Source organism: Nycticebus coucang, chromosome 19 (assembly GCF_027406575.1).
Source record: "Nycticebus coucang isolate mNycCou1 chromosome 19, mNycCou1.pri, whole genome shotgun sequence".
Taxonomy (NCBI): Eukaryota; Metazoa; Chordata; class Mammalia; order Primates; family Lorisidae; genus Nycticebus; species Nycticebus coucang.
The window spans coordinates 46,838,841-46,960,457 of NC_069798.1; the positions used below are offsets into that span (position 1 = coordinate 46,838,841).

Sequence of the window (121,617 nt, forward strand, 5' to 3'; positions counted from 1 at the left end):
ATCATGTCTTGCCCCCATAAAGTGTGACTCACACTAAGGCCCTACCCCCCTCCCTCCATCCCTCTTTCTGCTTCCCCCCCCCATAACCTTAATTGTCATTAATTGTCCTCATATCAAGATTGAGTACATAGGATTCATGCTTCTCCATTCTTGTGATGCTTTACTAAGAATAATGTCTTCCACTTCCATCCAGGTTAATACGAAAGATGTAAAGTCTCCATTTTTTTTAAAGACTTCTCAGGCTGGTGCCCATAGCACAGTGGTTACGGCGCCAGCCACATACACTGATGTTGGTGGGTTCGCCGTCCTGGGCCAGTTAAACAACTGCAACCAAAAAATAGCTAGGCATTGTGGCGGGTGCCTGCAGTTTCAGCTACTTGGGAGGCTGAAGCAAGAGAATTGCTTAGCCCAAGAGTTTGAGGTTGCTGTGAGCTGTGACGCTACAGTCCTGTACTGAGGACGACAGTGAGACTCGGTCTCAAAAAAAAAAAGTCCTCTCAGAAGCCCCACCCATTGGCTTTCAAGTATTTAACTGAAACACAGTGCAAGTCCCAAAGGGAGCTATGTATGTAATTTTAAATTATCTGCAACCATATTAAAAAGTAAAGAGATTAAATTAATTTTAATAATACATTTCATTTAACCAAAAATATCCAAAATGTTATTTCCACATGTGATTGACACTTTTTAAATTGAAATATTTACATTCTTTTTTTTTGCACTATGTTCAAATCTAGCGTATAGCTCAAACTAGGCACATGTCACTGTATTAGGTAGGAAATCTGTGATAATGTGATAGAATAAGAGATATATATTTGCTCTTTGCCCTGGTTTCTGGGCCAGAGCTCCTAAAGTCCTTGGAATTTCCTGAGTAACAAGAGCATCTTTTGTTCTAATGAGGTAACTCTTGGTGGGCAGACGGCTTCTGGATAGCCTCAAGATGGGGCTGGTTGCCAGGAAACCAACCCTGTGACTAAGTGGATTGGAACTTTGAGCCTCACTCCCTCCCCCTTGACCTGGGAAGGGGAGGAGCTGGAGGTTGAGTTAATCATCTATAGTCAATGATACAACCAATCATACCTACATAATGAAACCTCCATAACACCCCAGAAAAACAGGGTTCAGAGTTGCTGGATTAGAAGTGCCTAAAGAGTGGCTTGCGTAGAGATGGCACAGAAGCTCTGCACCCTTCCCACATACCTTGGTCCACGTATCTCTTTAATCTGGCTGTTCATCTATATTCTTTATATTAATAATATCCTTTGTAATGTGAATGTAAGTAAAGTGTTTCCCTGAGTTGTGTGAGCCATCCTAGCACGTTACTTGAACCAGAGGAGGAGGTAGTGGCTAGCTGGGGCTTTCAAATGATACCTGAAGTACAGGATGATCTTGTGGGATGTGATGCTATCTCCCAACAGATAATAACAGAATTGAGTTAAATTACAGGGCACCCAGTTGGTTTCAGCTGGAGAATGGGAGAACCTTACACACATTTTAGTACCAGAAATAAGATATTGTATATTTTGGTGACTGTGTGTATAGTAGCAGAAAAACTTTTTTTGTAACTGGAAAGCCTTTGACCAATCACTGGAAGTGGCTAAGCGGATGGAATCTGTAAATCAGAGTAGACCAGCAAAACTGCTTGACATTAGCAGATATTTCATTTAATAAAGAAAGGATCTATCTTAATTTAAGCATAGTAAATCCCATCTATGATAGCTCAACTGTTCACCTGGGATTGTTCTAATGTAAGAAAACTTCCCTTTTTAACAACAATTTTTAAAATTAACAATTGCATACATTCATGGGGTACAATGTGATGTTTGGATAAATGCATACACTGTGGGGGTGATTATAACATAATCCATTACCACATATGCTTATCATTTCTTTTTGGTGAGAATATTTAAAATGCACTCTTAGCAATTTCAAAATACACATTATTATGAACTATAGTCACCAGGCTGTGCAATAGATCACTAGACCTTATTTCTCTTGACGCTTCATACCCTTTGACCAACTTTTCCTTTCTTCATCCACCTCCTGATTCCCCCCAAACTGTCTTTCAAAGACAAAATAATTTCACCTCTACTAATGAAGAATGCTTAAAGACACAATGTTTGACGCTTCCTTCAAATTTCTGCATCTTGAACGTTTCTGGCAAGCAGAGTTACTTTAGGTCATGCTTGTTTATAACCTCAATTTTGCTGCAGTGGTTATTAATTATAGCAGCCACACCTCTTGATTGTAATCTAACCACAGTATTCCCTCACATGTCTCTCCCTTTAATGTTCAGAGTGGGGTGGGTGCACCAGACTTTATTGGTGCATCAATAATTGTCCAAAGTTTAGGTTTATCCTACTTTTCCCTCACTTTCGATTTTATCTGTTTGTTCTTTTTTATCTCTTGCATCTTTATTATTTAAATTATCATTATTATACCTTGCTTTAAGAGTACTCACACTCGATTACGGTAAAGAATTTTTGGTGATAACATTTTCTGAAATAAGAGGAAGAAATATCACAACCGTGAAGGTATATCTGTTTGAAAGTATGGTCCCCGCTGCTTTCAAGGACAAAACAATTAAGTGCTCCAGTGTTTTTCTGAGAGAGAACACTGATTATCTATTTATAGCGAGTGTGACGGTTGAGGTGATTAGCAGATTCCCTGCGGGCCAGTAACTGTGCCAGCAACTGTGGAGAGTGGCAAAGAACTTTGCTGAAGAGCGAGCGCTATACACACAAACACAGCTCAGAAACATGAAGCGTCCATAAAGTGCGGGAGCCTAGTATTTCCTGGGCCCTCCCTCTCCTTACTTTCCATTCTCCTGCCCCGCACCCAGGTCTTAAGCCTCCCCTCCACCCTCTCTTCTCTGCCTTCCTCCCTGGGTCTCGCAGGACCCAAACAAACAGCAGATCCCCACGCCAGCGCCGTCCGGGAGCCGGTCCCCGGCAGTGCCCCTTCCGCGCTTGCGCAAGCCCCCAGATCGCGCGAACGCGCAGCCACGACCCCAACACCCTCGCCGGCCACTGGCGTGCAGGGAGCACGGGATCCGCGGTAAGCGGGTTCCGGCTTTTTTCCCGGGGCGATGTCTCTCCGAGCTCCTCCTACTCTACGCGGCCCTTCACACGGCTTCAGAATCGCGTCCACACTGGCACGCGCCCAGCCTCAAAACAACCACCTCAAGGAAGCGGACAGAGGAAGATGTCTCCGGGAGGAACCCCGGCGCTCGGGCCGCCCAGCCTCTAGGCAGGGCCCCGCCCCCGGCCGGCTTCCCGCCTCTCCATTGGTCCGTGTGCCTGTCCGTCTCCGCCTTTGGGGCCGCGGCGGCTCCCCTCCCAGCTGGCGGTCCTCACTGCACGGCTTTCCTGGCTTCCTTGGCGCGTGTTAGGCCGCCCACGCCGAGGCGAGCCTGAGCTGGCGCCGGCTCCGACTAGCTGGGAGAAGGGGAGGGCCGGGCGGCGCAGGAGCTGAGCATCGCTGGGCTGGCGGCAGGGCGCAGCGTTTTTGCCGGCATCCCCACCTGTCGCGGGCCGAGACGTCCGGTAAGGCTGGGCGTGGCGCGCTGTCGGGGGCGCCCTGGTTCGGCGGAAGCCTTGCGGGGGCTCTGGGAGGGAAACTGGCGCCGGCCTCTACCCGTGCGGCCCGCACTGGCCTCTGCCTGGCGGATGGGGGCTGGGTGAAGGGAACTGCCCCGCAGAGTCCCTGCTGAGGGCGAGGGACCAGTTAGGTCGCGGCGACCCGGGTTCCGCGGTCCAAGGGTCTTCCCCGCGCGCGATTTCCCGGGTTCTGCACTCGCAGGTCCGTGGGCGCACCCTCTCTTGCCTGTGTGTGAGGCCCGGTGGCCTCCCAACACGAGCATCTCTTCTTTCCCCTCCGCGCCCGTTAAAGATCAGTTGTGCTCGAAACCCCGTTGGCAAATAAATCTTTTTCACCCGAGGAGAGTTAATGACAGGAATTAGGATGCGTGTGTATTGTTCCTCATTTTAAAAGAGAGTTGTTGCAGGGTAGAAAGTTCTAAGATTGGAATATTTCTATCGTGAAATGGCATCCATGGGCCAAGATCGGCAGGTATTTCTTTGACGCTCTGCATATGGTGTTACATTTGTGGTCCTAGCCTTGACTTTATTTTTTGGTTCCGAAGATAAATCTAGAAAATACATATTGCTTGTAGTGAGAAGCGTGATCAAAATTACAAACCTCAACCGAAGCGCTTCCTTACAAAACGTTAAATCGTACCTGTGGCTTAAGCTTCCTGATACGTGTGCCAGTCACTTCTAAGCAAAACATTTAATAGCATTGTTCTTTTTCTGTTAAGATTGCAGTTGATGGGGCAGGGCCTCTGGCTCAAGAAGTAGGGCACCGGCCCCGTATACCTAGGGTGGCAGGTTCAAACCCGGCCGCGGCCAAAACGGAAAAAAAAGATTGCAGTTGATGATAATAGAAGCAGCTGTTAGTGATGGGCTAGGCCCAGTTTTCTACCTGAATTTTCTCAACCTTCTAGGTTGGTACTGTTACTACCTCCAGTTCACAAGCGAGGAAACTAAGGCATAGGAAGGGGAAGAGACAAAGCCTGGATTCAAGTAGTCTAACTTAATAGCTCCCCCACAGTCTCCACCCCCCACACTTCCTTAACTTGTTTGCTCCTTAAGCACTATTCATGTTGTTAAGCCATTTGCAATGTACTCAAAAATTTTGAGTTTTAGTTTCCAAATATTTTGCAAGTTAGATAAGAGAGAAACAGTCGTTTTCTGAGAGTAAATAACCCATGTATCTTTCATGTTAACTGATCTAATTGTATATTGCTGTGTTGCGATTTGCAAAATATATAAAAAACAATTTAACTCCCTCTTCACATATTGGACCTCTAAATAATCAACTTTGACTTGTAACCTGTGCCTGACTCTTTTATGTATTTGTAACTTAGGCTTAGTGTCCAGAAATGCTGATATAACTTTCATCGTGCATTAATAGGAAATGTTGAACTTTGCTTTTGTAGGAGTTCTTCATTCTCTTGAGAATAACATACTCTTGGTTAATAGATGTTCCTCAGAAGAACTGCTTATGTACAAGTCACATCTTTAGAAGACATTTATGAATGTTTTTGTCTTTTAATACATTTATGAGACTACATTAAAACTTTATAAAGGAAAAACCCATTTACCCATTTATTAATCTCATTGGTAAATTAAAAACTCCTATGCTTTACCTACATAATGTGTTTAAAAGTTAAACTAAAATCCTAACTTATTTTGGTGAATTTCAAACTAGCCATATTTTAAAACAAAATAACATCTGTTTATTGATGATTAAAGTTAGGGGACAGAGTTAGCACTACATAAAAATTACATAAGATTTTTATTAAAAAGTAACTATTTTATTAGAAGTTAACTATTTTTATTTGAAAGTCAGCATTTTGATTTTATGGCTGCATATTATACCTTCTTTGATCAATTTGTATAAATTTTAAAAGTAATGAAAAATATCATAATGATTCTCTACTATACATTCTGTTTAGGATGACATTTAATGTTGCCTGGCTCTAGCCATCCAAATTGTCCTTCTTGACCTAGAGATTTAATTTGAAAAAATTAAAAAATAAATAATCATAGGGCAGCGCCTGTGGCTCAAAGGAGTAGGGCGCAGGCCCCATATACCCGAGGTGGTGGGTTCAAACCCATCCCCGGCTAAAATAAAATAAAATAAATAATCATGATTATCCTCTTAATGTGGATTTCACCATTGGAATATGTTGATGCAGAAACTAGCAGGCATTTAGAAGGTACCTTTGAACCTTAGTCTGTTAGTACTAACACCAGTAATGCTTATAACTAATGTTTTTAGATCACCTGGAGGGCACTGTGGTAAGCGTCTTAAATGGATTATTTAAATCTTAAAACAGCTTTATTGAGTAGGTCTTATTGTTTATCATCCCATTTGAGTGATGAGAAAACTGCAACTCAATGAGGTTGTAATTTAACATCTCAGAGCCAGCAAACGGTAAAGCCAAAATCTGATTCTGTGCAGTTTGACTCGAGCATGCCCTTTGACTACCTGGGTGTGGACTTTATTAAAAACAAACCTTCAAGGCAAGTAGACAGGCTCTTTATAATGGTGATGATGATAAAGTTCTAAGCGCTTGATACTATGTATGTATAAATCATAACTATACAAAATTCTGCAAAAGAGACTTTCCCCTACCCCATTTTACTGATGAGATGTGTAAGTCAGTGGTTCCCAGACTTTTGGACTTTTTGGACAAGTGAAAAAATGTGTGTAGGGGAAAAATTGGGACCAGACATAAAATCACCAACTTTTAATTCTGTCAAGGTTAAAGACTTATTAAAAACTATTGCAGGCCGAGTGTGGTGGCTCACATCATTAATCCTAACACTTTTAGGGGCCAAAGCAGGAGGTCAGGAGGTTGAGACCAGTCTGAGCAAGATGAAACCCGTCTCTACAACAAATAGAAAAATTAGTCTGAGTTACCGGGGAGGATCACTTGAGCCCAGGAGTTTGAGGTTGCTATGAGCTAGGATGATGCTACTGTACTTTAGAATGGGTGATAGAGTGAGATCCTGTCTTGGGGGAAAAAACCCCACAAAACCCTGCAATCTACTATCCCCATTCTTTCCTTTAAAAAGACATCCTAAGGTAGGAAGGTGATAATTACAACATGAAAGCAAAGATAATACATTTAATATTATGAAAAACCTTATGATATTGTCCTAGCTTTTCAACTTCTTTGGTCAGAGACCAGTAAAAAACATGTTCTAGACTAACACCTATTCAGAGATCATTTGGGAATGCCCAGGTGACACAACTAAGTCTAAACTGATAATTGTCTGAGTCCAGACACAAGCTGAAGTCTGTCTGACTGCAAAGCTTGTGGGTGTTTGTGCCAAGTCATGACCTCTTTCTAGGGAAAAGTCTCAGAGGTTTGGTCTTTAGTGAACAGTCTTTCTCAGGTATTAAAAATGTCCCCAGGGAGTGGGCCAGAGAGAGTAGTCTCCAGCAGCAAGTGGCTAACCATTTCAGTCCCAAAACAGTTTGTAATCACCATCCAGAAACTGAATTCCATTGCTTTGCAGTTCAAGAACCTCTCCTTTACCAGTGTTTACTCATGGAAAAGGCAAAGCAGTGTGAATGACAGTGGTCACACCAGGTGGAGAAACCACAGGCATAGTCCAGGATCCAAGAAACTCTGCAGTAAGCAGTTCGATTTGCCTGTTTATTGAAAATGAGAAACCTCACCTTCTTTTGATTCCTGCTTATATACTTCACTTATTCTTACAGTTCTCTTTCTATCATACCTGTATAATATAAGGAGTTAAATATGTTTTTTCCCATTTTGTCTCATCTCCAGCCCATGTTAAGCCCTCCTGTTTCTCTCTTTAAGTGTCCTAAGTTTCCAATTTTGGCAAAGATTAGTTTTAAGTTGTTTTTTAAGTTGTTTTTTATATGAATGCTTACTGAAGACACTATTAATATTACTTTTATATTTTATTTTACTCTATCATTTAATAAAAATAAAGTTCTTTAATAATTTGATTGGTGTAACACTTTACTCTGTCTTTAATTATATTTTTGGCATATATTCTCTCATTTGATCCTCATAGGTTATCTGTGAGGTAGATTTGACAGGTGGTGTTATCTTTAATTATACAGGCTAAATTCTTTATTTGATAGGAGCAAGATTTTAACCAGGAGCTGAAAACAAAAGAATTTATATATCAGAGTGCTGAACTTAACTACTGACTGTAAAATGTAGTTTTTTTCCAGATTGCCTTGATTCAGAAGAAAACATATCCCATACTATTTTAGATTTGTCTGTCTTAACAGTGTATTGCGATAGTGATCTGATCTTTTACTACCAAAGTTTTAATTGTGATTAATAACACATACTCCTGTTCTAGGAGAGTGTTCTCTCTCCTGGAAGAGCCACACAAACATAATGAATTCATGTTTTTGAAACTTAAAATTGTGGTGGGCATCTGTAGTCCTCGGTATTCAGAGGCTGAGGCGGTGGATCACTGGAGCCCAAGAATTTGAGGTTGCTGTGAGCTGTGACACCAGAGCACTCCACTCAGGGTGACAGAGTGAGATTCTGTCTCAAAAAGAAAAAACTTTTATTTAATGACACAGTCAAATTTTAAGAATTTTTCTCCACTCTCTTCTCAGTCTTATTTTGTTAATACTGTGTCACCAGCTTGGGAGAGGGGAGGAAGGGCAGTAGAGAAAACTAGTTGGTATGTGTTTTTCTACCACTGTATTGCTATTATTAATATTAGTAATATGGCACTGTTTGGCTAATTATTAAAACTGTAGAAACTTGATATATACAGAATCTCTACTTTCAGAATCAACTGCTAGTGCTTTCTGCAGTATATTAATAAATGGAAATAGTGACATGGACCTTTTATGCACCAAAGCCCTGAAAAGAGATGTAAAAGTCAAATTTGAGTAATTTGAATTTAAGAAGTGGCCTGAGGGAGCTTTCTATGTAAAGGAGTCCAGTGAAGAAGTCTTTTTCAAAGCAAATTCTCTCACTAAAAAATAAATTCAATGGAGTTTGCTTAAAGTAGGCTTTACCTCTGTTTCTTCTTCTAAATTATACGTATTCAGTAGATATCTAATTGTTACTAGGTTGAAATAGTGAAGATAATTTATAAACACACAAGTTATTTTCATGAAAATAAACTTGGGATGCTTATATAAGTATATGTCTGTTTTTTAATTTAAAATTGAGGAAAGGGAGGCCAGGCTCAGTGGCTCATGCCTATAATCCTAGCACTCTGGGAGGCTGAGGTGGGTGGATTGCTTGAGCTTATGGGTTCAAGACCAGCCTGAGCAAGTGTGAGACCCTGTCTCTAAAAATAGCCAGGCGTTTTATGGCAGGTATCTGTAGTCCCAGCTACTCGGGAGGCTGAGGCAAGGAAGTCGCTTGACCCCAAGAGTTAGAGGTTGCTGTGAGCTAGGTCACCACAGCAGTCTACTGAGGGCAACAAAGTGAGACTCTGTCTCAAAAAAAATAAAAATAAAAGAAAATTGAGAAAAGGGGCAAATTAGATATTTTTCTTGGTTTTGCCCATGTTCAGTTTTTAAAAATAATCTGAAGGATAGCTTCAGGACTTTAAACTTAGTGGTGCTAGAACATTAAGAGCATTGCATGGTGATGATTTAACAAATTCTGTTGAATGCTTTCGAAGGTTGACTTAAAGGAAGCCAAATCTGATGGTGTGAGTTTTGTAGGGGCTAAAAAAAACATGATTGCTGGAGAGTTAAATAGAAATAGGAGAGCAATACTAAGTTCAGGCCTCATTCCGGTCCTGGTATGTGGTATGTGCTCAAAATAATTTTAACACAGGTATAAAGTGAAGAGTCAATCAACTTTCAGTTTAGGATGATTGGTTAGTGACATGTTGGAATCTCCTTTTCCTGCTCTAAAAATGAAGAATGGTAAGTACAACTGAAGCAAACACAGAGCCATGTTTGAAGGCAAGAAAGGGAAATCCCTACATGTAGAAATGAAGAGTGAACCTAAAGCAGTGAGCTGGCATTGAAGGCAAATGTTCATGGTTGGGCAGGGAATAAAGACAGTGCATAAATACTGCGTAGGGTCTGAAGAATGTATTGCTCGCTGTGAAATGGAAACTGAGTTCTCAGGCCTTGTTCAGCATTAGGCACCAAAATTAGACCTACTTGGTGAAGCTAAGAACTGGAAACACTGTTCTCTCTATAACAGGGGACTGGGAAATCTGCATCCTTGCTGGCATAGCAATGAGAGTTAAACCATTCACATCATACTGTAAGTAGAATTCTAAGCCTTTAACTTAACTTGAGTTGGGGTTTGGAATTCTACCTCTGAGGTATGTAACCATCTAGCACAGAGCCAATATAGAGACTAGTTTTAGATTCTAAGTTCTCTAAATCTCATATAGAGGCAAACTTAAAACTCTCTCCAAGGGTTGGTTTCCGTAAAACATAACATGTATGGGACCACCATCAAAAGTCACTCTTTATTTTTAAAAATGAGCTTTATGCCATGAAAAAGAGTAATTTATATCTAGGCACTAAAAATATTAAAATAATATGGAAGCATCTTGAAAATGTCTTTAGGTATTTAGTGAAGCCAGAATTTTAAATTATGGAACATGAACTGGTGACTGTAAAACAACTGAGCAGAAATGTAGACATAAAATAGTTGAAGTGAAAAAATAGAGTATCAGAAATGGATAACTAGGCTGGCACGGTGGCTCACACCTCTAAACTAGCATTTTGGAAGGCCAAAGCAGGAAGATCACTTGAGGTTAGGAGTTTGAGGCCAGCCGGACAATACAGTGAGACCCCATCTCTATAAAAAATAGAAAAACAAGCCAGGTATAATGGTGTGTACCTATAGTCCCAGCCACTTAGAAGGCTGAAGAAGATCACTTGAGCCAAGGAGTTACAGGTTGCAGTGAGCCAAGATGATACCCCTGGCCACAAATGGAGATCCTGTCTTAAAGAGAGAGAGATAAAGAGATAACTAAAGATCTTTGAGAATTTAAGTAGTAGAGAAATTGCTTAATTTCTGGCTGTTTATCTGTTACATCTTTTATAATATTCTTGGTAATAAGCCAGACTTTTAGATGAATCATTAGAATAAAGCAATTTACTGTGGACAAAAAGACTTAAAATGGCCATGGTTAAAAAGACCTGATAAGAGTTCATAAAAAGCTCAGTGCCTATGGCTCAAGCAGCTAAGACACCAGCCACATACACCTGAACTGGTGGGTTTGAATCCAGCCTGGGCCCACCAAACAATGATGGCTGCAACCAAAAAATAGCTGGGCTTGGGCGGTGCCTGTCGCTCAAAGGAGTAGGGCGCCATCCGCATATGCCGGAGGTGGCAGATTCAAACCGAGCCCCAGCCAAAAACCATGAAAAAAAAACAAAAAACCCTGGCATTGTTGTGGGTACCTGTAGTCCCAGCTACTTGGGAGGCGGAGGCAGGAGAATTGCTTGAGCCCAAGAGTTGGAGGTTGCTGTAAGCTGTGATGCCACAGCACTCTACCCAGGGTGACAGCTTGAAGCTCTGTCTCAAAAAAAAAGAGTTCATAATAACAGTGATGCAATTGACAAGGAAATTTGGTTATTTCTGTGACATACAGCAATTTAATATTAGACTTATGGTGGATAGCATATACTAAGATGATGAGAGTTCTAGGATGCTGATACAAAATTGTATGAATTTTGTTAACATTTATACAAATATGACTTCAAAAAGGAATAAACATTGTTTCTTATTTCACAGTGTTTCCTGTATAGTTTATTTTTATATATATAAATATAAACTTATAAATATAAATTTATATAAATATAAACTTATAAATATAGATTTATAATATAAATTTATATATAGTTTATTATATATATAAATATATATATTTATATATAAATATATATGTATATATTTATTAAAAATAATTTGTATAGTTTATATTATAAACTGTATAGTTTATTTTTCTTAATAAGTCTAATATTTTTCTCATACAATTCCAGAGGCCCTTTTGGAATGTCCAGAAGTTAGTGTGGGGTCAAAAAGAGAATTTGAAATTTGATTTTATGAAGCTTGTCAAATATGTCAGAGGTTTAAAACACTTGATGGAAAATAGGATCATATGTCCACTGTGAAAAAAATGATCATTCATTTAGTCAAAGAATAATAACTAAAAGTTTTCAAAAAGCAAAAATCTTTACTCTTTGATAGAAGAGACTCAGTTTTTCAAAGGACCTAATAAAGGCAGTATGAGGCAAACACAATCTTTCTTTATCCTCATTTTTTTTTTTTTCAATTTTCTCAAAAGATAAACCAAAGTCTTTTACTATTTGTTATTAATACTACATGACAATCTTGTTTGAAAGAGAAAATCAAATTCAGTATACTATTTCTAAAACTAGTTTTAATAAAATATTATTTAAAAAACCCATCTGATCTCAAATCACCTTTGAACACACATGATTTCCATAAAGCTTTTATGACTACTTAAAATTTTCGTCTATTTTTTCTTTCCTGAATTTTCTATATCCATTTAGTTTTTTTTTTTTTGTAGAGACAGAGTCTCACTTTATGGCCCTCGGTAGAGTGCCATGGCCTCACACAGCTCACAGCAACCTCCAACTCCTGGGCTTAAGCGATTCTCTTGCCTCAGCCTCCCAAGTAGCTGGGACTACAGGCGCCCGCCACAGCGCCCAGCTATCCATTTAGTTTTATCTGTGTCGTTTTCCCTTTCACTTTGAACAACCTTTACATAACCTGTAAAGTGGACAAAAGTACTTTAACAAAAGCCATATCTTTATGTCTTTCTTATAACCTTCCAAAAACACATTCTGCTTTTCTTATATATTGTATATGCAGAATTTTTTTCTTTATATCTATTTGTTTTAATTATATATATTACAATTTTAACTTTCTCTTTTTCCCTTTTGAGGCAGTCTCACTCTGTTCTCCCAAGCTAAAGTGCAGTGGCATTGTCATAACTCAGTGTAACCTCCTGGGCTCAAGCAGTTCTCCTGAGTAGCTGGGACTGCAGACCCCTACACTCACTCCTTGTTCATTTTTCTATTTTTAGAAGAGATGGGGTCTCGCTCTTGCTCAGGCTGGTCGCAAACTCCTGAATTCATCAATCCTTCCACCTTGGCCTCCCAGAGTGGTAGGATTACATGCAAGAGCCACCTTGTCCAGCCGCAATTTTAACTTTTTTTTTTTTTTTTGACACAGTCTCACTTTGTTGCCCCTGGGAGAATGCCATGGTGTCACAGCTCACAGCAATCTCAAACTCTTGGGCTCAAGCAATTCTCTTATCTCAGCCTCCCAAGTAACTAGGACTATAGGTGCTGGCCACAACACCCGGCTATTTTTTTTTAGAGATAAGGTCTTGCTCTGGCTCTGGCTGGTCTTTAACTCTTGAGCTCAGGCAATCCACACGCCTCAGACTTCCACAGTGCTAGGATTACAGGTGTGAGTCACCGCACCTGGCCGCAATTTTAACTCTTAATAACCCTAATTTCCAGTAAGAAAAAAACCTATAAATAAATGACTTAATTGTTATGTATGAGGTTCAGAGCCCATAATGAGGACACAGCTGTGAAGAAGATTCCTAGAGAACCTGACCCCTCCCAGCATGGCAAGGAGACACAGCTGGACCAGGAAGAATGGGACCATTTTGGGTTTGGACGTCTAGACCACAGAATCTAAAGGCTCAAAACCAAAGACTTAAGCTCACAGACAAATCAGAAATATCAGAAATAACAAGAAGAAACCGTTTCATGACCTCAAACTAGCAGAGATAGTATAAATTCCACCAGTGGAACCAGGCAAAAGAATGTCTAAATTATATTTAATATTTGAGAATTCTCTTTTAGCTTACCAACAATTTTAAAACTAGAGAAAGAATTTAAGCTTTTTCAAGAAGTACTGTGAAAAGGAGACACAAAGGAAAATTCAAAATGGATGACAAGGTAACAATCAGGTGTTTACTGCAGGATTATTCCAGCAAACAAATCCTCACTGGATTACTGAGCTCAGAGCAGAGCCCATTAACAAATAGAACCAAACCCACTCTCCACTTTTGGGGCTTCATGAGGACAGAGGTCCTAATGAAAGAGGTCAGTAGTGTGTTGGTTGTGTTCCTCAAGAAGTCCACTCTCCACTTTTGGGGCTTCATGAGGACAGAGGTCCTAATGAAAGAGGTCAGTAGTGTGTTGGTTGTGTTCCTCAAGAAGTCTTTAAAAGTCTCTTTTTGTGTGGCTCAGTGGGTAGGTCGCTGGCCCCATATACTGGGGATGGTGGGTTAAAACCCAGCCCCAGCCAGCTAAAACAGCAGTGGCAACTGCAACAACAACAACAACAACAAAATCTCTTTTTGATCCCTTTGTGTAATAATCAGAACTAATGTTTTCTCTCAAAAGCATTTCCTACACTAACCACAAATGGAGGAAATGGGAGCTAGATGCCAGATAAAAGGTGGCAGAAGGAGGGCCAGAAGCAGATGGAAGAATGAATGGTAGAGGAACCAGTCTGGGGAGATCTTTTTTCTTTTCTTTTCTTTTCTTTCTTTTTTTTAGAGACAGATCCTCAAGCCCTCACCCTGGGTAGAGTGCCATGGCATTATAGCAACCCCAACTCCTGGGCTCAAGCGATTCTCCTGCCTCCGCCTCCCAAGTAGCTGGGGACTACAGGTGCCTGCCACAACGCCCGGCTATTTTTTTGGTTGCAGCCATCATTGTTGTCGGGCGGGCCTGGCCTGGATTCGAACCCACCAGTTTAGATGTATATGGCTTGAGCCACAGATGCTGAGCCTGGAGATCTTAAACTTCTTGAAAAGGCCAAAGAAATTTCACATTTTTCTCAGCACAAATAATGCCAACAAGAAACGAAGCAAACAAAGGGACTGGATATGTAACTTCAAAAATGGGTTCAATAGACTGAAAAAATTTCCCAGGGGAGAAACAGGATCCAAAAGCAAAAAATCGGAAAAGCCTTTTTAAAAAAATTACAGCCTGAACAGTAGCTTTTAATAAAGCCAAGTTTTAACTGTAGAGCTTTTAAAAAAAGAAAAATCTTTTCAAATCTCTTATCAGATTTTAGCTAGGTCAAACAACAAGTATTGCTAGATTTTGAACTTTTTTTTTTCCTTTTAAACCAAAGATATCTGCCAGGTGACTCAAAACCACAACCAATAAACCTTTACCATGAGGCATTTCCAGAGAGGTTCAAAGAAGCAGTCCTTGCAACATTCAGAGCCACCTCCTAAGACAGCTAAAGGAAAAAAAGAGACTTAGGTCCTCCTTGAGAGCTGGCAGCAGTCAGTAGACAAGCCACAAATGAGATCCATTTGTATCTGGCATATTGTTTTTCCTTATTGGGTTCTCCAGTCTTTTGGTCGGCTGCCAGACAAGCAAACTCAGTAACTTGTGTGCCTCTGACAGGTAGCAGACCAAGCCAAGTTTTCAGAACACAGAACAAGACGGAAAACAGTAGCTGTCAATGGAAGGGGAAAGGACCAATAACAAATAGATGCCCCCAAAAGTCAAGAGTCACACAAATATCAAACTAATTTTTACAAAATATTTTTTCCTCCTCAGTTAACGGGCTCATATTTCCAAGAGAGTTAAAGGGCTTGTATTTCCAAGAGACTGGTTTCCTGACCATGAATCAAACCCAGTGGTGAAAGCACGGAATCTTTATTAGACCGTAAGAAAGTGGCCTTCTTTGTGAATCCTCTCGGGGATCCAGTGCAGGCAGTTTGAGTGTACAGAGGATTTTAACTTTTCTTTTAAATCTGATTTCTGCTCTCCCTCTCCCCCTTTAAGTCTTGCCAAGGAAGTTTCTAAGGCTATATTTTGTATTTTTTCGTAGGTACCAGTAAGATACCTGTTTAAGATGAGAGCTTCCTACGAAGTTTTCTTTTAAATATGTGTATAGGCAATTTATTTTTATTCTGTGAGCAACTCAAGCCATTATGCCTTTTTCATGGGAAGTCCCAGAAGGAACTTTCCAGGTTTAGAATACCGTAGTGTAAGTGGCATTTTTAAAATGGGCACTGATCCCCCCCAAAATTTATTCCCAGAAATAGGCTAAGATAGCAAAAGACTCTTGTTGCCACAGATGATTAAGGATGGTGTTTCTGAAAACAGTGCCTCCAGTATTCCACAAATTTGTGGAGTGTCACTAGTCACAGACCTGTTTATCTGACACTGGTTGGCCTTCCTGGGATTGGACTTTCCCAGGACTAACCAGGCAATAAGGATGGAGACAACAAAACAAAAGTCCCTTATGGATGGCACTTCTTATTAAGAAAAACTCCACTGAGAGCTTGGCACATTTGGAACAAAGAGTGTGCTGCTTCATATCTTGACATGTCTTGGGTTCCCAGTTCTTTCAGACAGAGTACCAGACATGGCCTGCAAACCATGCTCGCTGGACTAAGGAAAACAAAAGAAAATGCCCCCACTTGGCCACAAGTCAGGCCAAGGACATAAAACAAGATGAGAGGGACTCTGTGACAATGGCACAGAAAGACAAAGGGGGAAAAAAGCACTCTTTCTGGGAGAATACAGGATCAGACAATGTGAATATACTAGAGTTGCTATATCTAAGACTAGGCCATATAAATGTTTTTCTCCTGTTAATCTTAAATTTGGAAAGCAAATAAGAGACAAATAGTGATTTTTTACCTTCTGTTCAACCAGATTCTAAAGACAGACTGGGAATGTGACTGGGAAGAATTTCTTACCCTTTTGCTGGCTTGTGAGGTCCTGGGTTCCCTTGATTGTGGCTTCCAGAAGAGCACAGGAGTTTTGATTACTATCCTGTTTATAGCTCCAGGACTGTAGGGGCCAAAGGAATACTTCTTAATCCTCTGAAGGTTTGATAAAAATCAACTGACAAAGGCAGATTAGCAGAAAAGACATACAAAATTTATTAATGTGTGCATGTGAGTCAAACAATATGGGAGCTTAGATTGGTGTTTAAATACTCTTCGTCCTCCAGGGGGTGAGATATGTGGATCTGGGAGGTAAGAGCCAGGCAGGCATGGGAAAGAGAGGGGTAAGGCTTCATGGAAAAAAGTGGTTATCTTATGCAAGTAAAGTCCCCCAGGTAAACTCTTGTAGCCATCCTTAAAAGATAAAAAATCTGCCTGGTCTACCTGACTCCCTGCCTTCTCTTCTTGGGTGGTTGATCTTTCCTGGTTATTTGCTGAGATACACAGGAAGGGGATTAAGATAGTTACATTTTCTTTGGAAAACTTTCTTGGTCAGATAAGGAGATTCCAAAGAGATTCCCTTTCTGCACTGCGGGATGGGGGGATAAGACAGTTTGGGGGAACCTTGATTCTGGGGCAATTTCTAAGGCCTCTCAGCATGTCAAAGTGCTGGTCTTTGGGGTATCACTTTCTGAGCCCCAATAATGATTGTTATCCGTGTGTAGTCAGCCTACCATATCTGCAGGTTCTAATAAAAAATCTGCAAAAAAATTAAGTTGTATACCAATGAGGGGGTGAGGGATAAGCAAAAACAAATGGTCCTTGAACCACTCATTCCATGCGCTGTTAAAACAATACAACAACAGTACAAATAAACAGTGTAACAGCTATTCACATAGTATTTGTATTAGGTGTTATAACTAATCTAGAGGTAATTTAAAAGTGTGCAGGAGTGTGTGCATAGATCATATGCAAATACTGTGTATGAAGGACTGGAACATCCATGGATTTTAGTATGTGTGAGTCCTGAAACTAGTCCCCTTAAATACCAAGGGAGGGACAACTGTGTTTGTTTCTTTGTTGAGTAGCTTATTTTGCCTATTTTTCCTCTTCGATTTGCCCTTTTAATTTGTAGTGGCTTTTCAGTCTTCCTAGATAAAATACTTTATTTACATATGAAAGCAAATGTTTTCTCCTATCTGTTATTTGTTTAACATCATTATATAGATCACCCTGGGTAGAGTGCTATGGCATCATAGCTCACAGCAACCTCAAACTCTTGGGCTCAAACTCTTGCCTCAGCCTCCCAAGTAGCTGGGACTACAGGCGTCCGCCACAATGCCCAGCTATTTTTGTTGCCATTGTCATTGTTGTTTTAGCTGACCCAGGCCTGGTTCGAGCCCGCGAGCCTCGGTTTATGTGGCCGGTGCCCTACCCACTGAGCTACGGGCGCCGCCTGAAATAGGCCAAAATTAATGCTGCTTTTTCACTCTAAAAAACAATGCAGCTATGAAGTAAGAATCAAGTATACTCAAAAATTATCCTTTAAATTCCCTTGAATTTCCCATTAAGTACAGTATTCAGTTCTCTACAATAATGAGTAAAAGTATTCAGAATTATAATAAAGACTGTATATGAAAAATGTAATTTTGCAGTGTTTTTAATTAAAAATATCAAGATGGTACTATAAACTAATTTCTGAAAAGATAACCCGAACACTTACCATTCATCCTGGTTATTTTTGCTGCTTTTTTATGATTATGGTAATAGAAATGTAGGAGTGAAAAATAAGGCTGATGGTATAGCACATAAGGGAAAAATGATAAGGCTGCTGGTGTTGCATAATAAATATGACAATTCGGATGAGTAAAATAGATAATTTTAATAATTTATGTTTTCTTTCCCCTCAAAACACTTCCAGGGAGTTGTTAGAGCTTGATGCCACAGCAGCCCCCTGTGATTGAGGAAGTAATTGGCCTGTGTTTGACTCAAAACGTCATTTTACAGGCTATTTTTCCTTATTTGTTAAAAAGGTCCCAAATCTAGTTATGATTTTCAGATTATATGCTGTTGATAACATTCAGAAATTAACTCATTTTTGAACTTCATATTAATGAAGATTTTGTATTGCTGGCTTTTCCTCTTAGTCATCATTTTTATGTTCTTTTCATTTCTGCATTATCACCGTTCCTTTAAGACTCACAATTACTTCTTAAATCTTTTCCTTGAAACTGTAAGCAAAACCATCCCTACGGTCATGGCCTGGCTAGCTCTATAGTGCTTTTCACTTTTTTGACAAAGAGCAAGAAACCTTTGAAATTCGCACATGCTTTTCATTTATTTCATACATGCCCTGATTATTTAAAGCTTAATTTCATCCATTGACTATTTAATATAAATGAAACGTTGTTGGTAGTGTTGAAGGATACTGCATCACATTTAATATCAGGATTACCATTTGCCTCCAGGTGTGTTGGGGAGACTCTCGGCCTCATCAAATGGTCTTGAAATAATAAATCACACTCCACTTCAGAGGCTGGTGGATGAAAGTGGCAGGGGAAGCAGAAAACAATGTAGTTAATTTGTACAGAGTGTCAGTGTCCAGGAGTTAGTGATCAGCAAGATTGTTAAAATAGCCCTTTGAAGTCCTCACTGACCTCTGGATTCAGATGTCTGTAGAACTAATCCAAAAATAGTGCTGACACCACTCGAGTCTGTGGGTGTGTGTGTTTATACTTGTGTACAACACAGGCAGGAAATGTTACTTCCTGCCTTTGAGGTCACAGGAATTTGTAGCCTTTATGGTAGGGGTTGGCAAAACTTTTTTGGTAAAAGACCAGATAGTAAGTTATTTTAGGCTTTGTGGGTCACATGCACTGTCACATACTGTTTTTTTTTTTTTTTTTACAACCTTATAAAAACGTAACAACCATTCTTAACTCAAGAACCTTTAAAACCAGGCCACAGCCTGTTGCTTTTTTTGGAAAGCAAGCCTAACCTTGAGTGCCAAACAACACTACCATAAAACAGTATTTACCCACAAAACAGTATTGTCTTGGGATGCTTTGAAGCTAGTAACTTACCTAATGGTGAAATTTAAAGCTCTTGGGCATTTGTTTTTCCTAGAAGAACCTCATGGCTTCAATATCTTAAAAGCCTGTTCTGAACGTTGGGAGAAACAAACTGGGAGAGGGGTGTATGGAACTCCGTACTGTCTGTGTAGCTTTTGTGTGAACCCAGAATTATTGGAAAATATAGCTTTATTTTAAAAATCTTGTTTGAAGATAGCTCTTCTGAGATTTCCTTTTATCAAGCTAGATTTTTGCTTTTGTTTTTATAAACAAATGCAGCCTAACTACCAGTCTACACACTTTATTTATTTATTTTTGCAGTTTTGGCCAGGGCTGGGCTTGAACCCACCACCTCCAGTATATGGGGCTGGCGCCCTACTCCTTGAGCCACAAGGACTGCCCAAACATAAACTTTAAAGCTATCTTTTGTTGGCTTTGAATTTCTATTTCCTCTTTGGTAGGAAGTTTGAAAAGTGAAGCCAAAGCCTTTTCTTGCAACATTAATAGATAAATAGCTAAAAGTCTTATCTCCTAGCCCTACATTTAATGCCATTTTAGTCTCCATGGAGGTCTTACCCTTCAGTTAGATTGCTACTGTAGCATTTGTTAACATAGTTGATGTTCTGTACTATTTAGATTTCTCTTATTTAAAATTTATTGAATAACTTCAAAAGATTACATACATTATACTCTTTTACCCCTTAATACTTCACTGCATATTTTCAGAACAAGGATATCTTATGTAATAGATGGCCATCAAGTTTAGAAAATATAACATTATATAATACTTTAATGTAATCTACAGTATATTTTCCAATTTTGTCAATTGTCCCAATAATGTCCTTTGTAGCATTTTTTTCCAATATGCAATACAGTTCAGGATCTGGTTTTGGATTTAGTTATCATATAGTTATGAATAGTTCCCTAGTCATTGTTTTTTATGACATTAACATTTTTACAGAAAACAGATCAGTTATATTTATGTGTCTTGGTTCTTGACGTGTCAGAGATGATAGAGATTGCTTGTTTTTGTGGTACCACATTTATATGAAATATCAAGAATAGGTAAATTTATAGTCAGAAAGCAGATTAGTGGTCACCAGGTGCTGGTAGAAGGGGAAAGCAGAATAATTTTTTAACAGACATGGTGTTCCCTTCTGAGGAACTAGGTAGAGGAGGTGATTGTACAACATTAAAAATTTTCTTTTAAAAAAAGAATTTTCTAAATACTCTCAATTATTCACTTTAAAATGGCCAGTTTAATGTTACATGAATTTCGCTTCAGTGACAAATTAGTTTAATCCTTGTGCAAGTGATTTTGCTGCCCTCCCATGTACACACCATTGATTTCTCAGCAAATAGAAATTCCATTTGAAAAAACTTATTGCATGCTCATTGCAATGATTTATAATGTTTAAAGAAAGAAATGGGCAAATTCTGAGTTTTGGTAGGAGAATTGATGAGCAGAAGAATCTATTATCATCACTAAATATTTAAGGTTTAATGTGTACTTCTTCATTTTAAAAAATTGTGTCTATTTATGAAGAACAGAAGGACAAGAATTGTTTCATGTTTTCTAGCCAGGTTACCTGATTTGTTTATATTAGATAACAGGTTTTCAAAGACAAGAAAATTCTAGTACATTTATTTACTCACTTATTAATTAATGAATGAATGAGAGGGTCTTGCTCTGTCACCCATGCTGGAATGCACTAAGTAGCACAGTCATAGCTCACTGTAGCCTCCAACTCTGGGGGCTCAAGCAGTCCTCCGGCCTTAGCCTCTGGAGTACCTAGGATTATAGGCATGCATCACCACCACCAGTCCAAGTACATTAAATTTAAACACTGAATATAGTAAATTAAAATTCTAGGTCTAGATTAAGAATCTGGATAGTTTCTTTTCCTCTGAATGTGTATGTCCCAGGCTTTCCCTTTTATTTACTTTTTCACCTTCAAGCTAAACTTCTACACTGGTTGAACAGAATGGAACTTTGCTATTTGTTAAATGTAACCTTGTTAACATCTTAATTTGCTTCTCTCACAAGTGGGAGATATGTGCTTTGCGGATAGAAGGAAGTTAAATGTTTTGCTGGGTGTATGACATATAGTAGGTGGTAAATACAAAGTAGCAGTAATTATTATCCAGGAATTTAAGAGTGTTAACAGAAAAAGCAAGTCTTCACCTTCACCTTATTTTTGCCTTTTTGCAACTTATAGAAACAAATGTATTTTATAAAAGCATTTTCATATGTGATAAGTTTTATTTTTTATAAATCTGTGTTTGAAAACAGATACCTGAAGTATCAGCATGTAGTTCTATAATGTTTCTCATCGGTGGTTTATTGGCTTTGCTTTTTCCAGGTGAAGGAAAAGATGTTATCCCGGTTAAGAGTAGTTGTCACTCCTTGTACTTTGGCATGTCGTCATTTGCACATAAAAGAGAAAGGCAAGCCACTTATGTTAAATCCAAGGACAAATAAGGTCAGTAACTATATATTTTCTTTCTTCCTGGTTAGACAATCGATAATTTTTAGATTGATAAAGTATGACTTTTTTGTAGCTTTGTGCTGAGACTGTTCAGAGGTATTTGCTTTGTCTTCAATTTTTCATGCTTCTCCACATGGCAAGAAACATGGCTGCTTTATACCTTCTAAATTCCATTCCTCACGACTTTTACTACTTAGTTCTACCTTTAAAAAACAAATTCCCAGAATAGTGCTCTGGCTAGAGCTTTTGGTCAGATCTGGGATATTTAGATTTACTCTGCTCGAATAAGGTCTTACTTTTAGCCAATCAGTTAGGCCTGTAGTCAAAATTGAGAAATGAACCTTTATTTAAAATTTACTGCATCCTGCCTCCACCCAGCTTTTTGAACACAAACTGTTGCACACAATTTTGCCTATGAATTAGACTAGTGCTTCAAAAGAGAAAGACTGCTAACTTTTTATTATCACTCTTGGGATAAAAGTGTTGGGCAATATTGAGATTCAATCATGACTTCATTCTTTAAGCTGGGTTCAGTGGGCAAGTAAACATAATTCTGGAAAGAGATTATGCAAGAATCTCTTGCAAGAGGATACAATGAGTTATTGTAATGTGTGAAATTTACCTTTTTGGGATAGGTGCATTCAGATTGAAAGTGTGACTTATTTTAAAAGAACAGTCAGCCAGGCACGGTGGCTTGTGCCTGTAATACTAACATGCAGGGAGGCTGATTGGTGGATTGCTTGAACTCACAAGTTTGAGACCAGCCTGGGCAAGAGCAGGACCCCGTCTCTAAAAATAGCTAGGCATGGTGGGTGCCTGTAGTCCCTGCTACTCGGGAGGCTGAGGCAAGAGAATCGCTTGAGCCCAAGAGTTTGAGGTTGCTGTGAGCTGTGACTGCACATCACTCTAATGAGGGTGATGAAGTGAGACTCTGTCTCAAAAAAAAAAGAACAGTCATTAAAAATTTACCAGTCTCATTTGTTTCTTGCTATTGGGGAAAATAATTAATTAAATAATATGGTAAGTTTTCAGGGGTGTTACACGTACAAAGTGAAATTTGACCGTTGACCACATGGAGTACCTCATCTTTATATTCTTGGTATCTGGCACAGAATGGGAATTCAGCAAGCAGTTAGTGAATTAAATGAAGCTTAATGAAGGATATTTTAATCCACTCTTGTTTTTGTCTAATATCCTCAAATCTTGTTTGCGCTTCAAAATGCAACTTATTTGAAATCCAGTTCTATTGTAGACCCTTTTCACATACTATAGGCTTTTTTTTTTTTGAGACAGTTTTAACATGTTGCCCAGTAGAGTGCTGTGGCGTCATAGCTCACAACAACCTCCAGCTCTTGGGCTTAAGTGATTCTCTTGTCTCACCCTCCCAAGTAGCTGGGACTACAGGTGCCCGCCACAACGCCCAGCTATTTTTTGTTGCAGTTGTCATTGTTTAGCAGGTCTGGGCTGGGTTCAAACCCGCCAGCTCCAGTGTATGTGGCTGGTGCTCTAGCCACTGAGCTACAGGCACTGAGCCCACATACTGTAGATTTAAGTGATTGCTCCCTTCCCTGAAACCTAATTGCAGTTTTATCCTTCCTGTTTCTTTCACAAGTAAGCAATATATGTTGCTTTGCGATTCTTTTCATGTCTTAAGCTATTAGTGAAATCATTGATGGTAGTTACATGTTCATATATTTGAGGTTCCTTTTGGGGAGGGACCATTCAAGTATTTCTTTGTTATCATTTACAGTGCCCTGGATATAGTAGACATTTGATAATTATGTTGGTGAGGGATGGAGGGAGTGGGGTGGGGCCTTGGTGTGTGTCACACTTTATGGGGGCAAGACATGATTGCAAGAGGGACTTTACCTAACAATTGCAATCAGTGTAACCCGGCTTATTGTACCCTCAATGAATCCCCAACAATAAAAAAAAAAAAAAAGATAATTATGTTGGTTTTATGTTACCTTTTATCCTTATGAAAATTATTTATTTAATACCTACTCTGAGGACTTAGGGTTTATGAGAAACTTAGGAAGCACGTTGAGTGGCAAACGAATTTCAAGAGGGAGGATAGTCTATGTGTAACAGTACTTCTATAAAGAAAAAATCTAACACTCTTAACTTATGTAGTCTCTGAGGTTGAATAACATCCGTATAGTTATATCTTTGGAGGACCACTTCTGGAAATCCCGTAAGCATGAGGAAGAGTTTGTTTTTGTTTAAGAAAGAACGTACACCAATTGGTGGGTTATGAACTTTTTGGAGACTTAAGAAATGTTAAATCAAGTTTGATAAAAATTGATTCAGACATTGTAGACTGAATTAATAATTTTTCACATATTTATAAATCTTGTTTTTAAGAGTACATTGCTGCTATGATTAATAAATTAGCAATTTAAGGCAGTACTGAATTCTGAATCTTTTAAACTATATCTATAATCACTGTCTACAAAAGGCATACCTGTTACTATGTTTATAAACCTTTTTTAGTGGTAAAATAAATATAATGTAAAATTTACAGTCATTTAAAACTTTACAATTCAATGAGATTAAGTACATTCGGTTTTGTGCCATCACCACTATCTACTTCTAGAACTTTTTCATTATCCCAAATGAAAACCTAATACCCATTAAGCGGACACTCCCCATTTCCTTCTTCCACTGCCCTCTAGCTTCTAGCAGCTTCTTTTTCTGTAGATTTGCCATTCAGGTATGAATAAGAAATTATTTATGAAAATTTAAAAAAAAATTCTTATACTTTAAAAGGTTGGATGTCATTATGCCAGGTAATGAGCAGGAGTTTAGGTGTTAATTTGAGGTTTGCTATTTACTAGCAAGAAACTCAGGCAAATGATTTTACCTCTTTTGGCCTCTGTTTTCTCATGTAGCTATGTAGGTAATAGCATTTTGAAAGAGTTAAAGGGCTGTGCAAGTCTAAGATTGGATTTCTTCCTTTTTTCGCATGCCCTTTTGGCTAACTTTAAAATAATATTCCTGCTATTCCAGTGTATCATTGATTTTTATTTTGCCATGATCCTCTTACTTTTGAGATTGTAGTAGGTAATTTTATAAAGCTTTTTACCACCGGAAAAGGTATATTGTTAATTAATCTCCATAATGTTTGATAATCCTTATAATATATTGCTGCATACTAGTGTAGTAGATAGATTTGGAATCACAAAGGCTGATGAGAGTCCGGTCTTAACACCCTCCCCCATTGGCTTTAGAATCTTGAGCATTGATAAATGTTTAGACACAGCTATGATCTGAATGTTTATATCCCCCAAAATTCATTAGTAGAAATCCTACCCTCCAAGTGATAGTCTTAGCAGTTGGAGGCCTTTGGAGACATGATTAATTTATTTGTGCTGTGCATGGGGATTTATAAAAGAGACCCCATGAGCTACCTTGTCCCTTCCACCCTGAGAACATAGAGTGAGAAGTCTTCTCCTGTGAGGAACAGTCTCTCACAAGACCCTGAATCAGCTGACTCCTTATCTTAGACTAACCAGCTTTCACAACTCTGATGAATAAATGTTTATTTTTTATGAGCCATCCAGTTTGTGGCGTTTTTCTTACAGCACCCTGAACAGACTAACACAGACCCCAATTTCTTAGTTTAGACTGCTGTTTAGAAAAAAGTATAAAGGTACTTTAAACACTGTGAAATACCTTCTATGTAAATACGAATTTTTATTCCCTTCATTTGATGTTTTATAATTTAGTTAGCCATGACCCTCTTGTTGAATACTGTTTCCAGTTGTGGCTTTATTAATCATTAGCTACTAGATATGTTATCAGTTCTATAAATAAGTACTTGGCTATTTCCTAATTCCTAGCAGATGATCCTAACTGCACTCAGAGGGAAAGGAATAGAAGGGGCTTGTTATGTTCCCCCCAGCATGCTTACCAGCATGTTCAAAAGTCAAGTAAAGGGATTTTTACCAATATTGGCTTATGGAGAGAAACAGCATGAGCTAAAGGAAATAGCTCAGAATCTTTCAGTGTCAGCTAAAGGAAGCACAACTTCTACTGTGTGAACTGGGAGGGAGGGCATCCCTGTTGCATAGATGACAAAATGGGCATACTTGGGACAAAAAGGGCGTACTTGGTGGGAGAGGTAGCATAGGAAGATGGAGAAAGGGGAAGAGTAGATGAGAAGGTGATTGCTTCTGCTGAATGTTAAGAAACTAATCCAATTTGTCACTTTAAACTCATGTCATCATTGCAGGTTTGCTTCACTTATTAGCACCAGGCTAGCATAGTTAAGGGTTTGATCAACTGTTATCATAAATACCTATACATAAAATCGTGTCTTTGATAATCATTTTATTTTTTACCCTATATTATAAATGAAACATTTTTTTTCCAACAAAACAGCTGCAACTTTTATTATTTCGTATAAGCTGCATCAGAGACAACTGATAAATGAAACATTTTTGAGTGTCCTGTAAATCTAGGTAGGAGAATAGTGAAACCTTGTGTAGCCAGCTCATTTATTTTTATCAATAAGGATAGGTAAAGCCTTTTAATAGAGTTAGAAAAAGGGAACATGAGTTTAGGCTTTACCTCTTTTATATTTCCCAGCTTCAATAAAATCTGTCTTATAAAGAGATGCATGAAATACAAAGAACTTAATGATTTGAGTCTTCTTCCTTTTTCTGTGTCAGGTTTATCTGAAAGTTTGTCAATTTTGTTGATTTTTTCAAAGAACCATCTTTTGTTTCATTGTTTTTTGTTTTGTCTCTACTTGTCTTTTCTCTTCCCTAATTCACTTTTTTTAACTCTTTTTATTTTCTTCCTTCTGCTTGCTTCAGGTTAATCAATTTGAGATCTTTCTGCTTGTTTTAAATATGGGCCTTTACAGATGTAAACATCCTTCTGATTCCTTCCCTGCATTGCATAAGTTTTGGTATTTTGTGTTTTAACTAATCTCAGAGTATTTCTAATTTCCCCCATGATGTTATTTTTGACTAATTGGTTGTTTGACAGAGGGTTGTTTTAACTATTCGAGTATTTATAAATTCTGCTAATTTCCTTATATTACACTGATTTCTAATCTCATTGCTTTGCAGTCAGACCATGCTTTGAATGGTTTGAAAGCTTTTCAAATTTACTGAAACTTATTTTAGGATTTAATATGTGTCCTGTCCTAGAGTATTTCATGAGCACCTGCTGTTAATGTGTATTCTATAGATGTCTATTTGGTCTCGTTGATTCATGGTGTTTTCAGATTTTCACTTTGTTTTGTCTGGCATTTCCTCCATGATTGAAAGTGGCTCAGTGAGTAGGGCGCCAGCCCCATATGCCGAGGGTGGCGGGTTCAAACCCAGCCCCGGCCAAACTGCAACCAAAAAATAGCCAGGCGTTGTGGCGGGCGCCTGTAGTCCCAGCTGCTTGGGAGGCTGAGGCAAGAGAATCGCGTAAGCCCAAGAGTTAGAGGTTGCTGTGAGCCGTGTGACGCCACGGCACTCTACCCGAGGGCGGTACAGTGAGACTCTTGTCTCTACAAAAAAAAAAAGAAAGTAAAGTGTTGAAGTCTTCAACTTGTTGTCTTTTTCTCTTCTCAATTCTGTTAGTTTTGTTTCATGTATTCTGGACCTCTATTGGTAGGTTTGTTATAACTGCCATATCTTCTTAATTGCTTCACCCTTTCGCCAGTATAAAATGCCTTCCCATCCTAACAATGTTTCTTTTAAAGTCTGTTTTGTCCATTAGTATAGCTGCTCCAGGTCTCTTGTAGTTTTTATTTGTATGATGTCTTTTTCCATCCTTTTACTTTAAACTTATATCTTTGAATCAAAGTGTGTCTCTTTGTAGATAGCATCTATTAATATGTTATTAATAGATAATATTATTTCATCTATTCTGACAGTCCCTGCCTTTTGGGAAGCTTAATCTATTTACACTAATGTAATGACGGATAAAGTGGGATTTACATCTGGCATTTTACTGTTTGTTTTCTAAGTATGTCTTTTTTGTTGTTGTTTCACTATGCCTCTGTTTCGGTCTTCCTTTATGTTAAATAGAAATTTTCTAGTATACCATTTTAATTATCTTTTCTTTTACTACATGTTAGAGTTATTTTTTTAGCGGTTTGCCCTGGGGATTACAACTCACCATTATAACAATCTAGTTCAGATTAATACCAACTTATTTTCTGTAATGTACAAAAATGTTGCCCTTATATAGCTCTATTCTCTTTTTGTGCTGTTTTGTCACAGAAATTGCATCTTCATATATTGTATTCCCTTCAACAGAAATAAATGATTATTGCTTTACACAGTTTTCTTTTAATCAGGAGGGGGAAAAAGTTGCTTCTTATATTTTCATGTAGATTTGAGTTATTGTCTAGAGTCTTTCTGTTTAAGCCTCTGGGACTCTCTTTGATATTTCTTATGGGACAGGTCTGCTAGCAACCAATTTTCTCAATTTTTGTCTATCTGGGAATGTCTTAAATTTTCCTTCATTTTTGAAGGATAGTTTCATAGGATATAGAAATTCTTAGTTGACAGTTTTTTTCTTTCAGCACTTTTTTTTTTTTTTTTTTGGCAGAGTCTCACTTTGTTGCCCTGGTAGAGTACCATAATGTCATAGTTCACAGTAACCTCAAATTCATGACCTCAAGAGATCCTCCTGCCTTAGCCTCCCAAGTAGCTGTGATTGCAGGCACCAGCCACCATTCCCGGCTAATTTTTTGAGACAAAGTCTTGCCCTTGCTCAGGCTGGTCTCTACCTCCTGAGCTCAGGTAATCCACTGCCTCAGCCTCCCAGAGTACTAGGATTACAGGTTGGAGCCACTGTACCCAGCATTGCAGCACTTTTTAATATGTCATTTCACTACCTTCTAGCCTCCATGGTTTCTGATAAAAAATTAGCTGTTAGTCTTAGTGAGGATTCCTTATATGTGATAAGTTACTCCTCTCTACTTTGAGGTTTCTCTCTTTGCCTTTTGACAGTTTGATTATGAGGTGTCTAGGTACATATCTGTTTGAGTTTATCATACTTAGAGTTGTTGAGATTCTTGGATGTATAAAATAATTTTTCTCATAATATTTGGGAATATAAGGAGCATTATTTCTTCAAATGTTCTTCAGCCTCTTTCTCTTTTTGCCTGGGACTCTGTTATACAAATGTTGGCACACTTGATGATAGTGTCTCATAGTTCTCTGAGTCTCTGGTCACACCTCTTCCTTCTTTTTTCTTTTAATTTCTTAGAGTAGATAATCTCAGTTGGTCTATTTTTAAGTTCACTGATTTTTTTTCTTCCACTTGTTCAAATCTCTTGTTGAGCCTCTTTAGTGAATTTTTTATTCCATTTATTGTACTTTAAACCCCCAAATTTGTATTTGGTTCCTTTTTATAATGGTGTATCTTCATTCATATTCTATTAATTGGTAGAATATCATTCTTTCTTTTAGTTCTTTGAATGTATTGAAAGGTACTGATTTAAGCTGGGCATAGTGGTGTACTCGGGAGGCTGAGGCAAGAGGATTATTAAAGCCTAAGAGTTTGAGGTTGCTGTGAGCTATGACATGTGGTACTCTGTCCAGAGCATGGAGTAAGACTCTGTCTCAAATACTAAAGTGACTTATTTAAGTCTTTGTCTAGTAAGGCTAATGTCTGGGCTTCCTCAAGACATGCATATGAGCCAGATGTTCCTGCTTTTTTGCATATCTCATGATTTTTTTGTTCAGAACTGGGCATTTTAAATAATGTGGCAGTCCGGAAATCAGACAGATACACATTCCTTCTTAGGTTTGTTGTGGTGCTGCTGCTTTTGCTTATTTAGTGGTATCTGTGAACTAATTCTTTGTAAAATCTGTATTCTTGTTCTGTGTGCCTATTGAAGCCTCAGCTTGGTTAGTTTAGTGGTCAGGGAATAATTAGACAAAGACTTAAATGTGTGGAACCAGTACATTTTCCATTCTTGTCAGGGAGCTCTGTGTGCTTACTAGGGTGTGCCTCTGGCACTCAGCCAGGCTATTTACCCTTGCGAGCCAGCCTTCACTGCCTGCTTGTTACAAAGCCTCAAAGTCAGCCAAAGACGGGAGCTTAGGCCCTTCTTAGTCTTTCCCTGATGTCCAGAGCTCATGCGGGTCCTCTACTCAATTTCCAGTACCACCGTTCACCTTAGAGCTGGTCAGAGCTCCCCCTCCTCTTCGCCCCCCCCCCCCATGGACATTCTTATTCCTTACACTTTCTTTTTTAGCTTTTTGGTTACTCTGTTGTTTGTCTTACTGTAATCTACTGCCTCAGCAGCTGCCCTGCTAAATATAACTGTGATTGTTTTCAACAAGCACTTCTCAAGGAAAGACCGTTTGTACTGAGTGAGCTCCACGTTCGATCAAATAAAAACAGCTTTGCAAGTGGAGTCTTCTAGGGAAACTCCAGATAGGTCAAATAGTGACATTTCTCTGGGAATGGGGCTTTAGAGAATCTGTAGCCCCTTCTGCCCCCTCCAGTGCCTTCCAGCCTGCTGATTGTCACAGTGATTATGAGCTGTTGGTTTTCAAGGCTACCACAGAGCCAGAGAGGAAGATGGATTGGGGAAGTTAAAATTTGTCACAGAGTTTGGTTTTTATTAAATTCTAGCCATTTTTCTTGCATAAGTGCTCCGCAATTGCTACAAGCCTTTGGTTAATTTCCAGTATTCTGAAAAGAGCACATTTGGCCAGTGCTCTTAGTGCTTTTGCAGAGGAAAGTATTTTCCAAAGTCATCAGTCCTGCGTTTTTACTGACATTGCTTTGATGCAAAGAATGTAACCCACAGCAGAATACCAGAAGGTGAAAAAGATTCTCTTATGGCATAGATCAATTTTTTTCTTAAGTATCATTTCTTCCATCCCCCTTCCCTTTTACCCAGCCTTACTTCTTTCAGAGTGGAGGGAGCCTCTGCTGTGAGTTAGTTTAGGTACTTCAGACTATATTCTGTTAACTTCATTTATGACATGTGCATGTATCTGTGTATAATGTATAATTTTATGTGACTTTTCTAAACATAAGTGAGTTACTAGTGGGCTTTGATTTGCAACTTTCTTTTCTTAGTTATATGTCTTGGAGTTTCCACCGCATGCTTATAGTTGTATGGTTAACTATTTCTATGGTATTCATGGTATGGATACACTATAGAATGCTTAACTATATCATAATTGATGGACTTTCAGTTTCTAATAGCCAAGAGAACTAGAAACAGTGCAGCAACTAATCTCTTTGTATATGCCTGTTTATTTCATGTATGAATATTTCTCTAAAATAGCTACCTAGAAGTTGAATTGTTTGAATGAAGAGTATGGGCATTAAAAAATGTAAGAGTTCGCTTGGCACAGTGGCTCCTAGCAATCTGGGAGGCCAAGGCAGGAGGATTCTTGGAGTTTAGGAGTTCAAGAGTTCAAGATGAGCTTGAACAGGAGAGAGACCTTATCTCTACTAAAAAATAGAAAAAGTTAGCCAGGCATCATGGTGGCAGGTGCCTGTAGTCCCAGCTACTCAGAAGGTTGGGGCAAGAAGATTGCTTGAACCCAGGAATTTGAGGTTGCTGTGAGCTATGCTGACACCACTGCATTCTAGGTTGGTTCAACAGAGTGAGGCACTGTCTCAAAAAAAAAAAAAAAAAAATTAAGAATTTCTGAAAATTGTCGTCAGAAGCTTAAACTAGTTTAACATTCCCAGCAATGATATGAGAGTAACTTTTTTCCAATGTCTGGGCAAAAATAATATCTCATTGAGTTTTAAAATTTGTATTTAAATTACATTTTGAAGAACAATGCCACTGCTACCCAGCAAGTAATAATTTTTAATCTTTTTATTTCTCATCTTTAGGGAATGGCATTTACATTACGGGAACGACAAATGCTTGGTCTTCAAGGACTTCTACCTCCCAAAATAGAGACACAAGATATTCAAGCCTTACGATTCCACAGAAATTTGAAAAAAATGACTAGCCCTTTGGAAAAGTAAGAGTTGATTAAATGTTTTGTTTTTATTGGTATTCTGATTGGGAAAATTGGGAGCATTGTGGTTGTTGTAGCATGAGAACTATACAGTCTCACGAGAGTTTGTGTTTTTGTCAGTTAACTATTTTTATGATTGTGTTTCTTTCCCTTCAGTGACTACTTCCCTTGTTTGGTGAACTGAACCCTTGTGTTCACTTTTGTAAAATTTATCAGAAATCAGTTTTTATGCTCAAACTCAGAGCATTTCAGGAGCCACTGAGAATATCAAGTAGGTAATGCTTCTAGATATGGTGACCATTTCATCTAATCCAGGACATTTTGAGGAGGGAAAAAGAGGTGTGACCAAAACTGTCCCAGGCCTGCTAGAATGTATGACTAACCTAGTAATACACAACCCTGCCTTCCAGAAGCCCGTGAATAGTTACACTGTGATTGTCACTGTAGTCTAGACTAGAATGTGAGGTGCAGTAAGAAAAAGGTATGTACCAGGTATCTTGTAGAAGCATGAAGAGAGTATCTAGCCCAAGCTGGGGAATCAGATAAAGCTTCCTGGAAGAAGTGTTGCTAGAGCTGAATTTTTTTTTTTTTAATAAATAAGATCTCACTTTGTTGCCCAAGCTAGAATGCAGTACTGTGATTATTCACAGGCAGTCATAGCACACTGCAGCCAAGAACTCCTGGCCTCAAGCGATCCTCCTTCCTCAGCCTTTCCAGTAGTTGGGGGCTAAGCTGAATTTTAAACAATATGTAGGTAGCACGCTAATGAGGAGGAAGGACAAGGACAGGGTAGAGGGATCAGTCTGCATGTAGGACAAAACTATCCACTGAGTTTGTTAAGGATGGGGATTATTGGTGACTGGCAAGAGGCGTTTCTTGATTTGATGGGACAAAAATGGAAACTACAGTAGACTGAAAAAAGAATGAGAGGGGAGGAAATGTAAACCATTCTCAGGAAGTTCAGGCAAGATGGAACAGAACGACATTGAACAGTAAGTAAGTAAAGGAAGACTTGGGTCCAAGTATGTTTCAGGCTGAGGGAGAGTTGAACCGTTCATTCTCTAAAAGCAGGAGTAAAGATACATATAGGTATTAGGATAAGTATGCAGGTGTTGGAACAGAGGTAATGAGATCTCATCATACTTTTTTGACCTTGATTTTCTTTTTTTTTTTTTTTTTTTTTTTTTTTTTTTTTATGTAGAGACAGAGTCTCACTGTACCGCCCTTGGGTAGAGTGCCATGACGTCACACGGCTCACAGCAACCTCTAACTCTTGGGCTTACGCGATTCTCTTGCCTCAGCCTCCCGAGCAGCTGGGACTACAGGCGCCCGCCACAACACCCGGCTATTTTTTTGTTGCAGTTTGGCCAGGGCTGGGTTTGAACCCGCCACCCTCGGCATATGGGGCCGGCGCCCTACTCACTGAGCCACAGGCCCCGCCCCTTGATTTTCTTTATGATGTAGAATATGAAGGTCAAAGCTAAGATTTAGAAGGGCCAAGGTTGAATAGGTTGGGGAAGGAGAGTGATAAATGTTTGGAAGAGTTGTGTAGCTATGAGGAAAAGCTGAACGAGGGCAGGTTGAAGGAGGGAGAACAGGTCCTCACAGCCTGCCAATATAGTCTTGTCCATATTAGTACCATTCTGAACAGCAGTGTTACTTTTCCATGGAAAAGATGAAGTGTAACTTTGATTCAGGTTTGGAGTTTGCTGAACTAGCAAAGGTGCTGCATTAATTAATTCAGCTAATATTCAATCAGGGCTGTTATATGTTAGGCATTGTTCTAAGCTTTGGAACTCCAAAGGTGGAAAAACACATCCCTTTCTTTCAGAGAATTCACTGTCCCCTGGCGGACACTGGATGGGTGGTGCAGTCAATAAAGACAGTGTTAACAACAGAGAGAGATTTGTTCAGAGGGAGAGATTTGACTATGCAATCCAGTAGAGAACAAAGAGGATCCTAGAGGGAGCTAATAGAATGGGGGAAAAATGAAAGCATCAAGGCTCTAGAGATTCCTGGAAGAATGAAGTAAGGGCATCGTGCAGCTTTATAAAATGGTACAGGGTTGTGATTTGAGAGTGGGATAAGGACATTTACCATTTCTGAGCTATAATGATCCTAGGTGGGTGCTACCCATTCTTACAAGGCACACAGAAGAGTGACTAGACTAGAAGGAAGGTAGAGTGATGACATCATTCCTCTGTCATGTGACAGATAGGTCACCTGTTCTTTCCTTAAGATCTGTGCTGTCTCTTTCTCAGAGCTGTCTTAACATTTTAAAAAGATAGTTACCAGGTAGACTATGTAGGACTTGGTGATTTATGGGATTGGTGAAGGGACGGTGGGAGAAATAGAAACCCTTGTTCTAAGCTTTGGAACTCCAAAGGTGGAAAAACTTGGTCTGGGTTTCCCACTTGGTCAGATGATAGCAGGAGGAGAAGTGAGTTTAGTGAAAAGGTAATGAGTCTGTTTTAGACATGTTTCATTCAAGATGATTACCAGTTTCCAAGCCAGTATTTCCCTGTTCTTTAAACTTAAAAAGGAGGCTGCTTGTATATTTATTTACACAAATTAACCATTGCCTCCTTTGTGCTGCCCCTGTGCTCTATGCAGATCTTTTTTTTTTTTAAGGCTGAGTCTCAGGCTGTTGCCCTGGGTAGAGCGCAGTGGCGTCACAGCTCACAGCAACCTCAAACTCCTGGGCTTAAGCGATTCTCTTGCATCACCCTCCCAAGTAGCTGGGACTACAGGCATCCAACACGGCGCCTGGCTATTTTTAAGTTATAGTTGTCATCATTGTTTGGCAGGCCCAGGCTGGATTTGAACCTGCCAGCTCCGGTGTATGTGGCTGGCGCCCTCGCCTCTTGAGCTACAAGCCCCGAACCTATGAAGATCTTCTAATACTTCTAAGGGTTCTAAACTCCTTTTTTTGAGACAGCCTCAAGCTGTCACCCTGGGTAGAGTGCTGTAGCATCACAGCTCACAGCAATCTCCAACTCCTGGACTCAAGCGATTCTCCTGCCTCCGCCTCCCAAGTAGCTGGGACCACAGACACCTGCCACAACGCCTGGCTATTTTTTGGTTGCAGCCGTCATTGTTGTTTGGCGGGCCCAGGCTGGATTTGAACCCGCCAGCTCAGGTGTATGTAGCTGGTGCCTTAGCCGCTTGAGCCACAGGCACTGAGCCAGGGTTCTAAACTCCTTAAGGGCAGGGGTCACTTCTTACCACCTTGGAGTTCAGAGGGGTGCCTGGCATATGGTGTTAAGTAAACATTGGAATGAATGCCTCATTCTTTTGCTTCCTTATTGACATGTCAGTCTCCTCAAAGATCATTTCCTTAAGGTCATCTTTACGTTTCCAGTGCCTTGTACAGAGCCTGACTCATGGTAAGGGCTCCATAAACTTTAGCTGTTGTGTTATCCTTTTTTTTTTTTTTTTGAGACAGAGTCTCACTTTGTCACCCTTGGTAGAGTGATGTGGTGTCACAACCCAGAGCAACTTCTTTTTTTTGTTGCATTTTGGCCGGGGCTGGGTTTGAACCCGCCACCCTCGATATACGGGGCCGGCGCCCTACTCATTGAGCCACAGGCGCCACCCTAAATGTATTTTTTTTTTTTTTTTTGTAGAGACAGAGTCTCACTTTTTATGGCCCTGAGTAGACTGCTGTGGCATCACACAGCTCACAGCAACCTCCAACTCCTGGACTTAAGCTATTCTCTTGCTCAGCCTCCTGAGTAGCTGGGACTACAGGCGCCCGCCACAACGCCCGGCTATTTTTTGGTTGCAGTTTGGCCGGGGCCGGGTTTGAACCCGCCACCCTCGGTATATGGGGCTGGCGCCTTACCAACTGAGCCACAGGCGCCGCCTCAGCTCAGAGCAACTTCTAACTCTTTGGCTTACGTGATTCTCTTGCCTCAGCTTCCCAGGTAGCTGGGCTTACAGGCACCTGCCACAATGTCCATCTATTTTTTGTTGTTGTTGTTGCAGTTGTCATTGTTGTTTTAGTTGGCCTGGGCTTGTTTGAACCCACCAGCCTCCATATATGTGGCTGGCACCCTAACCACTGAGCTATTGGCTCCACCAGTGTGCTGTTATTTTCATCATCATTGTCATCATTTAACCTCACTCATTTTTTTGTTAATCCTTAGTCCTGGGTGTTAACAAGGATAATTTAGAGTTTTGGTTTTCTTTGGGTATGGATGGGGGTGGGCTCAATTTAAAATTTAGACATTAAGGTTTAATTTTCAAAAGCCAAAACTTTCAGTGTAATGCAAGCTGACTTAGATTCTATTTACTTTGCTTAATTACAGATACATCTATATAATGGGAATACAAGAAAGAAATGAGAAATTGTTTTATAGAATACTACAAGATGATATCGAAAGTCTAATGCCTATTGTATATACACCAACAGTTGGGCTTGCCTGCTCACAGTATGGACACATCTTCAGAAGACCTAAGTAAGGCTTATTTTAAAAAATGTAATTGTAAATAATTATTATATAAGGAAAATATTCCATAACGCCTATTATATTTTTATTTTGTGTTGTAGTCTTATCCCAACCACATTTTTCACCTTACAAGAGTTTAATTTGGTTTAAAAGGGATAAATAAAAGCCCAGCATATTCATAACTTTTATCTCTGTTGAAGTAGCATTATTTATTCCTAATCTTCTCTAAATTATTGTGATTGTTAGAGGAATTGTGTATTTTTGGAACCAGAAAGTCTTTTTTTTTTTTTTTTTTTTTTTGTAGAGACAGAGTCTCACTGTACCGCCCTCGGGTAGAGTGCCGTGGCGTCACACGGCTCACAGCAACCTCCAACTCTTGGGCTTACGTGATTCTCTTGCCTCAGCCTCCCGAGCAGCTGGGACTACAGGGGCCAGCCACAACGCCCAGCTATTTTTTTGTTGTTGTTGCAGTTTGACCGGGCCTGGGTTTGAACCCGCCACCCTCGGCATGTGGGGCCGGCGCCCTACTCGCTGAGCCACAGGCGCCGCCCTGGAACCAGAAAGTCTTAATTCTGGTGGCAGATTCTCCAGAATTATCATTGAAGTTTTTGTTAATCTGGCCAAATTCTAGGATTATTTTTTTCTCATTTTGTGTCAGCTTTAATTCCTGTTGATCCCCTTTGTTATGAAATTTCATGAATTCTAATTTCAGTAGTTCTACCACCTCCAAACTTTTTTTTTTTTTTTTTTTCATTTTTTGGCCAGGGCCGGGGGTTTGAACCCGCCACCTCCGGTTTATGGGGCCGGTGCCCTACTCCTTGAGCCACAGACACTGCCCGCCTTCAAACTTTTTAAGGGGAAAAAGTACTGGAATGGGCCATTTGTTGCCTTCAGTCCTTGAATGGGTGGCATAATCCCTTGGCTGTGTTTCCCCACACGTAAAGTGCAAATAGCAGTAAATTGCAGATGGCAGTACCTGTCAAAGGACTACTGAGAAGAAACTGGTGTGACGGTTCTTTGTAAACTGAAGGGCAGTATACATGTATAAAGAGCTTTCTTGTCTTGTTACTCTAACTTATTATTTTCTTCAATCTTTATGTTTTTTTCCCTTACGTAGCTAACATATTGATACAAATGTAAGAATTTAAACGAGGGGTAATGACATTTATCTTCAGTCTCCTGTCATCAAGTTTAGTGGCTTTCAAACTTGAATGTGCATAATAAACAATTGTGGAACTTATTGAAAGTGTTGTTATCTGCCAACTTTCCTCTCCTTCCCGTCCCCAGATTTCTGATGACTAAGAGGTCTGGAGGTCTGGATTTTAGTGAACATCCTCAGTGGTTGTGTTGCAGGAATTCCCTGGAAGACAGCGAGAAACACTGTTCTGATCTATATGCTGCCATCAATTAATACATCTAAAACATTTCTGTGATATAAACCAGCTGTTCAGCTCTTTTGTAGTTTTTAGTAGAATGGTGGTTCTCAGCCTAAATTAAAGGATAAAGGGAAGCTTTAAAATACTGATGCCTGAGCCCCACCTGCAGAGATTCAGCTTCAGTTAGTCTAGACCAGGGCCCCGAGTGTGAGAGTTTCGTAACAGCTCCTGGGTTGATTCTGACGAGCACCCAGAGTTTTGAGACCTGACGTGAAACAAAGACACAGCTTTCTGGTGAGGGCAGATACTGTATTATTTAGGCAGTGTATGGTGCAGTGGGGGTTTTGTTTTGATCTTTTACATAGAACATGGTCAGTAAATCTTCATTGATTGATCTAAACTCAAAGCCAATTCAATCAGAATCGCTGGAGGAGGGGCACTGGCATTTTAAAAATCTCACAAGATAAGTCTATTATGTAGTCACAGTTGAGAAACTGCTGAGCTAAATTAACTTCAACTAAATGAGTAATGCCAATTAGAACCTACATTTCTTTTCTATTTTTCTCCTTTCCTCATCTTCTCTTTTTTTTTTTGCAGTTTTTGGCCAGGGCTTGGTTTGAACCCACCACCTCTGGCATATGGGGCCAGCGCCCTACCCCTTTGAGCCACAGGCTCTGCCCACTCCTCTTCTCTTTTAAAATCTTGATTAATTATCCCAATTAGAGAACAGCATACTGTGTTTAAAATAACTTTTCCACGATGTATACATATTTTAAAACATGTTGTACATAATAAATACAATTGACGCTTGAACAACATGGATTTCTTCTGCCTCTACCACCTCTGAGACATCAATCCAGCCCCTATTTCTCTCTTTATTGTTTTTAATAATATTTTCTTTTCTGTAGATTACTGTATTATAAAAATACAGTATATGACACATATAACATACAAAAATATGTGTTAATCAACTGGTAAGTTACCGGTAAGGCTTCTGCTCAACCGTAGGCTGATAATAGTTAAGTTTTTGGAGAGTCAAAAGTTACACATGGATTTCCCACTTTGGAACATTGTTCAGGTGTCATCTGTATATACCGTTTTGTTACTTGAAAAGAAATAAAAATAACTTTTTGCTTTTCCTGATGCTTTAGATGTGTCATCTTTTATGTGAATTTAATTTTCTCCCCTTCCTACTTCAGATTTCAAATTTTTGGTTTCAGTGAGTTTTAACAGTAGTTTATTGGCTGTGTTTTACCCTCCAACTCTGGTGGTTTGTCTTTAGTTTTTTTGTGTGTGTATGTTTTGTTTTTTTACTAGAAATGTATTGAATTTATTTGAACATGAGATGTGGATACATTTTGGGTAAAATGATTCTATCATTTAGCAGTAATCTTTGTGTAGCTGTTACATGAACAATGTAATTACAGTTTGAAATACTTAAAAATGTTTGAAAATAAACCAGTGTGACGTAGCTAAATCTGCTTGGAAATTATACCATGTCTTAATGTTTTATTAAAATATCTAAATATTCCAATTATGAACAAAAACTTAGAAACAAAACTGTTGTGAAATGCAAAGGTGTTTTTGTTCTATTGCAGGGGATTATTTATTTCAATCTCAGACAGAGGTCATGTTAGATCAATTGTGGATAACTGGCCAGAAAATCATGTTAAGGTACTAATAGCACAACCCTCCTTTTCACAATGCTTTTTCTTGCCTTGTAAATTACCTATAAATTTCCAAGAAGTTTTCATTGTTGCTCTGATTTATTTTGCACTTACATACCTGCAGATTTAGTGGTTTGTATCTGAGGTTTAGTGTTTGACTCTGAGAAAAATAATTGGAGCTAGTATACAAGGTGAGCTCTTTAAATCTCAGTACCACTGGTGTCTCTTGCTTTCTCTATTTTCCTATTCTAGTTCACTACATTATTCTAGGTAGAGAAAATATATTAAAATGCCATAATATAAACTTTTATTATTCTGTAGGGTATTAGAAAGGATTGGTTATGTCTTTTTTTTCCTTTAAAACTAAGATATATTTATATCCTTAGCAAATAGTAGAGTTTTAAATTTAGCAAATATAAACCTTGGTCAATCTGTCTTTCTTTTTTTTTTTAATTGCAGTTGTCGTTGTTTAACTGGCCTGGGCTGGGTTCGAACCTGCCACCCTCCGTGTATGTGGCTGGCGCTGTAACCACTGTGCTATGAGCGCCGAGCCTCAATCTATCTTTCATAAACTAAAAAGTAATAAGTTATTTCAAGATCTTTTAGTAGGCTGTTGTTTTTATTATAGGCAGCGATCTTGTCTTTATTATGTATGTATTCCTTCCCAAAGTAAACATGATGAACAATCATTAGTTTGAATAATCTAGAAAAATACTTCATCAGATAATTAAACTCACAGTACCATCTTAAAACCTTATAGGTAGGTTTATTTTTGTCCTGGGTCCTTCTCTCTCTTTCATGGTTGCTGAGGTTTTTTTTTGTTTAGCCTAGGTTATTGTGTTGAAGTCTCATGTTGTTTAATTCTAAACTCTTATTTTTCTTTTCTGGTAATCTCTCCATCGGAATTTTTTTTCACCTCTGCCATATTTAGTCTTTCTGAAGGTACTTAAGTTGGTCCTTGAGTCAAAAGCATTCTATGCATTCTCTTCCTAAACCACAGTCAGAGGGAAATCAAATCTGGTTAATTCTCTTTTTAATATTTCAAAATTGTCAGAAATCCTAGAATTTTAAGTATGCTTGGTTGGTTAACATTGGAACTTAGCCAGAGAACAATTTTGTTTTTAAAAGTGGGAGTAAAACTATGTGTAGTGAATCAAGCTTTTTAAAAATGCTTTTCTTTGGTGCCCCATTTTTAACAACTGTTAATTTCCCTTTTTTTTTTTGTTATTAAGGCTGTTGTGGTGACTGATGGAGAGAGAATTCTGGGTCTTGGAGATCTGGGTGTTTATGGAATGGGAATACCAGTAGGAAAACTTTGTTTGTATACAGCTTGTGCAGGAATACAGCCTGATAAATGCCTGCCTGTGTGTATCGACGTGGGAACGGATAATGTAGTGAGTAATATCATTCTCTCACTTTGATCTTCCTTCTTTACTTTTGAAATTTTTCAATTATATTTTTTGGAAGATGATAATTTAAAAAGGGAAAATTTTTTGATTAGATGTCGATCTTGTTCTTAAACTCTGCTTTCAATATTGTATAAGTCATAGTATGGTAAATTAAGCCTATTAAAAGTTTTTTACGGGACTAAGTTTTAAAAATTATATTAGTAATTTTTTTTACAGTTTTTGTTTTATATGTTTAAATTGGTTATATAAAAATAAAATTGATTTTATTTTTACATGTGGCTTTTTTTATAGGCACTCTTGAAAGATCCATTTTACATGGGCTTGTATCAGAAACGAGATCGTTCACAATACTATGATGAACTGATTGATGAGTTTATGAAAGCTATTACTGACAGGTATTAAAAAAATGGTTTGAGTATATGAAAGCACCTTTAATGAGGTAGGGAGGAGAAACCATATCTCTGTTTTGCTTTTCTTTATCTCTTTTGAAGATAAGCAGGAGATTAAAGTTTTGAGAACTTTGGTTCTTTTTTGATTAGATGTACTAATGCATAGCTCTGCCTTGCTTTCTTGAGTTCCCTGACGTCCTGAGGAAAGTCTGTCCTCACTGGGCCTTTCACACCTTGACATCCAGGCTCACCTCCACCATGCCTGCAGCTTTTGTGTTTTAAATTCTTCAGCCATTTGGTCTTTTTTCTTCTCTATCTCTTTGCAATGTCTGGGCAGGTTTTCCCATTCTTAGGTCTTTGAAATTATCTCTCTCTTTTTTTTTTTTTTTTTGTAGAAACAGAGTCTCACTTTATGGCCCTCATAGAGTGCTGTGATGTCACAGCTCACAGCAACCTCCAGCTCTTGAGCCTAGGTGATTCTCTTTCCTCAGCCTCCCAAGAAGCTGGGACTACAGGCACCCGCCACAATGCCTGGCTATTTTTTTTTTTTATTGATTTTTTTTTTTTTTGTAGAGACAGAGTCTCACTTTATGGACCTCAGTAGAGTGCCGTGGCATCACACAGCTCACAGCAACCTCCAACTCATGGGCTTAAGCGATTCTCTTGCCTCAGCCTCCGGAGCAGCTGGGACTACAGGCACCCGCCACAGCACCTGGCTATTTTTTTGTTGCAGTTTGGCCGGGGCTGGGTTTGAACCCGCCACCCTCGGTATATGGGGCCGGCGCCCTGCTCACTGAGCCACAGGCGCTGCCCTGCCTGGCTATTTTTTTGTTGCAGTTCGGCGAGGGCTGGGTTTGAACACACCACCCTCATTATATGGGGCTGGCGCCATACCCACTGAGCCATGAAACTCTCTTTTAAGTGCTAAAAGATATTCCTGATTTGGTCTTTCTGCCATTTTCTTTTATCATCTTTACTCATTCTTCTTGCTCTCTTTATTAAATGTGGATAACTACACAGTCCTCTTTTTATCACGTGAACTATGACCTAGATTCCTAAACCTATGAAACCCTATCTCTGGGCCAGGTACGGTGGTTCATACCTGTAATCCTAGCACTCTGGGAGGCTGAGGTGGGTAGATTGCTTGAGCTCACCAGTTCCAGACCATCTTGAGCAAGAGCGAGACCCTGTCTCTACTAAAAATAGAAAAACTGAAGCAAGAGGATCACTTGAGCTTGAGAGTTGGAAGTTATTGTGAGCTGTGATACCACGGCACTCTACCCAGGGTGACAACTTGAGATTCTGTCTCAGAAAAAAAATAAATAAATAAAACCTCTCTCTGTAATGCCCCTGCCCTTCTGAGGCATGCATTTCTAGTAACTGGAATCTTCCATCTGGGTATTTTGTTGCTACTTCATACTTGTGTCCCAAACTGAACTTCTTCCCTTTCTAAGCAGCCTCTTTTCTATATTCCCTTCCTCTGTTATTGGTGACAACATTAATCCTATTGCCAAACCTTTGATCTTGGTGTTATCTGTGACTTTTCCTCCTTCTCTATCAACCCCCCCCCCCCCCAATGTGGTCAAGTATTCCTCAAGTCCAGCTGATACTATCACTGAAATGCCTCAGAAATCTGTCTCTTGTTTTCCATTACCACAGCCTTGCTCTCTCCTTATCTCTCTTTTGGATTCTTCTAGACCAGTGGTTTTCAACCTTCCTAATGCCGCGGCCCTTTAGTACAGTTCCAGTGCGTCGGGACCCACAGGTTGAGAACCTGTTCTAGACCTTCCTCCAGTTTCTCTTCTTTCCAGTTCATCTATACCTTAACATCAGATGAATATGTTTAAAGCATGTGCTTCGCTGTCTTGTTCTTTCTCTAGAATTATTGGTATCCTGTTTCATAGGATGAAGTCCAAACTCTTTACTTTAACGATCTCATCCTAGCCTACCTTTTAAATTACTGACACATAGAAAATAATACAAAAAAATTCTTTTTTGGAGTCAAAGTTGACACATCTGTATCTGAACTTTTGAATTCCCAGAAATGGCCATCTCCACTTCTTGCCCTCACTTCCATACCTTGAACAGGATCTTCTTGGTCTTCCACTTTGCCTTGATGTTGAAACTTCTTCCACGCTTCCCAGTTTGGAATTTCTGGGAATTTGTCAATTTCTGTTTGTTCATTCTGATGTCTCATAGTTACCTCCCTTTGCTTCCGGAGTCTTCTGCTTCAGATCTCTTGTCCTCAATCGCAGAGTAGCCTCCCGGGTGCTTCTGTCATTCTCATCTCTCCCCAGGCCGTATATGCTGCATTCAGGGTTGTCCTTCCTCAAGGGAGTCTCCTGTGAATTCTCCTCTTCTCTGCACCCTTCAGTGGTTCAACCTGAAGAAGAAACAAGTCCTTATTCTCTAATTTGACATTCAAGGTTCTTCCTTATTTGGCCCCAACCGACTTTAACCAAGTTCTCCCTTATATTTTAATACAAACCCTGAAATACATAGCTAGATTGTTGAAAAGTCAGGGTTACCCAGATATACCTTGCTTTTCTTCCCACTCTTTACTTAGTTCCACTTCCTTTTCAGGCCTTCCCTTATTACTCTTACTCATTTAGATATTGACGTCTTCTTTTTCTGAATGTCAATAAACTCATAAAGCAATTATTTTTTTAACTTCTTATTTAATATATACTTTCCTGTGTTGTTGTTTAACTCTTAATGTAATAAAAATATACATATCAAATATATACTTTTTGAGATTCAGAGATAGAGTCTTTTCTTTTTAGGATGTAATTTAGTGTGTATATGTGCTGGGCACCCTCCTAGGCACTTGGAAATAGTTTATGGTACCACATTCTTTTTAAGCATCCTGTACTTTTTTTTTTTTTATTTAATAAGAGTTCTACATTTTGGATCTAGTCTTTCACAGGCTCTAAAAATTTTCAGATGACTTTAATTGAACTGACATTATAACATCATTTATAATTGCTATCATAAGGAATGTTGGACATAAGAAAAGCTATTTAATACCAATATTTTCAACACAACCATTGTGGATTTTGCTGTTTTTAGATATGGCCAGAACACACTTATTCAGTTTGAAGATTTTGGAAATCATAATGCATTCAGGTTCTTGAGAAAATATCGAGAAAAATATTGTACTTTCAACGATGATATTCAAGGTAAAAGAAAAAAAATTTAGATTTTTGATTTCTACTTTTTAAACATTTTTATTTTGCCCATTTTTTATTCATAAAAATCTTTTTCTTTTAGGGACTGCAGCAGTAGCTCTAGCAGGTCTTCTTGCAGCACAAAAAGTTCTTAGTAAACCTATCTCAGAATATAAAATCTTATTTCTTGGAGCAGGAGAGGTAAGTTTTTGTAAACTTTCAAAAATTAAAGCCAACATGCTCCTTTAGAATTGGAAACTAGGACAGAATGTTGCTGTTTACATCTAAAAGAGCATAATGAGCTTCTAAAATTGTGTTGAGATAGTAGGAATTCAAGACTTCTTTTGTAAAATAAGCCGTTTAAATTGTGCTCAGAGGGAATATCACCAAGAAGATTTGCTTGATTGGTAAGGGAGGAATAAACCAAATACTGCTCATAACATATAAGCGTCATATATAAAGTAATTGAAGCATTGTATCATATTCCAATACTCCATTCCTAAAAATTTATGTTTTATTGGGCAGGCTGCTCTTGGAATTGCAAATCTTATAGTTATGGCTATGGTAGAGCATGGCCTCTCAGAAGAAGAGGCACAGAAGAAAATCTGGATGTTTGACAAGTATGGTTTGTTAGTTAAGGTAAAGTATTTAAAATTTGGAGAAGGAAAAGAGTGTTATTATGATATTTTTAGTTGAATTCTCAAAATATATTATCATTTCTTAAAATCTTGCATTTCACTGGGCTATCCAAGTTGGACCTGCTGGGACTTTCCACTATATTTTCAACAGAGATCTTTGTCAGTCTCAATTCTTGCTTCATATATAAATCACAATCTCTGTGTTGGTAGATGACGTACTGCACAAGTATGATTGTTTTTCACCCTTTTAAAACTAGGATTCTAACAGAAACTCAAAACTTAATTAAATTATAATATTGGCAGTATATATGATATTTGAGCAGAAATTCTTTAACCCTTTGGAAATCATAATGCCTTGTAGTAATCTAATAAAAATTTATGGACCCTTTCCTCAGAAAAAAGCATGTACTCCTAAAACCAATTCATTGATAATAAAGAGCTTCTATTCCGGATTAATTTAATACCCTCTGGGTCTGCCTACCTTCCTTAACATTGACTACCATTTTTATTATCTTAAGAATGTCTTATCTTATACTGTGTAACACATTGAAATATAGGTAAATTGTTTCATAGTTGAAGTTAACCAGTATATATGGCTGTTGTATTTTCATATGTACACATCATAATTTAATGGTATAGCAGTTACCTGGGATTTACGTCTATGGAGCAAGGGATCTCAATGTACTTGGCTCTAGTTTGGAAATCTTTTCCTTTTAAGTAGTATTAGTATTCTATTTGTACAAAAAATAAAATTTAAAATTTAAGTGTGTTAATGAAACTCTTAAGTGCTTAATCTGTATATAATTTAAAACAATAGTAGTTTAAGATGTATCAGATATTGTAATGAAACTTTACATGTATCATCTCCTGATCATCCCCCAAATCCTGTGAAGTTATGTAAATGAGACAACTGACCTTTAAAAGGTCAGGGAACTTTCCCCAAGTCAGTAGTATGTAAGTGGTAGGGGTAGCATTCAAATCCCAGTAGCATAGGTCTGAAGGCTGTGCTCTGAATTTTTTTTTTTTTTTTGAGACAGAGCCTCAAGCTGTCGCCCTGGGTAGAGTGCTGTGGCATCACAGCTTACAGTGACCTCCAACTCCTGGCTTAAGCGATTCTCTTGCTTCCGCCTCCCAAGTAGCTGGGCTACAGGCACCCGCCACAATACCTGGCTATTTTTTGGTTGCAGCCGTCATTGTTGTTTGGGGGGCCCAGGCTGGATTCAAACCTGCCAGCTCAGATGTATGTGGCTGGCGCCTTAGCAGCTTGAGCCACAAGCACCAAGCCTGTGCTCTGAATTGTTAAACTTTGCTCCTGGGGGCAGGGCGAGGGGGAGGTGCGGGGACATGCGCAGCTGGGGGTGGGGGCGCCAAAAAAAAAAAATAAAATAAATAAATAAACTGCTCCCTTCCAAGGAGGCTGTAACTACCATACTTGACAATGTATAAGATGCAAAGATTAAGACATCACATTTTTAGAATGCTATTGGGGGATGTATATTTTTACTAGTACACAGTTTTTGTGCTTCTTTTTGCAGTGTTGGTTTTCATCAAATGTATTGTGATTCTTTATCTTATTGATAGGTCAGGTCTAAAATGAATATAGTATTGGCAGCAATATTGTGTTTTCCTTAGCACAAATGAGAATCCCTATCCATCTCTCTGCCCATCATCTGTGTCCATATTTCTTTTAGAGTATGCAGGTAGATTGACCTGTGGGCATCAGGCTTCCATTCCATCCTGGTGACCCTAACACTGCCTCTCAATTTGAGACTCAGAGTCTCCTCTTGAACTCCCATATTAAGCTTTGGTAACCCTGGGGGCAGGCATAGGAAGTCCTTGTTTTGAGAACCAGATCTGTTGAGGCTGTATTTTAGTCCTTTGATTAACTTCTCTACCAACAGATGATGGGGTCCTCCTTTCTTAGCCCCAGCTGGTTCTTATCTGGGTTATTCTGGAGTTCTGGTGGAAAAATTCACTTTTGCAAAGGACGTCTTCTCTTTTACCAGAATAAGAATATGAGTTTCTCAGCCTGGATGTCTTTTGTACTCAATGTGTTTTTGTCTACTTTAAATCTTTGAGAAATTCTCCACTATTCCAGTCTGTCAGTTGTTCCTCTTCTGGCTTTGTTGCACTTCTAGGGACTTACTTTTTATGATTTTTGACCTGCAGTTTGGGAAGAAAAGCATGCTTTTTCATTCAGCCACCTTGAACCAACATTTTCTGTCACTGTTGTTTCTGAACTCTTGGTGATACAAGTCCGTGATGTCAGTATACAATTCTAAAATCCTGCAAGCTCTTAAACTGCAAAGTTTTTTTGCATTTGGTGGCAAACCTAATTGATCTAAACTTGTCTGGTAGCAACATTGGACTTGAAGTAATGAGAGCCTATTTTGTAATCTCAATTTTTTATACTTGGTATGACTATTCATGAGTTTGTTCAGTTATGAGTTGCTTTTTGAGGGGGGAATTTCATAATATCTGATATATTGTCTACTACATTTCTAAAATATGAAAAATTCTTAATTCTAATACTCATCTAGCCCAGCTAACAGATTGTAGGACTTTATGCCATATTGGATTTAGGAGGACTTCACAGAGTAAATAATTTTTTGAGAAGAACTAGAAAGTTTCTGGGTATAATGGGATTTGATTTTTGTTTTATATTTGAGTTTATGAATACTATGAAAATAGAATTGGGAGATACAGGCTGAAGAGGAAACTAAGTGAAAATGAAAAGACATTTCTATTGTAGAAGCAATATGTAAATCATAATGATGTCTTTTCACTTCATCCTCAATGTGCATTTACTAAAAAAAATACTGTATTTTATCTCATAATTCAGGGACGGAAAGCCACAATAGATAGTCATCAAGAACTATTTGCTCACTCAGCCCCAGAGAGCATACCTGATACTTTTGAAGACGCAGTAAATATACTAAAGCCTTCAACTATAATTGGTAAGTAAAGTTATTTTGATAAATAATTCCATTGCTTAACTGTTTGTTGCCAGTCATAACTATCGTGTAGGATTACTAAAAATAAATTGAAACTTATACTTAGCTTTCAGTATATATGATGTTTTCTATGATAGTTTTTGGTTATTGTACATGAAAGGTCTATTACAGAGTTGCTTATTCTTTTAAGTGCTAGATGCTAGGCAATTGATCATGCTTTGCTGTTAGAACTGATATGACCATTAGGCTCAAAACATGGGAAAAAAAGGTCATTTGCAGACTTTACTAGGAAAATCCTATACAAAGTCAAAGACTTTGATTGGCAGCAAAGCTGAAGACTTTGTGTTTTGAGGTAGGCATTGCATTACTATGCCACCATGGCTTTAAGTTCTCAGAAGAAAATGTTAGAGTCTTTAAAAGAGGTGCTATTTAATTTCCCATATAGTTGTAAGATCTGAATCTATAATTTTTCTGTTAATTTTATTACATGCAGGAGCTCCGTTGTATACTAAATGGTAAAACACAATCACAAACAGTAAGCTCCTATGATCAGAAAAAATATGTCTGTATTCTCCATTGGTTGGAACTCAATCAAATTTTTTTAGAGTGAGAAGAAATCTTAAACATCCTCTAGTTTCTAGTTCATTTCTCTTAAAACTCACCCTGCAGAATTAAGAAATAAAATGAAAAAAAATTTTAATATAGTAGAATCTCTGTAAGTTGATCACCCAAAGGACTGTAATGAATTGGTCAACATACAGAGGTGGTCAGCATAAGGAACAAGGCACACTCTACTGATACATACATATACTTTACTTTCTTGTACAGCTTTCATTAGAGAGTATCATACAAAATCATACATAGTCAAAACAGTAAAACCATGCTACAGTATCATACAAAATCGATACATTTACTGTTTCTCGTGGTTTAATCTTTCTGGAAACAGAGTCAATCTCGGTCTGTTTCTTATTACAAATGTAAGTGGAGAAAGCACTTTCAATCCTGGCTGTACCACTCAGCATACCTAACCATTTTTCCAGCAAATGACTTCAACTGTGTTATCAGTTATCAGATGCCTGACATCCGCTTCTTTTGGAATCTCTGCAATTTCTGTGTCATTCACACTTGCTTCTTCCACTTCATCAGCTACTTCATGCAGTTTTACACTTGTCAATATTGCTTGAAACATTGCTTCTGAGTCACGTTCATTAGAGGTTGCTACCTCATCCCCCATTGCAACAAAATCTTCAGATTCCTGCCATGGGAGATGGACTGTCTGATAGCCAAAACTCACGTTTGTGGGTTGTGACAAATCCCAACACTCTTAAAACATTTCTGTATCATTTCTGGCTGAACTTTATTCCAAGCAAAACTAATCCAGAGGACAGCATCTGGGTGTTAACTGCTGCAGTGGATGAAGTTACTTTCATGGGTGACCACAGGTTTGTGTTTTAGTAATGTCCCACAGCAGGAGCTGAGCTAGGTAATGCGTTTCAAGTGCTTTGATGATGCCTTGGTCAAGAGGTTACTTGCAGGTGGCCAGGACAACTGTCTGCTGTGAGTAGAATAGACCATTTCTTCTTCATTTCTCAGTTGATACCCTTACCCACTTCTCAAATAGGGCACCAGTCATCTATATGCATTTGTGTGATCTCCACGTGATGGGGAGATTTTTGGACTTCAGGTTCTTGAGTGTGCATGGCTTTGCCAATTTCCCAGTCACCAAGGGCTTTAAATTTCTCTCTGTTGAGCTTACACAAAGTAGAACTGTGAAATGTTCTGGAAAGTTTTCCACTCTTACATTTGTTACCCCTCACGACGAGGCTGCTGTCAGGCGTCACCTTGAAAAGAGTTGACACTCATCAGTGTTAAATATGTTGTCATCTTTGAAGCCTCTGGAGAAGTCCAGGTGCTTTTTGATGAACTCTTCTACAACTTCTATTGGCACTTTGTTGGATTCACCACACAAGATTTTCTGGGAGATAATGTCACAGTTTAAATTTCTTAAGCTATCATCTTGATGCTTGGAAATCTGTATGAATGTTTTAGCAACTTCTTGGATCCTCGGCCTGAAGACTCTGGAGTTAACTGCCCTTATTTGTTTCAAGCAGCTTAATCTTGCGTCATTAAGTTCATTGAGGGAAAAGTTTTCCTCCTTTTCCACTTGCCTTACCATATCTCTCCAAGTGCTCATGTTTATGTTTCCGGATGTTGCTAACTAAGGTCTTGCTAACACCAAAATGTTCTGCTGTCTTTCTCTGGCTACTGCTTTTCTGAAAATGTAGATCAGCCTTTTCCTTCATTGTCAGCTCTTTGAGTTCTTTCTTTGGGCTATCGTGTCTCAACTGTAAAATTTTTCAGTAATTGTAGGAGGTACCGTCAATTCAGTTGATAAAGTCTTATGTAACATATAATAAGCAATAGGACATTAGGCCCAATCCAACATGTGGTAATAATAAGAATATAAATTTCTTTTAATAATACACCTAAGGGACAAAGCCCAAATAGCTACTACCCCTTGGGGTAGAGTGGATTTAACTGGTCAAGTTACAGAGGGTAAATTAATATTGTGTGTTACAGTCCAACTGGTCAAGATACAACATACAGGAGTGGTCAGTATATAGAGGTCAGTTTTCCATTGAGGATGTGTGGTGCATGTCCAGTCCGTGAAGTTTTTTAGGTCAATGTAAGGAGGTGGTCAGTGTAGGGAGGTGATTAGCCATGGAGATTCTGCTGTCTAAGTAATCTTACTGGATGTACTATTTAAGTACTGCTTCACTGAGGCCTCATGTAGTCACCCCCAAATTCCAACCATGACTTAGTCTTCCTTCATGCTGTGCTTCCACCACACTGTACACTTCTGTCATAGCACCTGTTACAGGTTTTCTGATTTTCCTTTCACTTTGTTGTTTTCCTCTCAACCATAAGCTGCCAGCATTGTACTCATTCCAATGGCCTAAAACAGTGGGACATTGCAGGAGCTTTATAAAAGGTCATTAAACTGAACTGCCTCAAGAAAGTGGATTGCTTTCATCAAGATGATCTATTATCCCTACTAGATTATTGTTGTTTTGTAAGGAGTATCACAGAGTTAATAATTTAACAGTTGAGACACAAGTTCTATCTTTTTAAAAAAGTTTTTAATTGTGGTAAAATACACATAACATAAAATTCACCATCTTAATAATTTGTAAAGGTGTGGTTTAGTATCTTTAGGTGCATTCACAATGTTGTACAACCAATCTCTAGGACTCTTGATCTTGTTAAGCTGAAGTTCTGTGCCCATTAAGCCATTCCGCATTCCCCTTGCCTTTAACAACTACTATTCTACTTTCTGTCTCCATGAATTTGACCACTCAGGGTACCTCACGTGCCTGCTCCAGGAATCACATGGTATTTGTCTCTTTGTGACTGGCTTATTTTGCAAGGTTCATGGAATGAACCTAGCCAGTTTTGTCTCTTAATTAGAGAATGTGATGGACATAGTCCTTTTAAATTTTCTATCATTTACTATGTGTGTAGGAGACAACAATTGTTTAAGTGAAAACTTTCAGCAGTTAATTGTTTTTCTTTTCAGATTTGAGACTGTGTTCTCCTAGATTTGCATTGCTAAAATATTGCTGTCTTTGTAATGTTCTATTACTTGAGCTTTTGTTATGATAAACCTACTGTGGAAATGCTGTTGTTAAGAAGTGCTTTTATACCTGTAATTCTATAATTGAAGTTGCCTTTTTTCCCCTTATTTATTATAGGAGTTGCAGGTGCTGGCCGTCTTTTTACTCCTGATGTAATCAAAGCCATGGCCCGTATCAATGAAAAGCCTATAATATTTGCTTTAAGTAATCCTACAGCACAGGCCGAGTGCACAGCTGAAGAAGCATATACACTTACTGAGGTATTAATAATAATCATAGGAGTTGATTATGTGTATTATTTTCACTTCGTTACCTTATTATATATTCTTGCACAGTTCATTTAGTGGTTTGCCCATCATGCTTGCATGGGTCTTCAAAGTCTGTTACAAATTATTGCTTGTATCAATTCTGGAAAGCAGTTACCGTCTAACTCCATTTTAATGTCCTTATACTATTTGCACTATTGTTGCTGTGCATTTGGATTTTCTATATATATGTAAACCCCAAAAACGTTTTTGTTATTTCATTCATAACTCATTCATTTAGATTTACCTACATTTGTATTTTTTCTGTCACTATTCCTCCCTGCATGCTTGTGCTTCTACGTAGGATTATTCCCTTCTGCAGGAATTGAACTCATTTCCTTAAGTTTGGATCTGATGAATTTTCTTGATCATTTCTGTATTTTGCCTTCATGTTGAAGGGTACTATTTTTTTCTTTTTTGTAGAGACAGAGTTTCACTTTATTGCCCTCAGTAGAGTGCCGTGGCGTCACACAGCTGACAGCAACCTCCAACTCCTGGGCTTAGGCGATTCTCCTGCCTCAGCCTCCCTAGTAGCTGGGACTACAGGCGCCCGCCACAACGTCCTGCTATTTTTTTGTTGCAGTTTGGCCAGGGCCGGGTCTGAACCCGCCACCCTCGGTATATGGGGCCGGCGCCCTGCCCACTGAGCCACAGGCTCCGCCCTGTTGAAGGGTACTTTTACTCCATATAGAAGGAACAAACAAGTTGGTAAATACTTGAGCACTTTGCAGATAACATTGTTTTGTTTTCTGACTTCTGTTTTCCTTTTGATGATACATCATCTTGTCTTGGGTGTTTTTCAATTATACTGCAGTGGATCTAGGCATAGTTTTCTGCGTGTTGATTCTACCCGAGGATCATAGTGCTCCTGAATGTGGGGTTTAATGTCAGTTTTTTGGTTTAGTGTTTTGGAAAAATTTCAGCCAGTATCTCTGCTTTGGCCACGTTGTCTCTCTCCTCTTGTGGAACTCCAGTTACATGGCCAGGCTTTTTAACACTGTCTGATGTATCCTTTACACTATTTTCTGCACATACTATTCTTTCTTCTCTCTGTATTTCAGTTGGTGATTTTTTTTTTTTGCACCTGTCCTCCACTTTGCAGATTCTCTTTTCAGCTGTGCTAACCTGTTATGTTCTTAGTTTTAGATATTGTATATTTTTCATTTGTAAAATTTGTTTGATTCTAATTATAATAACTTATTAATTTAGTGACAGACTTAAAATCATGTGCACGTATTAGAGAAATACTGTTTTCTTAGGCTCACATTTCATGAAAAATTCTTTTTATTCTCTCCAAATGTATCCTCTTTTTTAAAAAATTTCAGATTAATGTGAGGGTGCAAACAATTAGGTTACAATGTTTGCATTTGTTAGGAAGCATCCCTGTTTTAGTGCTCCACACCCAGGAAGTGTGCCGTATACCCTTACGTTGTACCCATTAAGTGGGAACACACCCATTCCCTCCTTCTCCCCTCCTTTTTCATTTGAGTAGATGTCTAGTAATGGAATTGTAGGATCAAATGGGATCTCCAAATGCATCTTTACCATCAATGTCTCTCTTTACTAGAACCATTTTGTTAAGTCATCTGACAGTAGTATGGAACAAATTTTTATTGACATCTAAATTCTTTGAGACTTCAGTGCTTTTGGATTCTTTGACAATGCCGCTGGGTTATATGCCATTTACAAATACCTACGTGTATACTTAAGACAGTTGGGTTTCCTCCTACCTTCTGTAGGGATATACTTGTAATTTTCACAATCATTTTTTTCTATTCTTGAAAGTAATCTTTAAATAGTTCTAAGAAGTGATTTTTGAAGGCTTGTTTACAATGATATTTAGCAGTTATAATTGTTAGGGTATGCCCTTGAGAATAATTAATCTGTGATAAAGTTTTTGTCTCAACTTTTTTACTATGGAAAATTTGAAACATGTATAAAAAAGCAGATAGCATAATCAACTCCCATATACCAACACCTAGCTTCAGAAATAAATCAACTCATTGTTAATCTTGCTTTTTCTGCATTTTACCCACCCCAGATCATTTTGAGGGAGATCCCAGCATGTCATTTCATTATAAATATTATAGTCTATCTCTCAAAAATTAAGGGTTCTTTCTTTTTTTTTTTTTTTTTTGAGACAGAGTTTCACCATGTCACCTTGGGTAGAGTGCTGTGTTATCACAGCTCACAGCAACGTCAAACTCTTGGTCTTACGCGATTCTCTTGCCTCAGCCTCCCAAGTAGCTGGGACTACAGGCCCCCACCACAAAACCTGCCTATTTTTTGTTGTAGTTGTCATTGTTGTGTAGATGGCCCAGGCTGAGTTTGAACCTGCCACCCTCAGTGTATGGCCAGCACTGGAATTACTGTGCTATGGGCGCTGAGCCAAAAGTTAAGGGTTCTTTAAAAAATGAAATCACGGGTGGCACCTGTGGCTCAAGGAGTAGGGCGCCAGTCCCATATGCCGGAGGTGGCGGGTTCAGACCCAGCCCTGGCCAAAAACAACACACACACACAAAAAAAATGAAATCACAATACTCTCACACCTAGTTATTTGAACAATAATCTTTGTATACTTATTCGAATCTCTTTTTTTTTTTGAGACTGAGTCTCATTATGTTGCCCTCTGTAGGGCACTATGGCATCACAGCTCACAGCAACCTTATACTATTGGGCTTAAGTTATTCTCTTGCCCCAGCCTCCCAACTATCTGGGACCACAGGTGCCTGCCACAATGCTTGGCCATTTTTTTGCAGTTGTCATTGTTGCCTCAGCTGGCCTGGGCTGGTTTTGAACTGGCCAGCCTCCATGTATGTGGCTAGCACCCTACCCACAGAGCTACAGGTGCACCCTTATTTGAATCTTTTGTATAAGCTCACAGTTCTCTTCTGAAATTTTCTATCTTATTTAATTTCTTGAATATATGAATTATAATTAAGGTTTCTGGTAGTAACAAATATCTCACTCTGTGAGTCTATTTTTATTATTTGTCTTTTGTTCCCTCTTGGTTATTGGGTTTTTTTGTAAGCCTAGTTTGTGCTTTGTTTTTGGTATTTATTTATTTATTTTATTATTTTATTTATTTTTTTGAGTCTACCAGGGGCAAGAGTCTTACTTTCTTGCCCCTGGTAGAGTACCATAGTGTCATAGCTCACAGCAACCTCAAAGTCTTAGGCTCAAGTGATCCTCTTGCCTCATCCTCCCGAGTAGCTGGGATTATAGGCATCCACCACAACACCAGGCTATTTTTTAGAGATGGGGTCTCCCTCTTACTCAGGCTGGTCTCGAACTTGTGAGCTCAAGTGATCCACTGTGCCAGGCCCTTATCTGTTTTGTTTTATTGAGTGATGATGGTGTAGGTGAAGAGTTGTAGCAGTAGTTTGAGGTTCTACATGAAGTTGTCTTGCTCTAAAGGGGCTGTACTATTTCCTCTGGTGACTGTGAGGCTGGAATGAATAGATCACTACTATCCAACCAGGATGCAGTCCATGTGAGGCCTGGCCTATTCCAGTTGGCCCTTTTCTTCTGATATGCACCCCTTTGGATATGAATCAAAAGTCCTGAAGTATTCACCAACACCCCTTATCCTTAGTGGTCCCTCAACTTCAGTTCTCTTTGTCATCATGAGACTCTTGACAGCTTTGCTGTTCAGGGTCTCAGCCACAGCTTTTGATTTTGAAATCAGCTGTCACCTTGTGGGGAAAAGCTTCAAACTCTGGGCTCAGATATCTTGCTTTCTTCTCCTTTTGGATTTTAGATGCCTCCCTCCCAACACCAAACTTTCACCATCTTGGTAGCATTCTACTTATAAAAAATTTTTAATGTATTTTATCTGTTTTTTTCTTTTGTAGCCAGAGGAAAAATTGGTATGAAACAATGCGGAAAACCATTGCCAAAGCAGAATTTCTGGAATTCGAACTCCTTGAACTTGATATTCACGCTTTTGATAAATTTAGCATTGCTTTCTGTTCACTGTTAAAAATTTTATATTGACACATACACTTTCTCAAAGTGTATGCTTCTACATTGTCTCTGTTAGTTAAAATAAATTTTCACAACTGTTGGTTTCCATTACCTATAATAATTATTGAGTCTATAATTATTTAAATCTTTTATTTTTTTTGAGACAGAGTCTCACTTTGTCACCCCCAGTAGAGTGCTGTGACATCACAGCTCACAGCAACCTCAAACTCTTTGGCTCACGTGATGCTCTTGCCTCAGCCTCCCAAGTGTAAATCCTTTAAAATCAATCACAAATCAACATATAGATTTTTTAAAAATCTTTTTAACATATTGTCTTTGTTTTTTTTGTTTGTTTGTTTTTGAGACAGGGTCTCACTCTATTGCACAGGCTAGAGTGCAGTAGCATCATCATAGCTCACTGCAGTCTCAGACTCCTAGGCTCAAGTGATCCTCCTGCCTCAGCCTCCCAGAGTACTAGGATTATAGGCATGAGCCCCTATGCCTGGCCTAATTGACTGTCTTTCTTTTTACCAAAGTTATTACCTTTAGCTTGATTGCCTGTCCTCTTCACTAGACTTTACTACTTATAACTAATGGTTATTGCCAAAAAAATGAAATCTCAGTCTTACATGATGACTCAGGTATCATAGCATTGGTAAATATACTTAATACATTGTAGGCTTTGACATTTCTAAAATGTAAAAAATTTAAATGTTTTGGGCAGTTGTAGTATATCAGGAGAAGACAACTCAAACATTTAAGAATTTTGTTTTTTGAATAAACATTATTATGTGAAATGTACATTACTGCAATGAATAAAAACTCCCCAAGGAGACTAGTTTGATGTACTGTATTTCATCAGTTTAAAGATCCAAATTTTTACAAAAAAAAAAAAAAAAAAAAAGAATAAAGGGTGGCTCCTGTGGCTCAAGGAGTAGGGTGCCGGTCCCATATGCCAGAGGTGGCGGGTTCAAACCCAGCCCCAGCCAAAAACCACAAAAATAAAAAAAAAAATCCAAATTTTTCTCAGTTTTATAATGATGAAATTGTGCTACCGCTTACATAAAATGATTAGTGAGCATTGTGTCATTTATATAAATTTTTTCTTAATGTTATTTAATGTAATGGCATAAATTTTTATATCCTTATGGTCATTCTTACATTGTGAGTCCTCCTTTTTTTCTTTCTTTTTTTTTTTGAGACAGAGCCTCAAGCTGTCACCCTCAGTAGAGTGCTATGGCGTCACAGCTCACAGCAACCTCCAACTCCTGGGCTCAGGTGATCCTCTTGCCTCAGCCTCCCAAGTAGCTGAGACTACAGGCGCCCACCACAACATCTGGCTATTTTTTGGTTGTAGTTGTCATTGTTTGGCAGGCCCAGGTTGGATTCGAACCCACCAGCTCTGGTGTATGTGGCTGGCGCCTTAGCTGCTTGAGCTACAGGAGCCAAGCCCCCTTTTGCTTTCCGTCGAGAAATGTCTTAATGTTACTCTAACACCCTCTGCTGCTCAGTGAGAAAAATACCTTCTTAAAAAAAGTCTTCTTACTTTAATGGCCATCTGCTCAAACAGACCAGTTTGGACTTCAGAGTAAGAATAGAGTGTTATCATTAAGATCTGGGCATATGTTTAAACCCTAGATTGATTATGGGCTGGGGGAAGTGTAGCCTGGAGAAGAGAAACTGCTGTAGAATCTTGTCATTATAGAAGAGATTTCAAGGTCTTTCTAAATCTTTCAAACTTGCTGTTATGAGAATTAATGTTTTTCCCATAAAGTGTGCTATGATACTGCATAATGTACTTTATAGGGCTATTAAAATTAACGATACCACAGGAACAATCTATTACGTGCATCCTTATTGTGATAATACATACCACATTGACTATGAACTAACTTTGTTCAAAGAAACAAATTTTGTGTGGCATATAGCGCTATGTTTAGAACAAGGTAGAAAGTTAATAGCGCTCTCTACAATAAGAAAATTTATAGCTGAATGGAGTTGCAGGTCCAAAGTAGTCAGCTGGGACACAATTAGCACAGTTAACTTACTTCTGCACATAAACTTTGTATCATTTTTAAATTGGAAACATATCTTGTAAAAAATAATACATACTGTACATTGTAGACCTTCAGATTTCCCAGAGTCCAATTCTTAAGTGTTAAATTCACTAATGCCCAAGGGTCTACAATACTATAAAGAATAATCACTTAATTCACTTATGATGTAATACACATTTTTGATATGAAAAAAAGAATACAAAGTACTATCTGTAAACACTTAGAATAAGTCTGTTGAATGTTCAGGTATCATGGCAGTTCAACTGACCTAATGTGGGAAATATTGTTTTCTACAAATCATCTTTTAATTAACCTCAGTGGCTATTTAAACATGACTTATTTTAGTTACTCCTTGCATGTTCCAAGATAAGTTACCCTGTTTAATCACTGTTGTTTTCATCTTGTTCTTTTCTTTGGTGGGGGGGGGTAGAGAAGAATTTGGGGAGGGGGTGAATTTTATATGAAAGATTTTATCTTATAAATTGACTTTCTAATAATTTTTAATTACATGAGCAATTACTTTTCTTAGAAATACTGAATGTATGCTGGGCATGGTAGCTCACACCTGTAATCCTAGCACTCTGGGAAGCTGAGATGAGTGGATTGCTTGAGCTCAGGAGTTCAAGACCAGCCTGAGCAAGAGCAAGATTCTGTTTACTGAAAATAGAAAAAAATAGCCGGGGGTTGTGGCAGGCACCAATAGTCCCAGCTACTTGAGAGGCTGAGGCAAGAGGATCACCTGAGCCCAGGAGTTTGAGGTTGCTGTGAGCTAGGACACCATGGCACAGGGCTATGACACCCAGGGCAACAGAATGAGACTCTGTCTCAAAAAAAAAAAAAAAAATACTGAACCTGCCATTAACACTTATTATATGTCCTTATAGAGCATAGTAATAAAATTGGATGCATACAACGTGTTTGGAGACTTACTTTTCTTTAATAGGATAACATTTCGTTTTTTTCTGGAATGGTAGTATAGTTACACCACAAGTCTGTTTTATAAACTGCCTACTGGGCGATGTATCATAATCAAAAAATTCTGGGCTTTAGAGTTATAAAAAATCTGGAGTTGAGTTTAAGTGCTACATTTTGATGTGTTACTTTTCACAGAGTACTTGAAAATACATTAAAGTCTTGGTTGTCTGATTTTTTTTTTAAATCAGCAAAGTGTATGTGATGATAGCCTCATGAGGTTTTCATGAGGACTGAATTCACTCAGCACGTGTAAAGCACCTGGTACAGATCCAAAAAAGCAGATGTACAGTAAGTGGTAGCAATTTAAATTTGATATTTCCCCTTCATTCATAGATGTTTGTATCAATCTTTATTATTAGGGATGGTTATTTACATGTCAGCTACATTTTCAGAAATGGAAGTGTCAGGTTTTAAAAAATTTACTAATGGATGTTTTAAAATTTTATTTATTGTTTATTGAATGTATACTATTCATAAAATGAACCTCATTCTTATAAGAGGATTTTAATGAAAAGGTTAGATGATATAGTAAATTATGCCTTGTTTCTGAGTAAGATATTGGTGTACTTTACTACAGGGTTTGAATTTGTATGAATTTATTAGAACTCAATTTTCTAATCCATATAAAGTAACAAAATTGATGTTATTTCATTTTATTAACAGGGAAGATGTTTGTTCGCCAGTGGCAGTCCATTTGGGCCAGTGAAACTCAAAGATGGGCGAGTCTTTACACCAGGTCAAGGAAACAATGCATATATTTTTCCAGGTAATACATTATTTATGTTGTGATAGTTAATTACATTAAAATACTTCATGGAATTCTTTGCAATTTAAGATTGAAAAACTAAGTAACAGTTATTTACAGAATTTTAATATGTACATACAGACACACTTAAAGAATTGAGCAAATCCAGGGGTGGTGCCTGTGGCTCAAGGAGTAGGGCGCCGGTCCCATATGCTGGAGGTGGCGGGTTCAAACCCAGCCCCGGCCAAAAACCACAAAAAAAAAAAAAAAAAAAGAATTGAGCAAATCCAACTTGTTCTGTTTTCTCTGGAAATTTATTCATATTGTTAACTAACCTTGTTTTTACCATGGAACTAATATAGTGCATGATCCATAAAATGCAAAGGAACAGAATAGTATAAAATAATTTGGCTCGCTGTGTCTCCCCTTGGTGCCTCCTTATCATGTTTCTCAGATACAGCGCTGTCAGTGGTTTGCTTTGAGGTTTTCTGGTGTTTACCATCATAACCAATCCACTGATCCCCCTTTATTGATATGTAAGAGTGTCCCACTGTGAATATAGGTTATGGAACATAGTATCTTGTAATACCTTGCTTCCTCTCTCTACTGCTCAGTTAGTCTTACTACTTTTAATTTTTCTAAGCAGTTACTTTTATCTTTACATAACATACTTAAAGAGCTTTTTGTTAGCAACTTAAAAGTTATTATTTGCTTGCCACAGTGCAAAACGAAAAAAAAAAATCTGGCATTTATCTCTCTTATCTCTTACTCCACCTCAGTTTTGGTCCCTGATATCTACATTGTAGAGGGGTTTTGACATTCACATTGTGTTCTTTTATCTCCTGTGGTTTGTCAGTAAATAGATTGATTCTGAATATTCAGAACCATGATTATATAAATGTTATTCGCCATGTAAACAAGAATGTGCCTTGATAAATATTCTAGAGTATGCAGTTTTATATAACTAAGTTTTTGACACTCAAAATCTTTCAAGTGATCAAGTATAATGAATCCTCCTTTACTTTCTTTTTTATTTGTTTGAGACAGAGTCTCACTCTGTTGCCCTGGGGAGAATGCCATGGCATCGTAGCTCATAGCAACCTCAAACTCTAGGGCTCAAGGGATCATCTTGCCTCGGCCTCCCAAGCAGCTAGAACTATAAGCGCCTGACACATCACTCTGCTAGTTTTTCTGTTTTTAGCAGAGACAGGGTCTCATTCTTGCTCAGGCCTTGGCCTCCCAGACTGCTAGGATTGCTCAGCAGTGAGCAACTGGGCCCTGCATCCTCCTTTAATTTCATACCACTTTCTTAATTTCTTCGTACTCTAAAGTAAACTGTATCTTATGTCCCAGGTTGTTCTGTCTCCGACCCATGCGTGCTGTTATTCCACTCTCTTTCTCTGTGTCATGTTTCTAGAGTACATCTCTGAGAAAGTTTTTTTCTAAAACATGGAGGAAAACTGCCTGTGTTTCCATATCTGAAAATGTATTTATTTTGTCCTTTCACTTAATAGTTTGGATTAGTATCAGTTTGTAGAATGAAAGTCATTTTCCTCAGACCTTTGAAAACCTTCCATTCACTTCTCGTGGCCACTGTTGCTGGTGAGAAATCTGATGTCAGTGATATTCTGATTCCTTTTTACATACTAGCTTTTTCTCTCTCAAAATCTTTAAAATTTTCTCATTAGATTATCCAAAATGTTACTGGGATTTTTATATGTTTCATTTCAAGTCGTTTTTTCTTTCCTTTTTATTATGGAAAATTTCAAACATATACCTAACTAGAGAGTATAATTGAATTAAGTCCTATGTTCCAGTCTCCCACTTTTCAGCGGTTATCAACATGCAGCCAATCTTTTCTTGGGGGGGCGGGGGACAGAGTCTCAAACTGTCGCTCTGGGTAAAGTGTCATGGCATCATAGCTCACAGCAACCTCCAACTCTTGGGCTCAAGCAATCCTCTTGCTGCCGTTTTTCTATGTTTTAGTTGAGATAGGGTCAGGCTAGTCTCAAACTCTTGAGCTCAAGCAATCCACCCACCTCGACCTCCCAGATTACTAGGATTACAGGCATGGGCCACCGCACCCAGCCTAGCCAGTCTTACTTAATTTATGTCTTTCCCACCTACTCAACCTTCACTGAGTTATTTTAAAGCAAATGAGAGACATTATGTAATTTCATTCCTAACTGCTTCAGTATGTATCTCTAAAAATTTTTAAAGTATTCTTATTTTTTAAACCATAACCACAATACTGGTATCACACCAAAGGAAATAAAATTAAATGCTTATATCATTTATCATCAGTCTGTTCAGCAACTTATTTTTTATTCCCAATACCTTTTTCTTATTTTAGAATTGCTTTTTTAAAATAGCTGCTTTTTAAAAGGGGGTGGCAGTATCCTTTTCACTCTCTCTGGAGAATTATTAGGATTCTTTTAAATATTTTTTTCTTTGTGCTGTTTTTTTTTCCATACATTTTTGGTGATCCCCAATTGTTCGTTTATTTTAAGGGAAGTTTTTTTTGTTTGTTTTTTGTAGTAAAATAGGGATAGGGCATGAATTTCCTTAGCACTTGTGTCTTTTTTCTTCTTGTGGGTCTTTCCCTGAGTAGCTGACAGCAGGCTCTGATTCAGATATGACAAGTAGATTTATAGTTTACATAGGCTGGCATCAGGTGAGCATGTGGTAACTGTTGTCGAAGTAAGGAAAGTATTCGTTTAACTGAGTATTCTAGTGCTTTCGTGTATTAGTGTTCTTTCTGTTTCCCTCAAATTCTTGTGGTTGTCTCTTGATACCTGCATCTATAATAGAAATAGTCCCACCATTTTTCTAGAACTTGATAATGTTCAAATTTAATCTGTTCTATTCCATAATATTTCTATGGCATAAAGCCATGAGGACATGAAAGGAAATACTTTTCTGGTGATTTTAACAAAACCATTTTTTATGTCATGTTTGAATACTAAGGAATTTGACAGTTGACTTTTTTTTTTTTTTTTAGACAGAGTGTCACTACACCCTCAGTAGAGTGCCATGGCATCACAGGTCACAGCAAAACCAACTCTTGGACTTAAGCGATCCTCTTGTCTGAGCCCCCCAAGTAGCTGGGACTACAAGCTCCCACCACAATGCCCGGCTATTTTTTTGTTGTCATTGTCATTGTTGTTTGGCAGGCCCAGGCCAGGTTTGAACCCACCAGCCCCAGTGTATGTGGCCAGTGCCTTAACTGCTGAGCTACAAGCGCCAAGCCAGTTGATTCCTTTTATACAATATTTTAAAGTCCTAACCTCGTTAAGAACACTTATGATCACTATAACTGTATAAAACTTGACCTGGTAGTAGAGATAAAAATGAACCTACTTGGGTAAGGTGGCTTATGCCTATAATCCTAGCACTTTGGAAGAGCAAGAAGGAGAATGGCTTGAGGTTAGGAGTTCAAGACCAACCTGAACAAGAATAAGACCCCATTTCTACAAAAAAACAGAAAAATTATCTGACCATGGTAGTGTGTACCTGTAGTCCCAGCTCCTGAGGCTGAGGCAGGAGAATCACTTGAATGCAGGAGCTTGAAGTTGCAGCTAGCTATGATAATACCACTGGGCTGTAACCAGGGCAACAGAGCAAGACTCTGTCTAAAAAAAAAAGAAGGAAAATAAAAAAGAACCTAAAAAAGTATTGCCTCAGTCCATTTATAAAGCAAACTAAAAACCAGGCTCTAATAATGTATGGGTGACCTAATTAAGCAATTTTAACAACTACATAACCCCACTCCCCCCCAAAAGCCTTAAAGCTAATAATATATCGACGCTTAATAAAATAGCATCTGGATCAAGATTAGGGAGGGAAGTAGCACTCAGATTGATGAGTCAGCATGCAAAGCCAATTTTACTTTAAAACTGTAGCACTGACCAGGAAGAAAGTGGCTGAGAGTTATAGCTGTGCTTTTTTCATGGAAGGAGTACAAAGTTGGTACCTTGTCCAAGTCTGGCATTTGCCAAGGATGGAAATTCTAGCGAACCATCTCCCACTGTGAGCTGAAACCCTAAAGGGCTTTTAATTGACACAGCTTTAATTAAAGTCTTAGAAGAAAATGAGAATGACGCAGAGGCAACATTTGCAGAATTTCTTAGGCCTGGTAAACAACAATCTGTATTCAAGAATCTTACTGAGCTAGGCATAGAGGATCATGCCTGCAGTTCCAGCACTTTGAGAGCCCAGGAGCTCAAGACCAGCCTGGGCAACATAATGAGACCTTGTCGCCACAAAAAATTAAAACAAAACAAAAGAAACTCACTAAGAAAATGTGTGAAATAAAGAAAAAGAAATCCACATCTAGAAACATTATCATGATGTGTCATAATCTCAACAAAGAGAAGAATATGAAAGCAGCCAGAGCAAAAGATTTTCTTCCAAGAAGCAACTGTTAGACCGACAACTGACTCCTCAACAACCGTAATACCCAACAGCAGTGGAATGACGTGTGTTTAAGTTGCTTTCAGGAAGTATTTGCCAAACGAGAATTCACTACACAGAACATATCTTTCAAGAATTACGGCAAAATGAAAATATTTTCAAAAACAGAACAGGATTTACCATCTGTAGACCTCCTGGATTAAAGGAAAAGAAATTTTGTTCCTTAGGCAAAAAGAAAATAATTTCAGATATAATAAGCTTAGAGATGTAGGAAGGAATGAAAAGCAAAGAAAGTTGTGAATATATGGGAGGGTAAAATACAATTAATGTTTATATTAATGACATTTTTTAGAAGAAAAATAATTTGGAATTTTTAAAAATAAGTAGAGACAAAATTCACAACAATAATAGCTTATCAGGTAAGCTGCTTTGAGAGGCTTGCATTGTCTGGCAATAAGATAAATTAAAAATTAATGTGAAGTTTTGCCAGAAGCATATGTGTATATTTATATAAAGAGGTGGTCAAGTATGGAGGTTCTGCTGTAAAAAAAATTAGCTAGGCATGATGGCACATATCAGTAGCTACTTGAGAGGCTGGGATGGGAAGAGTTCGAAGTTACAGTGAGCTGTGATTGTGCCACTGCATTCCAGCCTGGGCAAGAGAGTGGGACCATATCTCAAAAAAAATAAATAAGTTTTGGCAGTACCCATAGCTCACTTGGTAGGGCACCAACCACATACACCAAGGCTGGCAGGTTCGAACCCAGCCCAGGCCAGCTAAAACAACAATGACAACTGCAACAAAAAAATAGCTGGGCATTGTGCCAGGTGCCTGAAGTCCCAGCTACTTGGAAGCTGAGACAAGAGGATCACTTAAGCCCAAGAGTTTGAGGTTGCTGTGAGCTGTGACGTCACAGCACTCTACCCAGGGCATCAGATTGAGACTCTGTCTCAATAAATAAATAAGTTTCTACATGTTGCCAGAGATGAAACAAAAAGTCACCTAAAGAGGATCTGAACTCAGATTAACTGTAGACTTCTTACAAATACTGGGAGGTAGAAGGTATTACAATGATATCTCACAATTCTGAAGGAAATTATTTTCAAACTAAAACTCTGAACCTGGACAAACTGAAATAAGTGAAAAGAAGCAAAAAGCCACATTTTTAGAACTGTGAACTCAAGATTTCAAAAAATTATCTCCCATGCAATGTTTTTCAGAAAACCACAGGAGAATATAGTCTACCAAAAAGAGAGAGTAACCAAAAATTAAGAGGAAGTTGGATTTAAGAAATAAACTCAACTTAGAACCAAAGAGTGTCCTCATGATGATAAAGCAGTTTTCAAGGACGACAGCTCCATACCTAGAAGAGAGAACTGGATCAGAGCTTCAGGAGAGATTTATTTTATAGGATAAAAGTAGAGACTACATTAAAATAGAAGAAGATTTGGAGAGTTGAATGAGAGTTTCAGGGCAAAATAATGTTAAATGATGAAAAATCAAAGGAAAATAATAATGAATCAAGAAAAACAAAAAGTTAAGCAGAAGAGGAAAAGTAGTCATGATACAGTGTTAATGCGCGGCCAGCTGTGAGTAGCATTATGAGGTCATGAGAATATAAATATTGAGTGTTGATTGAACCAGAACTATGTTCTAACTATACCAGGAAGAAGGGAGAAGGCTGCAAATACAAAAAAGAGCTAAATACTTTATTTCCCACAGGCAGGAGTTAGTGTTCTCCAAAGTTCAAGAATCACAAGAAATACATGCAAGTTATATAAGAGTGAGAGATAAATATTAAAATAATCAGCTATAAGAATTGAAAGTAGTTCCCTCCGTAGAGGAGGAAGGGCATTAGAGGTGGACTGGGAACTGGTGTTTTTTGTATTAAGAGTTGATGAATTATATGTATTTGTAATTTTGATAAACATAAAAAAGAAATTGAGCAAAGCCATTTGATATTCTATAACTATTTCTTTTGCAAATAAGAATTACAACAAAACATTTCTTCTCAGCTTCGCCTAAGTTGTGCATCTGGTCCATTTCAACACCAGGACTCTTTAAGAGATGATGACATTGGGCACGAAGATAGAGAGGGATTCGTGGTGAAGGTCTAGGGTTTGCCCTAGTCCTTGCTCAGCCAAAGAAGTGCAGTGTTTTGTTTTGTTTTGTTTTGTTTTTTGTTTTTTCCTGTATTGACTTACTATCTGAATTTAGCATTGGTAATTGAAAACAATGTCTAAAATAAGAAGCAAGTACATGGGAACCACCTTGCAGGGGACAACACCGGGTTTGACATCAGCTGTGCACCTTGGAGCATTTTCGCCTGATAATACTTGATCCTCAGACTGAGGCTCATAAGAGAAGACAGACCAAATGGTGAAGCTTTTGTTGAACTCATCAGAAGACGAGTCACTCTTGGAGGTGGGACACAATTATAAGAGGGACTTTACCTAACAAATCAATCAGTATAACTTGGTTGTCTGTACCCTTAACGATAAAAATAAAATAAAATAAAAAATAAAAGTCAACACTTTTCACATTGTAAGTGCTAAAAAAAAAGATGAAGTCAAATTGGCCCTGAAAGAAGACAGAGAAACTGTGGGACACAGATATGTAGGTAGAAGTATTCAAGTCAAACAAAATTGCAATGGATTTGGTGTCAAAGCATACTGGTTCATATAGACCTGATACAGCCAGTACAGCTTAGAGGACTCTCCTTTGGATGTAGCAAGGAAGAAATTGTTCAGTTCTTCTCAGGTTTGTCAAAATGTTTAAGAGCAGTAGAGCTAAAGTCAGAACTCACTGTGATCCATCATGAAAGCTTATGGCCATGCAGTGGGCAGGTCCTGAGACAGACTGGGGCTGCCAGTGGGTTTGACAGCATTGGCAAAGGAGCACACTTTCAGGGGATGAGCCACGGTGCTTATGGTGGGGGCTATGCTGATTATAATGGATATGGTGATGGTTATAGATTGGGGTCAGATGGATTTGGAAGAGACCCCGATTATTGGTTTTTTGGAATGTGTGATCACAGTTATGGGGATATGGGTCTACTTTCCAGAGCACAACAGAGCACTGTGTAAACATGTGTGGATTACCTTACAGAGGTACTGAGAATAACATTTACAATTTTTTTCATCTCTCAATCCTGTGAGCGTACCCATTGAAAGTGGTCTTAATGGCAGAGTAACTGGGTGAAGCAAATGTTGAGTTTGTAACTTATGAAGATACCAGGGCAGCTATATCAAAGGACAAAGCAAATATGCAACACAGATCTGTAGAACTCTTATTTAAGTCTACAGCAAGAGCAAGTGGTGGTGGCCAAATGATGGGAGGGTGTGCTTGTCAAACCAGTCCAGTTACAGTGGCCCAGCCAGCCAGCAACTGAGTGGTGGTTATGGAGACGGCTATGGTGCCAACAGCAGCATGAGTGGATATGACCAAGTTTTATAGGCAAACTCCAGTGATTTAAATCAAATAGTGCATGGGTGGCCCAGGAGCAATGAACAGCAGCTACTACAATAGCAGAAGTCGTGCATGGATGGGTGTGAACAGAATAGGAGGAGTGTCTAGCATGTCCAGTATGAGTAGTGGATTGGGGATATATTGATGCTGATCACTAACACTTGGTCAACTTTTTTTAAGAAAAACAAAACTTTTAGCCATGCCTGTAATCCTAGCACTCTGGGAGGCCAAGGTGGGTGGATAGCCTGAGTTCAGGAGTTTAAGAACAGCCTGAACAGACCCTGTCTTTACTAAAAATAAAAAAACTAGTAAAGTGCTGTGGCACATGCCTGTAGGAGGCACTTGGGAGGCTGAGGCAAGAGAATCACTTGAACCCAGGAGTTGGAGGTTGCTGTGAGCTATGATGCCATGGCATTCTACCTGGGGTGGCAGAGTGAGACTCTGTCTCAAAAAAAAAAAAAAGAAAAAGAAAACTTCAGTTTAACAGCTTCTTTCAATACAAATTATGATTTATGTTTACTCTGTAAGTGGAAATCAGCATGTTTTAAAGACTTCGGGTTCAGTATTTTTAAACATAACAATATCTAGGATGTAACAGAAAAGTTGAGTAAACTATAACTACTAAACAAGTTCCAGCTTTCTTTCCTCAAATTAGTTATATTGTAGGATGTACTTACGCAAGTTTAGGTTATAGCAGTTGAATTATGTTAAATGTTGCTCTTATATACCACATGACATTGAACACTGGGGAGGCATGTTGAAAGACATGCTTTTTTTGTAAAACTCAAGATAGAAACTATGTCTACATTTAAATGGAACATTTTTGCATGTTTGTTAATTATAGTTTCATTTTATAACCTGTAAGGCACATAAGTTTAAGGTATATTTTTAAGTTAATGAGGAAAATTTGAGATGCAATACCAATACTTTAGGATTTTGGTCTTGATAATTGTAAAAAATTCTGAGGCCTTGATTTCAGTCCTTCCTTGCACATTGTGATTGTCCTGAGTGAAACTTGGCAAGTAACTCTTACTTAAAAAAGTTATAGCAAAGATCATTTGATTTGATTTTCTGTTATCTCCTGACTGCTTTCTCTTTTGGTGGGAGCTGTCTGGGATGGGGGATAGGTTACTGTTCATTTGCTTGAATTAGGAATTTGGCTTCTTTCATAATTCGAAAAATGACCTCACTAAATAAACTACTTAAAATGTATTCTAGGTGTGGCCTTAGCTGTTATTCTCTGTAACACCCGGCATATTAGTGACAATGTTTTCCTAGAAGCTGCAAAGGTAAATGTTTTAAATGTTGTTTTATTTTTTAAAGGATGAATTTTAAAGATGAATGGATCTTAAAATTTAAAAACTATAGAGAGAGCCAGGTGTGGTGGTATGTTCCTGTAGTCTTAGCTACTTGGGAGGGTAAGGTGGAAGAATCATTTGAGTCCAGCCTGGGCAACATGGCAAGATACTGTCTCTTTACCAAAAAAAAAAAAAAAGGTTAAATCTACCTTATTAATGAAAAGGAAATTAACCATAAATTACTTTTACAATTACCTGTCTGCTTTTGCATAAATTATTTTTTATAAACTATGAATCCTTTTGTATTAGATTGTATTTGCATTCTGTATATATATCTGAACATACTATGACAGTTAAATGAAATAGAATTCCTTGCATATTTTTAATGGACAAGTACTGGTATTATTTGGAGTTCTGAAGAACTCACATCAATATGAATGTTAATGTCTGTTTTCATAGTAGCTGTTGTAATTAGGCCAAGCTCTGTATGTATAAAGTAGAATATATCGGTAAGTCTTTAAATATGCTTTAAATGTGGTTATTTCTTTATTATTTACTGGTGAACAGTTCCATTTTACTAGGTTCTTATTCTATTACTGAAACAAATAAAAGGAAAATGCTGTTTTTTTCTCTTCAGGCACTGACAAGCCAATTGACAGATAAAGAGCTAGCCCAAGGAAGACTTTACCCACCACTTGCTAATATTCAGGAAGTTTCTATTAACATTGCTATTAAAGTAAGTAAGCTATACCTCTTCACATAAGTTTTAATGACATACTAGTTTTATAAGGAATACAAGTTCTTTAGAGATAACTGAAACATTTAGAAAACTGCAAAGAAGAAATTTTAAGTCAACCGTATTCTTAATAGGAGAATATAACACATACATTATTATTTTGGGTTTGTTGCCTTGTAGTCTTTTTTTTTTTTTTTAATAAATACAGCAGAACCTCTGTAAGTTGGCCACCCAAGGGACTGTAACAAACCGGCCAACATAAGGAACTAGGCCTACTATACTGATATATACGTGTGGTGTACATCCGGTCTATGAAAATTAGATCAGGCTGGGTGCCAGTAACTCAGTGGTTAGGGCGCCAGCCACATACACTGAGACAGGTGGGTTTGAACCCTGGCCTGGGCCTGCTAAACAACAATGACAACTACAACAAAAAATTAGCCAGCATTGTGGCAGGTACCTGTAGTCCCAGCTACTTGGGAGGCTGAGGCAAGAGAATCGCTTAAGCCCAAGAGTTTGAGGTTGCTGTTAGCTGTGACTTCACAGCACTCTACTGAGGGTGACATAATGAGACTCTGTCTCCAAAAGAAAAAAAAAGAAAAGAAAATTAGGTCAACTGGAGTTTCTACTGTAAATACATAGATGCACATATGCATGTGGTTACCTGTGCCTGTTTTTATAATTGGTTTTTCACTGTAATTTTTCCACTTAATGTATTGTAAGCCTTTTCTATGTAAGTCAATAATTATTCTCATGTGTGATCATTAACGTTGCATGGTGTTCCCTTTGTTACTACATATATCATTGTTTCATCATTTCTCTGTTTTTGGAAATTAAAATTTTTAGTTTATTAGAAATAACACCAAAGTAAATACCCTTATAGATAAATTTTTATGTGCATTTCTGATGGTTTTTCTTTGCGATAAATTCTAAACATAAGAATAAAAGGTTTTAAAATGTTTAAGGTTTCTAATACATATTGCTAAGTATGTCTTTAGGAAAAAAGTACTGATTTACATTGCACCAGTTAGATATGAGTGTATCTTTTCCCACACTTCTGTCAATACTTAGAATTACTTTGGCATATATAATAGGTGAAATTGTATCTTATTTTTATTTGAAGCATTTATTTTACTAGGGAGATTGAAGAATTCTTTTGTGTTTATTCAACAATTGTATTTCTTCTGTAAACTCCTGTTTCATGACCTTTTCCCAGCTTTTTATCAGGATAGTGGTCTGTCTACTTTTCTGTATTGATTTAGAAGGGCTCTTTACTAGGTATATAAGTATAGGGATCTTCCTGTTTGATATGTTGCAGATATTTTCTCATTTGTCTTTTGTTTTAACTTAATGAAATTGTTTGACATGCCTTTTTCTTTAAAGTTTTTTGTGGAATTATCCATTTATTTTGTTGAGTCCTTGCTCACTTTTTATGAATCTTAATACCTTCTCTCCAAAATCATAAGTATGTACTGAGTTTTTCTAATAATATAAAACTTTAATCCCTTTGAGGTTTATTTTAATGTATGGTGTGAGACAGGGAGCATTTTTTCCCTAAGTAGTTAACCAGTTGCCCCAGCATCACTTATTGACTAATGATCTATTGTTTTTAGTTGATTGAGAATTGAATCTTTTTCAGGGGATGTCTGTTCACTCCCATTTTTGTTTACTATTTGACACTTTTAAAATTATTACAGTGTGTGTAATGCGTGTTAACATTTGGTACTTTATATTTCTTATCATTGTTCTTTTTCAGTATTTTCTTGCCTGTTCTTTTTTTTTTTTTTTTGTAGAGACAGAGTCTCACTTTATGGCCCTTGGTAGAGTGCCGTGGCCTCACACAGCTCACAGCAACCTCCAACTCCTGGGCTTAAGCGATTCTCTTGCCTCAGCCTCCCGAGTAGCTGGGACTACAGGCGCCCGCCACAGCACCCAGCTATTTTTTGGTTGCAGTTCAGCCGAGGCCGGGTTTGAACCCGCCACCCTCGGTATATGGGGCCGGCGCCTTACCGACTGAGCCACAGGCGCTGCCCTTTCTTGCCTGTTCTAAGCTGTATATTCTTTGGGAAATTCTTTTGTCTGACTTTTTGGAGTTCAAAATTAAAAAAAAAAAAACTTGCAACTTTGTATAAATTGTTACATTTATAAATTCGATTGTGAAATTAAATCTTTTAGTATTGAGTCTTCCTCAATCAGTATCTCTTTCTACTTAAGGTCTTTTTAAAAAGTCTTTCAGTATAATAATTTTGTTGTTTTCTTCATGTGAATGTGGCATATTTACTTCTTTTCCTAAATATTTTATGAACAGTCTTAATTATTTTCACAGTTTTTCAATTCTTTTGGAATTGTTGAGTTTCGAGTCATCTGCAAATAATGTTTTTCTTCTTTAATATACTGTATAGACCTTTTTTCTCTATCTTACTGTAAATTAGCTGGAACTGCTGCACAGTTTTAAGCAATCAGGTTAATAAGGTCAGCATCTTTTTAAAATATAGAGCCAAGGTCTTAGTATATTGCCCAAGGTGATCTTGCAAGCTGATCTTGAAGCCATGGGCTCAAGCAGCTTTTCTGCCTTAGTCTTCCAAGTAGCTGGAACTATAAGTACATGTCATAATGCCCTGCTAATAACATCATTGTATTTTAAAATTAAACACACTAGTTTTTGATTAGATATTTTCTATCTTTTTTAAGGAAATAGGCTTCTATTCCTAGTTTACTATGATTTTCTTAAGCATCAGGATTAGATGTGAGTTTGTCAGCCACCTACTTGACTATCGATCATGAGATTTACCCTTTTAACTATTAATTTTATTGTTGCATCATTTTGATGCTTATAACATAAACAAAGATTGGAAATTGGTAAAGGATGGTGTGTTCAGGGAACAATCAGCAGTCCAGTTGAGCTGGAGTCTGGAGTCTACGGTATAAGTAGGAAAATGGCATAAGAGAAAATTTGAAAGTTACATTAAAGCCACCTGTACAAGTGTATAAATGACAGGCTAAAGAGTCTGATTACCTTACTGCTGGAAAATAATTGAAGATTTTAGAGACTAAAATTAGGATGATCGAATTCAACTTTAGAAATTTATAGAGTGACATTATGGGAGGGGCAGATTTTGGAAGAAATGTTGGTCAATTAAGAGATTCCTGATATGTGAAAATAAAAGGTAGTACATGAGGCCACTAGTATAGGAGCACTGGCCCACTAGGTCATGTCCACCTTATCCTCACCAACAGTTGTGGTATGTGGCTTGGTTGTCAAGATTAGACATCCACGCAAGCCACCTTAGGTGGCGAGGAATCTGACTTAACTGTTCAGGGTCTGGTATCTGGAATCAGAATTCTTTGAGTTTGAAACACAGCGCTCACTTAACTACCTTGGACAAATACTTTAATTCTTCATACTTTGGCATCCTCATATGTAAAATTAGAATAATGATGGAATTTATAAAGTTCTTGAGGACTAAATGAGATATCTGTGTAAGACACATAGAAACATGCCTGGTACTCGGTGATGGTGGTGATGAGTTTTACCATGTATAGATTGTAGCCTTAATTTTACTTGAATATAGAGTTCTAGTTTCTAACACCTGGTTTACAATAATTTCTAGCTCTCTTAGTGCAAATTCTAGAGTAAAGTCATCTGCCTCCCATTGCGTTTTCACCCTGGTCAAGTAAGCTGTGACTAGGAAGTAGAGTATCCTGTACAACATCACCACCTAGGCCTGCCTTTTAGCAGGACTTCGGGCAGTACCCTGGCTGGGCAGGTTACTTCAGTATGTAGTCCACTAAACTGGCACATAACAGAACTTAAATTTGTTTGATTTTATCTCTTAAAGTTTTTGTAGTTTACAAATATTTTGAAATGAAAGTAATGTTATTTTTAATTTTTAAGAAGGAAAATTCCATTCGTCTAAATTCATTTCCCTGTGTATAAGAGTACTTTGTCTCTCTAATAGGTTAATACGTGGAGCATATACAGGAATCTGCTTTATTTTTCAGGTTACAGAGTACCTGTATGCAAATAAAATGGCTTTCCAATACCCAGAACCTGAAGACAAGGCCAAGTATGTTAAAGAAAGAATATGGCGAAGTGAATATGATTGCCTTCTGCCAGATGTGTATGAATGGCCAGAATCTGCATCACGCCCCCCTCTGATGACAGAATAGAAGCACTCCCACTGTGAAGTGTTTTCCATGTTTCAGAGAACTCCTCTTTTCAGACAAAGATACAGTGTTCTCAGATTTGTGGTGTTTTATGTTATTTTTTTTCTCCTCCACCACTTTGCATGAATTACTCTTCCCCATGGAGCTACACATCTGTTGGGGATAGATGTGTTATTAATGCCCACCAATACCTTTCAGTCAAGTAACTGTGATGCTTTAAGTCTAATTTATAATGCATACCATATTCTAAGAGATGTTAAAAATGTGTTTGTAAATGTCTTTACTTATATGTACTCTTATTCATACTTGCCAAAGTATTTCCTATTCACTATTCTAGGTAATAATCTTCTCTCATCTACTTCTCTTAAGGCTACTAACGTAGAAACTTACTTTTATGGATATGAGTACAGAATTTTGAGAGGAAGCCAAATTTTAACCAAATTCCAAGGAAAAGTTGTTGCTATCTAAAAATGTTCTTTTATATCTGCTTTATCTTGCCTTCATGTTATGAAATTCTTTTATAATAGTCAGATCTAGGAAAATATGAAAATTCTACCCTATTGTTTGTTTTCTGGAAGTAAATCAAGACTTAACTATAACATTATGAGGAATGGTGGAAACCACTGCTGCTTTTAGACAAATAGTCATTATTTTCATCAACAGTCTCTAAAAATCATAGTGTAACATTTCTATTTAATAAAAGTAATATCTTAAATTTTATTGCCTCAGTTACGCTTTCATTGTCCAGCTAAGTTACGCTTTCATTGTTCTAGATGAAATTTAGGTTTACTTATTATGAAATCATATGTTTTACTTTTAGATGATTCTAGGAGGGAATAGAGGATACTGAAACATACATATATGTATATTACGACTGCTGTCATATGACTTTGAAGACTAAATGAGTCAGGCGGAGCCTGTGGCTCAGTGAGTAGGGCGCCAGCCCCGTATGCCGAGGGTGGTGGGTTCAAACCCAGCCCTGGCCAAACTGCAACAAAAAAATAGCCGGGTGTTGTGGCGGGCCCCTGTAGTCCCAGCTGCTTGAGAGGCTGAGGCAAGAGAATCGCGTAAGCCCAAGAGTTAGAGGTTGCTGTGAGCCGTGTGACGTCATGGCACTCTGACCGAGGGCGGTACAGTGAGACTCTGTCTCTACAAAAAAAAAAAGAATAAATGAGTCATGCTTCATCTCTGTAGGAGTCATATTTAACTAGAGAGACTATACCCTTATTCCAACAGTGATGTTCTTTTCTTTTTTCTTTGTTCGTTTGTTTGATGGTTGGTTTGTTTTTTGAGACGGAGTCGGTGCTCTGTTGCCCTGGTTAGAGTCCGATGGTGTCATTTTAGCTCACTGTAACCTCACACCCCTGGGCTCAAGTAATCGTCCTGCATCAGCCTCCCAAGTAGGGGTAGCTGGGACTATAGGCGTGTGCCACCCTGCTGGGCTGATTTTCCTTTATTGTTTGTTTTTGTAGAAATGGGGTCTTGCTCTTCTCAGGCTGGTCTCAAACTCCTGACCTCACGCAGTCCTTTGACCTAAGCCTTTCAAAGCGCTAGGATTATAGGCCTGAGCCACCGTGCCCAGCCTAGTGATGTTTTTTAGTACTTGAAATAGTTTCGGAATGTTCCTGTGATACATTTATTTGAGAATCATTACTAGGGACAACTCTTTTCTCTGTTTAAGGTGAATTTAATTTTTTTAAACCACATAAATCAATTTAAGGTTAAGTGAGACGAATAAGGTACATGTTCAGAAAAGGAAAAGCCATTTTTAATCCCAGTTAAAAGGGTAATAGTTGATTGATGAGAAGTTTTTTTGTGTTTGGCCTTCATACTGACAAGTTCTAGATGAAAATGCAAAAATGTTTTGAGAAATAGTATTGCTATGGATCTGCCTACCATGATAGCTTTAAGGGTGCAAAATTTTTAAATACTCGTTCTAGGATAGTAACAGCAACAAATTACTCATAGGTTTACTTACTTCTCTACAGAGAAAAAAGGGCTTAATTCGTTGTTCATTTTTTATTCTGAGTAAATTTAGTATTTTAAGAATGCTTGAAGTGGCATTGCCATCTGGAGAATGGGAAGATGGAGTTGGTTAATCCATTTACCAGATGAGTAAAGTCAGAAGTCTTTTTCATAAAATTGGCAATTAGGTCTCATTTGGTTTCTTTTAATTAAAGATGAAGAGCTTTATGTTTTTCATGTTACCTTTGTCAAAACAAAATCACCCCTAAAAATACCTTGTGTGAAATCTTTATTTGAGTTTAACATAAGAGTAATGACTACAATTGTTTTTTGTTTGTTTTTTTCAGGCAAACAGCGATTTTATTTCTTCCACCAAAGCTTATATAGGCACGTAACTTAATAAATAAACATATGACTTAAACCTTAGCCCAAAGCCTCTTACTCCCTGGCACCTAGGGATCTATGGATTAACCGGATTAACTGATAACCACTTCACTAACATTATCTAAATCTATTCTTCTGCTAAGTAATCTAAAACAAAACAAGGTTCTGGGGAAATAAGCTGTTTGAATGCTTGACCTTCAAGGGACCATCTGGAGGCAGTTAATCATCTTTATTTAGTAGTCTGGAAATAGCTGAGATATACAGGTATCTGCCTGCAGGCCTGCCCCCTTGAAGCTCAGCCCTAAATCACTTCTATGATTAGGCTCTAACCCCATGTGGAGTTCTATCCAGGTTCTTTCCCTTCCAACTCACAAAAGACTTCAAACTTGCCTTCACAAAATGGAACCATTTAAAGATTTACTTATAGGCTTTTCGCTTATAATTCCCCCTTCCTTTTTTATTGTGGTTTTGAGTGTTTATATCACTCGTCATTAATGTGAAAATTGCAGCATGTCTTTCATTTCCTTGCTTAGCCTGATTAATTCCCACAGAAACTGTATTAAAGGGCCATGGCATAGGGAAGGTTGAGAACCACTGCTTTAAACAAAGCTTCGTGACCTCCCTCCCTTGAGGTGTCCTGTTTTGGGGGGCCAAATTAGTGTATACCTTCCATGTATTGATTCATGATTTTTATCTGTAATTCTTGTCTCCCTAAAATGTATAAAACCAAACTGTAACCCAGCCACCTTGGGACCACTTAAGCCTTCTTGGGTATGGTCCCCTGGGCCAGCAGTCCCTCATATTCAGCTCACAAACTTTTAAAAATTATTTTACCGAGTTTGGTTTTGTCTGTTAATACCATGATGGATCGAGATAGGAAACAAGCCATTGTGTAATCATATCTATACATGGACAAAACACAGGTATTGTCCAAACCACAAAATGAGCAGACAGCTCCATGCTAGCAAGTGTGATTGATTACTCATTCTTTCCCAATGTAATTTTAGCCTCAGTCTAGTCTCCACTCATATAGATAAGATTTATTGATAAGTAAATAATTCATAGGGAGTCGTTTTTAGAGCATGCACAAAAACCTCTTCATCAAACTTTCACCCACTAAGGTAACATCCATCAGTTTTCTAATTTTATAATTTTTTTTATACTTATTAGTTGTCATTCTGTTAAATGGAAGAGTTTTTCCTTCATTACTTTTTGTATTTGTTTACATTGGTAGGGAGTCAGGGATTCTTATTGGAGTCAATGGTCTATTATTGCTGCATTTACATCTGATGTTCAGATGGTCTGAGATTTGGCCAGATGGGGCTGCTTTGCCCTGGCTCCTGGATTCTTTAATTAAATAACAGGTCCCACAATTATTTGGGTATTTTCTTATTTTTGATAGAGTTCTTCCAAGCTCATCTCCTGCTTTCCTTCTCCCAACCTTTCTTCCTGCATCATGGCCTGAAGATTCTCAAAGTTGGCATTATCATAGCTCGCAGCAACCTTAAACTCCTGGTCTCAAGTGATCCTCCTGCCTCAGCCTTGCAAGTATCTGGGACTACAGGCACCCACCACCATACCCAGCTAATTTTTCTATTTTTAGTAGAGACAGGGTCTCACTCTGGCTCAGGCTGCTCTCGAACTTCTGAGCTCAAGGAATACTCCTGCCTCGGCCTTCCAGAGTGTTAGGATTACAGGTGTGAGCCACTGTGTCCAGACAATTTGTGTTATTTATTTTTTTTTTTTTGTAGAGACAGAGTTTCACTTTATTGCCCTCGGTAGAGTGCCGTGGCGTCACACAGCTCACAGCAACCTCCAACTCCTGGGCTTAGGCGATTCTCCTGCCTCAGCCTCCCAGGTAGCTGGGACTACAGGCGCCCACCACAACGCCCGGCTATTTTTTTTTGTTTGTTTTTGTTGCAGTTTGGCCGGGGCTGGGTTTGAACCAGCCACCCTCGGTATATGGGGCCGGCGCCCTGCTCACTGAGCCACAGGCGCCGCCCAATTTGTGTTATTTTTTAATGAGTTCCATCATGGAACCAATGCTGCACAGACAGTTGGAAATATCAATGAAATGTTTAGGAGGGATGTGGCTAATAAATGCACAGTCCAAGTGATAGTTCTTGAAAGTGGGCCACATGGGCAGTCTGAGACCAAGGCAGATAATGATGAGCTGAAAGTTGTAGTGGAAGCAAATCCATCTCAACCGATGAGTAAAGTAGCAGCAAGATTTGACATTGTTCTTTCAACATTAGTGGGCCATTTAAAAGGCAAGGTAAGGGGCGGTGCCTGAGGCTCAGTGGGTAGGGCCCCAGCATCATATACTGAGAGTGGCGGGTTCAAATTCAGCCCCGGCCAAACTGGAACAAAAAAATAGCTGGGCTTTGGGCGGCGCCTGTGGCTCAGTCGGTAGGGCGCCGGCCCCATATACCGAGGGTGGCAGGTTCAAGCCCGGCCCCGGCTGACCTGCAAACCAAAAAATGGCTGGGCGTTGTGGCTGGCGCCTGTAGTCCCAGCTACTCGGGAGGCTGAGGCAGGAGAATCGCTTAAGCCCAGGAGTTGGAGGTTGCTGTGAGCTGTGTGATGCCATGGCGCTCTACCGAGGGTGATAAAGTGAGACTCTGTCTCTACAAAAAAAAAAAAAAAATAGCTGGGCTTTATGGCGGGTGCTGTAGTCCCAGCTACTCAGGAGGCTGAGGCAAGAGAATTGCCTAAGCCCAGGAGTTAGAGGTTGCTGTGAGCTGTAACGCCATGGCACTCTACCAATAAAGTGAGACTCCTTCTCTATAAAAAAAAATAATAATAATACTAAAAATAAATAAAAAATAAAAGGCAAGGTAAAGAAGTTGGATAGATGGGTTCAGGATGAATTAAATGAGTATCAGGAGAGAAATCATCTCAAAGCATGTCTTTCTTTGCTGTCACAACATAAAGATGAACCATTTCTGTACCCTATTGTTATGCATGGTAAATGCATTCTTTTTGGCTCAGCGCCTGTGGCTCAAGCTGCTAAGGTGCCAGCCACATAACACCTGAGCTGGCAGGTTCGAATCCAGCCCTGGCCTGCCGAACAACAATGATAGCTACAATCAAAATATAGCCAGGCGTTAAGGTGGGTGCCTATAGTCCCAGCTACTTGGGAGCGAGGCGGGAGAATCGCTTGAGCCCAAGAGTTGGAGGTTGCTGTGAGCTGTGATGTGATAGCACTTTATCCAGGGCAACAGCTTGAGGCTCTGTCTCAAAAAAAAAAAAAAGCATTCTTTTTGAAGATCACAAGCATTCAGCACAATGAAGGGCCAAAACATAGTCCAAAACCAAATATTCATCAAAAAAAGCTAATGGGGTCTCTTTGGTGGTCCAGAGCTGTATTATCCACTACAGCAGTGGTTTCTCAACCTTCCTAATGCCGCGACCCTTTAATACAGTTCCTCATGTTGTGACTCCCCAACCATAAAATTATTTTTGTTGCTACTTCATAACTGTAATTTCGCTACTGTTATGAATCGTAATGTAAATCTCTGATATGCGAGATATATTTTAGGCAACCCCTGTGAAAGGGTCGTTTGACCCCCAAAGGAGCCGTGACCCACAGGTTGAGAACCGCTGCACTATAGCTTCATCAAACCTGGTCAATCGATTACAGCAGGTGTCTACTACAACCAAATGAGTGAAATGCTGAGGATGCTTGTGATTAAGCAGCCAAGACTGGTCAACAGAGACAGGCCAATCCTCTTATAAGACAAAGCTCAGCCACATGTTGCACAAATAACGCTGCTCAAACTTTAATAGCTAGACCTGGGAACTCCTGTCGTCCACCATATTCACTGGACCTTGCACCAAATGACCACCACTTCTTCCAGGCTTTGGACCACTTCTTGTAAGAAAAGAAACTCAATTTCTCAAGAAGCTGTGGAAAACACCTTTCACAATTTCATTGCCACTTGCTCTCCAGGCTTCTTTGCTGCTGGCATAAATAAGCCACCATTAAGACGGCAAGACTGTATCGACAGTTTAGGTGCACACTCCAATAATTATACTGCTTCTTGTTTGAGATACAATAAACTAAATTTTTGATTCAAAATCAGACATTTCATATTTGATGATCTATACAGTTTTGCGGGGTATGAGATGTGCTGTCTTCCACTATGGAAGCCAAAGCAGGTGTGGGGAAGATTCTTCTTCCTACTACCTCATGGAGGCCAGGAGTAGAATCAAGCATATAATTGTGTTGTGTAAACAGCAGTGCCCTAAGGAGTCTCTTTGGCAAGACCTTGGCCTTATTCCTGCTGCCTCCATTAGCTCATATTTCCTGCCAGTTCTATGGGCTATCCGATCTCCTTTCAACCTGCTTAAATTAGCCAAAATTAATTTCCATGCTTTGGTAACCATTAATTCTGACTGACATCCTATGAAGATGTCAACTATGTGTGTTAGCCCATTCAACTAGACTCTAAACAAATTAAGGTGTAGGGGTGTGTCTTTTGTTCATTGTGCTTAATCCCAAAATCTCTTTCTCACCTAGTCCAGGGCTCTTTTTCTCCACAGGTTTATTTATTTTTATTTACATATTTATTTTGAGACAGAGTCTCAAGCTGTCGCCCTGGGTATAGTGCCGGGGCGTCACAGCTCATAGCAACCTCAAACTCTTGGGCTCAAATGATTCTTTTGTCTCAGCCTCCAAAGTAGCTGGGACTACAGGTACCCGCCACAATGCCTGGCTATTTTTTGTTTGTAGTTGTTGTTTGGCAGGCCGGGGCTGGATTGGAACCCGCCAGCTCTGGTGTATGTGGCTGCCCTAGCTGCTTGTGCTACAGGCACCAAGCCTCTTCACAGGTTTAGGCAGTGCTTGATTTCACATAATCAAATGGTTAACAAATGATTTCCAAATTAATTTGAAAGAGAAAAATAAAATCATGGAGCCTGTGACATGTTAGCACTTCGCTAGCTCTGAAACTTGCTCACTATTTTTCCTTAATTTGTAAATCATAGGCTCTATCCTTCTTCCTTAATTCCAAGTCAATTACACTGATAGATGAGGCAATCAGTAGGTTCATTTACTGATTCTAGAAGACCACTGCTATACAACATGTAGGTCGCCTCTGAGCAGAGATTAGGAAAGAAAAGAGAAGTAAACTTTCTTCTTCTTTATAAATTATATTATTAGATGTGCTAACTATCACTTTGGAATGACTCACATTTGAATAGCACTTTATACAGCATTTTCAACAAACACCATTTAATCCTTATAAAAAGTTTGAGACAAGAAGAGAATTTATTTATTTATTTAGAAACACGGTTTAACTCTTTCAGCCAGGCTAGAATGCAGTGGAGACATCATAAGTTACTACAACCTCAAAATCCTGGGCTTAATTGATCCTCCTGCTTCAGCTTCCCAAGTAACTGGGACTACAGGTGCTTGCCACCATATCTGGCTAATTTTTCTATGTTTTGTATAGATGAGGTCTTGAACTACTCACTTGAAACATTCCTCCTGCCTTGGCCTCTGGAGTGCTAGGATTATAGGAATAAGCCACCATGCTCAGTCAAGAAGAATAAAACAAGTTAAATGACCACCTGGCCAAAGTCACCCAAACACAAAGGGGCAACATCAAGACTCAACCTGTCTTTTGACTCATAAGTTTATATTGTTAAGCAATGAAAAAAGATAAATGACAAACTGGGAAAAAATAGTTGCAATTTATTTTATAGCTAAAGAGTTTTTATCTGTAATATACAGAAAGTACCTAAAAAGCAAGATGATAAAGATAAAGGCCATCAATACAACAGAAAAGTGAGCAAAAGATACTTACAATTGTTCATAGAAAAAAATGCAAGAGGACGTTAAACCTTAAACTTATGAAAAGATTCTCAAGATTCTCAAGACGTTAAACCTTAAACTTATGAAAAGATTCTCAAGATTCAAAAGATCAATGCAAATTGAAACTACACTAAGATATCAGATTGGCAAAAAGGTTTGCTTGTTTCTTTTTTTTTTTTTTTTTTGTAGAGACAGAGTGTCACTGTACCGCCCTCGGGTAGAGTGCCCTGGCGTCAGACAGCTCACAGCAACCTCTAACTCTTGGGCTTATGTGATTCTCTTGCCTCAGCCTCCCGAGCAGCTGGGACTACAGGCGCCTGCCACAACGCCCAGCTATTTTTTTGTTGTTGCAGTTTGGCCGGGGCTGGGTTTGAACCCACCACCCTCGGCAAATGGGGCCGGCGCCCTACTCACTGAGCCACAAGTGCCGCCCTCCTTGCTTGTTTCTTTAGAGACAGAGTCTCTGTCACTCTGGCTGGAGTGCAATGGCACCATCCAGCCTCTAACTCCTGGCTCAAGTTATTCTCCCGCCTCAGCCTCCCAAATAGTTAGGACTACAAGTGTGCACCACTGCATTCAACTAATAAAAAAATTTTTTTTGTAGAGACAGAGCCTCACTATTTCCCAGGATGGTTTTGAACTCCTGGCCTCAAGCTGTCTTTCCATGTTGGCCTCCCAAAGTGCTAACATTACAGGCATGAGCTACTGTGCCCAGTCAAAAATCCAAAAGTTTGATAACATTATTAGTGGTGAGGTTCAGAGAAAAAAAAAAGAACTTTTAATTAGATTAAATTGCTAATGTAAGTCAAAATGGTACAACTCCCAAGAAGGGAATTTTAGCTTCTCGCAACAATGGTGGTTACACCTTATTAAAATTATTTGGTGAAGGCTAATGGGAACATTCATAATGGGTAGGTCAAGCTACCAACACCTGAATTCACCAGATATTTCCAGTATTCCTAAAATGTTAAACATCCCTAAGGTTATGCGACACTTGATATGATGCAAGAGTAAGTACCCAGCAAAGAGTAAGTAAGTACCTGTGAGGAGATTTGATTAAAAAAATAAATCCTGAATCAGAAAGAGCCTGTACATCTAAATCCCCTGTAATAGAATCAATGCAGAGGATAGAGGAACATGTTAAACGATACCATGGAGATGTAATCAGACAAGTCCAGAATTTCAGAAATACTAGAGGTCAAATGACCCAATTTTTTCCACAATTAAATGACAAGAAAAAAGAAGAGAAGAAACAAAAAGAGTAACAGAGACTTAGGAAACATACCAAATGCACTTTATAAATCTTTTTTGGATCCTGATTTAAACCATCCAACCACACATGAGGTATTTGGGAACAATTAGGAAAATTTGAACATTGAGCAATTATTAGATTATACAGAGTTAGATTACAATAAATTATATTAAAGAGTTATTGTCAACTTTTTCAGGTGGAATGATAATGTAGTTATATATTTTTTAAAAAGATTTTTTAAAAAAAATTTGACATTATATTTTGATTTTCTGATTGTGCAAATGAGTATCAAAAAGTTATGAGATGGGCTGGGCACAGTGGCTCACGCCTGTAATCCTAGCACTTTGGGAAGCTTTGGATTGCTTGAGCTCAGGAGTTCAAGACCAGCCTGAGCAGGAGCAAGACCCCGTCTCTAAAAAAAAATAATAATAAAGTTCAAGTTCTGATATTTAATACTTTGCCCCACTTGACCAAGTTCATTTTATTTTTCCATTTCAACAACATTAAGTCAAATCTCACCCATCCTACAAGATCCAGTTCAGGTCCTACCTCTTTCTCACTTACCTCTTGGGCTGGTGACAATACATTTCCCGAATCTTGCTCCTTCTGTTCCCTCATACTGATAGCTGATTCCTTTCTTATATTTATTTTCCCAACCTGAGTGTAGGCTTCTTAAAACAAGCACATATTTTTTAAATTCTCTCAGCACCAAGAACACTACTATCCACAAAGTTGAAGCTCAATTAATATTTGAATAAATAAGGTTCGGAAGAGCCCCACAAAGTTTTTGAGCTAGGAAAGGTGGTGAGGTTGATTTTTGAGCCCTCTTTCCTAGTAGTTTCACACACACACCCCCCCCAAAACTCCACACCTACTATGAGGTTGCTGGATACATTGACCATCTCATGTAACTGAGCACAAAATCAGTGCATCTTGCACTACATAGAAGTCCGAAAGACTTTTTTTTTTATGTTGGAATTTAAACTGAAGGAAATTACTCCTTGTGGTTTGCCCTGGAAAAAAAAAGACATACTCTGTAAAATAATTTAAAGAGGTTTATTCTGGGGCGGCGCCTGTGGCTCAGTGAGTAGGGCGCCGGCCCCATATGCCGAGGGTGGCGGGTTCAAACCCAGCCCCGGCCAAACCGCAACCAAAAAAATAGCCGGGCGTTGTGGCGGGCGCCTGTAGTCCCAGCTGCTCGGGAGGCTGAGGCAAGAGAATCGCGTAAGCCCAAGAGTTAAGAGGTTGCTGTGAGCTGTGTGATGCCATGGCACTCTACTGAGGGCGTACAGTGAGACTCTGTCTCTACAAAAAAAAAAAAAAAAAAAAGAGGTTTATTCTGAGCCAAATTTGAGGACCACGACCTGGAGGTACACCCAAGAAGCCTTGAGCAAGTACTCAGAAATGGTGCGGTTACAGTTTGGTTTTACACATTTTGGAGAAGCGGGGTTTACAGGTGAGGTCATAAATCAATATGTGAAAAACACAAGAGTGGTTTGGCCAAAAAAGGTGGGACCTCTGGAAGCAGGAGCTTGAGTTGGGCTCTGTATAAAAGACCAGGAGTCAGGGAAAAGGAATGCTTAAGATAAAGGGTCTGTTAATTAGAGACAAAGTACCAGAGAGACTCAAGTGGTTAGTTGTGTATTTTGAGAACCTGCAGGCGGGTCTTGCATAGTCTATTGCATAGGCCTATTAAAAAGGGGAGGAGGCATGATGAGGCCTGTCTGATCTCCTTTTTCAACTAGAGCAACTAGTTTCAGGGATCCGCTTGGCCAAAAGAAGGTGTAGTCAGTCATTGGCTGAGGGGGGAGACTTAAGATTTTATTTTAGTTTACCGCTTACGTGCTCATTCTGCACAGGGCAGGCCTGGACTTTTCACTACCTAAGAGAATACGTCTGCGAGGCTTGGGGTGAGTGCAGCACGGTGAGCTGCAGGTTTTAAGCAAATATTTCAGCGTATCCTTGGAGCAGGAAGATGAAATAAGCGCGGAGGCTCATCTAGGTACTTGGTCAGATCATACCCATAGGAACTCTGACTCAAAGGCTTGCAGTGGTTAAAAGGTAGTAAGATTCATTCCAACCAAAGACTGAAGAAAAAAAAAACATATGCCTGAGTGAAAGCTCAGGAAGAACGCTTTTGTTTGAAAAACACTGCATAGAAAAGCAAAAGCAGAAGAGTACCGTTTTCGTTTTCCGGGCAGCCCGCTCTTGTTCCCCCAAACCCACCCTGGGTCACCGTCCCCGTCCTTCCTCGAGTACTGCAGAGGCCCGGGAGCGCGCTCGGTGCTGGGCCGGGTGGGCGCCACCGAGCGCGGACCTCCCGCACGTCCTAGAGCAGCCGCGCGGGACCCTGCCGGCGGCGCACTTCCGCCCGCGCGCGTCGCCGCCCCGCGGACGGCTGGGCCTGGGCCTGCGCCTCCCTCGGCTCCTGCCGCGGGCTCCGGGGAGAGGGTGAGTGGGGCAGGGTGCGCAGAAGGGGGGCGGGCGCGCTATCTCGGGATTCGCCGGCTCGACACGGCCCGGCGCGGAGGATCCAGGCCCCGGGAGTACCCGGAGCGAAAACGCGCCTCGTCGGCCGCCCCAGGCCGAAGCCTGGGTCGCCCGGGGCTGCTGCCGCCTCCGCCGTTGCCCACCCCGCTTTTGGGGAGGCTAACACCGTCTCGTCGGGGAGCCTGGCCTCTGGTCCTGGTTGTGCCTCGGCCACTCACTTTCTCTCTGGGCCACAGTTCTTTCAGCTCTAAAATGGAGGACGGTAGTATCTCGTGCGAACGCCGCAGGGTGATTGCAGGGCTGAAGCTGCCTGCTTGGAAACCTGGAGCACTGTTTCCAAACCCGGCAGCCATTAGGTCATCACCAGTAATTGCGATGTACAGCCGGGACCGAAACCACGGGCCCAGAGTGTGAAATGACAGTACTGTGATCACGACTGGAATATACTCTTCGTCGAAGGTGGATCATTCTTGAGAAAGCAAGCAGCTACGTTTTGGTTTTTTGGTCCAAGAAGACAGGGACCTAATCTGGTTTGCTCCCTTTTATTCCTAGTGTCTAAAATGATGCATGTCACAAAATATGCACCACTGATGAAATAAATTAATTTCTAATTACTCCCCGTCTTACTGGGAGGGTTTTGGTTGTATTTGGTTCGATTTTAAGCCTTTTATTGTGGAAACTTTCAATAATATACAAAAATGGTATACTGAACTCCGAATTCATGATCAGTCTTGTTTCATCTATTACCCTCATCCTGACTAGTATTTTAAAGCAAATCTGAAATGTACCATTTCATCCCTAAATACTTGTTTATGTTTATAAAGCACAATAACTCCTTTGTTAAACATCTAGCCATTATTTGTTTAATTAGCGTTTCATATTATCCTCTGCTATCCAGTAAGCAGTTACATTTCCCCAGTTGTCTCCCTCATTCCCCATCAGTTTGTCCAAGTCACAGCCCAGATTTCCACGTTAAATTTGTTGACGTCTTTTGAATTTCTTTTAAACTCTTTATCTCCTCTCTGTTTTTTCCCTTTGTATTTTACTTGAAGAATAAGTCGTTTGTCCTGTAAAGTTTCCACATCCAGGATTTTGCATTATCCATACCTCTGATGTCCTTTAATAAGCACGTATTTAAATCTACAACGCTTTTCAGGTTTCAGGTTCTACTTTTTAGCAAGAATACTTCATGGGTACTGTGTATTTCATACTGCATTACATCTGGAGTGAGATAAAATCTTGTCTTTCTTTGTGGACCTTTTTTGTACAAATAGCACCGCAGTGTAACCAAGTAATTGACCAGGGAATTACAGAAGGATGCCAGCTAATAACTGCAGAAGGAATGATAAAGTATCACCTTTTTTGGCAACCTCTAATGAAATAATGGATCCTGGCAATGATCTCTAGTGGCTGTTAACATCAGAAAAAGTGAGACAGCCAGACAATGCATGCCTCTTGATGGAAGCCCCTATACTACTTATCCAAGTATTCTTGGTGTAATGGGGTTGGGAGGCAGGTATAATTGAAACAAGATTCCCCATGAGTTGATAATTGCTGAAGCTCAGTGATGGGTATGTGGTGATGCATTATACTAATCTCTGTACTTCAGTATGTGTTTGAAGTTTTTAATAATAAGACATTTTTTAAAAGACTGGCCAGTTGACCAGAGAGTTGAGGTCAGTCTGATCCAATCAATTATAGTTCTCTGTTAGCCTTTCACTAAGTGGGTCTCAAATCTGACTTCATGTTAGAATCACGGGGAAGGCTTTTTTTCTCCTCCTTTTTAAATTTTTAATATTAAAACACATGTCTCACTTGCAGACTTTCCTATCTAATTGTTCTGGGATGGAGCCCAATCACTGATATGTTTTAAAAGCTCTCAGGGTTACATACCACACTGGTCTAGATCCATTATTTGTTTGGGATGGCAATGTGAATAGTATTCCTTCTGCATTTAGCTTTTGCAAATTTTAACTTTCTACATTCTGTTTATTCTCACCTTTCTTGCAAACTGTAATCCAATAGGGAAGCCTCTGCAAATTAAGTTTCTAAATTATCGAAGGAAGAGTTGATCTTGGAGGTGAAAATGTAGAGTAACACATAGAAAGGTAGCAATAACCCCAACCACGTCTTGTGTGTAGTAAAGAGACGTACCACCTTATACTTGAAAGTCGTGTGTGGGGGCCACTTTGATGGTGATGTGTAGTTAGAAAAACATGTTTGGCTTTATGACACTTTAAAAAAATCAGTATAAAAAATTAATATACATTTAATTAAATGGATGAAATGTTGCTTGTTGGAATCTAAGACCCAAAGATTTAAAAGAAAATTAATATTCCCCCCCTGATCTCCTGCCTATTCCTTTAATCACCCTTGAGATAACCAATATTAACAGTATGGACTGGGCCCCGTGGCCAATACCTATGATCCTAGCACTCAGAGGCTGAGGCAGATGGATTGCTTGAGTTTAGGAGCTCGAGACCAGCCATAGCAAGAGTGAGACCCTGTCTCTACTAAAAATAGAAAAATTAGCTGGGGGTCATGTTGGAGGGCACTTGTAGTCCCAGCTACTTGGGAGGCTCAGGCAAGAGAGTTTGTGTAAAGTAAAACACCACAGCCCTGTAGCCTGGGTAATAGAGTGAGACTCTCTCTCAAAAAACAAAAAATCACCAAAAACCAGTATGGTGTGTATCCTTCCATAACAGACTTTGTCTTATTATTATTTTTTTTTTGAAATTATTTATTTATTTTTTTAGTTTTGGCCAGGGCCAGGCTTGAACCTGCCGCCCCTGGTATATGGGACCTGTGCCCTACTCCTTGAGCCACAGGTGCCACCCCAGACTTTGTCTTATATAAATAAAGAAGTTTGGGGCATTATTGTTATAAAAGTGAGATCATACCATAGCTATCTATAACTTTTCTCACTGTCATCCCTCCAGGACACTAGTTACAGACTGACTCTTTATTAGCTGCAAATAAATAGTTAATAGAATAATAGTATGAACATAGAATAGCCAACCATTTCCTTGTTGACATATTCAGGTTGTTCACCTTAAAAGCACCACAATAAACATTATTGTACTTAGAGTCTTTAACTCTATAGGGTAGATTCCCAAAACTGGGACTGCTGGGTTAAAGTGCGTTAACAGCATTGTTATTGGTAATCTATCTCGCTATTTCCCCGAAGCGTAGCAGTTTGTACCTCCACCACCAGTAATTTTATGAGGGTACCTATTTGACTTCGTCCTGGTCAGCACCGGCTAGCATTGTTTCGTTGATATTTGCCAACTGATATGTGTAAAATGGTCTCTCTTTTTTCTTTAACTTGCATTCCACTACCTGGAGACTGAGCACTTTTATTTTTTATTTATTTACTTTTTATTTTTATGGATGTCTAATAGTTGTCTGCATACTTTTCATGTCTATTGGCCAGTTAGATTTCTTCCGTGATTCCTGTTATCCTTTGCCTATTTTTCTATTATGTCAGCAATTTTATTTTTTGAATGCATTGGAATAGACTTTTCTCTTAGGGACATTTAACCTTTTGTCATAAGGGATGCAAGCCATCCCTTATGGTGCTTTTGGTCCTTTGACTTTATAAGTCTTTTGATACATACAAGTTTTTATATAGTGAAAATGTCTGTTTTTTTTTTTTTTTTGTAGAGACAGAGTCGCACTTTATGGCCCTCAGTAGAGTGCCACGGCCCCACCCAGCTCACAGCAACCTCCAACTCCTGGGCTTAAGCGATTCTCTTGCCTCAGTCTCCTGAGTAGCTGGGACTACAGGCGCCCGCCACAACGCCCGGCTATTTTTTGGCTGCAGTTCCACAACGCCCGGCTATTTTTTGGCTGCAGTTCAGCCGGGGCCGGGTTTGAACCCACCACCCTCGGTATATGGGGCCGGGTTTGAACCCACCACCCTCGGTATATGGGGCCGGCGCCTTACCAACTGAGCCACAGGCGCTGCCCAGAAAATGTCTGTTTTTTTAAATTTCCAGGTTTCCTGTCTTGCCATTAGGGATTTCTCATCCTCAAAGTTAAACATGTACAAATTTTCCTAATGTTTTGAACATATTTTATTGAATTTTTGGCATTTAAATGTCAAACCCCTGTGGAATATATTTTTATTTACAATGCAAAGTGACCATCTTGCTTTGCTTTCTTCTGCAAGAATAGTCCAATTATGTTAGTGCTGTTCATTAAATAAACCACCTGCTTTATACTTTTGTTGTTTACTGTATTGATTCCCATATATATTTAGCTTATTTCTGGATTTTCCATTCCTTTTCTCTATTTTGTGCCAATATGATTCTGTTCTAATTACATTTGATTAATGTAGGAAAGGTGAATATCTAGAAAGGCAGGTCACTACTTAACTACTTTTTGTAATTTTCTTGCCCATTCTCAGACATGTTTTTTTCTTCCATGTGATTTTTGGATTGTTTTTGTTCTGAGAGAAATCCCACTGGAAATCTAATAGGATCTGCACCGAATACACTGACATTAATTTTGGAAGATGAACATTTCCATGACATCAAATCTTCCTATCAAGGAACAGAATGTGTCTCACCATTATAAGTTGGTTTATTTATTTATTGCTCTTGTGAATGGGATTTCCCTCCCATTTTTGTTGTCTGATGATTACTAAGGCTGAGAATAATTATTGAAACTTCTGTATGTTTATCTTATATTCAGCTCTGTGTCAGATTTTCTCATTACAGTAGTTTTTCTTAAAATTATTGTGTTTTCCTCCATGGTATCAATGTGGATAATCTGCAGTTAGGTTTCATTTCACTCTCATTTATTTTATTTAATACACATCTTCCATCATACTTCCAGAGGTATCAGATGTGGCAGAAAGAATGAAAGAAACAGTGCCAGGAGTTGGCAGAAATCTATACATTCAATAGTAGTTCCAAGTCCTAATCAGTCATGGACCCTGACATGTAGGAAGTGAGAAGTTTGCTCAGCATTTGGTAGGAAATATCAGCATTACTGTAGAGCAGTGATTTTCATTTTTTACTCTTTTTTTTTTTTAATCAAAACATAATTTAAGGGCGGCGCCTGTGGCTCAGTCAGTAAGGTGCCGGCCCCATATACCGAGGGTGGCGGGTTCAAACCCGGCCCCTGCCAAACTGCAACCAAAAAATAGCCGGGCGTTGTGGCGGGCGCCTGTAGTCCCAGCTACTCGGGAGGCTGAGGCAAGAGAATCGCTTACGCCCAGGAGTTGGAGGTTGCTGTGAGCTGTGTGATGCCATGGCACTCTACCGAGGGCCATAAAGTGAGACTCTGTCTCTACAAAAAAACAACAACATAATTTAAGTGTGCTGTGGAAGTTTAACTATAGGATCAAGTGTGCTGTGAGATAAAAAGGGTTGAAAAACACAGCTGTAGAGTATATACAGCATTCTTGTTACTTATGGATCATTCAGAGAAAGGGCTGATCACCATGGGCACCAGGGACACCATTTGATAAGCATAATTAAATACCATCTCTTGACCAGAATCTCAACTAGAATTATTGTTGTTATTGTTTAGTGTTTATTAGTTTTTTTAAAAGTTTATTTATTTTTGAGACAGAGTTTCATTATGTCGCCCTCAGTAGATTGCTGTGTTACAGCTCACAGCAACCTCCAACTCTTGGGCTTCAGCGATTCTCTTACCTCAGCCTCCATAGTAGCTGGGACTACAGGCACCCGCCACAACACCTGGCCGTTTTTGTTTTGTTGTTGCAGTTGTCATTGTTTAGCTGGCCCAGGCCAGATTCTAACCAGAAGGACTTAAAAAGAATAAGTGGAAAGTAAAGAGTTCCCTATACCCTTTCATCCCTCAACAACCCCCCTGCCACCAGTTTCCCCATGTTGACATCTTGGTTAATTACATACACTTGTTGCAGTTGATACACTATTAATAACTAAGGTTTACATTAGAGTTCATTAGCTTTTATTTATTTATTTATTTTTATTTTTATTTTTTCTGCAGTTTTTGGCCGGGGCTGGGTTTGAACCCACCACCATTGCACATTCTGTGTACATTTGGCCAGAGTATACTGACATGTGTCTGTCCTCACTATATCACATGGAATAGTTTCACTGCCCTAAAAGTCCCCTGTGCTCCACCCATTCTTTTTTCCCTCGCCCCCATATCACTGGCAAACACTGATCTTTTTACTCCACAGCCTGTCTTTTTGAGAACATCATATAGTTGGAATTTAGCTATAGTTTTTATAATAATTGACTGGGTTTAGCCCTTTTTATTTGTGTATATAGGCACTTGCACAAAGTGTGGTAGTTTATAATTTTAGCTGATTAAGATTTATTAAAATGTTACTTTGGATCTGTGTGGAAAACTATTAGAAAATAGGTATCCAGGCTTGGCGCCTGTGGCTCAAGCAGCTAAGGTGCCAGCCACATACACCTGAGCTGGCGGGTTCGAATCCAGCCTGGGCCCGCCAAACAACAATGATGGCTGCAACCAAAAAATAGGCGTTGTGGTGGGCATCTGAAGTCCCAGCTACTTGGGAGGCAGAGGCAGGAGAATCCCTTGAGCCCAGGAACTGGAAGTTGCTGTGAGCTGTGGATGCCACAGCACTCTACCCCGTGTTACAGCTTGAGGCTCTGTCTCCAAAAAAAAAAAGAGAGAGAAAATAGGAATCCAGACTGTTGTGAATAAACAAAAAATAATAGTAAAGCTCATAGGGACGTGTTTTGTGTTTAGTGATAGGAAATAATTCCCAGGTGATCTTTCTGTTGCAGGGTGGAAGATGTCTATGGATGTGACATTCCTGGGAACGGGTGCCGCGTACCCATCTCCAACCCGGGGTGCCTCTGCTGTGGTCCTTCGGTGTGAGGGCGAGTGCTGGCTCTTTGACTGTGGGGAAGGAACACAGACACAGCTTATGAAAAGCCAACTTAAAGCAGGTTAGTGTGCCTTCAGCTCTCTCACGAAGATTGTCTTTGGGCTGCTTTATTTTCTTGGCTTTCTTTGGGTCTTTTGTTCAGAAACAGTTATATCCCACTTCAGTGCTACAGCTCTGGGAGACTTGAAAAGCCTTCGGGCATCTGGCCATTCCCACCAAACTTCATTACCTTATTTATTTGCTTTTCATTCATCCTGGAAATGTTGAAAGCAAGGATTTACGTAGACTTGGCGGGTGGAGGATGGAGTGGGACACATCAGGCATGTAAGATAGACACTGCCCAGCAAAGGAGCAGCGTACATGGTTATTTTCATCAGAAGATGGTTGTCGTGAGGGCATGCAAAGGGTGGCGAATGTTCAGAGGAGTGAGATGCACATTTCCACTTGGGTTTTCAGGGTAAGCATCACAGAGAGGTTCTTGTGAGTTGTTTAAAGGCATTCCCTGGGCTGGGGAAAAGAAGGGTATTATGGTCAGAGAGAAATGAGTAAGCAGAAGCTGGCATCTGGGATCCAGAAGACTCTAATGATGAAAAGCCTCAGTCCTGAGTCACACAGACCTGGGTTTCAGTTTCAGTCATGTCTTTGGCTTGTGCCCTTAGCACAAACTTTACTTTCCTCATCTCGAAATGGGAATAAAAACTCTATGTAGAAAGAATGTCATGGCTGGGTGCAGTGGCTCACACCTATAATCCTAGCAGTCTGGGAGGGCGAGGAAGAAGGATAACTTGAGGCCAGTAGTTCAAGACTAGCCTAAGCTAGAGTAAGATCCTATCACTACAAGAAATAGAAAAATTGGGCGGCGCCTGTGGCTCAAGGAGTAGGGTGCCGGTCCCTTATGCCGGAGGTGGCAGGTTCAAACCCAGCCCCGGGCAAAAACCACCAAAAAAAAAAAAAAAAATAGAAAAATTAGCCAGGTGTGGTGACACACACCTGCAGTCCCAGCTGCTCGGGAGGCTGATGGAGGAGGACAGCTGGAGGCTAGGAGTTTGAGGTCTTAGTGAGGTATGAGGAAGCTACTACCCTCTAGCCTCTAGACCAGGGTGACAAAGTGAGACCCTGTCTGGAAGAAAGGAAGCAAGGAAGGGAGGGAGGGAAGGAAGGAAGGGAGGAAAAGGATGATGTGAAAATTATATCTAATAATTTTTTTCCTGCACTGTTGCCCCATTTTCTTTGGTTAAGTCTTAGTTCAAATGGCATTTCCTTAGAGGCTTTTCCTGAATCTCCTGGGTTCCTCCCTCAATCCACTCATTCTTTTACTTCCTCCTATTTTTATTGACTTCTTAGTATCATCAGTGTCTGGAATTATGCTATTTAAGTCATTTACTTCTGTATTCTCTATCTCCCTGTTCTATAAAGTAAGTTCAGTGACCATTTATGTACCCAGTAGATGTTAGCAAAGGTCTGTTCAGTTAGTGAATAGAGAAGACATTTAGCGGCTTAGTATAGTGCCTCTCACTTACTAGATCTCCATAAATAGTAGTTACTGAAATCATTATTCTTACCCTTCATCATGGTACATGGCACTTGACAACTAAAGGAAGGATAAGGCTGGGCGTGGTGGCTCACACCTATAATCCTAGCATTCTAGGAGGCCAAGGAGGGCAGATTGCTTGAGCTCATGAGTTCAAGACCAGCCTGAGCAAAAACAAGACCTCATCTCTACTAAAAATAGAAAAACTGAGGCAAGAGGATCGCTTGAGCCCAAGAGTTGGAGGTTGCTGTGAGCTATGACACCACGGCACTCTACCCAGGGTGACAGCTTGAGACTCTGTCTCAAAAATATAAAGTAAGGGAGAGAAGGTAGAAGGAAGGAAGGATACTTCTAGTGTCCAAGGATTTCTTGATCTAGTGATGGAAACTGACACAAAACAGACAGTCTTCAACACGTGATTTGGTAAGGAGAACATTGGAGGTGTTTTCTAAATACTTTTGGAGCACCAGGGAGAGGGACGCTAACTGTGCTAGGCATTAAAAGAAAGCATTTCAGAGATGGTAACCGTTGAGCCAGGATCTAAGAGATAAATAGAAGTTTTGTGGGGAGAAAAGTAGGGATGGACATTCAAGGAGAGACAAGAAACAAGTGAGGCAGTTCCCAGGAAAGAATGGCACGTTTGGGGAACACCAAGTACTTGGCTAGGCTGGATGGGACTACGAATGCTGAAAAGGAATGTCCTGTGTGGCATAGTAAGGTGTTGGAACCTTATTATTCTACTGGCATTAAGGAACCATTGAATGTTTTTTTTTTTTTTTTTTTTTTTTTTGTAGAGACAGAGTTTCACTTTATTGCCCTCGGTAGAGTGCCGTGGTGTCACACAGCTCACAGCAACCTCTAACTCCTGGGCTTAGGCGATTCTCCTGCCTCAGCCTCCCGAGCAGCTGGGACTACAGGCGCCCGCCATAACGCCCAGCTATTTTTTTGTTGCAGTTTGGCCGGGGCTGGGTTTGAACCCGCCACCCTCGGTATATGGGGCCGGCGCCCTGCTCATTGAGCCACAGGCGCCGCCCCGGAACCATTGAATGTTTTTAAGAAGGAGAATGATATGATCTGATTTGTGTTTTAGGACAGAGTTTTCTGATGGCACATGTATTGGGAGAGGGAGTAGCACCAAGGAGATGAGTTCCAAGGCAGTGCAATTCATTAGAGAGAGAGTGAGAGAGAGAGAATATGAATGAGGATGTCGAAGCAGGAAATAGTGATAGGGATGGAGATGAGATACTCAGTTTAAGAAGTACTTGGAGCACCCCCCCCTTCCCTGTGGTGACTAATTGAATATCTAGTGTGTGAGGAAGTGAAGAATTATTACAAATTTCCAATGGTGATATCCTGGACCTAGGTAGGGAGTGACCTTAGCACAAACTTTACTTTCCTCATCTTGAAAATGGGAATAAGAATTCTATGTAGAAAGAATGTTGTGGCTGGGTGTTAGGAAAAGAGTGGTTGGAGGAAGGAGCTAATGCATATTGTTTGGGACATGTGGCTTTTAAGTATACACACAGTTTACCCTTAAATATATACAGCCTGTGTTGAAACCCTAAAGTAAGTCAGGCACTATGCTTTACTTTCTTGAATTACACAGGGATTCTTATCATGTGAGCCTGCAGGGAAGCACGGGCCAGAGTAGAGGCTGTGATATTTAACATTTTAAACACCAGCTGTTGAGGTAGCAGGGTGACCAAAATAGAAACAAGAAATTGGTTTTTTTTTTTTTTTGGTTTTTGGCCGGGGCTAGGTTTGAACCCGCCACCTCTGGCATATGGGACCGGCGCCCTACTCCTTGAGCCACAGGCGCTGCCCAGAAACAAGAAATTGTTAAGCGTGAGTACCAGAGGTTTGGGTATGGAGATAGGTCTACTTTTTATTTACTTAACCTGTCCCAGTTATCTAATACCATATAACAGATTATCAATTGAGCAGTTTATTTTATTTTATTTATTTATTTATTTATTTTTTGAGACAGAGTATCACTTTGTCACACTTGGTAGAGTGCTGGTGTCATAACTCACAGCAACCTCAAAGTCTTAGGCTCAAGTGATCCTCTTGCCTCAGCCTCCCAAGTAGCTGGGACTATAGGTGCCCACCATAATGCTTGGCTATTTTTAGAGATGGATCTTAGTCAGGATCTATCCTGACTCAGGATGGTCTTGAACTGGTGAGCTCAGACAATCCACCCTCTTCAGCATCCCAGAGTATTAGGATTATAGGCTTGAGCCGCTGTACCTGGCCTTATTTACATTTATTATCTCATAGCTTTTGTTGGTTATAGGGAGTTAGGGCTTGTCTTAGCTGGGCTCTGTGCTTCAGGGCCTCACTGGGCTGCACCCAGGTGTTGGCTAGGGTTACACTCTCATCAGAACCTCAACTGGGGAAGATTCTGCTTCTAAGCTCATCCTGGTAGTTGGCAGAATGCTTTGGTACGACAGCCTGCTCTGGACTCCTGGAGGTCTTTGCCATGTGGGTTTCTGTTTCATGGTGCCTTGCTTCCTTATAGCCAACAAGGCAGAAAGACGTTAGAGTAGCGGTTCTCAACCTATGGGTCGCAACCCACAGGAACTGTATTAAAGGGCCGCAGCATTAGGAAGGTTGAGAACCACTGCTCTAGAGCAGGTCTATTAGCAAGATGGAGTCTTATACACTGTAATATAATCACATTGCATCCCTGTGCCTTGTTTTACTAGTTAGAAGCAAGTCAGAAGTCCTAGCCACACTCATCTGGAGGGGATTATAAGACATGAAAACCAGGAGGTGGGAGTCATGGAAACCACCTCAAGTCTCTCCATAACAAAATATTGTGTATTTTATACCTCCTTTATATATGTTTTAAATAAAAAATTAGAAAAGCTAATTTGGCAACAAAAACAAAATGCCCAAGGAAACCTTTCGTTACTACATTTCTGTTGCTTTATGAAAAAAAAATTCCTGCCCTCAGTGAGGAATGTAGGATGAGAATCTCAAAGCATTATCTATGATTCAAATGCCTCCAGACTCAAACTCAAGTGCAGCATGGTACTCCTCGGTACTCCTGGGTTCTCTTCACAACCTGTTATGTCCCTATTCTTATTTGATTCATTACTTCTTCCTAGAGTAATATGTTTTATTGGTTTCATAAGAAGTTTCTATTTATTAAACATACTTCTTTCAAGCTCCTATGGTCCTAATTAATATGCAAATATCTGATTAACAAATGCAGGTTTGACATCTCCATTTCTTGCATAATTTTAAAGATCGAGCTTTCAGCCTTCTTTTTCTCCTCGAAAATGCTAATGAAATGATTGTTAAAAGTATTACAAAAGCATAATTTTAAAATGATTATTAAAAGTATATGTATGTATATACACTCACTGTAAAAGTTGAAACGAAACAAAAAAGTTATAAATAAGGAAAGTTCAAGCTTCCCTCCCCCCCAGATCAATACATTTTCTATACATATACATATGGTAAAAGTATGGGAGGTGTAGTTATGCATAAACAGAATCACACTTCTCTTGGCATAACCTGCTTTTTTTTCTTTTTGTTTTTTTTTTTGAGACAAGCTGTTGCCCTGGGTAGAGTGCCATGGTGTCACAGCTCACAGCAACCTCCAACTCTTGGGCTTAAGTGATTCTTTTGCTTTGGCCTCTCAAGTAGCTGGGACTACAGGTGCTTGCCACAACGTCTGGCTATTTTTTGGTTGTAGTTGTCATTGTTGTTTGGTGGGCCCCGAGCTGGATTCAAACCCTCTAGCTCTGGTGTATGTGGCTTGAGCTACAGGCGCTGAGCCAACCTGCCTTTTTTTCAACTGAAGACTATATACAGATAATATATTGAAGATTTTGTCCTATGGCAGTAAATGTATCTGTATCATTTTTTTAATTCCACTAATTATTTTTTTTATTAACTCATAGCTGTGTACATTAATGCAATCAAGGGGTACAGTGTGCTGGCTTTATATACCATTTGAAATATTTTCATCAAACTGGTTAACATAGCCTTCACCACAGTTTCTTAAGACATTTATACTCTACACTTAGTAAATTTAACATGTACCCTTGTAAAATGCACCATAGGTGTGTTCCCACCAATTACCCTCCCTCCACCCATCCTCCCCCCTCCACGAATTATTTTTTAAGAGAGGGTTTTACTCTGTCTCCCAGGCTAGAGTATAGTGGTGCCATCCGAGCTCAGTGTAACATCAAACCCATGGGCTCCAGTAATCCTCCCACATCACTCTCTCAAAGTGCTAGGATTGCTGGTGTGAGCTACCATACTCTAAAATGTCTTATCATTTTTAGAGTATGCTTATTATTCTACTCCTCTGTGGATGACATATTCCCCGGTGACTTCCTTGTTCTCGAGTGAAAGAGAACTCATGTGTTTTCCTCTCTTCATTTGATAGCTTCCTCATTACCTTTTTTTTTTTTGGTTTTTGGCCGGGGCTGGGTTTGAACCTGCCACCTCCGGCATATGGGACTGGCGCCCTACCCCTTGAGCCACAGGCGCCGCCCTCATTACCTTTGATAATTATGTTTATCATTTCTTCTCTGAAATCAAATTTCTTGAAAAATGAAATTTTGTTTTCTTGAAACTGTGGTAACTATGGGAAGCAGTCCTTCTCTTAATTTGCCTCACTTGCTTTGAGTTCCAGGTTGTTTTGGTGTTCAGTTTGGCTCTGCTTTGGAGTAGATAGGGAAAAGACCCACAAAGTCTGATGTTGGCAGTTTTGAGGCCAGTGGGGGAATCTGGACTCAATGACTGCTGTCGTTCTTTTGTTTGCAGAGAACCTCAGGTCACACTTGGAGGTGGCTTGGCAGCCTAGACAGGAATGGGGTTGGGAGTGGGACGGAGGGGAAGGTGGAAGTGAAAGGATTCTGGAAGTCTAAAAACAAAAAAACAAGGATTAAACAGAACAGAAAAGGAGCATATTGAGGGAACTTCTGGAGTGCCTCCTGGGGATCCTCAAGGTCCAAAATCAGCCTCTGCGTAGACTCTTGTTCTCTGATGCTGGGCCCTAGGCTTGGTGTCATCATTCTGGGAAGACTCGCTTGGAGAGCGCTTAATGTCATAGGATGAATCATATTAATAAACTTTTCTTGTTTTTTTATGGTATCGAACAGTTCCTGGACACTTACGGTATCAAATGTCTAGAATAAGTAGGCCTTGAGCAAAGAACCAGAAACCTCTGTTACACTGTTAGTGTGTTAAATATGATGGTGACTTTTGAAATGCTGTGTGCTGGGCGGTACCTGTGGCTCAAAGGAGTAGGGCACCAGCCCCATATGCCAGAGGTGGCAGGTTCAAACCCAGCCCTGGCCAAAAACTGCAAAAAAAAAAAAGAAATGCTGTGTGCTACATCTCAGAAAATGCTGACTTGGCACCTGCCACATACCAACAGTGAATATTGTCTAAATCAAGTTATAACCTAAGCCAAGATGCACTGAAAAGGCTGTTGTGTTAGTTCAGACTGAAAGGAAGAGAAGGGCTTAGCACCCTTGCATGATACCTAGCCCATCTGCCCTGCAGTCTGCAGCCTGGCGTCTGCTGCCTACCTTCTCCCCTGTCAGTTTTCATGTGGTTCCTCTTCTGCCTCTCTTTCCTCTCCCTTCCTCATCTTCCATCCTTTCTTTTTCTCTGTCTCCTTCAAGCTCACCCAGACAAGCGGGGTCTGCCTTGATTGGTTAATCCCTGTCCATTGTAGGGAATCCTTAAAAGGCAGTTTGGGGTTCACGCAATTGTCTAGTCATTTGCAAACAGTGGAACATTTTATTTTGCTGAAGGTTCACGTTTACTGTTCTCCGAAGCAGCAGTAGGGGGCAATGTAGCTGCTAAATGCTCTTGATACTTAAGGCCTGTTTAACTATGTGAAATATTTTAGTATACTTATATATTTCACTTTTTTTTTTTTTTGTAGAGACAGAGTCTCACTGTACCGCCCTTGGATAGAGTGCTGTGGCGTCACATGGCTCACAGCAACCTCTAACTCTTGGGCTTACATGATTCTCTTGCCTCAGCCTCCCAAGCAGCTGGGACTACAGGCGCCCGCCACAACGCCCGGCTATTTTTTTTTTTTTTTTTTGTTACAGTTTGGCCGGGGCTGGGTTTGAACCCGCCACCCTCGGCATATGGGGCCGGCGCCCTACTCACAGAGCCACAGGCGCCGCCCTATATTTCACTTTTTTAAGTGACAGGATATATAGGAAAATACTCTGAAAACTAAAACTATGTAATTTGAAGAGTTTTATGAAAAAATTATATATTACAAAAATCATCCAGTGAAATAAAGCCTGTCTTTTTTGCTTCTGGAATCATGTAACGAAACAACAAATAAGTTTGTGGTGGTGAGAAGAACTTTTAAATTCAGTTTACTATTTTTTATGTAAATTTTTTATGTAAATTTTTATGCTTGTTTCAAATAGCTTTGTAAGGGTTTTATTTCTGAAAATTTCCAAGTGTATTTCTCTGTCTCAATCAAAAGGGAGAATTACCAAGATCTTCATCACTCATCTTCATGGAGACCATTTCTTTGGCCTTCCTGGGCTCCTCTGCACAATTAGCCTGCAAAGCAGCTCTGTGGTCGCCAAACAGCCTATTGAAATCTATGGCCCTATCGGGCTTCGGGACTTTATCTGGCGAACCATGGAACTCTCCCACACGGAGCTGGTCTTCCCTTATGTGGTCCATGAGCTGGTGCCTACAGCGGATCAGTGCCCTACTGAAGAACTAAAGGAATTTGCACGTGTGAATGTAGCAGAAAGCCCTCCTAAAGAGGGACAAGGAAGAACTATCCTGTTAGACTCAGAGGAAAACTCATACCTTCTGGTTGATGATGAACAGTTTGTTGTGAAAGCATTTCGCCTCTTTCACAGAATTCCCTCCTTTGGGTTTTCAGTTATGGAAAAGAAACGCCCAGGTAAACTCAACGCACAGAAACTAAAAGACCTTGGTGAGTTTTTTTTTTTTCTTCTCATCAGTCAGGCTATTGTTTTTTATTTGTTTGTTTTTAACAGCTCATGACATGTAAAATTAGGCTATTGTTAACTGAAGCTATTGGAAATGGCACAGTATCTCAGAACTAAAACTGAGTACATTTTCTGTACTTCCTTTGCCCTAAGTTTCCTTATTAAGGAAAATAGATGAGGCCAAAAAATACTACTCAGAGCAAAATCAAATATTTATTTGAATCCTTTTCTCTTAACTACCTCAGATCCACATTCATAGTCTGTTTTATGTTCAGCTTACACTGTCTTGGTTGGCAAGATGGTTTGGGTGGTAGTAGAGGTTGTTTTGGATCCAGGTTTTATTTTTTCATGTCTTCCTTTTGATACATTTGTGACATCTTTGTTCTTCAAATTTTTGCCACATTTCTTTTTTTTTTTTTTTTTTGTAGAGACAGAGTCTCACTTTATGGCCCTCGGTAGAGTGCTGTGGCCTCACACAGCTCACAGCAACCTCCAACTCCTGGGCTTAAGCGATTCTCCTGCCTCAGCCTCCCGAGTAGCTGGGACTACAGGCACCCGCCACAACGCCCGGCTATTTTTTGGTTGCAGTTTGGCCGGGGCCGGGTTTGAACCCGCCACCCTCGGTATATGGGGCCGGGGCCTTACCGACTGAGCCACAGGCGCCGCCCTGCCACATTTCTTAACAACTGCTACCAACTACTTTTGGGGTTCCTTCTCTATCTTCTTTGCCTACTCATTCAGCCTTGACTAAGATAATTGGGTATTCAGAACATTATGTCTCAACTACTTCTACATGCCAGAGTTCAGCACAGTTGAAAGCAAGCATTCCACCTGAGGTTCACACCTCCTGCGTGCATGAGGAGGTCTTCAGCCCCTCTTGCAAGGCAGGGTACAGGTGCCTTCGACTTCCCGTGTCACCACCTTCCTTGGCACAGAGTGGCAGTGCCTGTAAAAGGTGTGGTAGCCGGGAGTTGCTCTGAACCTACTCTGCTTTGAGGGGCCGCGAGATAAAAAAGAAAAAAGGGAGAAAAAAAGCACAGTGGTGTTTTTTTAATGTTCTTTTTTAAATTTACTCAATCTCAATTAAATTAAATGCTCAAATAAAACAAAATGCTAGATAAAGAGGAAATGTGAGTTAAGCCAAGGGTATTTTTATACTATAATATTTGGAAACTTTAAAATGTGATCTGTGTTGGATTTGTTGATCTCATTATACTTGTTTGCAAGTATTGTCCAGAGAGATGTTATTCTGGGTTAATATGAGACTTAAGCCCAGTTTGGTAAATGTGGAACTGCCTCTCTCTACCAAGAAGATTGATCATGTACGATTGCCTGAAATGCTCCTTGATCTTGTAGTCCAAATAATCCTGACAATTTTTTTCTTCTTTTAAAAATTTCTGATTAATAATAAAACAAATTTCCAATTAGTAATATAAAGTTATTATGATTAGGTTACATTGTGTCAGTTTGTCAGGTTAAAATCCAACTTGTAGTTGAGTCCTAACAATTTTTTTATTAAATTAGTTGATAGGTGCCTTTTTTTGATTAAGCATTAATCATATCATTATTTATAAGTGATCTCTAAGGTTGGGCCTGATGGCTCACACTTGCAATTCTAACACTTTAGGAGGCCAAGGTGGATAGATTGTCTTAGCTCAGGAATTCCAGACCAGCCTGAGCAAGAGCGAGACCTTGTCTCTAAAAAAATAAAATAGCCAGATGTTGTGCTGGACACCTGTTGTCCTAGCTGCTCAAGAGGATCCCTTGAGCCCAAGACTTTGAAGTTGCTGAGCTATGGATACCACAGCTGGTAGCCATAGCTTGTTGTACTGAGGGCAACACAGTGAGACTAGGTCTCAAAAAAAAAAATAAAAGTACTCTTGGGTGGCGCCTGTAGCTCAGTGGGTAGGGCGCCGGCCCCATATACTGAGGGTGGTGGGTTTGAACCCGGCAGTGGCCAGCTAAAATGGCAGTGGCAACTGCAACAAAAATAGCTGGGCGTTGTGGCGGGTGCCTATAGTCCTGGCTACTCAGGAGGCTGAGGCAAAGGAATTGCTTAAGCCCAAGAGTTGGAGGTTGCTGTGAGCTGTGACGTAACAGCACTCTACCGAGGGTGACAGAATGAGACTCTGTCTCAAAAAAATAAATAAATAAAAGTACTCTAATTTTACCCAAAGGTGAGTTTATTTAAATAAAACACTCCACAAAATGTTATTTCCATGCACAGAAGAGAAGCAAGGTGGTAATGTTGATTATATAATGCTTTAGGAGTTCAAAAATAATCTGACATATATGCATAGGAAATGTTTTAAGTATTAAAGCATTGCTAATATCACTCAACACAGAACTTTAAAAAATGTATAAATATTCTAGTTTTCCATGAGTAGTAAAACATAACAATTATGAAAAGAATTGGATGCTTTTTCAGTTAGCTATTTGCCATTCTGTTAAAATAGACTCTTAACTGGTCACACATTGCATTCCCATGATATAATGTTATCTTCCTTCATCATTAGGTGTTCCACCAGGTCCTGCCTATGGGAAACTGAAAAATGGAATTTCTGTTGTTCTGGAAAATGGGGTGACAGTTTTTCCTGAAGATGTCTTAAAAAAGCCTATCGTTGGAAGAAAAATCTGCATATTGGGTGACTGTTCTGGGGTTGTGGGTGATGGAGGAGTGAAGCTGTGCTTTGAAGCAGATCTATTGATCCATGAAGCGACCTTGGATGATGCCCAGATGGACAAAGCAAAGGAGCATGGCCACAGCACACCACAGATGGCAGCAACATTTGCAAAGTTGTGCCAGGCAAAGAGGCTGGTTCTGACTCACTTCAGTCAGAGGTACAAACCAGTTGCCTTGGCCAGAGAAGGAGAAACAGATGGCATTGCAGAACTGAAAAAGCAAGCCGAGTCGGTGTTAGATCTCCAAGAAGTGACTCTAGCAGAAGATTTTATGGTGCTTGGCATTCCGATTAAGAAGTAAAACCATGTTCCTGAATGCATATTGACATGTCTATGAACTGGACCCGTAGTCAAGTTTTTACTTTTTGGTTTTAGCCTGAAATTATTTGGGCCCTAATCATCCTTAAAAGGATGGAACTGCATTGCTGAAATGACTCAGTAGTTAGAGGGAGCAAGATTTTTGATAATAAATCATTTTTAAAAGAACAAAACCCCAGCATTCTTCTTAAAGTCCAAATTTGACAAAAATCATAGACTATTCAAGTGTACTTGTCATTTTGTGCTACTGCCACAAACATAAGCAATCCTCAGCTTAGCTGCCAGCTTTATTGCTGTTGTCCATCAAGTACACAGAGCCTGCTCATGTTGGCTGAAAATGGTATTTTGTCAGTTTGTGTTGAATCTGTTTGTGTTACTGACAGGAAAAGGGGAAATGTAACAAGATGTTGGATACGCAGGATTGACAATAGCACGACCATAGCTTTGCTGGAATACTGAATGTAGGATTGTAGGATTGGGCTAAATGTTTGTCTTAGGTTTTTTTTTTTTTTTTTTTTTTTTTTTTGAGACAGAGTCTCAATGGCATCACAGCTCACAGCAACTTCAAACTCTTGGGCTTAAGCTGTTCTCTTGCTGCAGCCTCCCAAGTAGCTGGGACTATCGGCGCCTGGGTATTTTTTGATTGTGGTCGTCATTATTGTTTTGCAGGCCCGGGCTGGGCTCGAACCCGCCAGTCTTGGTATATGTGGCTGGTGCTTTGTATTTTATTGAACTTTCTGGTTTGCTCAACGATTCTCAGTTGGAGTGCTACTGCTCCCCTAGAAAGAGTTTTGAAATTATGGGGATGTTTTCTTGTCACAGTGACTTGGGGACTGGTGATGCTGGCACTACGACTGGGTTTAGTCAGCAGGGGTCAGGGTGCTAGATGTCCTACAAAGTTTGAGTCAGTCCTATACAATAAAAAATCATCTTACCCCAAAATACAAATTGCAGGCCCGCTGAGATACACAGCAAATTAAAACTTACTCTCGAATGTGAATACGCTTTACTGAAATTAGTGACATAATAATTTGAATTACTAGGTAAGTAAACCCTAAAACATGAATATTTTGTAATTGAAATGTCATATCAAATATCCATTTGAAAGAAGTGAGCCATGAAGTGACGCTAGTGAATCTGAAATAGAGATGGTATCTATTAAATGGAGGTTTAATTTACACATCCCTATCAATAAATCTTTGAGCACAACTTAATAAATGTTCATTCTAGAATAGCTCTTCCTTCTGAGCTGCCTTCCACCTCCCTTCTGTCTGCCATGATATATTTCTGACCCACTTGCCCAACAATATTTCCCAAAACCTGTTCCAGGGGAAGCTAGTCTTGACTGCCGATTCATTCAAAAAGGCTCCCTAATCAAATCAGCTTGGGAAGCCCTTTATGCTGTCCATCTCTCTGGGAGTGGTCTAGTGCCCATCAACATACTAGAAACAGTATTAGCATTGCTTTGAATGCTCATTTCTTTGGTGTCAGAAAGACCTGATATCATAGTCCCAGTTTATACCTTATGGTGGTACCTCTTTCTGTGTGTTCTGGAGCAGGTTCCTTAATTTCTCTGAGTTTCTTCAGCTTGTCCATTTTTTTTTTTTTTTTTTTTTTTTTGTAGAGACAGAGTCTCACTTTATGGCCCTCGGTAGAGTGCCGTGGCCTCACACAGCTCACAGCAACCTCCAACTCCTGGGCTTAAGCGATTCTCCTGCCTCAGCCTCCCGAGCAGCTGGGAGCTTGTCCATTTTTAAAAAGGAAAATAATAAGACCTACTTCATAGGATTGTTGCAAAGGTTAAATGAGATAATGCGTATTAAGAATGAGGCATATTGCTTAAAGGTCTGAGACCCCTGCAGTATAGAAGCTTGTCTGCTCTATTGAACCCCTTTCTCAGTCCTATTTCACCTGATACTATCAATTAACATCCAAGAACCTAGAGAGTTGTAAAGGACAAACATTTCCATAGTGTGTATTATAAATGACTTTGGGTTCTGGGGTTTCTCTGGTCAAAATTTTGATTTCTGGTTGTTTGTGGAGACTCTAAAGTAGCAGTGATCAAGACAGGTCTAATTGCTTATGATCCTGATGCAGTCTCTAGAGTGGTCTGATTCTGTCTAACTCTGGACTTTGCCCAGAAGTGCCAAAGTATGATCAGGCTTCAAGTGTGTCTTGGTTTCCAAACTCAATGAACTCGACACCTACTATGCCCAAACCTATGTAAGAGGCTAGGACTCTAGCGCAGGACTAGAATGGCTAGGACTAGCATCTCTACTGCATGGCGCCCTTGGGGGTAGAACTATGTCTTAGAAATACCTGCGTATAGTAAGCACTCAAATATTTTTTTCAATGAAATGAAGCCTTGGCTGGGTGCAGTGGCTTTCGCCTATAATCCTAGCACTCTGGAAGGCCAAGGCGGGTGGATTGCTTGAGCTCACGAGTTGAAGACCAGCCTGAGCGAAAAAAAAAAGAGAGACCCCTGTCTCTACTAAAAATAGAAAAACTGAGGCAAGAGGATCGCTTGAGCCCAAGAGTTGGAGGTTGCTGTGAGCTATGACACCACGGCACTCTACCCAGGGCGATAGCTTGAGACTCTGTCTCAAAAAAAAAAAAAAAAGGAAGCCTTGATAACATGAGTACACAAACTTTAGGACATATTTCTATGTCCATGGTATATCTCTGACTCACTTGCCCCACAATATTCTAAAATGTGTTCCAGGGAAAGCTAGTTTTGACTACCAATTCATTCAAAAAGGCTTCCTATGTTTATCCCATTTCATTACTGAACTTGTCAAAAAAAAAAAAAAATTAAACCATAGTAGGCACCTGTAGTTCCAGCTACTTGAGAGGCTGAGGCAGTCAGATCATTGGAGCCCAGGAGTTTGAGGTTACACTGAGCTATGCCACCACTGTACTGTTGCTAGGGAAACAAAGTGAGGGGAACATGGAAATAAATTGATAGGTAGGGTCAAGTGTAGGATACCAGTCCATGGAGAGAACTTTTTCTAGACCCTCTTCCACCCTAGAATTTGTTTTCAATGACAGGAACATTCTAAGAATTTGTGGAGCTAGAATTAAAATGAAACTTTATTGGACTTCTCAGAACCTGTAATCTATTCATGGTTTTGACTCACAGAGAAGAGAGGGGATTGTAGTATCTATTGTGCCCCAAATTTGATCACTGAATCCTCTTTTTGCCAAGGAACATCTTGGGACATTAGAAATGCTGTTGTTCCTTATATGTCTCAAAATAATTCTATTTCTATTTTTTGCCACCATTTATTAAGGTTATGATTTCCCTATCTACACTTAGTATCATACTTTTTTTTTGTCCTAAACTGACTTTCAATTGTCAAGAATCCATAGATAACCTACTTACTTCAGATTAAAAAAACATGAACTTAGGGCCATGCCTGTGGCTCAAAGGGCTAGCACTCTGGCCCCATATGCCAGAGGTGGCAGGTTCAAACCCAGCTCTGGCCAAAATCTGATAAAAAAAAAAAAAAAAAAAAATGCACTTTCCGGTTCTTACAAGTTATTTACACTAGCCCAAATAGATGCTAAGTCAGTTCCATTTTCTAATACTTATGCCTCCTGAATGTGTTTTAAATGAACTTTGTGGGTTTTTTGTTGTTGTTGTTGTCGTCGTCATTGTTTTTGTTTTTTGAATCTCACTGTGTTGCCCCAGGCTAGAGTGTAAATGAACTTTGGGTCATAAAGCAACACAGGCTTGTTGGAAAATTTAAGATTTAAGGAAGGAAGACAATTATTCATAATTTCACACCCCGAGAGAGCTGATCCAGTGGTTCTCAAACTAAAGTGTGAGTCAGGATTACTCGGGGTGTGCAGGGAGACAGAGGTCTTTATGTTCTGCTTCCAAAGACTAATTCAGTAGGTCTGGTGTGGTACCTAAGAATCTGCATTTTAATAAGCCCCCCCCGCCGTGATTCTGAAGTACATGGGTAGCAGACTACAGTAGGAGAAAAAAATCTTTTCTCTATGCACTTACAAAATTGGAATGTATTTAGATATTTTCTTTATGCTTCTACATGTTCATATATGTATATATTATGTATTGTTTTACACGTAGGCTGACCCCCTCAACTGTTTTTCTCATTGAACATACTATGAGAATTTCCCTACAGCGTTAAATGTTCTCTGAAAGCATGAATTTAATGATTTTGTATTATTCCATTCTAATTAGATGTATCTTTAGCCCTTTTCCTATTCAGGGGCGTTGAGATTGCTTTCCGTTGTTATAAATAATATTGTCATGAATAGTCTTGTGCATAAATCTTTGTATCTCAGAGTTATTTCCTTCCTTGTAATTGATTTCTCTGAGGGTGAAGACATTGGACTTGTTTTTGTAGACTGGGTAGGAATCACCATGTGTTTTTATGCTCATTTACACTCCAAGCAACATAGGCGTGGCCCATTCCGCTACTCCAGCCACAGATACGGAGTATCCTCAGTGAGTGACCTTTCTAACTCTTCTTCCCCAAGACATTAGTCCTATAAAGATTATTTTTGCCTCATAGTGCAAATAACTTTATTATGTCTTTCAACTAGCACATACTGTGATTTCCTTGAATCTTCTTATTAAGCCAGCTTAAAAATTTGGTAGCTTTTCCTTAAAGGGGTACAAATCCTTACTACTTTAAATGTTCAGGACAGAGGCATAGTGAAGGTACTTTTGCACTTACTAAAGTATAAATTTATAGTGAGATGTATGTTTCTGTCCTTATTGATTGATAGGTTTTCAGGTAATGAATGAGTCAGTATTTTTCATATATGGGAAGACTAAAAAGGAAGTGCTGGTAATGTTCCCTCTTGGCAGGATCAGAATAGAGTTAAGTGGGGGGTGGGGAATGTGGGTAAGAACAAGAAATTGTTTTCTTCTGTAGTAGGAAGTAAACAATGTCTAAAATTGAAAAATAAACAGCTCTTTAAGGTATTACGCTTTTTTTTTTTTTAGAGACAGAGTCTCACTTAGTCGGTAGAGTGCCATAACGTCACAGCTCACAGCAACCTCCAGCTCTTGGGCTTAGGTGATTCTCTTGTCTCAGCCTCCTGAGAAGCTGGGACTACAGGCGCCTGCCACAATGCCTGGCTATTTTTTTTGTTACAGTTTGGCCAGGGCCAGGTTCAAACCTGCCACCCTTGGTATACAGGCTATCGCCCTACCCACTGAGCCACAGGCGCTGCCCAGATACTATGTTTTTTAAAAGCAGGGGGAGGAGAAGAGGGACCACCGGACGAACAGTTAAGAGTGGAATGAAGGGGGCGGCGCTTGTGGCTCAGTCGATAAGGCTCCGACCCCATATACCGAAGGTGGTGGGTTCAAACCCGGCCCCGGCCAAACTGCAACCAAAAAATAGCCGGGCATTGTGGCGGGCGCCTGTAGTCCCAGCTACTCGGGAGGCTGAGGCAAGAGAATCGCTTAAGCCCAGGAGTTGGAGGTTGCTGTGAGCTGTGTGAGGCCACGGCACTCTACCGAGGGCCATAAAGTGAGACTCTGTCTCTACAAAAAAAAAAAAAGAGTGGAAAGAAGGGACCTTAGTGGAAGGTGGTAAGCAGTGAAAAGGGATGGTCAGGGGACTGCTATTTTTTATAAACCCAACAGTACAGGTACTGTTTGATATTCTTAACTATTTGTATGTATGTATTCATGTGGCTTAAAAATTGTATTAAAATAACACACACAGATAAGATGTGTCTGCACAATCATATCAATTGCTTGTCTCCATGTGGATGCTGCAGGTGGTAGATAGTTCCTCTCTAGCCTTTGTGACTTTCCAATCCATTCTCCACACTGCAGCTAAAGTAATTTTTTTCAGAATGCAAATCTGAGCCTCACAATCCCCCTGTTGAGAACTTTTTAGTGGTCTTGCCTTCCCCAACTTTCCCACCTAATCTTCCTCCACATTTTTGCAGCTCCAGCCACAAGAGCCTTCTTTCAGTCCTTTGTCAGGGCTTTTTGTTGTCACCAAGCCTTTGCATGGCCTGCTCTCCCAGCCTGGAATGCTCTTTCTTCCCTGCCCAAGTTAACCCTTTCTGGGCCTTCAGGTCACAGCCCTACAGTCTCAGCCTCATGGAAACTTTCCCTAGCCTCCTACTAGGTAGCGTATTACTATCATAGCACCTGTACTCTGCCTTCCTGGTGCTTGTCACTTAATATTTTCATGTTGTTTATGTATTTGATGTTTCTCTTTCCCATTAGCATTGTTAGCTTCAGAAGAACAGAACTGTCTGATTTTGTTTCCCTTTGTGCCTACCCTCATGCCTGGAACATACCAGGCACTCAATAAAGAGTGTTGACTGGCTCAATTTTCCTTGTCATCTGTTATTCAATTAATATCCAGTGCCACCTTCTTGTAGGGATTTTTTCCTGATAAATATAAAAAACAAACAAAATCTCTTCCCCTAGTCTCTGAACTAAAACTGGAGTAGAGGAGAATGTTTAGCTGCCTGTGACTTTAATGGGGCAAATCCTTATAAATACTAATTTGAAAGCTATAGGTCGGTGTCCTAAGATATACTGACAGAAACCTAGACCCAGGGAAATGATTGGAAAAAGATTTTTCTCTGCCTAGATATGTTGTCTTTTGCTCTGTATAGGGAAATCAGAACAAAAGGAGAAAGAAGGGGAGAAGGCCAAGGCCCATACAGGAGTTTAGAGCTCCATGCAGGTAGGAAATGGTGGGAAACCTTAAGAACACAGATGTCTGATCATTTAATTTTATGGTGGCTGCATTGCTTGGAAGTAAATCCCTCATTTCCCCCTAATTTTCTTTGAAGTCTGTTACACACACAGTATGGGGATCCTCCTCAGCCCTGCACACCACCAAAACAAAACAAATTCTGAATTCCATGACTGGGTTGGCCTCAGGAAACAAGGGCAGCAGTTAGAAGAGAGTGAGACAACCTCCAAACTGCAGTTCACAGCAGCTGGAGTCAGAGGTGACCATGAGGACCTATGCTTCCCAGACATTTTCAGAAAATTGTGAGGAAAGCATTGAGCTTTACACAGCCTATGGAATGAGGGCAAGATGGGTTGAGCCAATTTCCTGTATATCTTAAAGGACAAGGTAATTCCAGTTGACATCTCAACACAGATATTCCTGTGCCTTTGACATACTCCAAGGGTTAAAAAGCTGTCATATCCAGGATACCAAGGAAGTTGGGCAGGGGAGGAGGGAGCAGTGCCTAAGTTTATCTAAAGTAAAAAATCTCTCCACCCCTAAATAAAGCTAGCTGAGAAGCACTGCTGCTCAGATGTCAGCGTGCTAATTATACACTCAGCAGACATGGCAGGTACAAAGATTAAATACACCCACGAAAAAGTAAAAGGGGAAAGCAAGGGATCAAGTTTTCCAGCTGTATAAATCCCCCTCAACTGTGAGAAGTTGTCCAGGCAGCCCCAGGTAGAGCTAAGAATTAGTTCTGCGTGGCCAAATGAAGCCAAGGTTATCTTGTCTACATTGTTTTCTACATTGTTGTGGCTTCCAGAGATCAGAGGCTTGTCTGACCACATCTCCTTTGCTGTTTTTGGAGTGGAGCTGACCTTGTAGAAGTACCCATGTCTGGGTCAGCAGGCCACATGCAGATCCTAACTGACTTAACAAGGGGCGGTGGAACATGTTTTCACACAGCTTGCAGATACTAGAACATGTCCCATTTCCTCCCCCGCAGGCCTACACTGAGATTACAGCCTGGTACGGTGGTCTTCAGACGAGGTGTTACTACTCCTGGGGGTATGCAAAGACTTTTCTAAGGATATACAGGCTTATTGTGGATGAAATTCCTAAAATTGATCTTCCTGAGAACTAGTGTAGTCAAATTGTCTTGCTGATACTATTGTGCAATGTTCTGGGATGAGAAACTTTTGGGATACCAAAATAAGAGATAATTGAAATACTAGTGTTAAGGTAGAAAAAATGAACCATTAGGTTATAATTCTTTTCCAATTTGTTGTTTTAAACAAAGGTGAAGAAGGATCTAATCTGTCCAATGATACATTTTTTTAAGTTTATTGAAATATTCAAATACCATAAAATTTAATGGTATTTCATATATTCAGAGTTGTATAACCATCACCACTATCAATTTCTTTCTTTCTTTCTTTCTTTTTTTTTTGAGACAGAGTCTCAAGCTGTCACTGTGGATAGAGTGCCATGGTGGCGTCACAGCTCACTGCAACCCCCAACTCTTGGGCTTAAGTGATTCTCTTGCCTCAGCCTCCCAAGTAGCTAGGACTACAGGCATTCGCCACAACACCCGGTTATTTTTTGGTTGTAGTTGTCATTGTTGTTTGGCGGGACCAGGCTGGATTTGAACCCGCCAGCTCTGGTGTATGTGGCTGATGCCCTAGATGCTTGAGCTACAGGTGCTGAGCCTCCACTATCAATTTCAGAACACTTTCATTATCCCCTGAAGAAACCTCAGACTCTTTGGCTGGTACTCCCATTCCTACCCATCTTCCCAAACCTTCCAGCCTTTGGTAACCAATAATCTGCTTTTTTGTCTCTATAGATTTGCCTATTATTAACATTTTATGTAAATGAATTCATAAAATTCATTATACTAAGTAGAAGAAGTAAAACTTACTTAGCATAAAGTTTTCAAGATGTATATATGTTATATCATAGTTTTCATTCATCAGTTGATCCAATGATAGATTATGAAAACATTGTCTACAAAATATCCATATTATCAGGAGTGAAAAAGGAGATATTGTTACAGATCTTACGGACATTAATACAATAAAATAGGACACTGTAAACTCTGATTTTAGATAAAATTACTAAAACTATATATATTTTTTTTTTTTTTGAGACGGAGTCTGACTCTGATACCCTGTTTAGAGTGCCGTAGTATCACTGCAGTTCGCAGCACCTTCAAACTCTTGAGCTCAAGGGATCCTCTTGCCTCAGCTTCCCAAGTAGCTGGGACTATAGGTGCATGCTATATTGCCCAGCTACTTTTTCTGTTTTTAGTAGAGACAGGGTCTTGCTCTTGCTCAAGCTGGCCTTAAGCTCCTGAGCTCAAGCAATCCACCCACCTCAGCCTCCCTGAGTGCTGGGATTACAGGCGTGAGCCAGTGTTCCTAGCCATAAAACAACATTTTTTTTTTTTTTTTTGTAGAGACAGAGTCTCACTTTATGGCCCTCGGTAGAGTGCCGTGGCCTCACACAGCTCACAGCAACCTCCAAACTCCTGGGCTTAAGCAATTCTCTTGCCTCAGCCTCCCGAGTAGCTGGGACTACAGGCGCCCGCCACAACGCCCGGCTATTTTTTGGTTGCAGTTTGGCCGGGGCCGGGCCTGAACCCACCACCCTCGGTATATGGGGCCGGCGCCCTACCGACTGAGCCACAGGCGCCGCCCAAAACAACATTTTTTTAAAAATACAATTTGCCAGAACTGACAATACAGCTACTTTTCTGCCCTGCCAGAAAAGCAGGACTATTCAGATTTTCTATTTATCAAGTAAATCAATTAAAAAAATTTTTTTTATTGAGACAGAGTCTCACTTTGTCACCCTCAGTAGAGTGCTGTGGTGTCATAGCTCACAACAACCTCAAACTCTTGGGCTGAAGCGATTCTCTTGTCTCAGCCTCCCTCTAGAATGAGTAGCTGGGACTACAGATGCCTGCCACAACACCCGGCTATTTTTGTTGTTGTTGTTGTTTAGCAGGCCTGGCCAGGTTGGAACCCAGCAGCCCTGAAGCATGTGGCCAGCGCCCTAACCACTGAGCTATGGGCACCCCCTAATAAATCAAATTTGTAATTAAAAACCTTACCAGAAAATCTCTAGGCCCAGATTACTGAATCATTTTAAACAATTAAGCAAGAAATACACCTTTGTTCCCCAAAAGCTTCCAGAAAGCAGAAAAAGAGAGAATACTTTCCAACTTATTTTATGAGGTCAGCATAACCTTGATGCCAAAACTTAAAGACATTAACCGAAAGGACAGTTACATGCTAATTTTGCTTATAAAACTCTAAAGAAAATAATTAGCTAACTGAATCCAGTGACATAGAAAAAGAATATGACTTCCTTGCAAAGAAAGTTTATTCGAGGAATGAAAAGTTTGTTTAACATTTGAAAATTAATGTTACTTACCACATTGACAAAATAAAAGGGGGAAAAGTGGTAAGGCACAAAACTTTTTGATAAAACTTAACATTCATTTATGATAAGAACTCTTAGCATATTAAGAATAGGAGAGAATGCCCTTCATCTGATAAATAATATCTGCAAAAATACAGTAAATATTATACTTAGTAATGAAATAAAATATTTAAATCTTCATAGGGTGTAACTAAATTAAAAATTATAAAATATTGAAAGCTTTCCCTCTAGAATGAGAAAGAGATGAGGATGCCCAGTCAATACTATTTTTTTTTTGAGACAGAGTCTCAAGCTGTTGTCCTGAGTAGAGTACTGTGGTGTCACAGCTCACAGCAACCTCAGACTCGTGGGCTTAAGCCAGCGGTTCTCAACCTGTGGGTTGTGACCCACAGGAACTGTATTAAAGGGTTGCGGCATTAGTAAGATTGAGAACCACTGGCTTATGAGATTCTCTTGCCTCAGCCTCCCAAGTAGCTGCGACTATAGGTGACCACCACAACACCTGGTTATTTTTGTTGTTGCAGTTATCATTGTTTTAAGCAGGCCCGGGCCAGGTTCAAACCTGCCAGCCTGGGTGTATGTGGCTGGCCCCCCACCAGCTGAGATATGGGCGCTGCTCCGTCAATACTATTTTATATTATATTACTTAGGAGGTCTTAAGCAGTGAAATAAAGAAAAATTAAAGGTATGAGGATTGGAAAGGAAGAAATAAAACTGTCATTGTTAGCAGGTGATACGATTATGTATATGGAAAATCCAAAAGAATAAGCAGATAGCCTGTTAAGTTTGCTAATAATAGAAAATTTTAAAATGATGCCATTTACAGAAGCATCAAAACTATCAAACACCTAAGAATAAATCTAATGAAAGATAAGCAAAACCTCTTCACTGAAAAGTACAAAACATTAGTGAGATGAAGAAAACTCAGATAAATGAAAAGGTATACCCTACTAATAAATTTTAACAATTTAGTACTGGAAAGATGTCATTTATTCCTAAATTAATCTATAGTTTCAATGCTATTCGATCAAAACCTCTGCAGAGTTTTATGTGGATAAGTAAATGAAGAGATTGATTAGCTGTCTCTAACATTTATGTGGGCATGCAAAGGACCAAGCAGAGCCAGGCCAACCTTGAAAGAATAACAAAATTAGAGGACTTACACTGTCAGATACCAAATAGACCGAAGGATTAGAATGGAGTTCAGAAAAAAAACCCAAAAAACCCCACACTGGCTTGGCGCCCATAGCTCAGTGGTTAGGGCGCCAGCCACATACACTGGGGTTGGCAGGTTCCAACCTGGCCCGGGCCTGCTAAACAACAATGACAACTGCAACAAAAAATAGCTGGGCATTGTGGTGGGTGCCTGTAGTCCCAGCTACTAGGGGGCTGAGTCAATAGAATCACTTGGATCCAAGAGTTTGAGGTTGCTGTGAGCTGTGACAACATAGCACTCTACTGAGGGCAACACAGTGAGACTCTGTCTCAAAAAAAAAAAGAAAACCACACATACATAGCCACTTTATGACAAATATGAAATTTCTATGCAGTGATGAAAGAGTTGCCTTTTTAATAAATGGAAAATCATGAAGAATAATTATTTTGATTCCTACCTTAAACAATACACAAGAATCAACACCAAATGGATTTTGTATATAAATGGGAACATAGAAAAAGTCCTAGATTTAGGTTAGGCAAAGATTTATAAAACAGAATACAAGCATTAATAATGAAGGAAAAGATGGCTAAATTGGACATTGAAGTTAAGAACTTCTATTCATAAAAGACCTCATTAAGGGAGGAAACAGGCAAGCCATGGAGTGATAGAACATATTCACAATCCCTATAGTTGATAAAGGATTTAAATATAGAATTTAATAGTCACTATCTCTTGTTACATAATAAATTACCCCCAAATATAGTGATCTCATAGTCTTGGTAGGTCAAGTTGATCTAGGAACAAGTTAGCTGGATGCTTCTGGCTCAAGATCTCTCCATGAGGTTGTGGCTTAGCCCACTAGGGTTATGGGCTCGTCTGAAGGCTCAAAGAGGTTCACTTCCATGCTTTCTCCTGTACTTGTGTGCAGACTTTGGTCCCTTGCCACATGGACCTCTTCACAGGGCTGCCTCATGGCAAGGCAGTTAGTTCTCCCCAAGTCAAGTACTCCAAGAGAAAATGAGCACCCAAGACAGAAGCCACAGTCTTTTTTTGTTTTTTTTGGCTGGGGCTAGGTTTGAACCCGCCACCTCCAGCATATGGGACCGGCACCCTACTCCTTGAGCCACAGGCGCCACCAGAAGCCACAGTCTTTTATAACTGAAAGTGGCATCCATTACTATTCATTAGAAGTGAATCCACACTCAAAGGAAAGAGGTTACAACAGGGCCTGAATACCAGGAAGCAGGGTCTCTGGGGGCCATTTAAAGAAGCAGATTGGGCGGCACCTGTGGCTCAGTGGGTAGGGCGCCAGCCCCATATACTGAGGGTGGTTGGTTCGAATCCGGCCCCTGCCAAACTGCAACAGAAAATAGCTGGGCATTGTGGTGGGCGCCTGTAGTCTCAGCTACTTGGGAGGCTCTGGCAAGAGAATCACCTAAGCCCAGGAGTTGGAGGTTGCTGTGACCTGTGACGCAGACAGCACTCTACTGAGGGCGATAAAGTGAGACTCTGTCTCTAACATACATAAATAAAATAAATAAATAAATAAAATAATAAGAAACAGGCAGATTACCACAGAATTTATAAAGACCTTTTAAAAAGTCTTGTTCAAAAAAAGGGGGTTATATGGATGTGTTTATTGTGTGAAAGTTCATTAAGCTATTCAGATGTGATTTGGGTACTCTTGTGTATTTAAGTTATGTATCAATGGAAAGTTCACTTACGAACTTTTTGAAACAGAGTCTCACTTTGCCACCCTGGATAGAGTATCGTGGCATCATAGCTCATAGCAACCTAAAACTCCTGGGTTCAAGCAGTCCTCTTGCCTCAGAACTCTGAGGTAGGGGGGCCTACAGGTGCCTGCCACAGTGCCCAGCTGTATTTAGAGACGCAGTCTCACTCTTGTTCAGGATGGTCTTGAACTACTGAACTTAAGTAATCCATGTGCCTCAGCCTTCCAGGGTGCTAGGATTAAGAACTTTTGTTTTTTGAGACTGAGTCTCACTTTTTTTGCCCCCAGTAGAGTGCTGTGGCATCACAGCTCACAGCAACCTCAAACTCTTGGGCTCAAGTGATTCTCTTGTCTCAGACTCCCAAGTAGCTGGGACTACAGGCGCTCAGCTATTTTTAGAGACAAGGTCTCACTCTGGCTCAGGCTGGTCTTGAACTCATGAACTCAGGGAATCCACCTGTCTTGGCCTCCCAGAGTGCTAGGATTATAGGCGTGAGCTACCCTGCCCAACCTTAAGAACATTTTTGATGAAAAATTCTAGGCAGAATTCTAGAGATACTTATCTCTGGTTATTCAACCAAGCTCTAATCTAGGCATCCCTGTGAATGGATTTTGCAGATGTAATTAAAGTACTAAGTTACTTGACCTTAAATATCCAGGCGGGCCTTTCTCAATGAGGGGAGCCCTTTAATAGCAGAGAATTTTCTTTAGCTGGTGGTAGAAGAGAAAGTCAGATTTGAAACATGAGAAAAATTTGACCATTTACTGCTAGCTTTGAAGATTGAGGGGAGCACATTCAAGGACCTTAGAGAGAGTGGTATCCAGCCAGCAACTATCTAGCAAAGAGGGACTTTAGGCCTACCACTGACAGGAACTTAATTTTGCCAACAAGGTAAGAGCCCAGCCCATCTAATACCTTAATTTTGGACTTGTGAGACTCTAAGCAGAAAACTCAGTCAATCCTCCTCATTCCCTTAACCCTCCTCCTGACTTCTGGTCTACAGAATGGTTAGATAATAAATGGGTGTTGTTTTAAGTGCTAGTTGTGTAGTAATTTGTTGTGCAGCTATTGCAAACCTATATAATCACTGTGTAATGTTTAGGCATAGTCAAAAAAAATTGAGTAGTACTATTATTAGAAAATGATTTTCTATGGGAAGAGGGAGGGTATTCAGGGGGACCTCACCTAATGTGCATGATGTAATGGTACATTTCAAAACTATTAAGAAATTAACATATATTGTTGACATGTTGGAATGATAATATTTTGGATATATTAGATAAAATAAAATATACTTTTAAAATTAAAAAAAAGAAATGAGTATAGTTGTGATGGATGTGTTACTTAGTTCAATGTAAGCATTTCACATTGTATATCGAAGCAATACCCTGAACCTCATAAATGCATCAATGTACAAAGTTATGATTTAATAAAAAAAGAAAATGATTTTCATCCCCATCTACTTATTCATAAAACAAGATTCTCAGTGCTCACATGTGTAAAAATGAAATATAGGGCGGCGCCTGTGGCTCAGTGAGTAGGGCGCCGGCCCCATATGCCAAGGGTGGCGGGTTCAAACCCAGCCCCGGCCAAACTGCAACCAAAAAATAGCCGGGCGTTGTGGCGGGCGCCTGTAGTCCCAGCTGCTCGGGAGGCTGAGGCAAGAGAATCGCGTAAGCCCAAGAGTTAGAGATTGCTGTGAGCCGTGTGACGCCAAGGCACTCTACCCGAGGGCGGCACAGTGAGACTCTGTCTCTACAAAAAAAAAAAAAAAAAAAAAAAAAAAATGAAATATAGAGATAGTGTAGATGTTGAACCTATCTTGTTTTAGCAGTAATATTTATCAATGGATATAGAACTAATTTTTAAAAATTAGACTCATCTATCTTATTTAAAAATACATTTCTACTAAAATTTAATTTTGTATATTTATAATTTGTAATTAGGTTATTTTTATCAATGATGATTAATTATAATTTTAATGATAGGTCAATTCAGAAGAAATTTTTTATTCTTTGACCCTTGCAGTCACAAAAGATTAAATAAAAATTTAGCTCCACAATGGCACATGCCTATAGTCACAGTTACTTGGAAAGCTGAGGCAAGAGGATCAGTTGAGCCCAAGATGATCTCCTCTGAGTAGTACCTGTACTCCAGCCTGGGCAACATAGCAAGATCCCATCTCTAAAAAAAATACTGTGTGTGTGTGTGTGTATATACATATATATATACACACAGAGTATTTTTCTTATAGAGGAATATGATTGGGTGATCAAAAAAAGGATGTTCAAGCATAAGAATATTACTAGTAATGGGACGTAAAATGAAAAGCTAAAGAAAAAAGGAGTAATAAAAGTTTTTATTTTATTTATTATTTTATTTATTTGTTTATTTATTTGAGACAGAATCTCACTCTGTCACCCTTGGTAGAGTGCCATGGTGTCATAGCTCACAGAACTTCAAACTCTTGGGCTCAAGTGATTCTCTTGCCTCAGCCCCCCAAGTAGCTGAGACTACAGGTGCCTGCCACAACACGTGGCTATTTTTTAGAGATGGGGTCTTGCTCTTGCTCAGGCTGGTCTTGAATTCCTGACCTCAAGCAATCCACTGGCCTCGGCCTCCCAGAGTGCTGGGATTACAAGCGTGAGCCACTACACTCAGTTTAGTCATTTTTTTAACATCGATTATCTGTTGAAATAATATTTTAAACATAGGTCAAATAAAATACATTATTAATATTAATTCCATCTGTCTGTTTTTGTAAGTGTTTAATATGGTTACTAGGAAACCTAAAATTACATATGTGGCTCCCATTGTATTTCAATTGGAGAGTGTTGCTTTGGGGTCCTTAAACTTTTTTTTTTTTTTTTTATTTTTGGCCGGGGCTGGGATTGAACCCGCCACCTCCGGCATATGGGACCGGCGCCCTACCCATTGAGCCACAGGCGCCGCCCCTGGGGTCCTTAAACTTTTTAAACAGGGGGCCAGTACACTGTCCCTCATACCATTGGAGGGCCGGACTATAGTTTTTAAAAAAAAACCATGAACAAATTCCTATGTACACTGCACATATCTTATTTTGAAGTAAAAAACAAAATGGGAACAAATACAATCACACCACCTCATGTGGCCTGTGGGCTGCAGTTTCAGGACCCCTGGGACAGTCTGTTTCAAGGCCAGTCAGAGTGGTCCTTTAAATATATAATTCCAACTGTGACACTGCTGTGCTCAGAACCCTCCAGTAATACCACATCTCACGCAAGACCAAGTTCTCCCCTAGTTCCTGTGTGATTAGCCTACTTCCCAATCTCTCAGGTTCAGGTTCAAATCTAGATTTTGCCAAACCTAAAGCTCACACCATGGAGAAAGGCGGGGATGGGGAGACGGATGTGGGTCCTTGCTAAGAAAAAGAGTACAAATTTTGTATTAAGAGTACAAAAATTCGGTACAGAATTGAACATTAATTTAGAATGAGAAAATAAATTCCATTTACTGGAATTTTGGAAATTCACATCCCTTTCTTCTGGTATTTCTTAAGGCAATTTATCAGACACACTTACACAGAAATAATTCCAGATTGCAGCCTGGCACCTCCACCCCATCTAGAACTCTTCACAACTCCATACCCTAGCAACCCCAGTGAGCTCATACCTCCCTGCCTATGACTTCCCTAATCCCTCTGCCTCCTTCCTCTTGCTTGCATCAAGCAGACAACCCACCTTGTGGCTTTTCCACTTGCTCCTTCCTTTGCTGGAACATTCCATTTCCCAGCGATCCACAGAGCTCACCTTTCATCTCCACAGGTCTCTGCTCAAATGTCACCTCATCAGAACAGCCTGGTCTGTCCTCTGTATAAAAAGCAGCACCCCTATCCTGCACTTCCTATTCTCTTTACTCAGTTTCAATCGCCTCCTTAATCCTTACCACCAGCTGACATATTATGTATTTATACATTTGTTTATTGATTATCAGTCTCCCTCCTTTAGAATGGGAAATTCAGGAGAATAGACTCTGCCTTGTTTCTGATAAGTATACTCAGCACCAAGAACAAGGTCTGGCCTTTAATAGACAGTCAAAACAATTGGTTGAGTGAATGAATATAAATTGATGGACAGGGAAACCTTCTTATTGCATATCCCAAGCTCATATTCTCAATCATCATTTTGGGGGTGGGGAGACAGAGTTTCACTCTGTTGCCCCAGGTAAAGTGCTGTGGTGTCATAGCTCACGGCAATCTCAGAATCCTGGATTCAAGCAATCCTCCTGCCTCAGTCTCCCAAGAAGCTGGAACTGCTGGTGCCCACCACAATGTTCAGCTATTATTTTTAGTAGAGATGGGGTATCACTCTTACTCAGCCTAGTCTCGAACTCCTGAGCTCAATGGATCCTCCTGCCTCAGCTTCCCAGACTGCTAAGATTACAGGTGTGGACCACTGCATCAGCCCTTTAATCATCATTATTAAGGACCTACTGGGTCTCTGGTAGCTATTGTTTTTGGCTACCTGGTGTGGTTCCACACCATCCTTTCCCTAATCCCACACTCCACTTCTGCTTGGTAGATGACTTCCAGGACCCAGTGATAAGTCCTGGGCATGGTCAATCAGAGAGCTCCAGGATGACTGTGCAGAGATGTGGGCAGAGATGAACTCATGACCCAAACTTGGCCAATCCACGACTTCCTCAAGATCATGATCACTGGAGTGGGGAGACAAAGTATTCCCTGACATATTGTGTCATTATCACTG

At 39.5% G+C, this 121,617-nt stretch overlaps 2 protein-coding genes and 1 pseudogene across 2 annotated transcripts; all 3 read left to right on the plus strand.

Moving 5' to 3' along the window:
* Positions 1-3,355: 3,355 nt before the first annotated feature.
* Positions 3,356-74,302, plus strand: ME2 (malic enzyme 2). Its single transcript, XM_053572044.1, has 16 exons — positions 3,356-3,545; positions 21,685-21,804; positions 31,636-31,769; positions 36,077-36,226; positions 39,192-39,267; positions 40,493-40,654; positions 40,961-41,064; positions 44,128-44,237; positions 44,329-44,426; positions 44,751-44,864; positions 47,706-47,820; positions 51,570-51,712; positions 59,419-59,521; positions 68,601-68,671; positions 69,318-69,416; positions 73,419-74,302. Exons 2-16 carry the CDS (start codon positions 21,697-21,699, stop codon positions 73,584-73,586), a joined length of 1,755 nt encoding a protein of 584 aa, XP_053428019.1. The 5' UTR covers positions 3,356-3,545; positions 21,685-21,696; the 3' UTR covers positions 73,587-74,302.
* On the plus strand, positions 62,042-68,594 carry LOC128572099 (heterogeneous nuclear ribonucleoprotein H-like; annotated as a pseudogene).
* An 11,038-nt stretch (positions 74,303-85,340) lies between the features above and the next one.
* Positions 85,341-104,012, plus strand: ELAC1 (elaC ribonuclease Z 1). Its single transcript, XM_053572051.1, has 4 exons — positions 85,341-85,453; positions 92,248-92,412; positions 100,361-100,828; positions 103,361-104,012. Exons 2-4 carry the CDS (start codon positions 92,256-92,258, stop codon positions 103,825-103,827), a joined length of 1,092 nt encoding a protein of 363 aa, XP_053428026.1. The 5' UTR covers positions 85,341-85,453; positions 92,248-92,255; the 3' UTR covers positions 103,828-104,012.
* Positions 104,013-121,617: the final 17,605 nt, after the last annotated feature.

Coding starts and splice junctions, on each gene's coding strand:
- ME2 (XM_053572044.1), top strand. CDS start 21,697: ATGTTATCCCGGTTAAGAGTAGTTGTCACTCCTTGTACTTTGGCATGT. Junction 21,805..31,635: donor TAAATCCAAGGACAAATAAG/GTCAGTAACTAT, acceptor TCTCATCTTTAG/GGAATGGCATTTACATTACG. Junction 47,821..51,569: donor AAAGCCTTCAACTATAATTG/GTAAGTAAAGTT, acceptor TATTTATTATAG/GAGTTGCAGGTGCTGGCCGT.
- ELAC1 (XM_053572051.1), top strand. CDS start 92,256: ATGTCTATGGATGTGACATTCCTGGGAACGGGTGCCGCGTACCCATCT. Junction 92,413..100,360: donor GAAAAGCCAACTTAAAGCAG/GTTAGTGTGCCT, acceptor CTCAATCAAAAG/GGAGAATTACCAAGATCTTC. Junction 100,829..103,360: donor ACAGAAACTAAAAGACCTTG/GTGAGTTTTTTT, acceptor CTTCATCATTAG/GTGTTCCACCAGGTCCTGCC.